This window comes from Bombina bombina, chromosome 3 (genome assembly GCF_027579735.1).
Source record: "Bombina bombina isolate aBomBom1 chromosome 3, aBomBom1.pri, whole genome shotgun sequence".
Taxonomy (NCBI): domain Eukaryota; kingdom Metazoa; phylum Chordata; class Amphibia; order Anura; family Bombinatoridae; genus Bombina; species Bombina bombina.
In genome coordinates this window covers 922,189,409-922,333,587 of record NC_069501.1, presented here as the reverse complement: position 1 = coordinate 922,333,587, position 144,179 = coordinate 922,189,409, and positions in this window count along the sequence as shown.

The following is a 144,179-nucleotide window of genomic DNA, read 5'->3' as shown; positions in this document are numbered from 1 at the left end:
CTCCCTTGAACAATATAAAAGTTCTGAGGCACCAAGGACTGACTAACTACTTCCCATTTAGCTCCCCATCCATCTGCTCCCTAAACAATATAAAAGTTCTGAGGCACCAAGGACTGACTAACTGCTTTCCATTTATCTCCCCATCCATCTCTGTCTAATCTTGACATTCCACCCTGGATCACCCTGACTAAGGCCTAGATTTAGAGTTTGGAGGTAGCCGTCAAAACCAGCGTTAGAGGCTCCTAACGCTGGTTTTTACCGCCCGCTGGTATTTAGAGTCAGTCAGGAAAGGGTCTAACGCTCACTTTGCAGCCGCGACTTTTCCATACTGCAGATCCCCCTACGCCATTTGCGTATCCTATCTTTTCAATGGGATCTTTCTAACGCCAGTATTTAGAGTCGTGGCTGAAGTGAGCGTTAGAAATCTAACGACAAAACTCCAGCCGCAGAAAAAAGTCAGTAGTTAAGAGCTTTCTGGGCTAATGCCGGTTTATAAAGCTCTTAACTACTGTGCTCTAAAGTACACTAACACCCATAAACTACCTATGTACCCCTAAACCGAGGCCCCCCCACATCGCCGCCACTCTTACAATTTTTTAACCCCTAATCTGCCGCTCCGTACACCACCGCCACTTACGTTATCCCTATGTACCCGTAATCTGCTGCCCCTAATACCGCCGACCCCTACATAATATTTATTAATCCCTAATCTGCCACCCCCGCTATCGCTGACACCTGCATATTTTTTTAACCCCTAATCTGCCGCTCCGTACACCGCTGCAACCTACATTATACCTATGTACCCCTAATCTGCTGCCCCTAACACAGCCAACCCCTATATTATATTTATTAACCCCTAATCTGCCCCCCACAACGTCGCCGCCAGCTACCTACAATAATTAACCCCTAATCTGCCGACCGGATCTCGCCGCTACTCTAATAAATGGATTAACCCATAAAGCTAAGTCTAACCCTAACAATAACACCCCCCTAAATTAAATATAATTTAAATCTAACGAAATAAATTAACTCTTATTATATAAATTATTCCTATTTAAAGCTAAATACTTACCTGTAAAATAAACCCTAATATAGCTACAATATAAATTATAATTATATTGTAGCTATTTTAGGATTAATATTTATTTTACAGGCAACTTTGTAATTGTTTTAACCAGGTACAATAGCTATTAAATAGTTAATAACTATTTAATAGCTAAAATAGTTAAAATAATTACAAAATTACCTGTAAAATAAATCCTAACCTAAGTTACAATTAAACCTAACACTACACTATCAATCAATAAATTAAATAAACTACCTACAATTAAACCTAACACTACACTATCAATAAATTAACTAAATACAATACCTACAAATAACTACAATTAAATAAACTAACTAAAGTACAAAAAATAAAAAAGAACTAAGTTACAAAAAATAAAAAAATATTTACAAACATTAGAAAAATATTACAACAATTTTAAACTAATTACACCTACTCTAAGCCCCCTAATAAAATAACAAAGACCCCCAAAATAAAAAAATGCCCTACCCTATTCTAAATTAAAAAAGTTCAAAGCTCTTTTACCTTACCAGCCCTGAAAAGGGCCATTTGCGGGGCATGCCCCAAATAATTCAGCTCTTTTGCCTGTAAAAAAAAACATACAATACCCCCCCCCAACATTACAACCCACCACCCACATACCCCTAATCTAACCCAAACCCCCCTTAAATAAACCTAACACTAAGCCCCTGAAGATCTTCCTACCTTATCTTCACCATGCCAGGTTCACCGATCCGTCCTCCGAAGTCTTGATCCAAGCCCAAGCGGGGGCTGGCGATCCATAATCCGGCTGAAGTCTTCTATCAAGCCGCGGCTGAAGAGGTCCAGAAGAGGCTCCAAAGTCTTCATCCTATCTGGGAAGAAGAGGAGATCCGGACCAGCAACCATCTTGATCCAAGCGGCATCTTCTATCTTCATCTGATGACGAACGGCTCCATCTTGAAGACCTTCAGCGCGGTTCCATCTTCTTCTTCCGACGTCCAACTGAAGAATGAAGGTTCCTTTAAGGGACGTCATCCAAGATGGCGTCCCTCGAATTCCGATTGGCTGATAGGATTCTATCAGCCAATCGGAATTAAGGTAGGAAAATTCTGATTGGCTGATGGAATCAGCCAATCAGATTCAAGTTCAATCCGATCAGCCAATAGAATGCGAGCTCAATCTGATTGGCTGATCCAATCAGCCAATCGGATTGAACTTGAATCTGATTCCGATTGGCTAATAGAATCCTATCAGCCAATCGGAATTCGAGGGACGCCATCTTCGATGATGTCCCTTAAAGGAACCTTCATTCTTCAGTTGGACGTCGGAAGAAGAAGATGGATCCGCGCTGGAGGTCTTCAAGATGGAGCCGTTCGTCATCGGATGAAGATAGAAGATGCCGCTTGGATCAAGATGGTTGCCGGGCCGGATCTCCTCTTCTTCCCGGATAGGATGAAGACTTTGGAGCCTCTTCTGGACCTCTTCAGCCGCGGCTTGATAGAAGACTTCAGTCGAATTATGGATCGCCAGCCCCTGCTTGGGCTTGGATCAAGACTTCGGAGGACGGATTGGTGAACCTGGCATGGTGAAGATAAGGTAGGAAGATCTTCAGGGGCTTAGTGTTAGGTTTATTTAAGGGGGGTTTGGGTTAGATTAGGGGTATGTGGGTGGTGGGTTGTAATGTTGGGGGGGGGTATTGTATGTTTTTTTTTACAGGCAAAAGAGCTGAATTATTTGGGGCATGCCCCGCAAATGGCCCTTTTCAGGGCTGGTAAGGTAAAAAAACTTTGAACTTTTTTAATTTAGAATAGGGTAGGGCATTTTTTTATTTTGTTATTTTATTAGGGGGCTTAGAGTAGGTGTAATTAGTTTAAAATTGTTGTAATATTTTTCTAATGTTTGTAAATATTTTTTTATTTTTTGTAGCTTAGTTCTTTTTTATTTTTTGTACTTTAGTTAGTTGATTTAATTGTAGTTATTTGTAGGTATTGTATTTAATTAATTTATTGATAGTGTAGTGTTAGGTTTAATTGTAGGTAATTGTAGGTAGTTTATTTAATTTATTTATTGATAGTGTAGTGTTAGGTTTAATTGTAACTTAGGTTAGGATTTATTTTACAGGTAATTTTGTAATTATTTTAACTATTTTAGCTATTAAATAGTTATTAACTATTTAATAGCTATTGTACCTGGTTAAAATAATTACAAAGTTGCCTGTAAAATAAATATTAATCCTAAAATAGCTACAATATAATTATAATTTATATTGTAGCTATATTAGGGTTTATTTTACAGGTAAGTATTTAGCTTTAAATAGGAATAATTTATATAATAAGAGTTAATTTATTTCGTTAGATTTAAATTATATTTAACTTAGGGGGGTGTTAGTGTTAGAGTTAGACTTAGCTTTAGGGGTTAATCCATTTATTAGAGTAGCGGCGAGATCCGGTCGGCAGATTAGGGGTTAATTATTGTAGGTAGCTGGCAGCAATGTTGTGGGGGGCAGATTAGGGGTTAATAAATATAATATAGGGGTCGGCGGTGTTAGGGGCAGCAGATTAGGGGTACATAGGTATAATGTAGGTTGCGGCGGTGTACGGAGCGGCAGATTAGGGGTTAATAATAATATGCAGGGGTCAGCGATAGCAGGGGTGGCAGATTAGGGGTTAATACATATAATATAGGGGTCGGCGGTGTTAGGGGCAGCAGATTAGGGGTACATAGGTATAATGTAGGTTGCGGCGGTGTACGGAGCGGCAGATTAGGGGTTAAAAAAAATATGCAGGGGTCAGCGATAGCGGGGGCGGCAGATTAGGGGTTAAAAAGTGTAAGGTTAGGGGTGTTTAGACTCGGGGTACATGTTAGAGTGTTAGGTGCAGACGTAGGAAGTGTTTCCCCATAGAAAACAATGGGGCTGCGTTAGGAGCTGAACGCTGCTTTTTTGCAGGTGTTAGGTTTTTTTCAACTCAAATGGCCCCATTGTTTTTTATGGGGGAATCGTGCACAAGCACGTTTTTGAAGCTGGCCGCGTCCATAAGCAACGCTGGTATTTAGAGTTGCAGTGGCGGTAAATATGCTCTACGCTCCCTTTTTTGGAGCCTAACGCAGCCATTCTGTGAACTCTAAATACCAGCGGTATTTAAAAGGTGCGGGGAAAAAAAAGCATGCGTAGTTAACGCACCCCTTTGGCCGCAGAACTCTAAATCTAGCCGTAAGTAAGAAGTAGGGATGGGCGAATGTTTCGCAACATTTGAAAAATGAAACGAAATTAATACATTCGTTCATTCGAATTGAATTTCGAATGTTTACATAACATTCTAACATTCGATTTTCGAATGTTCGGTTTTGAATTTTACGATTACATTCGAAAATATTTGTTTTGAAAAATGTATATTTGTAATAGTATTTGTAATGCTTTCTTCAAATGTAATATTCGAATTATGCAATATTCGAATTCAAAAAATTTAAATTTTTTTGTTTGTAATAGTATTTCTAATGCTTTCTTTAAATGTAATATTCAAATTATGCAATGTTCTATATAGAAACATTCAACATTATATATTTGTATCTATTATGTATCAATTTACTAGATTCCCTCCCTACCACATGAACTATTGAACTTCTAAAAAAGTATTTGTTAAATAGAATGTTAAATTCGAAATTTAGAATGTGGACATTCAATATCATTATAAACATTCGAATTCGAAAGTGACATTCGAAAACTGTAAATAGCATTCGATTATAGAATTTTTAAGAATATTCGTTCTTATCGACATTCGGATTTATAATTCGAATTTCGGTAATAACATTCTTTCTAACATTAAAATTCGGAAATTTACATATTCGCCCATCCCTAGTAAGAAGCTGCTGGAGGAGACCTCCCCCAAACAGCTATAGGAAATGAATTCCATGTTTGTTGGCTTCTATGAAAATTCATGTGAAACCCTCTTGAGAACGTACATATTTCTTATATTTCGTGTTTAATGTATTTAAGTGGACAGCAAAATCAAAATTAACCTTTGACTTCTGTTCTCAAATTTGCTTTGTTCCCTTCTTGTTGAAGAATAGGCTCAGAAGTAGCAATGCACTACTGAGAACTAGCTGAACACAAATGGCGAGCCAATGACAAGCTGCAAATGTGCATAGTCACCAATCAACAGCTAGCATCCAGTAGTGCAATACTGTTCCTAAACCAACCTATGTATGCTTTTAAAAAAGGATACCAAGAAAACAAAGCAAATTTGATAACAGAGGTTTTGGAAAGTTACTTAAAATTGCATGTTTTATCTGAATCCTGAAAATTGTGTGTTTCTTAAAGAGCTATCAGAGACATTTAGGCCTAGATTATGAGTGGAGCGCAAAATTGTGTTTTCACGAGAATATTTGCGATCCACTCAGCAAATGTGCACTGGTATTGCATGTTAATCGCAATGCGAACGTGACCTTGCGTTTGCATTGCCTGGAAGCCTTGTACTCATGAGAGCGCACTTCCATAGGCTCAAATGAAAGCCTTGTTTTTATGCCATGAGACACGGCAAATTGTACCGCGTTTGGCAGCAAAATAAAAATATATATATATGAATATAGGTGGCCCTCGATTAACAACGGTTCAATTTGCACCGTTTCAGAATAACAACCTTTTTTTCAGTCATGTGACTGCTATTGAAAAGCATTGAGAAGCAGTGTATTGATTAAAATAGCCAGTAGGTGGAGCTGTCCGCTTGTGTTGCAGCAAAGATATGCAAGCCAAGCAAGCTGAAATTAATCAGTTTAACCAGACCTGAGCTATCGAGCAGCTTTCAAAGGAACAAGATCTTCCGGTCTATAAATCAGTCCAGATTGGAATGCATAGAAAGAACTGTTTGCAGAAAAATACAAGTGAAGTCTGTGTTGTGTGATTATTTTATTAGGTTTATAATGCTGTTTAGCAAATGTTTTTGTTCATTTAACTTAGTTTAATTATATATTCTGTGTTGTGTGATTATTTTATTAGGTAATGCTGTCTAGCATTTAAAGTCTTCATTTCAAAGCTTTAAAAATAATGTATTTGGTGTTACTTATGCCAATTTTGAGAGGGGCCAGGAACCTAACTCCCTCACTTCCCATTGACTTACATTATAAACTGGGTTTCAATTTTCAACGGTTTCAATTTACAACCATTTCCTTCTGGAACCTAACCCCGGCGTAAACTAAGGCCTACCTGTATTCATATATAGTCATGTGTTTATACATTATGTCTATATACACATATTAACACATAAATATATATGTATATAAGCATATACATATATATTTATAGAAAAACACAGTCCCCCATTCATCTCTATGTAAAGGTGCTTTCAAACAACTCACATCCCTTGGGGCCTATTTATTAATGTGCGAGTGGAGATTATACAAAGTAGCGTATCATGTCTGCCGCACATCGATAAATGCAGACAGCATATGCTGTCAGCATTTATCATTGCACCAGCAGTTCTTGTGAACTGCTGGTGCAATGCCGCCCCCTGCAGGTTCGCGGAAAATCGGCCGCTAGCAGAGGGTGTCAATCAACCCAACCGTATTCGATTGAGTTGATTTCTGTCCGCTGCCTCAGAGCAGGCAACAAAGGGCATCAAGCTCCATTCAGAGCTTGATAAATCGGCCCCCTTATAACTACTTTGTGCAGTGTTTTATTAAAAAAATAAAAAAGCTTATATTTTTAATTTATGTAAAGGAACTGTACACTTTATTTTGCGGGGAATTGGGACAACTTTTTTTTTATTAACTAGAGGTCTGACCTCTGGTTAATTGCGCTAAGTGCTCGAGGGAGCATTGACCAGCCAATTTTAATGGCTGGTTATTTACAGTGAGCCTGTGAATGGGCAAATTTGTCTCTTTACGGGCGCACGCTAAAATAGAGCTCCACTTGTAATCTAGCCCGTAGTCTTTTTATTACTAAAACAGACTGATGCCTGCGTACAGTCAGTAAGGAATGTTACATTTTTATTGCTCACAGAGAAGAATGTCCATTAGTTACACAAACTCCTACCACAATTCACTTAGGGGTCTGTTCCTTAAAGGACATTGGCCATTATTTTACAATAACCATCAGGACAGAATAGAAAATTGTCGCTTCTTTTGAGATACTGGCACTTAGGAGAAAAGGAGACCTGCAATAAGTCAACATTCTCTAGCACATCCCAATTGGATATAAGGTCCATATTTTTAAAGAATGTACAGTTTCTTAAAACACTTCAATTGAGTAGGCCTTGGGGTACAATTTGGCATCAGAACAAGACTGGGCTCGAAAAAATGTCTGATGGAAATGTACTTAATAAATAAAAGACAAAAGACTTGTGTGTGCATTTAATGACAAGTGGCACAGTGTCTTCGTACTACAGCAGAAATAACTGTCAGTGAAAGAGTTAATCCGCCGTTTACTCTTCAATGCAGCAGACACCTCTAGAGTATGAAAAAGATTTAAATATTTCTAAAACTTTCACAGGCAATTTGTGTGCATATTAAATGTCAGCACCTTGTCACAGATCAGACACTACAAACACCTTGGGTGTTTGTCTTTTTCTAGAACATTTTAGCAATGAATAAATGCAGCATTTACTTTTTTCCCTCGCTGAAATGTGTCTCTCTGGATGTCTAGCAATGATTTCTTTTTTATATTCTGTTAAAGGTGAATTACTCCTTTATTGCTTTTTTCCAAGTACTAAACAATTCTACAGCATATTGACATTGTATAACACCTTTAACATAATACAATTTACAGTTTTCATTTTAGGTTACTTGTTGTTATGGATATCAGCCATGGTCATAAGTTGTTTTTCAGTAGCAGAAGCCAAGATTATTGTGCTCTTGGGACCAGCAAACAGTGTTTGTGAGAGTGCTTGTGTCAAGGATTCATTTATCTATGCAGGCCCAAATAACAGCATATCTGTTCCCAACAAGATCTGATATTAATGCTATTCGCTTCACCATGTGATGCAGGAGATGGAGAGCTTTATATTATATATCTATCACTTGCGTAAACGTCTGAGGTGATGTTTTCTGGCTGTGTTGCTACAATTAAATGATACAACAACAATTAAAATAAATGTTTCAGTGAGTAATAAACTGTTGACTAGAGAAATGGTCAATTTATCCAGTTATTATCTCATAAACTACCTCTCCCAGGGTACTAGATTAGAAAACATAGAAAAGACCAAAGCTTTATTAAGAAAATAATGTCAAGCCAAATAAAGCATAAACATGTTTTTTTTTGTGCCAGTATCAAATATTATTTAAGGGAACATCACAGTAATAGCAGTACAGCCTTACAGGAGAGAAACTTTGTTTTTTAACATTACTTATTTATTATTTGTGGGATTCAACTACCCAACACTTATTTTTATTGAGGAACAATTACACTTCACTACACTGAGGCATAGCTATCAAGCCCTCTATGGGAAAGTATGACACACTGTTCTTCAGATCACACTATGAAATATCAGATCACTCAGGTTTAAAAATATACACGTTTACATTTAATATTTAACCTTACAATAACAACATTTTATAATACATACATATATATATATATATATATATATACGTTGATTGGAGTAGCCGTGTTAGTCCAGAGATTTAGATATGAAAATAACAAGAATATTGCATTGAGCAATGATACTTTTTTATTGGACTAACTATACATTTATAAGATGACAAGCTTTCGGAAGAGTTCCTTCCTGTATCAAGTCTGAAGCAATACTGACCAATTTGATGGAATTTACAATTAAGATATAAGTATTGCTTCAGACTTGAAAAAGGAAGACATTCTCCTGAAAGCTTGTCATCTTATAAATGTATAGTTAGTCCAATAAAAAGTATCATTGCTCAATGCAATACTCTTGTTATTTTGAGATATATATGCTTTGAGCAGGTGGCGGCGTTGCACCAGCAGCTCACAAGAGCTGCTGATGCAATGCTGAATACGGAGAGCGATATAGATAGATAGAAATGGAGAGATAGAGATATGGAGATACTGTATATATTATATACTTTAAAAATTAAAAATACATTTATCAATTCACAAAATAATCAATATTATCTTTGTTATTTAATGATAGTAGAAGAATAGGCATTTATAAAGTTCCCTTCCATCAGGTCCGCAAGACCTCGCTGAATGCGGAGAGCAATACGCTCTCCATATTTAGCATTGTACCAGCAGTTCACAAGAGCTGCTGGTGCAACGCCGCCCCTGCAGACTTGCGGCCAATCAGCCGCCAGCAGGGGGGTGTCAATCAACCCGATCGTACTCGATCGGGTTGAATTGTGGCGATTCCCGTCCGCCTGCTCAGAGCAGGAGGACAGGTTATGGAGCAGCGGTCTTTAGACCGCTGCTTCATAACTGCTGTTTCTGGCGAGTCTGAAGACTCGCCAGAAACACGGTCCCACAAGCTCCATACGGAGCTTGATAAATGGGCCTCCAAGTGTATGTAAATAATGTTGCATGGTATGTATGATAGTGTGCATAATTAGACAATAGCCTTGACTCAATAAACATGTTTGTATAAGCAATATCTTGTAAAAAAACAACAACCTTGCTGCGACTGTGTAAATCAAGATTTCTAGCTACCTACGACTCCTCATAGCCAGGAGTTGTGTGTCACTATTATAATCAATGGAGCAACATCTATCTCATTACCATTCACTTCTTAGCACATAAAATTCTAATATGAATGGTACCTGCATCACAAAAAAAAAACTTTACATTACAGAACAAATTATTAAAAATAGAAAAAACTCCCTCTATAAAACAATCCATCTAACAGTTATAGAGAATTAAAAGTAAAATACAAATGAGACAATGGGATACGCTTTGTGCTGTGAAGGTTATTAATACATTTTAATACAACTAATCCCCAATGGTGCTGCCAGAAAGTGCTCACAGGAGGGACATTTCTTTCAATTCCATTAGCATTTTGTGGGAGGTGTGGGGCTTTGCATACAGTGGGAAGGTTTTAAGTCTCTAGATCGAGTGGCAGTGGGAAACCAAAGTGGCGATCAAAGTTGGGGTGCACCGGGCGACATTACTGTTACTCAGCTACTGAAACAAAACGGACTAGATAACAAGTGGAGCGCAATTGTTAGCACATGGTGCATTATCTTGCACAAGGCTTAGCACATACAATAACGCTCAATCACAAGTGGATGGGTAAAAATGTTAACCAGAGTATCTTGGCACATTTTTAGCGCATCCCTATACTTTTAATGGATAGTGCAGGGAACACTAGTAGCACGTTCAGGGTGCTCATTTCAGTGTTGCGCTCAAGTGATATCCAAAATATCCCTAAAAATGTTTGTGCTTTAAAAGACCTAAAGTAAAACGTTAGTCAAACATGGTGCATACTGGCACAAATGAAAGAATCAGCGGGAGATGGGATGTCCTAAAAAATGACTTATGGGGGTTAGGTAGCAAGCTTAAAGCGAGGACCTCCAAGGTAATATTTTCGTAGATATTACCAGTGCCATGTGCTAATCTTTCAAAGCAGAAGGAGCTAAGGTCAGTTAATTCCTGGTTAAAAACACGGTGTAAAAATGAGGGGTTTGACTTTTTATAGCACTGGGCTGACTTTTAATTTGAGTACAATTTGTACAGTAAGATGGATTGTACCTGAATGACATGGGTGCAGGTGTGTTGGGGAGAGGATGGTAGCACACTTAAGGGGGGTGTCAATCAACCCGATCATACTCGATCGGGTTGAATTTTTAGTGATCTCTGTCCACCTCATCAGAGCAGGCAGACAGGTTATGGAGCAGCGGTGTTTAGACCGCTGCTTCAAAACTGCTGTTTTGAAGCACGGGCCCACAAGCTCCATACGTATCTTGATAAATGGGCCTCATAATATCAAACATAGAAGTCAAACAACATTTGGGTAACAGTGATTATAACATGGTCACTTTCGAATATAATTTCCATAAGCATTGTCTTAAGGGTTCAACTAAGACTTTTACATTTTAAGAAAGCAAAATTCAATGATTTACGGAAATCGTTAAATAACAAAAATTGGGACAAAGTATTTTCTAAAACAAATACAGAGGATAAATGGATAACATTTAAAACTTTGCTAAATAAATATACATAGCAACACATACCACATGATTATAAAAGTTAAATAAATAGGTTAGGCGTGTCCAGACGGCAGCCATGAAAGACTGAAAAAAGAGAAGCTCTGAGATACCTGAGGATAATCCGCCAATTATCATTAGAATATCCCACAATCGACCTTTATAACGACATATTCTGGGACTGGACACTGAACAACCAGAACATATATTTATTACTAGCAAAATACATTGTTTTTGTGTACTTTCATGGACTGATCTGGGCCGTTGGATCTTAGGAGGCGGCCTAACACGCAGATGCAACCCTCCCCCCCAGACTCCGGGGTAAGCAGAAAGAATTTGAGTGATAAATCTTACAATCTTTACTATACAAAAGAAAGAAAATTAGACCGAGACTTTATACACCATATGCCCAATACTGTTTAACAGGCATTAATGGCTCCAGCAAACAACCCGAGATGTTCGTATGCCCAGGAAATTGGAGAACTATTCGACGGATGGGAACGTCAGTCCTCACAGCTAATTAGAGATTGCTTTAGCAATTCCCAGCAACAGATAAAAGAAGATATCCAAAGACTATTACCTCACAATCCGGATCGCTCCACAGGCTGGGTCTCACTCACCCAAAATTCATGCGGATCTCAGAGTCCCACAGAGTGTCTTGATGCTGCAGAGGCCCAGGGCAAATCATTGAGCTCAGCTGAGGATGGCTTGGAAACAGGCCTTGCCGCAGACGAGATCGGAGGTCCACGTGACTTGCAGCTGTTAGCCGAACACCGACATAATGGCTCAGACGAGGAGGTAGAACTTGGTGCAGTGATGACTGTCAACACAGACAGAAAGAAAGATGCCTTAGATACAGACTGCTTTGCGGATGTGTTATCCAGATCAGGTACCATGCGCACAGACTTTAAGGCACATCATATGTATGGCATACATCATTCAATTAATGACATCCTGGACGATAAAAAAACATTCTCGACCTGGAATATTACTCTATGTCCTACTTTAAGAATACACTTGACAGTCAGAATAGGATAGATCCTCACAGTTGTGGACTTGCCATAATGAAATTATTAGTAACTATACTACTGACGCATGAGGCACAATATACTTGTGTAATTTTAATTACAGGTATTCATCAGATTGACTCCCGAGTTGAACAATATCTGTTTTGTTGGTTTTGTTTTTATTTTATATTTGCAAATTGGTCTTGATCTACCTTGTCCTTTACTAACATTACTATATACTTGTGACTCCTTTGATATACATGTAACGTGAAATGGTGAGCTGCATAAGCTTACAGAGGAAATATGTTAGTGGATCTTTACCTCTTATAAGTTATCTACTTTGTTTCGTATTCGATCGGGTTGATTTCCCGCAATGTCTGTCCGCCTCCTCAGAGCAGGTGGACAGGTTATGGAGCAGCGGTCTTTAGAAACACAGGGCTTCAAGCTCCATACAGAGCAGATAGTCCCCCAAGAGTGGCTTCAGATACCATCTAGAAGACATACAATTTAATTAACAAGCATGGTGTATATTGATATTTTCTAAACAATGCCTTATAAATATGTTTAATATATCCTGGTATAATATATAATGTCTGATGTATAATTTGAAACACTTTTTGTGTAAGGATTCTCCTGAAATGCATTGTTTATGTATTGTGAATTAAAAACCTCAATAAAAAAAAAAGCAAAATAAATAAATCTAAGCCAATGTGGCTACATAAAAATGTGTTAAAAGAAATTAGGGTGTTTAAATTATTCAAAGAAAATAGTACAGACTCAACATACCAAATATCTAAGGAATGTAAAGGCATGCAAAAAAGCAATCAAATTAGCAAAAATGTAAAATAAAAGATTAATTGCAAATGATTTTAAGTCAAACCCTAAAAGGTTTTTAAGTACATAAATGGCAAAAAACTAAGATGGACAATTTAGGTAGATTAAAATGTGTAAAGGGTAGTATGATTAACAGTGATAGGTAGAAAGTTGAGGTACTAAACCAGTTCTTTTCTTCAGTATTCACAAGAGGAACCAATAGGAGATACTTTGAAACAAACTACAACATACAAGCCCATACCATTAACTAGGTTATCTCTAGGGGATACCAGGAAAAAATGGATAATATCAAGGTAAATAAATCTCTTGGCCCAGATGGAATACACCCAAGGGTTTAACAAGAACTAAGCACTGTTATAGACAAACCTCTACTACTTTTCAAGACTCATTATCCCCGGGCATAGTACCCTGGCGTAAAGTGGGGGCACGTGGGGACACTTTTTAAAAAGGGAAGCAGGGCTGATCCAGGAAGCTATAGACCAGTTGGTCTGACATCAATAATGGGGAAGATATTTAAAGGGATTATAAAGGATTATATTGTGTATATATAGTATATTCTTGTAAACAAGATTATGAGTTCAAATCAGCATGTTTTTTTATGAGAAATAGACCTTTTCAAACTAAGCTAATTAGATTCTACAAGGAAGTAAGTAAACATATAGATAAAGGGGAATCAGTTAATGTGATATACTTGGATTTTGCAAAGGTGTTTGATACAGTGCCACCTGAGATATTAATGTTCAAAATTATGGAACTAGCTGAAAATGTTAGCTCATGGATAAATAACTGGATAATAGACAGGGAGCAACGAGTAGTAGTAAATGGATCATACTCATATTGGAGTCACCCAGGGATCAATACTGGGCCCTGTTCTTTTTTTAATATTTTTTATTAATGATTTGGAGCAAGGGTTAAATAGCAACATCTCTATTTTTGCAGATGATACAAGGTCATTAGATCAGGGGAGGATAAACTTGCTTTACAAGGAGATCTACAAAAATTAGAAGAATGGGCAGGTAAATGGAAAATGAGATTTAATACTGGAAAATGCATGACTCTACATTTTGGAATTTAAAAAAGCAGGCAATCTATTATTTAAATAGGACTAGACTAGACTATCCAAACAGAGGAGGAAAGGGATTTTGGACTAGTAGTAGATAACATGCTAAATATGGGTGCTTCTAAGGCTAATAAGATATTAGCATCTATTAAAAGAGGCATTGATGCATGGGAGGAAAGCATGATTCTGTTACTCTATAAATCCATGGTAAGACCCCACATGGAATGCAGTTCTAGGGACTGACCTCAAAAAAAAGACATTGCAGATTTAGAAAAAGTTCTGAAAAGGGCCACAAAGCTAATAAGGGAAATTGAAAATTTAAGCTATGAGAGGTAAACCAAACTGGGTCTGTTTTCTCTAGAAAAAGGAGCTTGACAGGTGACGATTACTATATATAAATATATTCAAGGCCCATATACAGAGATGACAGAAGCTCTGTTTGTTCCAATAAAATTATTTGTGACAAGAGGTCACGATTTAAGGCTGGAGGAAAGGAGATTTATTCTCCTGCAGCGTAATTTTTTTTCCCACTGTAAGAGCAATCAAATTGTGGAACTCATTACCTGAGGAGGTAATGAATGCCAATACATTAGATACATTGAAAAATGGTTTAGATACATTTCTGTCTAGAAACAGAATTCATGGACATGATTGCTTGTTATAAATGGGTCACCCTTTTTAATTGGATTAATTAATGCTCAAATGGAGCTTTTTTGTAAGTATATTAAGATTTGTGTTAGTGCATGAAGGATATATGAAATGTCTGTTTGAATACTCACATTCTCTAGAGCTTCACATCAAGCTCTAGATATAAATGCTCTGGGGAGGCAAAGAAATGGAACTCTGCTGTATACTTAAAGTGGATGTAAAGTCAATGCTATCGCCCAATCTCATATTGTTTAGCAATCAAAATTAAGTGGACTTTAATTCATCTTTTTTTTTTAATCTACCATGTAATCGATATATATACTTATTTATTCTGAATTGTCTTACTCGCTTCCTCCGCCCGCCATTTTGGACCGCATATCCAACGTTGATTGACAATCTATTCCACTAATAATCTTTCACACCCCATGGCGTCCAGCCCCTTTTCGCAGACGTCAGAAATTGTTTATGCGCATGCGTTCCCAAAATGCTGATTGATCTTGAAGCACTGTGCATACACGATTCAAGCATGCGCCGAAAATTCCAGCACTCATTTTCTTCAGTGCCGATAGAGATTTCGTAATCATTTAATAACGCATGCGCATATTATACACTGAGTGTTAAACGCATGCGCAAAATAACTAATCATCGTGAACGAGCTTTTCAAATACGTAATAGAGCGGGAGGGGCTGCTCTATACGTAATGCTGCCGAAATAACGGAAGAAATGGATGGGAGGAGTTAGAACAATAACAGAGCTAAGTTTACATATAAAATATAAAGAGATATTTTGATTTTTGATTTTTTTTTAAATAATGCGTTTTAACTAATGCAATGACTGTGAATTGATATTGATTGCTAATTAAGAGAAAATTTACATTCACTTTAAAATATGTAATATTTATTGTTACAAAAGTTCAAATCACCAGGCTAACATGAGCACTTGAGCAAAGCAATTATATTACTTCATCTATTATGTTACTATGTTATGAGATTTTATATATATATATACACTCCCACCCTCTCCCCATGTTTCATTATTGGTAAAGAGGCTTCACTTGAGATAGTACACAAATGCTTGGCCAAAGTATTGTATTTGTATTTCACAGCTGCAAGCTCTTCAAAGGATTCAGGCGTATGGAGTCAAATTTTAGGGGGGGAGTGGGGGGCACCAATGGGTATTTTAGAGGCTCTTAACCCGGGCACAAGGGCCTAATTTTTAAGCTCCAGTAGTTTCCTGGCACCTGAGTTTGTCAAGCCCTGCCCTAGACTATTGTTCGAGAGCAAAAAAGTAACTTTGGACTATTGATTGACCTCTTGAAGCACTTGCACCTATTGATTGCACAATAGCGCTTTTATTTTACCAAATGTCAGTAAAAAGTTATCATGAGTATATCATTACATTTAAAGAGATTATGCTATTATCTGCATGTCTGTCTCCCTGCACTTCCAACTACACAGCTAAAATTCAGTTGTATACTTAGCCTTTTTGTAGGGTACCAATTCTTGACGCTGTTATCTTTTCCCATTAATTGGGTTATAGTTCCTTTGTAGGTCTCCAAGCAACCTGGAAAAATACCTGTTACATATTTGTTTTGCACATTGATCCAATGTGAATATAAATAATGCAGATGCTATAATTATATACAGTATATATAATTATTGCTGACATGTATTGTATAACCTAACAAATTCAAACAAATGCATTTGAACTAGATTGCAGAAAAGGGTTTAGCAATCACAAAATTATCTAAATTGAAAAACTGTAAATAATAATATTTTAAAGAAAGGGGGATGTCTAATTGTTAAACCCCTAAAGTGCAAACGACAATACATGGTTGCCAATCGCACAATGTATTTAGCTTAAATGACAACCACTGAATTTTCCCTGGATCCCTGATGGTCTCGCTCATAGGGACATTGCCAAGCCCCAGAAACCTGCAAGTGCTGGGAAGGGCTACAAGGTTTAAGCGAGCTGGATGGGGGTTTGATATTTAAAACCCTCAATCTCAGTTACCTTAAGCCCTAAAAAACCTTAAGACCCCCAATTTGAAAGGCAACCGTCTGTTCTTTTAAACAATGTTTGTCTTGGGGGATAAAGTTTAAACACATTTCAAAAAAATTATAATAATCTAGCTTTAAAGCACAATGATAAATTATATAAATATATACACCCTTATAACAGACCATCAAAAAAAGCCTACAGACTCCCAAAACTGCTTGTTTTAAAGCCAAGAAGCCACTCTTTAAAATAAAGCCCTAATATAAGTTTTAATAGTCAGGTGATCACTGTGATACTAGTTATCACCTGGCATGAATAAATGTCCATTTATTTGCACAGAGGCTCATGGGAGCTCCTAAAGTATGTGCAGATGAGTTACAACTATACCAAAATCACTATCACTAGAGTTTAAGTAAACACACACACACACACAATTATTTATTACTTTTGTTTATTAAAATTTTAATTTAAAAAAATATGTCATGATATACAGTATACATAAAATGATGGGTTGAATCTGCTGGGTCTGCTGAAAAAAAAGATATACAGATGTGTGGGTTTCTCACTGAAAAATGGCATAAAGTAGCCAAGTAGGGTCTAAAAAACACAAAATGGCTCAGCATAGGGTAGGAAATGGTTCAGCAGTTAAATGGAATATATATGTTTATCTCCATATATCTGGCTAAATAATGAGTGGAGCACTTACCCAACGCGCGCAAAAAGCGGAACTTCCAATATCACAACCCCTTTAACATATTCTGCATAGACTTCAATAGAGCACGGAAATTGAAAAAAAAAAAAACTCCCCAAACATGCACATGCAAACCCGATCAAGTGCGCTAACCTGGCGTGAAATATAAATATTTCACATTCTAATATTCTTCACATAGAAGAATATGTTCTATTTATTCTTAAATAAATATTTCTGATGTTTTTATAATAAAATATTTATCTATGGCTATATATCTATATGATTATATATAGGTATAGATATATACACACATATATATATATATATATATATATATATATACAGAATATATATGTATGCATATCTATTTAATAATACTTAGAACATATTCCCATATGTAAAGAACATTGGAATGTGAAATATTTACAGAAAATACAGTTTAACACTTTATTAAATATGAATATTGCATAAATATGATTTTTTTAATGTTTTCAGCTACTTGACTACAAAGGGTTCCAATGCACTTATATATTTATGTCTATGTATACATATGTATGGGTTTATATGTGTATATATGTCTGTAAATACATATGTACATACAAATAAACATATATATACCTATTAAGACACGTGCATGTATGTATGTATGTATCTCTATGTTAAAGCCCTAGAGAAAAAACAAAAATAAAAACAAAACTATGAGGAAAGAAAGGCACACATAGCATATAAAGTTGTATTTCAACAGGATTTTGAGCATCGAAGAAAGGAGTGTGGATTAGAAGTAAAGGGGACACTGAAGCTATATGTTATATGGCACAACTAGAAGTCTGGACTGATCTATGTATTAGTTTTTAGGTATGTTTCCAGCACCCTGAAGAAATGTAATCTAAGCATTGGGTAAATAATTCCTGTGTTAGAGGGTAAAGCGAAGGAGGGCCACCGTGAGAGTAATTCAAAAGGTTTTTAGTTAAGGTATAAAGGGGAGGTAATCCAGTCTCCACCACTACTTAATATTTTGATATAACCATTCTGGGTCAATGATATTACCATCTAGTGTGTACTAGGGAAAGTGAGTGATAGTAAGTAGGAGAATATTCATTCTTCTATTAAAGATAAACATCAAAACAATTATTTTCTTCTCTGACAGGTAAGGAGATATTACATTTTGCACAGGGTGTATAATTTCTTCCCCTCCGGGACCTCGGACGCTGGCTAGAAATTGAGGGTCAAAACAGTATAAAAACTTTTATAACATCTCTGCCTTTTTAAAATGATCAAGCTTCAGGTAGGTAATGTACATTCACAATAATAATATTTCTCCTTATACCATAATGTTATATCCAAGACTGTAGGAATGGAACAGCACTAACTGGGTACGGTGCTCATGAAGACAGGAGAACTGCCTATTCTCCCAACAATAGATCCAATAATGTACAGTTGTCCACAGCACCATGTAATTTCAATTCTTTATTTAGGACATATAAAATACAGTGACGTTTTGGGGTTAAAACCCCTTAATCATGCATGGGTTAAATGGCTTGTGTTTCAAACATTTATAGCATTAGTTTTGGCACCTATTAGCAGTTTTTCAAAATTCCATGCATCTCTAGCACCACATAGAGGTGGATAACCATAATTACATTAAAACCAAACTGATCATATATACATATCCGTCTATAAGTATATTCAAATATTCAAACTTTGAGATTTAATGTTGCTTATTTTTTTTACTTATAATTCATTCAATATTTACAAAAAAATTTATAAAGACATGATAATTACAAATATACAGACATATCATAGTCTCTGTTTAAACCTTTAGGGACCATGGTCTCCAGTTTATGAATCCACCATGTTTCGTTTTGTTTGAGTAACTTTTCCATATCCAAACCATTTCTTTGTATATGTATGTGATCAATAATTTGCCATCTCATCTGGCTAACACTGTGGCCCTTCTCTATAAAATGGCTAGAAACAGGAGCCTCTATATTACCACACCAAATGGCTAGAAACAGGAGCTGCTATATTACCACACCATATGTCGGCTCATCCTATCTCTGGCTTTGTGGGTGGTCTCCCCTAAATATACAAGGGAACAAGGACAATTGATTAAATATATTACATGAGTTGTTTCACAAGTATAGAATCCATTGATTTTAAACGGTTTCCCATTATGTGGATGATGGAAGAATGTTCCTCATAATTGAACTGCAACTCATGTAATTCAAACAGGGGTATGAACCCAAATTCTTGTCACCTATATGGGATTATACACTCCCCTTGCTGGGGCCTACATCAGATTTAATCAAATGATCACAGCGGTTTTTAACCCTTCTATGGGCCATTAAAGGGGGATATGCCAGCATTATGCCAGTGCTTGCGAATGCTCTTGGATATCTCATTACTAAGGGGGTTATATTGGGAAATGAAGACCATTCTATTATTCTTTTCACTTGGGCCCTTCTTTATATTTTTATTTAATATTTCTGTTTTCTTGTCTAAGATAAGTTTTTCGGGGGAACCTCTTTCCATAAATATTTTAGACATTTCTTGGAGTCTGAGTTTGCAGTTATTCTCATTGCTGACTATTGTCTTTACTCTGAGGAGCTGGCTTTTGGTTAATGATTCAACTCATTTTCTCAAATGAAAACTATCAAATTTCAGGAAAGTGTTTTTGTCTGTATCCTTTGTATATAGATCAAACTCTAATTGATTGCTGCTTTTATATACCTTTGTGTCTATAAATGTGACACTCTCCTCACTATATGACACAGTCAATTCCAAGCCCTCCACAGATGAGATTAGCTCTTTAACAAATTCCTTGAGGGTACCAATGTCGCCCCACCATATGCCAAAGATGTCATCTATATAGCTCTACCATATAGATCCATACTTCATGAAGTTTTCATTTTCATAGATGACCCTTTCTTCAATTTCATTCATGAATAGATTGCCATATGATGGGGCAACATTGGACCCCATGGCAGTCCCCCTTACTTGTACATACCACTCATCTTGAAATAAGAAGTAATTCCGAAAAAGGAATAAGTCTAAGCATTTCCTCAATAAAGTATCCTTGGAATTTAGTGCACACATTATTGGTCAATATGTTTTTAATGATAATTGCTATGCCTCGTGTTTATTGCAAGTGTACAGGCCTTTTACATTCATAGTGAATAGTAAAAACCTGTTTGATGGAAATTTCAAAGCCTTTGCTTTCTCAAGAAAATGGATGGTATCTTTTATGTATGATGACATTTTGTTAACTTCTATTTGTAATATTTTATCAAAAAAATATATATATTTGAATATACTGATTCTACACTGGAGACTATGGGGCCAATTTATCAAGCTCCGAACAGAGCTTGTGGCCCCGTGTTTCTGGCGAGTCTTCAGACTTGCCAGAAACAGCAGTTATGAAGCAGCGGTCTAAAGACGACTGCTCCATAACCCTGTCCGCCTGCTCTGATAAGGTGGACAGGAATCGCCGGAAATCATCCCGATCGAGTACGATCGGGTTGATTGACACCCCCCTGCTGGCGAGTCTGCAGGGGGCGGCGTTGCACCAGCAGCTCTTGTGAGCTGCTGGTGCAATGCTGGGTCTTGTGGACCTGATCCGCACTGTCGGATCAGGTCCGCAAGACCTTTGATAAATAGGCCCCTATGGGTCTACCGGGGGCCTCTTGCTGTCATTATGAATTTTTGGGACTGTATAAAATATAGGGGTACGTGGATTACTGATGTATAGAAACTCTTAACATTTTGTCAATAATGCCCTGATCCAAAGTTTTTTTTTAGGATATATCTAATTTCCTTTTGTATATAAATTAAAGGATTAGATTTTAACCTTTTATATGTATTTTGGTCTTGTAGTTGTGAGTTTATTTCTTATCATTTTTGTCCATTATGACAGTGGCTCCTCCCTTGTCCGTCCCTTTCAAAATGAGTGATTTTTCAAAGATTTAAGTGCTTTTTGATCAGCTGCTGAGAAATGTTTAATTACCGGCATTTTTGTTGCTGGTTTTTAATTTTTTTCACATAATTTTCTCTTAGTTTTATGTATGTGTTTATACTGTGCTCATTAATGTTAGGGATAAATGTGCAGTTTTTTTTAGAAAACCCTAACGCAGCCAATGACCAATGAGTACCCTTATCACTTTGAATGGTGTTACATATGTTGCCACAATTTGCAAACCACAGCTTTAATTTTATGTTACGAAAAAGTTATACAGATCTTTTTCTAGCTCAAAGAAATTAGTATTGGAGTAAGGACAGAAGGATAAGACTTTATCAAGGAGCTCTTGCTCTTGTACAGTCAATTAATGGCTAGAGATATTAACTACCGTATTAAGAGTCATATCACCCTGCTCATAGCAGTTTACTTGCTGTTCTGTGTTTTGTTCTTCTTGTTGTGCTATCTTCTGATCATCATGCCACTGCTGCCTTCACTGCTTGCCGTGTTTATGGCCCCCTCGGTGGTACTTTCTTCCCCGCTCTGATCTAAAGGGGAGGATGATTGTTCCGATTAGCTGTCTTACGTGGATGATCCTGCAGTCCCTCCTCTATGACGTGTTTGACGTGATCGTTGTTGATTGGCCAGGTGTCTCCCTCTTGCTCCATTGGCAAACCAGTTGCCATAGCTACTGGAGCGCCATTTGTAAACATATCCTTTCCGGTAATCGTCTTCATCCCTCAGGAACGTTAGCCGTTTCTTTTTTTTAATTTTAATTTGTTGAATCTTGATTTTCTCCTCTATCTGCTTTTCTAGAGTGACAACTTCTTCTGCGGTTCATTGATTTCAGCAACTCTTCTCTGTTTTTCTTGATTTTTACATCCTGTAACTCCATCTCCTTCAACAGTGACTCTACGGTAAGTACCATTATGTGATACGAGCATTTGTTTAAAATTGCCTCAAAGGTGTCACAATATTCTTTGCTGTCCTTAAGTAGAGTCAGACAGGTACTCACCTGGAGCCCCCTGGGTATTCTTTTAACACGACAGTATTCGGCCAAAGTGGTGGTGAGAAAATCCTACTTCATTTGTTTGAATTTGAGTTGTTCATATTCTTTGCCCAAATTTTCACTTGGAGCAGTTCTCAAAAAGTCCCTTGAGCCTTTTTACTAAAGTGGTGATGCGTGCAGCATCAAATTCTGTATAAGTAGGCTTACCATAACTTTTAAAGGTGAAACTGGGACCACCTGGTGCGGTGCCAGTGGGGGTGTGGTCAGGGGCGTGGTCAAGGGACGTGGCCATTTTAAAGTAGTAGCTTTTATGTGCGTAATGTTTTGTGGCTACTCTACCCTTCCTCAGTCAAACAACAAGTGAATCACACAGTTTAAATAGACCATAACACCACCCCCTAGTGAAAAAGGCACCATTACATTGTCATGGCAACCCATACACAACATTACCAAATAAATCATTCATCTAAATCCCAGATTCTAAATAATGCCAAACATCAGGCATAATTACCAATTTCATAAAATAGTGACAAGCATATACATCACACAAATTTAATTTCTGCAGGGTAATATGTGTTTTATGTGTCTAATTAAGGAACAGAACCGAATACTGATTAGGCATAAATACAACATTGAATGTAATAAGTCAAAAAGAAACACATACCTGCTAAAGCTGTTTAATAGGCTACACTATACCATAATGCAAGAAGTTTACAGCCAAAATGCTATTCTGCATAAAGTAAAGCAAGATCCACGCCAAAAATCCTACCTGTCTGCACTTCCTGGTCATACCCATATGATTCCCCTAAACGTGTATCACCGGTGAGGTCATCAGGGGTCAGGGGGTTGTTAAATTCTTAGAAAAATAAACCAAGTAGTACTACAAAATTTAAAAAAACCTACGCTGCTCACTCAGCCGGTATTACTAAATGTAAACTTTGATGGACACGAGCATTAAGCTAAGCAGAGCTGTATGTAACAAAGTACCAGCATCCAACTATGCTGGAGAGCCACAGTCTAGTCATTTTGAATAATGTATCCAGGTTTCAGGCGGTCTGAGACCCGGACACATGATTTGAAACCCAGAGGTGGCAACCCTACTGGGACAGAATGATCAACCGGGTGGAACACTGGGACAGGGCCTCCAAACAGGGACAATCCCAGTAAAAGTGGGAATTCTGGTAAGCCTATGTATAAGCAAACATTTTGGTACCATCTGTACCCATGTTTTTTTGTCCTTTTCAAGTTGCATATCTTAAAGTACCAAGTGTGTTCGTGCCTAGGCACTAATTGGTTACGGTGCTTGTGAAGACAGAAGAACTGCCTATTCTCCCAACAATAGATCCAATAATGTACAGTTGTCCACAGCACCATATAATTTAAATTCTTTATGTAGGTCATATAAAATACAGCAACATTTTGGGGTTAATACCCCTTAATCATGCATGGGTTAAATGGCTTGTGTTTCAAACATTTATAGCATTAGTTTTGGCACCTATTAGCAGTTTTTCAAAATTTCATGCATCTCTAACACCACCTAGAGGTGGATAACCATAATTACATTAAAACCAAACTGATTATATATACATATTAGTCTATAAGGATATTCAAATATCCAAACTTGAGATTTAACGTTGCTTATAATGTTATATCCAGGAATATAAATCTATGCAAGAAATTAAACTATAACTTATCGAAAATGCAGGTTCTAATGCTTTGGCGTATCTACAACTAAATAAAAGGTTCATGTTTAAATGCTAATGAACATAATGCAACATATATATAGGACAGCAATAATCTACTAGAGCAAAGCAGAACATGTCCTCTAATAAATTAACAAAGATTTGAGAGGAAAATGTACTGCGTTTGAGTGTTCAGCCGTGAGGTTTTATATGCAAGGAAGGTGCAGTTTCAACAGTTCCATTCAAGTGCTGATTGACACAGTTCAGCAGAAATGAGCATCTCATGCTTGTGTCATCTAGTAATTCTCCAGAAGTGCTCAGGTCTAAGGGCCCTTTCCGTCATTTATTAAGTATTTCAACATGAAATTTGTCCAGCGGTAAGGCCCCCTCCTTCTGTAAAGACTCACATGAAGGTCCGGTTTTTCCTCGGCGCAGTAGTTTTGTGTGGTCTGGGTGCCATTCGCTCACGGTAGGCTTAGGAAGTATTTTGGACCCATCTAGAGGCGTTGCTGATCCCCGTGGCAATGAGGTGGTGTTGTTCAGTAGGTGTTTGTGAACAGTTGTAAAGGAGGTTGCATGTATTTTGTTTTTTGTGAAGCAGCGATTCAGTAAGTAGTAAAGTGGAGCTTTTTCAATCAGCTTGTGCATGAGTTTTTCAAAGTTTTTAAAGCTTCTGTTAAGTCTTTCTCCCATGATATAGCCATTTCCAGCCGCAGAGATAGTAGTCCTGTTGGTGCCTTCTTTCTTTGATATCTCACCCTGCCAAGGGGGGAAACGCTGCCTGGTGTAAGCCGCCGCTTCGGGTCTATTTTGTCCAATCCTGGGCTCTAATTTCACAAATACAGCCCAAAAAGCACTGATATGCTTACAGCCTTGCAAAATGTTGTTATTATGGTTGAGTTTAGTTCTTAAGCTGTAGAATGCAGTCAAAAAACAGCGGTTTAATGGCTTATCTATCGGAGCTCAAGGAGAGTGCGACCATCCAGGATCGCTGTGTGGACACGCCCCCATTTAAAATATTTTTAAGCAGACAGTGTTATTATGAGTGTAACTGTACTTTTAAATGTATTTTTGATGTGTTTTGTGTAACTTTTTTGACTTGTGTTACAGTTAACCAGAGCTTAGAAGTCGCGCGTTAAATGAGATTGCGTTGAATCGAACAAATTAACTTTCAACTTGTAATATGTTAGCTACTTCCACTCGCTCGCAATAGCTAGCGCGTCACTAGTAATCTAGCCCATTATGGGCCTGATTCTCAAAAACTCACCAGTTTGGAGACAAATCATGAGCTTATTTTCCTGAGCATTATATTGTAATGTAAGTATCTCTCCTTAACATAAAGCATATGAGTGATCTCCTCTTAATGAGATACATAGTTCTCAAGGTAAAAATTGCCTTTAAACAATATATGATGGACCTCATAACACTTATAAGTAGGCTTACCAATCCTTGCTTTTTTCGAGGGACCTCTATTTTCTGCCCAAACTTTTTCATAGTCTCTAGGCTCCTTTAATAATCTCCTCTTAGAAAATTTTTCTCTCCTAATTTTTACAACATGCAAAATTTTCATTTCAAACATTTAATATTGTACTCTTGTACTTTTATTTAGGTAATAAGTTTGATGTATCTGACAGTTTAATGTCTTTACTCCTACTGTGCCTTAAATGAGAAATACAGTTCACAGATTTGCAGAAAGTTGTTAAATATATTACCTAGACTACATGAATGAAGATGATTTGTATGAAGAATTCTGGGTGTTTTTTTCAATAACTACTGTATAATTTGTTAATTATATACAGAAAATGCGTTGATTCCTCATTCTCCCTTATTTTTTTTAATAAAAGTTGGCAACTCTACTTACAAGGTATTTTATAGAATATTGCCAGAACAGGGAGATTAAGAGAATAGGGTCCTAGCTTTCTTTAATGCAAATTATAAAGATGATAGTAATGAACACACAAACAGTTTTAAGACTGGTTCACTGCTTAATGATTTGCTCGGTCTGTAGTTAAAAATGATTCTACATAAAATCTTGTATATAGATATGAGCATTTGAGATACAGATTATTATTAAGCTTTTGTAAAGCTAAGGTGGTAAGGGTTAAGACCTAAAAGAAGAGATCACTGTATAGAGAGGTGTTAAACAAGGCTATACAACACAAGTGATTGTAATACTTTTTTATTATTTATTTTGTGATTGGATGATTGTACAATAAATGTTCGCTCTGACACCCTGCAGAAGAGCGGTATAGTTTTGTAAAATGAGTCAGCAATAGCCACACGAAATATGTCAGTGTTTGACAATTATTTTGCTAGCACCAATAAAGGTTTTCAATTAGTTACTGATGTGGCATATTCTCAACCTGTTATTACAAGATATGATTCCAAAGTGTGCCCTAAACTATCCTAGAAAAAAAAATGTAAAAATAAATAAATAAATAAAATGCTTGAATGGCCTATAATTAGACGTTTAGCAGAAGGGATACGTTCCCTTATATTACGGTTTTATTTTGACCTCTTGGCAACACTCACAAACATCATCTCGCTTTTCTCATTCTCTGCCTAGATGGGGGTAATTAAAAGTTTAGTTTTTACTCTAAATAATGTGATTATATTTCCCGGCCTTCACCTTAATGGAATAGTAATATTGTGCATGTATGATTGCAGCTCATTAGCATATGATTTCCATATAATTTTCACTAATGTCCATTTATTGTTATTTTTTTTAAACTGTGCTTTTACTATGCCATTAACCTATTACCATTATCACGTTATTATAGTTAGTGTTATCATTTATATGAGGTTAATATCTCATTAAAAACTTAATACGTGAGTCTTGCCCACATTCTAAATGCTTCTCTGAAAATAATACCACATGTAAGACTATTATTTCCAGAGTAAAAACTCATTCTGCAAACTAAATAAAATACCAGTATCTTGTAAGATATCTAAAGTTAATGAATGTAAATTCATAGTTGAATCTGAAATAGAATATTCTACCTAAACTTTATCAACAGAAAAAAAAAGTATGAAGGAATTGAGGACCACTTTTTTTGATCAAAGTAATAAAATTAAAATGTAGGATCTCTAATATTTTCTCTCCCATGATATTACTTATTTTATTGCTTCCATCTTCTGCACCAACATATTAACATAATGGGGAATCATTAAAAATCTGACCTATAATAGCCTGGTATATCAGATCTGCTATATCAGCGAAACTAATTTACAATGAATTTACATATGAAATTTAGATTTGAATTCCCTGTTGCTTATATCAGTAGCACTTTTATTGTGATAAATGCATTAAAAGTAGCCTAGTTTTCTTAGTATATACAAAATATAATTATGTTAAACAAGCAAGAAAGGTAAAGAACAATTAAAAAGTAATCAGTCTTGCATTCTTAAAATTGGGATTTATATTGCCAATCTTATATGGAAAAGATCAGAAGAAAATGAAATATTTCCTTTCATAATTAAAATAAAACTTTAAATATAAATGAAAAACAGACCTGTCATTCATTCTCATATGGAACTACTTATACAAAGCTGGTTTACTAGCTCCCTCTAATGGTTGAGAATTGTAAGTCATAATGTACATTTTGACTGTTATTCTACGGAACTTGTTCTAGCATTGCTTTCCATAACAAATACTTTAAAATACATACTGCACACTAAATTGCTACACATTTATGTACTAATAAGAGTGTACTCAAATAGTTTTCTTGATATAATAAAGCATTTGTAGTATATACTATATATCTAAAATCTATCTGTGTGTGTGTGTGCATATGTGTGTTTTTATATATATATATATATATATATATATATATATATATATATATATATATATGTATGTATAAGACCAATGTATACTCATATTTTAATTATATACTAATAATAAATGTTTCTGTTCCAATTGAACTCAGCGAGTGCAAGTTTGATGCCATATATTACTGGTATTTTTATAAATACATTTTCCATATTTATGTATATATATTTTTTAAAAAAACAACAATTCGTTTATAGTCCTTTACCTTCTACAATACAATGAATGCATTTATTTATTTAGGGCCAGATTACAAGTGGAGCTCTAAATATTGCTTTTATGAAGTATTACTGTGTAATACTCACGAGAGCGCACTTCAACAGGCTCCCATGGGAGCCTCATTCTGACGGCATCAGAACTAGGGATGGGGAACGTGTTTATATCCGAATTCGAATGTTAGAACGAATGTTATTGTAGAAATTCAATTTACATAATAGAATGTTGATAAGAATGAATATTCTTAAAAATTCGATTTTCGAATGTTATTTACAGTTTTCGAATGTCACATTCGAATTCGAATGTCACATTCGAATTAGAATGTCACATTCAAATTCGAATGTTACATTCGAATGTCACATTCAAATTTGAATATTACATTTATAAAACACAATTGTAGACTAGAAACACTATTTCGAATGTCACATTAGAATCAGATATCACATTCGAATCAAATGTCACATTCGAATTCGAATATTACATTTATAAAACACAATATTAGACTAGAAATACTATTTCGAATTCGAATGTCACATTCAAATTGAATATCAAATTCAAATCAAATATCACATTTAAAACACAGTGTTAGACAAGAAATACTATTTCAAATTTGAATGTGACATTCGAATGTAGCATTCGAATTCGAATATTACATTTATTAAACACAGTTGTAGACTAGAAATACTATTTCAAATTTGAATGTCACATTCGAATTCGAATGTCACATTCAAATTTGAATATTACATTTCGAAATTGAACGAATACATAGCTAAACATTCTATTATTCAAAGAATATTTTCAAATTTTATTGAAAAATTGAAAAATTCAAAAACGAAAATTCGAAAATAGAATGTTACAATGTTATATAAACATTCGAAATTCGATTAGAACGAACGAATGTATCAAAATTCGTTTTAAAATTCGATTTTTTAGAAACATTCGCCCATCCCTAATCAAAACCTAAGCACAGTGAAGGGGGTAAGTAGCACAGCAATGGCAGCAAATATAAATATATATTTATATGATTATATACATATATATTCATATGTTAGTATGTGTATATAGCCCTTATTAGTTTTTAACAAAACAAACTTGGCTGGTGTTTGGAGCATACACACATATGCAGCTTTCGATTGGCCTTTTCTGGTATCATGGGAGTAACGTTGACTATGGTTTTAACCCTTTTGAAAATGTTAACAGATTTTTATATAAATTACTTATTTTTAAAAAAAGTAAAAAATAAATGTATCAATAAATAAAATACCAAACAATATAAATTATTTTAAACATGTAATTTATTCATCTTTTTTGTTACACAAAAATATAGATTTCCTGTAATATAACTGATATAATATAAACACTTATATATATACACACATATACACAAAAATATTTATTCAATATTTTCTTCCAGTGGCTGTCACAGAATTTATTTTCGTGTAACTGATCACAACATTTCGGGTGATATAAACATTTACTGTACCCATCAAGCCAGTGGTGTGGGCTGATTCTGCCCCTTCTATCTTAAAGGGACATGCCAGCCACATTTTTTCTTTTATGATTTAGAAAGAGAATGCAATGTGAAACATCTTTCTAATTTACTTATATTATCTAATTTGTTTTATTCTCTTGATATTCTTTGATGAAAAGCATATCTAGATATGCTCACAAGCTGCTGATTGGTTGCTGCACATAGAGGCATCATGTGATTGGCTCACCATATGCATTGCTTTTTCTTCAAATAAGGATATTTAAAAAATGAAGCAAAATAAATTATGGAAGTAAATTGTAATGTTGTTTAAATTTCTATTCTCTATCTGAATCATGAAAGAAAGATTTTGGGTTTAGTGGCCCTTTAATTAGTACTATAAAGAATAGAGTCAAGCAGGTTTATTCTCTGACTACAGAGTTTTTTGAGAAATTGTAGACCAGAATTCTTACCTGTATTCTATTTTAGCACTTTGTAGCTGGCTTTGACTCTAGTACGGGCCTACAAACTACCCAGACATACTCACTCACTGCCCAGACACCTGTTCACTATCTACCTTAACCCTGTCCCTTCCCAACACAGTCACGCCCACAAAACAACGGCCCTCCTCAACCTCCTAAATCCCTAATACTTAGCCTCAATTGGTGGACAGGTTGTATGTGACTTAGAATGTGAACACTGCTTCTAGAAGTATTTCTATTTTTTATTTATTTTATTTCTTTTTGTCTTGTATTTTTTGTTTTTAGTTTCTTTTCTTTTTTTCTTTTTTGTGTGTGTGCTGTTTTGTACTGTATATGTGCAGATAGCTCTTTCATCATTAAAAGAGATAGACCCAAGCAAAAGATTCGACAAAGAGGGAGAAAAACATTTGAGCATATTAATGTATCATTTATTTGATTTAAGCGGTTAGTTAAAAAAGAAAAGAAAAGGAAAAGTCAACTATTTTGATATAAAGCTATGATGTTAACACCTCGAGGAATTCTAAAGGGGTCAATGACTCTCTGCTTAGGAATTCCATTGACAGGATTAATATTAGGTGGACTGACCTGTTTTTTTAAAAAAAAAAAGAAAAATAAATAAAATAAAAGAAATTGTAATTTAAATGTAATGCTGTACTGTTTAGATGTTTTGACAATTTTTAAAAAATATACAAGTGCATTCATTAGTATTCCTTTTTTGTAAGGAAAATGCACTATGGGCTAGTGTCGCAGTATTTTTTTTCTGCGAAAGAAAAACTCTACTAGAGTTAAGCTTTTTGCACTAGTTAGGTTGTGTTTGTATTAAAAATGTTAAAAAAAATTTTTATTTTGTGCAAGCGGTAACCCGACTAGAGCAAAAATCCAAACTTAAATTATTGTGTCCAATGCACGTGCATGTATTCCCCCAAAGAAATCAATGGAGAAAAAAACAAAACACCTGACTACTGCGCAAACACGATCGCATTTTCACATTCCCCATAGAAGTCAAAGGAGAAAAAAAATTGTTGAAAAAAACACCAATCACTCAAACAATATAGGATATTCTCATTAGCAAATGTCAAATATTTATAGTAAATACATAGTTAAAATCTTTATTATATTTTTAATAATATGAGTATTGCATAAATATGTTTTATCATGTTTTCATCTACTTAATGGCAAAGGGCTCAAATGCACTTTTATATATATAGATATATATATATATATATATATATATATATATATATATATATATATATATATATATATATATAGATAGATAGATAGATAGATAGATATGTCTATGTGTGTACATATATATTAATGTTTTTATATGTGTATATATGTCTGTCAAACCATATATACACATATAAATACTTTAATATATATGTACACACACACATATATATATATATATATATATATATATATATATATATTTATATACACACACAAATACATATTTAGCAATGTATCTGTTTGTATCTCTATGTTGAAGTACTTTGACAGCTTTTTTTCCCTCTAACACCCGTGATCTAATATCTTTGAGCCCTTTTTAACTTTTTTGTACATTATTTTTTTTAAATAATTTGTATTACACGGTGTTATTATGAGTGTTTTACTGTACTTTGTAATGTATTTTTGATGTGTTCTGTGACACTTTTTAGTTTCGGAAAACAGTTAACAACAGTTCTGAGATTATGGTAAGGATTGAAGCATAAATGGCGATTTCGCTAGTGCAATTGTGATTTCGCTCAACTTAATATCAGCACAATTAAAATTGCTCTTGAAAAGATGATATTGCTTGCACAAAACCGTTTTCGCGTAATTTGTAATCTAGCCCTATATGTTTAAAATATGTTTGAAATGTGCACTTGATAATAAAATACATTTAATTCTTCATGTATAGTAAAATATTACAATGCATATTTCTTATTTATTTTGCCTGGTATTCCTGTAATATGCCTTGGCAAACTGTACTTTCCCCTTCTGCAACAGAGGCACTGGACACCTGAAGTGGATACTGGAGTTATCCTGAGACTGTCTGTGTGTTGTGCAGTGAATCTGGCACTGCAAAGGGAACCAGGAACATGAATTTCTTATATATTCGCATCTTGTTTATTTTCTCTAGACAATTTATTAATTGCTGGGACTATTTATAGCCAGAAGTTTTACATCTACTTTTCAGTGTTTCTGTGAGCTAGGGATGGGCGAATGTGTAAATTTTTGAATTTCGAATGTAGAACGAATGTTATTACCGACATTCGAATTCTAAATCCAAATGTCGATAAGAACGAATATTCTTAAAAATTCGAAAATCGAATGTTATTTACAGTTTTCGAATGTCACTTTTGAATTTGAATGTTTATAATTATATTGAATGTCCACATTCGAAATTTCGAATTTAACATTCTATTTAACAAATACTATTCAGAAGTTCAATAGTTCATGTGGTAGGGCGGGAATCTAGTAAATTGATACATAAATAGATACAAATATATAATTTCGAAGGTTTCCATATAGAATAATGCATAATTTGAATATTACATTTAAAGAAAGCATTAGAAATACTATTACAAACATATAAATTTGAATTTTTCTAATTCGAATATAAATTCAAATTTTTCTAATTCGAATATAAATTCGAATTTTTCGAATTCGAATATTGCATAATTCGAATATTACATTTAAAGAAAAAGCATTAGAAATACTATTAAAATCTAAATTCGAATTTTTCGAATTCGAATACACGTATTGCATAATTCGAATATTACATTTAAAGAAAAAGCATTAAAAATACTATTACAATCTAAATTCAAATTTTTCGAATTCGAATACTCGTATTGCATAATTCGAATATTACATTTAAAGAAAAAGCATTAGAAATACTATAACAATCTAAATTCGAATTTTTCAAATTCGAATATTGCATAATTCGAATATTACATTTAAAGAAAAAGCATTAGAAATACTATTACAATCTAAATTTGAATTTTTCGAATTCGAATACACGTATTGCATAATTCGAATATTACATTTAAAGAAAAAGCATTAGAAATACTATTACAATCTAAATTCAAATTTTTCGAATTCGAATACTCGTATTGCATAATTCGAATATTACATTTAAAGAAAAAGCATTAGAAATACTATAACAATCTAAATTCAAATTTTTCAAATTCGAATATTGCATAATTCGAATATTACATTTAAAGAAAAAGCATTAGAAATACAATTACAATCTAAATTCAAATTTTTCGAATTCGAATACACGTATTGCATAATTCGAATATTACATTTAAAGAAAAAGCATTAGAAATACTATTACAATCTAAATTCAAATTTTTCGAATTCGAATATTGCATAATTCAAATATTACATTTAAAGAAAAAGCATTAGAAATACTATTACAATCTAAATTCGAATTTTTCGAAAATAATATTTTCCAATGTAATCGTAAAATTTGAAACCGAACATTCGAAAATCGAATGTAAGAATGTTATGTAAACATTCGAAATTTGATTTGAACGAATGTGTTAAAATTTGTGCCGTTTTTCGAATGTTGCGAAACATTCGCCCATCCCTACTGTGAGCCTCTTAGATTACATTTGTTCTTATTGCAGTATTGCTTCCTGCTCTGATATATCATGTTGTTGAAAAGGTTTTTACTTAAATGAGTCAGCCCTGATCTCAGTCCATTCTGTTCTACTGCATAAGAAAACTGAAAAGCCAGCCAAGTCATAGTATTCCTGCTCACTACTACCTGAATTTGGCTAGATTACAATTGGCGTGCTATTAGGGCAAGTTGCAATAACCAATATCACTCCCTCCCTAACTTGCACGCATATTAAAAGTTGAAAGTAAATGTGTTTGCTCAAGCACAAACTAAATTTGCACGTGTTGGATTAGCGTGCATGGTAACTTAGCATAAAGAGTAAGAGTTAAAAAAAATTAAAAAAATTGCACCAAGCACAACATAAATACATTAAAATAAGTTTTACACTCATATATACACTATCTGATAAAAACTATTTATATTAAAGGGATAGAAAACATAAAAAATGTTATTGTTTAAAAAGATAGATTATCCCTTTATTTACCATTTCAAAATGTAGCATAACTAACACTGTTATAGAAATAAACTTTTACCTTAAGGACCACAGCACTTTTCCATTTTCTGACCGTTTGGGACCGTTTTACATTTCTGCGGCGTTTGTGTTTAGCTGTAATTTTCCTCTTACTCATTTACTGTACCCACACATATTATATACCGTTTTTCACGACACTAAATGGACTTTCTAAATATACCATTATTTTCATCATATCTTATAATTTACTATAAAAAAATTATAAAATATGATGAAAAAATGGAAAAAAACACACTTTTCCTAACTTTGACCCCCAAAATCTGTTACACATCTACAACCATCAAAAACACCCATGCTAAATTGTTTCTAAATTTTGCCCTGAGTTTAGAAATACTCAATTTTTACATGTTCTTTGCTTTTTTTGCAAGTTATAGGGCAATAAATACTAGTAGCACTTTGCTATTTCCAAACCACTTTTTTTCAAAATGAGCGCTAGTTACATTGGAACACTGATATCTGTCTGGAATCCCTGAATATCCCTTGACATATATATATATTTTTTTTTTAGTAGACATCCCAAAGTATTGATCTAGGCCCATTTTGGTATATTTCATGCCACCATTTCACCGACAAATGCGATAAAATAAAAAAATCGTTCACTTTTTTACATTTTTTTTCACAGACTTTAGGTTTCTCAATGAAATTATTTACAAATAGCTTGTACAATTATGGCACAAATGGTTGTAAATGCTTCTCTGGGAACCCCTTTGTTCAGAAATAGCAGACTTATATGGCTTTGGCGTTGCTTTTTGGTAATTAGAAGGCCGCTAAATGCCACTGCAAGTGTATTATGCCCCGCAGTGAAGGGGTTAATTAGAGAGCATGTAGGGAGCTTGTAGGGTTAATTTAAGCTTAAGTGTAGTGTAATGTACATCCCAAAGTATTGATCTAGGCCCATTTTGGTATATTTCATGCCACCATTTCACCGCCAAATGCGATCAAATAAAAAAAAAAAACCGTCATATTTTTAACAATTTTAGGTTTCTCACTAAAAATATTTACAAACAACTTGTGCAATTATGGCACAAATGGTTGTAAATGCTACTCTGGGATCCCCTTTGTTCAGACATAGCAGACTTATATGACTTTGGCATTGCTTTTTGGTAAATGCCGCTGAGCACCACACGTGTATTATGCCCAGCAGTGAAGAGGTTACTTAGGGAGTTTGTAGGGAGTTTGTAGGGTTAATTTTAGCTTTAGTGTAGTAACAACCCAAAGTATTGCTCTAGGCCCATTTTGGTATATTTCATGTCACCATTTCACCGCCAAATGCGATCAAATAAAAAAAATCGTTCAATTTTTCACAAATTTTTTCACAAATGTTAGGTTTCTCACTGAAATTATTTACAAACAGCTTGTGCAATTATGGCACAAATGGTTGTAAATGCTTCTCTGGGATCCCCTTTGTTCAGAAATAGCAGATATATATGGCTTTGGCGTTGCTTTTTGGCAATTAGAAGGCCGCTAAATTCCGCTGCGCACCGCACTTGTATAATGCCTAGCAGTGAAGGGGTTAATTAGATAGCTTGTAGGGAGTTTGCAGGGTTAATTTTAGCTTTAGTGTAGAAATCAGTCTCCCACCTGACACATCCCACCCCCTGATCCCTCCCAAACAGCTCTCTTCCCTGCACCACCCCACAATTGTCCCCACCATCTTAAGTACTGGCAGAAAGTCTACCAGTACTAAAATAAAAGGTATCTTTTTATTTTTTAAACAACATATTCTGCTGTGTAGGATCCGCCCTTAGCCCCCAACCTCCCTGATCCCCCCCAAACAGCTCTCTAACCCTCCCCCTCTACCTTATTGCGCGCCATCTTGGGTACTTGCAGCTGTCTGACAGTACCTAGTTTGCAATAAAATATGTTATTTTTTTATTTATATATCTATTTCTGTAGTTTAGCTGCCCCCCTCAATAGCCAACCCCCCACCCACTCCCAGATCCATTATAAACCCCCCTTCTCTCTCCCACCTTATCCTCGGCTAAATGTAATTGTGCCATAGTGTAGCGGTCCTGCACCCGTGCTTGCGCCGCCCCCCGTGCACGCACGCCCCCATGAGTCACCCTATGCGCGTGCCCGGCACCTCGCACGTGAACCCACCCCCCTGCAACGAACTTCCCCCATCGATGGCCGCCCACCCGCCTCTCTGCAACAGCTCCCACCCTTCAACGATCATGGCCATCGATGTCCGATGCAGAGAGGGCCACAGAGTGGCTCTCTCTGCATCGGATGGCTAAAACATGTTATTGCAGGATGCCTCAATATCGATACCGCTTGAAAACACCAACGACGTACAGGGTACGTCTTTGGTCGTTAACGGGTTAATACAAACTTTTTATAAGTGTTAAAAAGTATATAGTATATGACAACGTGTTCGAATTGGAAAGGGATAGATATATATATACACACATACACACATACATATATACACATATATATATATATACATATATACATATATATATATATATATATATACACACACACACACACACACACACACACACACTTTGGAGCCCTTTTACACTCAAATAGCTTTTACACTCAAACTTATTTCTATTAATTTTTCATGTTTAATCATTTGTTTCATTGTGTATTTATTGTAAATATTTTACATCCCAATGCTCTTAACATAGAGGAAATGTTATTTTTATTTTTAAATAAAAATTCATTAAAATTATGGGGGGAGATAAAAACTGAAAGTAAAATCCTCCATGTCTCAAAATTAAATCTAAGTAAATATTTGCATAGGAAATTAGCACATCTAGGCAAGAATCCCTGCTTGCAAATTCTCGTTTTTTTTGCTTTAAAAATACTGTTTTAACACAGCAATCCTTTTAACAGGATTATAGCAGCAAATCAGAAATCACTCCTAGACAGCCTGTTTTGTTCTATTTGGAACTCATCAGTAGGAGATAGATTTCTGGTTGCTGCATTGATAAAGCTATTTTCAAGGTTAAACCAAAATTCATTAAAATTATTGGGGGAGATAAAAAACTGAAATTAAAATCCTCCATGTCTCAAAATTAAATCAATGTAAATATTTGCATAGGTCATTATCAATGCTGCAACCAGAAATCTATCTCCTACTGATGAGTTCTAAATAGAACGAAACAGGCTGTCTAGGAGTGATTTCTGATTTGCTGCTATAATCCTGTTAAAAGGATAGATGTGTTAAAACAGTATTTTTTAAGCAAAAAACTGAGAATGTGTGTGTGTCTATATGTATGTGTGTATGAGTGATGTGTATGTCTCTATGTATGTGTGTATGTGTGTGTCTCTATGTATGTGTCTATGTGTGTGTGTCTGTATGTGTGTATGAATGATGTGTGTGTCTCTATGTATGTGTGTATGTGTGATGTGTATGTCTCTATGCATGTGTGATGTGTATGTCTCTATGTATGTGTGTGTGTGTCTCTATGTGTGTTTGTGTGTGGATACTATGTTTCCACTTACTTGCACTAGAATCACTGCGGTCTATATTATTATGTAAACTGGATTTTTGATACTATAGTAAAGACAATTGCCTCATCCAGGACTACATCTAAATCTTGCAGAAAAAAAAGCTTCAAAATTATCACAAAATAAAAATGCTTATTTTATATTCAAAATTATATCTGCTCACATGGACGGAGGGGGGCTGGGGGCAAAGGCTCCTGAGTACATGGAACAGTTATAGACTAAGAGCAGCATATTTAACATTTAAAACTTATAGGGAAAAAGCTAATTAGATAGGTCAAGAGTTCTTGTCTATTGTCAAATTCAGTAATTCTATCATCATGTCACTAAACATTGCAATCTATGCTAGAACAGGAAGAGACACTTTTGTGAATAAAAAATAACAAAAGGTTAGCTAAAGGTTATTCCTTTATTGGCTAGCTGAGAATAATAGCAGTGCACACTCCTAAGAATATTGAGTATCTTCTTCAGTCTTAATGGGATTTACAAGTTTAAATAAGTTATGTTTATATACATGCAGGCACAGTACATTAAATCAGTAATAGAGTATAAGATCATTAGTGTTGCACAGTCATGTAAGGAGGATATATATGTTACTTTTAGTGCAGTCGGTGTTAAATGTCTTTTCGTTAGTTTGCAAATGAATGAAGCCCTAGACGAGCAGTGTTAATGATATTTCTATAGAAAATTCATGCAAGAAAGACATGGGTGAAATATAGTTTATATACAGCAATATGATGGCAATTGCCACAGTTTCAGATATAACATAATTAATTTCCCTATATTTGTCTGCTTTACATTGTGTACATATTACTGACAGACCTTAATTCATATAAAGGAAATGAAAAATGCTAACATTCATTTGTGCATGAAAAGTTTAAAGAGAGTATATTCTGCATTCTCCAGTATTAACCCTTTCAGCAATAGGTTTAAATGGTTACGTGCCAACATATTAGGTGCAAACATATTTGCTATGCATCTCTTTAGACATGATTCTTGAGACCATCTTTCTAGGCACATATGTAATAGCAAATATTATTCTTTTTCAGAGCCAGTATAACCCAAATGGATCAAACTGGGAATTAAACATAAGACTTGCATTTCATGTCAAAATCCATATACAGATAGGATTTCAAATGTTTAGAAACTGGATTCCCACAGAAAAAAGTCGTAGTTCACAAGGTGAGAATGTTGTCTGATCATTATTTGCAACTATCCATTGTCTGTGCAATTTAAAGTGTTTTCTGGATTTATCAGCATGTGTACACTATTACATTGATGTTGTAAAATGCAATTTGTGCTGGATCTGAAGTCATGCACTCTATAGGAAGATACATACAAGCATATAGGAGTTACAGGAGGCTAACAGTGTGTGTTAGTATTTTTGCACTGAGTGCTGAGCAGAATTAGCTCAGAAGACTAAGGAGGCATCAGAAAAATGTAAAAACGCAGAGGAAGCCAGTTGAAAGATCCAACAAATGGAATCGCTTGCATATTTCTATTAAATCTAGACTATGATGATCTCTGGTGCCTGATGACTACAAAACTGCCAGCATGGAGAGAAATCACACAAAATCTTGGGGGGAGGGAGGGGTTATGAGCATTATATAGCTCATATATATTGCTTCATTTTTTCACGATTATAATATTAACATATCTCATGATTGGGCTAACACATTTTTATTTTAGGTGTAGGATTTTATAGACGTTGTGAGCACACACTCCTTTGCAATATTTTAGTAATAAAATCTTGTTGCATATTCATCAACAGCCCAACATGACATTTAACCCAGTTACTACCTCAGAGGTCTGAAACTCGCTGCAGCTCTGAAATAGCATTAAGATATACATCACATTGCATGCATGGGTTATGGGTGGCTTGCTGTAATGTGTGCCGTCATTGTGGTGCTATAAGATCATTTGATGTCGCAAAAAAAAAATGTTAAAGGGATATGAAACCCACACATTTTCTTTCATGGTTCAGATAGACCATGCAATCTTAAACAACTTTCTTATTTCTTTCTATTATCATTTTTCTTCGTTCTCTTGGTATCTTTTTTTTGAAAAGCAGGGATGTACGCTTTGGAGCCGGCCTATTTCAGTTTCGCAAGAATTGTATCCATTTGCAAGAGCACTAGAAAGCAGCACTATTTCCTGTCATGTAGCGCTCCAGATGCCTATCTAGGTATCTCTTCCACACAGATGAAGGAATGAAGAACATTTGATTGTAAAAGTAAATTGGAAACTTTTTTTAAATGGTTTGCTCTGTCTGAATCACAAAATAAAATGTTTGGGATTTATATCCCTTTAATCAAATGACATTTAAGAGAGAATCTTAGAATCTATAAGTTACACATTGTATGACGTGCTTTTGTGGATGTTGCATGCTTTGTAGAAGTGAGACACCATGGAATTATGTAATGTGAATAGGATAAACGTATTGGTTGCATGGTCGGGCAGCAGATACATTAGTCCCAAAATAGGAAAACTACAAGAATGCCTGTGCTACGCAGAACTAAAAGGTACATACAAGTAATTCCAACACAAACCTTAATATCTGTTATTTTTAATAACAGCTAATAGCGAGTTGCAAACAGCCAACAGGCTTTATTCTCCTAAGATAATTGTCTTAGCTTAGATACCATTATCAAATTTACTTAAAGGGACATTAAACACCAAATGCACTTTATAAGCATAGTGTTAAGGTTATTCCCCATCTCTCTCTTGTCATGGGTGCTGCCATGTTGAAATCTGTTTTTCACTACATTCTAGGGCTGATGTGTTTGCATATGTGCAGCAACTCTCCTTCAGATACCTACAGTACAGAGGGAGGTGCATGAAATATATTTAGGGCTAGATTACAAGTGGAGCCCTAAATTATCGAGCGCCAGCAAACAGGCAAATTTGCCCATTTGTGGGCTCACAGTAAATAACCATCCATTACAAATGGCTAGTTATTGCTACCGCAAGCACACGGTAGCAATTAGTGCTCAAAAAATTAACCAGAGATTCAATCTCTGGTTCCTTTTCTAAGTGTGCCCCAAATGCCCTCAAAATAGAGGGCAATGTAGTTTTTTAGGATTTTTTTTTAATACTAAACAGCTGCACTAGGCAGTTTTGGTGTGTTTGAAAAGAAATGGCACTAAAAGGTGCCTTTATAATTGTGTTCTATGGGAATTGTGTTATATACAGTATGTATATGCGTATATACACATATTAACACATAAATATATAGTATAGTATATAAGCATATAGATATATATTTATGTTTACTGCCATCACTGTGCTACTTACCCCCTTCTAATGTATTGTTAAGTTCAACCTGCGCAAATAAAGGTACCTTAAGCTCTCCTCGATAGGTTCCCTAGTGAACCTCAAAGATAACAGTAATGAAAATGTGTGAGGGGAGCGCCTAAAGGCTAAGGTAGGTAAAAGGATAGCCTCAATTACTAATAGGCAATAAAATATACAGTTTTAATAAAATATTATACGGTCTATTACAATAAAATACATGGATCCATGTCTGCAAAAATATAAAAACAAAGTCACAGTTATCAAATCAAAGTTTCACAGTGATCGGTATTGCTTATAAATACAGGCGGTATCAGAGTAACAAACTACTGAATGTAATTAGTGATAAGGTGAAAAACGTAGTGCGTAAAACAAAGAAATGCTCCTATTATGAAAGCAGTTTTTTTCTTGATAGGATGTGATGTCTTAAATGTTCAAATCGTTAAAGAAAGTTGGCCCAAATCGGAATTAGTCCCAAATCCAAATTTGTCAATAGTGATGCAAAAATACTTGTGAGTGATAAAAAAAAACATTAGTGAAAAAATAAAATATCAAAAATATCTTGAGGAGTTAAATATGTATTATGTAAAAGTTTAGTATGTGATTCTTTCCAGGCAATTAATATTTTCAGTTTCTCTAATACAGAAAAACTCTGAGAAATATTCGATAACTCAAATCGGGGAAAATAATGGCACCAGGAAGAGACCAAATTTTGGGAAAAAACTTGTCCCTGTTTAGCTAACATAGGCCTAGATTTGGAGTTTAGCGGTAGCCGTGAAAACCAGCGTTAGAGGCTCCTAACGCTGGTTTTAGGCTACCGCCGGTATTTGGAGTCAGTCAGGAAAGGGTCTAACGCTCACTTTTCAGCCGCGACTTTTCCATACCGCAGATCCCCTTACGTCAATTGCGTATCCTATCTTTTCAATGGGATCTTCCTAACTCCGGTATTTAGAGTCGTGTCTGAAGTGAGCGTTAGAAATCTAACGACAAAACTCCAGCCGCAGAAAAAAGTCAGTAGTTAAGAGCTTTCTGGGCTAACGCCGGTTCATAAAGCTCTTAACTACTGTGCTCTAAAGTACACTAACACCCATAAACTACCTATGTACCCCTAAACCGAGTTCCCCCTACATCGCCGCCACTCGATTAAATTTTTTTAACCCCTAATCTGCCGACCGCCACCTACGTTATCCTTATGAACCCCTAATCTGCTGCCCCTAACACCCCTATATTATATTTATTAACCCCTAACCTGCCCCCCTCAACATCGCCGCCAGCTACCTACACTTTTTAACCCCTAATCTGCCGTCTGCACGCCGTCGCCAGCTACATTATAGCTATGTACCCCTAATCTGCTACCCCTAACACCGCCAACCCCTATATTATATTTATTAACCCATAACCTGCCCCCCTCAACGTCGCCTCCACCTGCCTACACTTATTAACCCCTAATCTGCCGAGCGGATCTCACCGCTACTATAATAAAGTTATTAACCCCTAATCCGCCTCACTCCCGCCTCAATAACCCTATAATAAATAGTATTAACCCCTAATCTGCCCTCCCTAACATCGCCAACACCTACCTTAAATTATTAACCCCTAATCTGCCGACCGAATTTCGCCGCTATTCTAATAAATGGATTAACCCCTAAAGCTAAGTCTAACCCTAACACTAACACCCCCCTAAGTTAAATATAATTTAAATCTAACGAAATAAATTAACTCTTATTAAATAAATTGGAATCAGCCAATCAGAATCAAGTTCAATCCGATTGGCTGATCCGATCAGCCAATCAGATTGAGCTTGCATTCTATCGGCTGATCGGAACAGCTAATAGAATGCGAGCTCAATCTGATTGGCTGATTGAATCAGCCAATCGGATTGAACTTGATTCTGATTGGCTGATTCCATCAGCCAATCAGAATTTTCCTACCATAATTCCGATTGGCTGATAGAATCCTATCAGCCAATCGGAATTCGAGGGACGCCATCTTGGATGACGTCCCTTAAAGGAACCGTCATTCGTCGGGAAGTCGTCGTCGGAAGAAGATGGGTCCACGGTGGAGGTCTTCAAGATGGAGCCGGTCCTCATCGGATGAAGATAGAAGATGCCGCTTGGAAGAAGATGGTTGCCGGTCTGGATCTACTCTTCTTCCCGGATAGGATGAAGACTTTGGAGCCTCTTCTGGATTTCTTCAGCCGTCGGATGATGGATGTCTAGCCCCCGCTTGGGCTTAGATGAAGATATCGGAGCCAGGACGGATCGGTGTGATACCCGGTGAGGTGAAGACAAGGTAGGAAGATCTTCAGGGGCTTAGTGTTAGGTTTATTTAAGGGGGGTTTGGGTTAGATTAGGGGTATGTGGGTTGTGGGTTGTAATGTTGGGGGGGGGTATTGTATGTGTTTTTTTACAGGAAAAAGAGCTGAATTTCTTGGGGCATGCCCCGCAAAGGGCCCTGTTCAGGGCTGGTAAGGTAAAAGAGCTTTGAACTTTTGTAATTTAGAATAGGGTAGGGCATTTTTTATTTTGGGGGGCTTTGTTATTTTATTAGGGGGCTTAGAGTAGGTGTAATTAGTTTAAAATTGTTGTAATATTTTTCTTATGTTTGTAAGTATTTTTTTTATTTTTTGTAACTTAGTTCTTTTTTATTTTTTGTACTTTAGTTAGTTTATTTCATTGTAGTTATTTGTAGGTATTGTATTTAATTAATTTATTGATAGTGTAGTGTTAGGTTTAATTGTAACTTAGGTTAGGATTTATTTTACAGGTAATTTTTTTAATTATTTTAACTATTTTAGCTATTAAATAGTTCTTAACTATTTAATAGCTATTGTACCTGGTTAAAATAAATACAAAGTTACCTGTAAAATAAATATTAATCCTAAAATAGCTATGACATAATTATAATTTATATTGTAGCTATATTAGGATTTATTTTACAGGTAAGTATTTAGCTTTAAATAGGAATAATTTATTTAATAAGAGTTAATTAATTTCGTTAGATTTAAATTATATTTAAGTTAGGGGGGTGTTAGTGTTAGGGTTAGACTTAGCTTTAAGGGTTAATACATTTATTAGAATAGCGGTGAGCTCCAGTCAGCAGATTAGGGGTTAATGTTTGAAGTTAGGTGTCGGCGATGTTAGGGAGGGCAGATTAGGGGTTAATACTATTTATTATAGGGTTAGTGAGGCGGATTAGGGGTTAATAACTTTATTATAATAGCGTTGCGGTCCGGTCAGCAGATTAGGGGTTAATAAGTGTAGGCAGGTGGAGGCGACATTGTGGGCGGCAGATTAGGGGTTAATAAATATAATATAGGGGTCGGCGGTGTTAGGGACAGCAGATTAGGGGTACATAGGGATAATGTAAGTAGCGGCGGTTTACGGAGCGGCAGATTAGGGGTTAATAATAATATGCTGGGGTCAGCGATAGCGGGGGCGGCAGAATAGGGGTTAATAAGTGTAAGGTTAGGGGTGTTTAGACTCGGGGTACATGTTAGAGTGTTAGGTGCAGACGTAGGAAGTGTTTCCCCATAGCAAACAATGGGGCTGCGTTAGGAGCTAAACACGGCTTTTTTGCAGGTGTTAGGTTTTTTTTCAGCTCAAACAGCCCCATTGTTTTCTATGGGGGAATTGTGCACAAGCACGTTTTTGAGGCTGGCCGCGTCCGTAGGCAACTCTAGTATCGAGAGTTGAAGTTGCGTTAAATATGCTATATGCTCCTTTTTTGGAGCCTAACACAGCCATTCTGTGGACTCTCAATACCAGAGTTATTTTAAAGGTGCGGCCAGAAAAAAGCCAGCGTTAGCTACGCAGGTCGTTACCGACAAAACTCTAAATCTAGCCGATAATGTGGTATAGGAGGGAAATTGTAAATTTGCCCGTTTCAGCCTTTTTAATACACTCATGAATCTCTGACCACCGAACATCGACGCAACTGCCCCAATCTTGTGAATTAATATAATGCCGTGTTTGAAAGTAGGCGAATAAACTGTGTCTAGGTAGTACATAAAGGGTCATTATATTGTTAAAAGAAAGCATTTGTCCAGAGTTGGAAGTAAATTGATAGATGTATTTGAGTCCATTTTGTGCCCAAGTCCTAAATATTGGATTGTGTATTCCCGGGATAAACTCTGAGTTACCTTGAATTGGTAAAAAGGATGAAAATCTATAATCTATGTCCAACATAACACAAATCTTTTGCCAGGCTATAATAATATTTTTTAAAGATACAAGATTGCAGACGTTAGAGGGAAGTTTCTTTATGGGACAGTGCAGAACCGCCTTTAAAGAGAAGGGGGCTATGAATATACTCTCTGCCTCCGCAGAATTTGAGCCAATCAACCATCCTATAGCTCTCTTGGCTAGCGTGGTCAAATTATATAGTTTAATATCCAGCAAAGCGAATCCACCATTCAGCTTTTTTGCCAGAGTTTCGCTATTGAAATGCGGCCTTACAACCTTTCCATAGAAATTGTGAGCATGTCGCATAGAACTTCCGAATTTCTGAATTGGGGATAAATAAAGGAAGATTTTGGAGCAGATAAACTATCCGGGGAAAGATGATTGTTTTGACCAAATTAACTCGGGCAAGGAGAGAATATATAGAACATATACTGGACTCTTAAGGGGGAGGTTGTGTGGTTCAACATATACTGGACTCTTAAGGGGGAGGTTGTGTGGTTAAATTTCTGCACTCCTTACCACGGTCTCTAGTATTGTGTATAAGCTCAACGTGAGCAATTACTTGATTGTATTGCCGATCCTATTGTATTTGGTGGTCTTTGCAGCTCTTGTGGCGCTTTTTATATTTATATTTTAAATAAATCTTTTTTATTCAAAATCCTGTTCAAGCAACTGTTTACCCAACAGTATAACATTGGGTGGGCGCATAAACCTGAGCTTGGCTATAGCTCCATCTCATGTGAGTAAGCATTTGTACATACACATTTTGCATTGAAAAGGTTACAGAGTTATGCTATGTGGCATTTCTTCTTTCTTTTCATATGAGGATCAAAAGAAAATAGAAGCGTGAAGATTTTGGAAGAACACACATATCCTTATATGAACTTTTATAAGTATTTAGGTTTCATACAAAAGTATACTTTATGATCACTTTTTGTTCACTACTTTATCACACTTGTTCACTACTTTATCACATTTATTTCACATTTTTTGTCTTTGTGATATTATGGTATTTGTTATCACAAGGAGAGAAAGAGGAAATGCAGCCCAATTTTTAAGATCTGAAATCACTTTTTCTAATACCGGTGTGAAATTTAAGTTATACCACATCTTGGGATTTTTGTGTAATGTTATGCCCAAATATTTAATATTGTCCGTATTTTTAAAGGGATGCTCCTTATAACTTCCCTTACATTTTTGTATCCATAAAAGTTAACTTTTTTGAACATTGATCTTGTACCCTGAAAAGGAGCTAAAGCTTGCTAATAAATAAAGAATTCTTGGGATATACTTTGTTGAATCCTCTAAAAAGATTAACAAATCATCAGCATAAAGTGAAATTTTTAAAGCCGTGATACCAACTCTTATCCCTGCTAATTCTGTGCAAAGCCAGATTGCTAACGGTTCAATTGAAATATTGAACAATAAAGGGGACAAAGGGCAACCTTGTCGTGTACCCTGTCCTAGTACTATTCTGTCTGAAAGGTTACCATTTATTAGAAGAGCTGAGTATGGGTTTTTATATATCTTGGCAATAAAATCTAAGCAAAATCCTTTGATACCAAAACGTTCTAATGAGTATAGCAGATGATCCCATGATATGGAATCAAAAGCCTTCTCGGCGTCTATGGATAATATAGCTAGGTCCTTATCTGGCTTCTCCTTTATCTCTTTTGTGGTCAAGTTTTGATTCCAAAAAAAAGGCTAATAGAGACTCTACTTTCCGGAGATTAGAAGTTACTGAGCGTTCATTCATAAAACCCGTTTGATCCACATGTATTATTTTTGACAAAAAACCTTAATTCTGTTGGCTATAATAGAAAGAAGAATTTTATAATCAGTATTTAAAACAGATATAGGTCTGTAAGAAGCTGTATGTTCAGGGTCTTTGCCCTTTTTCGGAATCCAGGTTATATTTGCTGCGGAAAAAAGATTAGAAATAGGAGAAGATGTTGTATAATAATTGTTAAAAAGAAGCACTAATGTATTACTAATTTCTTCCCTCAGAATTTTATATAGTTCTATCGGAATCTCATCTGGGCCAGCTGCTTTGTTAACTTTTGCGTTATTAATTGTTAACAGGATTTCTTCCTTAGAAATTGGCGCATTCAAGGTTTCTAGATCAGAGAGAGAAAGTTGAGGTGTAGTTATTCTAGCCCAAAAGAGCTCTTTATTAGCGGCGTCTATCGGTTGTGTAGTGTATAGTTCTTGAAAATACTCAAAAAACTTCTAATATCTGCATTGTCTGTGAATCTCCTTTACTCGACCTTAATAGCCGGTATATAGTTTCTACTTTTATTATTTTTAGTAATCCGAGCCTAATATTTGGCAGAGCTGCCATAGTGGCCTTTAAAACGATTACTAAATTTGGTCTCTTCCTCGAGGCATTGCTGTTTAATGTAGATATCTCTTTTAGTTCTACAGTGAGAATAATATAACCAAATGCTCTGAGAAGGATGAACCTTAAATTGATTAAACACATTTTTAACTTGATTAGATAATTGTCTTTCATTCAATAAACACTTCTTTTTATAATGACATATATACGACTTAATTTGACCTCTTAAGACAGCTTTAAATGTTTCCCAGAATATTTCACTTTTATTATAATATTCACAATTGTTACTAGAAAATTCCTGCCATTGTATTTTTAACCAATTAGTGAATTTGCTATTATTACTTAAATAGCAGGGGAAGAAAAAGCTGGTTTTCTGAGAATTATCTCTTTGACCTGAGTAGATAGCCAGAGAAATAATCGTATGATCTGAAATAGTGTTATCATAAATCTTAGGAGATAGATTTAACTGAAGAAGCTGTTCAGATATAGTCGATTCTTGAGAACGTACAATGTGATTTAGACTCACAAGAAAACATGGAAGTGTCGGGGAATTTAATCCTACAGATATCATTAAGTTTAAGTGCGGCACAAAATTTTTAAAAATATTTACTTGCTTTCATATCTTGTCGTTTACTCAGAGACATTCTATCAATGTTCGGGGAAAGTGTCATATTGAAATCACCACCCAATACTAATCTGACGCTACAATATGGGTAAAGTTTTTTTTAAATTATATCCCAGAATCTAGTTGAAAACTGATGTGGACCATAAACATTACATAGAATGAATTCATAACCTCTAATAGAAATGTGCATTATAATGAATCTATTATCTAGATCATATTCGGTGCTTATAATTTTAAATTCAAATTTTTTATTAAAAAGGATTGCAACTCCACATTTTCGACTCAAACAAGGGGTCGCAAAAACTTGTCCTACCCATCGTGAGTTTAGCTTTGGAAGTTCAGCATTTTTAAGGTGGGTTTCTTGCAGAAATACTATATCAGGGGAATATTCACCTAATTGGGATATAGTTTGTTTACGTTTAATGGGGGATGTTATTCCACCAACATTCCACAATAGAATTTTAAATGGTACTATCATAGAATCTTATATTCCAGAAATAACCATAATCCAAGACCAAACCAGGTATATGGAGGAGAGGGAGGAGAGGAAAAGAGAGCAGACAAGGAATGGGAAAAAAAAATTAAAATAACCTGGGTAGAACTTCTGTCTAGCCAGACACACCGAAAGTCAAATGAGACCTGAAAAGGGTCTGTATTAAGACTTAGAGAACACATAATCATTCAAAAGAGTAAATATCTTCCCTTAAAATAAGTTGGAAAACATTACTTTTTCTGCAATTTATCTTTGGTAAGAAAATCTCTGGCTTCTTTTCTATTGTTAAGTGTGTTAATTCTGCCGTTATTCTCCACAATTATTTTTGCTGGGTATATCATCCTTACTTTATAGCCTTTGTCTATCAACTGAGGTAAAAAATGGGACATCTCCTTTCTTTTAATCTGAGTTTCATTAGAAAAGTCTTGAAAAAGCAGTATTTTACGGTTATCTATCATTAGAGGTGAATTTTTCCGGTAATATTTTAAATATTCTAATTTATCTTGGAAGTTTAAGACTTTAAATATGTCTAAATTCTCTGCTGCAACACAACAGTGGTGTCCAAAATGCCATCTATTAAATGCAGATATTTTACATATGCTTTTTTATTGCCCAAAAATAATTCAACTTTGGGGCAAAGTCAACTATTGGTACAATAGGCAGCTCTATGATAATTTCAAAATTCAAGCCTATCATGTAATTTTTCTGATAAACCCTAATCTAGTTCAGGTGAAACCTAAGAATATTAAGATATTAAATACGATAATTATGGTAACTAGAATCTTGATTTTGAAAACATGGAAAGATGTACCATCTCCTAGATTTTCTCATTTTCGTAATATGCTTCTCCAACAACTGATGTTTGAATCACATAATACAGTATTCCAGTACAAGGATAGGGCAGAGGAATTCATTCACAACTTAAGATTTATAATTAATTTATACCCACTTACAATACAGAAGCAAGTATTGGCCACTCTGGGTTTTACTGAAGCTTATAGAATTTTTTTTCTTGGCCATTAATTATAGTAGTTTAAGTCTAGGACTGTATATCGGGACCACTGATTGAGAGAGGGGGGAGAGGAGATAGAGGCAGGTTGTCATAATTTCCCTTCTTTCTTTTTTTGTTTTTTTTGTTCGATTTGTCTTATTTTTACTGCATGTAGTGTTGTGAAGTCTTGTTGACTTACTGTTTTGCGTTTTAATTCAGGAAAACTTTCCAACAAGAGTACTTTGGTTAAGGCCTAAAACCTTAAATGAATCTATGCAAACATATAGATAGGTATTTGAGCTATGGAAAATCCTAGGCCTAAGTGGATGCTTATAATAGGATTGAGAAAGTGTAGTTTACACTATATTATTTTGATATATGATCCAATAGTTATTTTGAAAATATGTAAAAGATGCTACATCTATATTCGATTATCTTTTGCACATTGATTTTGTTTATATATATATTTGTATAGAGAGGGTTATATATGTATAAGCATATGTATGTATGGATATATAGGTTATAGGATAGTTTTAGGTACAATCTGTCTATGTGTCTTCAATTAGGCCAAGAAAGATCATGTTATTTGAGAGTATGTTGTTTTATAACATATGTTAAGATTTTTGTTTTATGAAATTGTAAGGCCTAATTCATGACTTTTAGTGGGCCAAGAAAGAGCATGTTATACTATTTTGTTTTGTTATATGATTTACCCTGCAAGGTGCAAAGATATAACACTTTCGCTCAATTTTTGTTTTGTACTCTGTTGCTTATAAATAAAGATTTAATATATATATATATATATATATATATATAATATCAAAAATTTCAAAAATATCAAAAATGTGTTATAACAAAAAAGATGAAAAATAAAATATAAAAATATGCCAGTGTTAGAAGGATGGTGTAGTGAATTCCTTGTGTCTTTGAAAGTCCATAGATATCACCAATGGATTGCAAAAATTTATAAAAATAACTTGTTTTCTTGGTGGTGAGAATCCTTGTGATGTATTATTATTATTATTATTTCACTAATGTTTTTTATCACTCACAAGTATTTTTGCATCACTATTGACAAATTTGGATTTGGGACTAATTCCGATTTGGGACAACTTTCTTTTAAAGTATTTATTTTAACTAGGTAGAATAGTTAGTAAATAGTTATTAACTATTTACTAACTACCTAGTAAAAATAAATACAAATTTACCTGTAAAATAAAACCTAACCTGTCTTACACTAACACCTAACCTTACACTACAATTAAATCAATTACCTAAATTAAATACAATTAACTAAATTACACAAAATAAAAAAAGAAATGATCAGATCGTCACTTAAAGGAACCTTCATTCTGGAAGAGTCCGCACCGGATGTCTTGAAGATGGAGCCGCTCCACGCCGGATGGATGAAGATAGAAGATGCCGTCTGGATGAAGACTTCTGCCCGTCTGGAGAACCACTTCTGCCGGCTTGGATGAAGACTTCTCCCGGCTTTGTTGAGGACTTCTTGCTGCTTGGATGAAGACTTCTCCCAGCTTCGTTGAGGATGCATGTCCGGTCTTCAAAACTGTAAGTGGATCTTCGGGGGTTAGTGTTTTAAGGGTTTTTTAAGGGTTTATTGGGTGGGTTTTATAATTTAGATTAGGGTTTGGGCACTTGAAAAAGAGCTAAATGCCCTTTTAAGGGCAATGCCCATACAAATGCCCTTTTCAGGGCAATGGGGAGCTTAAGTTATTTAGATTAGTATTTTATTTGGGGGGTTGGTTGTGTGGGTGGTGGGTTTTACTGTTGAGGGGTTGTTTGCATTTTTTTTTACAGGTAAAAGAGTTGATTTCTTTGGGGCAATGCCCCGCAAAAGGCCCTTTAAGGGCTATTATTGGCAGTTTAGTTTAGACTAGTGTTTTTTTTTATTTTGGGGGCTTTTTTATTTTGAAAGGGCTATTAGATTAGGTGTAATTAGTTTAAATATCTGATAATTTATTTTTTATTTTGTGTAATTTAGTGGGGTTTTTTTTGTAATTTAGTTAATTGTATTTAATTAATTTAATTTATTTAATTGTAATGTATGGTTAGGTGTTAGTGTAAGACAGGTTAGGTTTTATTTTACAGGTAACTTTGTATTTATTTTAGCTAGGTAGTTAATAACTATTTAGTAACTATTCTACCTACTGTAGTTAAAATAAATACAAACTTGCCTGTGAAATAAAAATAAAACCTAAGATAGATACAATGCAACTATTAGTTATATTGTAGCTAGCTTAGGGTTTATTTTACAAGTGTTTAGTTTTAAATAGGATTTATTTAGTTAATGATAGGAATTTTTAATAAGATTTATTTTAATTATATTAAAGTTAGTGGGTGTTATGGTTAGACTTAGGGTTAGGTTTAGGGGTTAATAACTTTAGTATAGTGGCAGTGACATTGGGGGCGGCAGATTAGGGGTTAATAACTGTAATGTAGGTTGCAGCGATGTTAGGGACAGCAGATTAGGGGTTAATAATATTTAACTAGTGTTTGCGAGGCGGGAGTGCGGCAGTTTAGGGTTTAATATGTTTATTATAGTGGCAGCGATGTCCGGAGCAGCAAATTAGGGGTTAATATTTTTATTTTACTGTTTGCAATGTGGGAGGGCCTTGGTTTAGGAGTTAATAGGCAGTTTATGGGTGTTAGTGTACTTTTTAGCGCTTTAGTTATGAGTTTTATGTTACAGATTTGTAGCGTAAAACCCATAACTACTGACTTTCAGTTTACGATATGGATCTTGACGGTATTGGCTGTACCACTCACTTTTGGTCTCCCAGGCACATACTGGCGCTATGGAAGTCCCATTAAAAAAGGACTTTTTGAAAGCTGCGGTAATTACATTGCATTACAGCCAAAAAAGTGTGCGGTACAGATATACCTGCAAGACTCATAATAACGCTGTTTTTTCACCCATACCGCAAAACTCGTAATCTAGCCGATAGATAATGCAATTTTAAGCAACATTTCAGTTTACTTTTATTATTAAGTATGCTTTGTTCTTCTGGAATTCTTTGTAGAAAGTACCCTAGGTTGGCTGTTATGAGCTTTAGAGCAGTGACGTGCAGTGAGGTCAGACGCTGGTGAGGCACTAGATATGATACGATGGAGAAACACATGTACAGAGGGCCGCAAGTGCCCCCAACAGGGCAGGTTTAAATGATAGCTGGACCAGTGCACAGGTGACATAATCAGGTGATGGGTGAGAGCAAGTTAGTAACCACTGAGTTACTGATCAGCTGATTACTTCACCAGTGCACTGATTCAGCTATAATGAAAATATGGCCTGTTGGGGGTACTTGAGGACCATTGTTGAGAAACACTGCACTAACGCACCAGCTCATCGGAAATATATTGATTACCTGGAAAATAAAGCACACATACTCTGCTCACTGACACCCACACACACAATTCTGTGGCACAGTGCCAGTTACTAAGCAATTAGAATGGTACACAATCTCTTCTCTACTCACTACTGTATTGTAAAAATAGAAATAATTTACCATACAAGTTTTATACAAAGGACAAGTTATCAATAGTGCCAACACAGCTGCTGCTGCAATATGGTGTTCAAGAAACGCACGTGCACATCCCACTTAGGTATGCTCTTCAACAAAGGACACCAAAGGATACCAAAAGAATGAAGTACATAATAAAAGTAAAATAGAAAGTTTATTTATTTATTTTTTGTGTGCAATTTCTATCTGAATGATGGAAATGTAATTATGACTTTCATGTTCCTTTCAAAAACTAATTTTATTTGCTGACATGGGGCCAGTAACAGTCGATGCTAATTCTCAAAATATAAATAACTAGAAAAGTCTATTAAAATAGCATGCTCTACCTCAATCATGAAAGTTTAATTTTAAATGTCTCCCTTTGACTATGTGTTTAACCAGTTACTTTACAGTGGCATTATTTCTAAAAACATTTATCTGCAATAATTACATATATTTTGTAATGACTCATTATCTCCTTTTTATTAATATAAACTTGTATAAAAGCAGCACATATTAAAAACACAATGCAACAGCTTTCAATTGATTTGTGAATTACAATTTAACAGCAGTCTTTAAATAAATGGAGACACAGAGAAAAATAAAAATAGATACTGCATCCTCTGACTAAACAGACATAACATATATGGAGTTTGTACCTAATTAAATCAAATAACAATGAAAAAGGGAGGCTTAGCAATATTCAATGTCAAAAACTTTAGTTTAAATAATGTGGACACTGCACACTTAACTTCAAACTCTGGGTTTTAAATTATGGATTTAAATTTGAATTGACCCTTTGACTTCCTGTCAGTATTGGGTTATGCTCACTTACTGTCCCCCTGTTAATGAGCTGTATCTGAACACAATTTGTGAATCACAAGAGATGTAGAATACTACTTTACTCTTCTGCTTGGTGTCATCTGTTCTTAGGTTACCTCAGCTTCCAGTTGTGTCACATGACCCTGCTCACTGCATCCTCCTGATTAATCTATATATCCTTCACTTGCTAGGAGGCATCAAGAGGGGTGCCTCCTATTGGTCCCAATTTTTGCTGCTAATATATTGACAGAACACAGGTGGCGCTGCAGCACAGCTTTTCCTTTGACTCATGTACTGCAATGGAGAGAAGCATTCCTGTACCTGCCTCTTCATAGCATTACATGGGGGGAAAATATTTTTTTTTTTACTTTTTTTTTGTTTTAATTAAAATTTAATTAAGCTTTGGCCACATATGGCAGGGTAGGCACTGCCTCCCCTGCCTCTTACGAGTGCACGTCCCTGCTTTAGAGCATGCAAAAACTGAGCGTACATGATTCGCTGTAGCGGATCATGTCTGCCGCACATCAATAAATGCAGATAGCATACGCTGCACAAGCAGTTCAGGGGGTGTCAATCAACCCGATCGTATGCGATCGGGCGGATTGATGTCCATCGCCTCAGAGGAGGCGTATACGAGATAAGGAGCAGCGATCTTAAGACCGCTGCTTCTTAACTCCTGTTTCCCGCAAGCCTGAAGGATTGCACAGAAACAATTACATTCTGGGCCATTCGGCCCCTGTTAAATCGGCCCCTTTATCTTTGTATGGTAGTGTTGATTGTAGGTATACTTAACATTACATACTTAACAGAAGTGTTATTTATAAAATTGCTATAAACATTGTTGCAAACACTACTGCCAGATAGCTGAAGGCACATGCATGTTCTTTGAGCGCATATCATATCATCCTACCTAGGATTACTCTTTATCAAAGGATACCAAGAGAACTAAGCAAATTGCTAACAGAAGTAATTGGAAAGTTGTTTAACATTTCATACTCTATCCAAACAATTTAAGCTTAATTTTGGCTTTACTGTCCCTTTAAGAAATTTTACAGGTTGCAGCTTTATCTCTGATGTTCATTGCTAATTTCTTCTCTTCTTTATTTAAAATGAGTTTCAGGTTCTTGTCATTTATCTTTACTGCTTCACTATACAAACAATTGCATGCTCCTGCCGTCTCTCTCAGAGTCACCTGTCACAGAGCTTGCTCATTGCATTCTCTTCCAAATTTTATCCTCTGTCTCAATCCCTCTCATGCCCTTAAAGGGACAGTATACTATAAAATTGTTTTTCACTTAAAGTGTTTCCAATTACTTGTTTTACCAGCTGCAGAGTATAAAATGTATGAGATTTGCTTTTTTAAGGCTTATTTGTGTATATAAATTAGATGATTTTGTGTTTTGAAGCCACAGCCTAATAAAATGGGTTAAGCTTGTAGGTATAATCAGATCTCATTACTTTATCACATTGTATACACATGGAAATATCCCAATAAAGGGATATAAAAGAGCGCTGATGTTTGAAAAAGAGAACAATATAAAATGTAAAACCAAATAATAGACTTAAAATATAGTAGCTCAGATCTACCGTGTTAGTCCTATTTACTGTCCATAAGCTGGTAGTAAAATAAAGGAATAGGGATATCCTCCTAATGGGAATGGTGGGTCAGGCTGCTCCTCTTGATCCCAGAGAGTGTGGAACAACTGTAGATAAAAGAAGGAGAGAGGGCGCCACAATAGCGTGATATCGTCTGGAATGCAGGTACAGATAAAAGTAAGTATTATGCTTACCAAATAGTATGGCACTGTGCTGTGACCAGTGCAAAAAAGCAGGCTAGCACTTAACAGTGGCTAGTACACTGTGGAAGCCAGGTTCCAAAGGCACTTGTCCTGGTTGCAACTCTGTGAATATCTCCTGTTGGCTGGACTTCAGGTGCTTCAAAGGTGTAATCTTTTATGTGTTGTTCCGTTGGTATTAGATGAACCACAACACAGACAACTTCAAATAAAAATGACTTTTAATACTTATGACGCGTTTCTCAACCTCCAGGGGTTGTTTCATCAGATAAAAAAGTGAATGTCATCATTACCAATTGTTAGCAATTTATACACATTTGTATATCAAAAAAGGAAGTTGTCATCAGATGTGTGATCCAATAGAAAAACATTTGTGTGCATTCAGCTGTGGAGCCTACACAGGATCCCAGCTGTTACAATTTAAAAATTAGACTGATTAACAAGGTTCGAATAGAATGTGTGTATATGTAGGAATCTGAACTTTTAACCTGTTGGTTGCCAAATGAAAAAATAAAAAAAGTGAATGAAGCAATCTTATCACCTTGTATTCACTACAAATAGTTGCATATATAACCTCACTAAATATTTTGGTGTAATAGGCACTGTTTCTTTGGATTTACAGAAAGGATATTTAAAAATAATAATAGTATCAGGAGAGAGAAAAAGTGTGTACGTGGAAAATAAAATAATTCATTAAAAAGTATATAATGAGAATCTGAATGGAAGTCTGAATTACAAACCTATTGTTTGTATTGTGCATGTGAAGGTTGGAGAATTATGTTATTAAGTTTTTATATATAAGAAAATGATTGTATGGATTGTCACTTTGTTTTCATCAATAATTATTGTATAAACACACAAGTTAATTTATTGTGATGAACACAATACTTGTGAATAATATATATTTAAAATTATTCATAAAAATGGAAGAGATGTGTATGTGTGAAAAAGACATGGTTCATTAGATAGTCAGCATCTAAATAGGAGTCTGAACTTCTAGCTTGTTGTTTGCATTGTGAATCTGAAAATTGAAAAAAAATATAAAAAAATTATATTTAAAATGGCTATTTGTATAGCCCCGAGGTGATTAGTTATAATGAGTTAATGTATATTTAAACTCAATGAAATATTTTGTTAAAGTGAACATTAAAAGATGTAAAAAAGATGATGTGTTTGTACATGGGGATGCATATACACAAAATAAACTGTTCAATGAGCAGAAAAGTCTATATACATGCATACCCATGTACACATATTGTAAGATCCCCCCCTGCCCCTTGTGAAATAACTATGTGCATATGTCAATGTACACAGGCTTGTAATAAAATGTTCATGTGTTTGTTCAGGAAATGTCAAAAAGTGAAGAAATGAATATCTCTCTTTGGGTGTATGATGTGTGTAAAATATAAATAATGGTTAATAAATGGACCGTGTCTGAAGTTTCATTGGTGAAATATGGTGTTTAATATAGAAAAATAGAAAACTTATTAATTGGTACCTAGTTTCACTCTTCTCACATTTGGTGGATGAGATCAAAGTGAGGACAATGATATTACCATCTGAAAGCATTGTTTTTTACCCTAGTGTGTCTGGCTTGTAGATGTTACAGAATGTATGGATATTCTGTATCTGACAAAATAAATAGATGTAGATGTTACAGAATGTATGGATATTCTGTATCTGACAAAATAAATATATATGACGGCTGTTGATATCTATCAATTGAAGGCTGCTAGATCCAGGTTGGCATTCAACCCTTGTGGATGAAGGGTCTTCAATCGATAGATCCAGTATGTTTCACGCTGTCTGAGTCTGGTAAGTCTGTTGTAATCAGGACTCTTAGGAATGAAATCAATGGGAATGTATTTGAAAATGTATGGATTTCCATTGTGTTTGTTTAAACAATGATTCGGTATACTGTGTTTGATTTTATTTTTTCTGGAATTTTTACAGTTGCGGTGATGTTCACCCCATCTGTTTCTCAGTTTTCTGGAGGTGCGGCCTACATACTGAAGCCCGCATAAACACTCCATAAGGTAAACGGTAAAAGATGAATTACAGTTGAAAAAAATGGGAATTTGGAAACACTCGCCAGTGGTTGTAGATTTAAAGTTTTTAATTCCTGATTTGATAATTTTGCAAGAGCCACATCCTGTTTTGCCGCATTTGTATATACCCCGAAGACCAAATAATCCTTTGTTTTGGTTGGGGTTTTGTAGTGTTCTATTGGAAAATTTATGTTTCACTTTCTTACTGGGAGCTAGCTGGTTTCTAAGAGTAGGCGCTCTTCTGTATATGATTTTGGGTGTTTCTTTTACCAACCTGGATCTAGCAGCCTTCAATTGATAGATATCAACAGCCGTCATATATATTTATTTTGTCAGATACAGAATATCCATACATTCTGTAACATCTACATCTATTTATTTTGTCAGATACAGAATATCCATACATTCTGTAACATCTACAAGCCAGACACACTAGGGTAAAAAACAATGCTTTCAGATGGTAATATCATTGTCCTCACTTTGATCTCATCCACCAAATGTGAGAAGAGTGAAACTAGGTACCAATTAATAAGTTTTCTATTTTTCTATATTAAACACCATATTTCACCAATGAAACTTCAGACACGGTCCATTTATTAACCATTATTTATATTTTACACACATCATACACCCAAAGAGAGATATTCATTTCTTCACTTTTTGACATTTCCTGAACAAACACATGAACATTTTATTACAAGCCTGTGTAAGTTTACATATGCACATAGTTATTTCACAAGGGGCAGGGGGGGATCTTACAATATGTGTACATGGGTATGCATGTATATAGACTTTTCTGCTCATTGAACAGTTTATTTTGTGTATATGCATCCCCATGTACAAACACATCATCTTTTTTACATCTTTTAATGTTCACTTTAACAAAATATTTCATTGAGTTTAAATATACATTAACTCATTATAACTAATCACCTCGGGGCTATACAAATAGCCATTTTAAATATAATTTTTTTATATTTTTTTTCAATTTTCAGATTCACAATGCAAACAACAAGCTAGAAGTTCAGACTCCTATTTAGATGCTGACTATCTAATGAACCATGTCTTTTTCACACATACACATCTCTTCCATTTTTATGAATAATTTTAAATATATATTATTCACAAGTATTGTGTTCATCACAATAAATTAACTTGTGTGTTTATACAATAATTATTGATGAAAACAAAGTGACAATCCATACAATCATTTTCTTATATATAAAAACTTAATAACATAATTCTCCAACCTTCACATGCACAATACAAACAATAGGTTTGTAATTCAGACTTCCATTCAGATTCTCATTATATACTTTTTAATGAATTATTTTATTTTCCACGTACACACTTTTTCTCTCTCCTGATACTATTATTATTTTTAAATATCCTTTCTGTAAATCCAAAGAAACAGTGCCTATTACACCAAAATATTTAGTGAGGTTATATATGCAACTATTTGTAGTGAATACAAGGTGATAAGATTGCTTCATTCACTTTTTTTATTTTTTCATTTGGCAACCAACAGGTTAAAAGTTCAGATTCCTACATATACACACATTCTATTCGAACCTTGTTAATCAGTCTAATTTTTAAATTGTAACAGCTGGGATCCTGTGTAGGCTCCACAGCTGAATGCACACAAATGTTTTTCTATTGGATCACACATCTGATGACAACTTCCTTTTTTGATATACAAATGTGTATAAATTGCTAACAATTGGTAATGATGACATTCACTTTTTTATCTGATGAAACAACCCCTGGAGGTTGAGAAACGCGTCATAAGTATTAAAAGTCATTTTTATTTGAAGTTGTCTGTGTTGTGGTTCATCTAATACCAACGGAACAACACATAAAAGATTACACCTTTGCAGCACCTGAAGTCCAGCCAACAGGAGATATTCACAGAGTTGCAACCAGGACAAGTGCCTTTGGAACCTGGCTTCCACAGTGTACTAGCCACTGTTAAGTGCTAGCCTGCTTTTTTGCACTGGTCACAGCACAGTGCCATACTATTTGGTAAGCATAATACTTACTTTTATCTGTACCTGCATTCCAGACGATATCACGCTATTGTGGCGCCCTCTCTCCTTCTTTTATCTACATTGTGTACACATACCTGCTTCTTTATCTTATATCTGTCCATAAAACAATCACCAATATTTGGAGAGAACAATGGAAAATTAACATTTTATTACCTTATCCCTTCTATAACCCACTGTTAGTGTAATTTCTTCTTCTGCTTACTGTGTTAACACAGCTTGGCCTTGAGGCCAAAAACTTTCAGGATGGGTGGGGATACCACAGGCTAAATAAACTAATTCAAATGCCAATATAAAGTTAATGGAAATACTTGTAAACAATTTAATACACTCCAGCAGGTAAAGTGGATCATTAGGAACAAATGAATGGGGAGAAAATATTTGAGACAGTCTCTTTGTAACCTAGTAACACAAATCCACACTTGCACATTCACACATACACATGTGCACATCCGCACACAGGAACACACAAACACAGATGCACACGCATGCTGACAATTGCCTTGTTGTTACAGATTTGCAATTATCACCAAACCAAATTTCAAATAAATTGTGTTCAGTGCTATTTATAAAAAAATGATTGTTTTTATTTAACTTTTATAGACATTTGGGGTTTTTTTAGTAGTAACTAGGGGTGTGCATTTCGGATCCTTCGTGAGAATCCAAATGCAGAAGAAGGCAGCCGCTTGTGGGATTTAACTCTTCTTGTGAAAGTACAATAGGCAAGGATATGGATTTGCACAGTTCCTAGTGTGTTGAACTTTCACAAGAATAAATGTGTCTCCGGAAATAGCTGAATCACCTAGTACATTTCATGCTTAAATTGCCTATTTGAACTATATTAAGGAAAAGGGAAAATATACTTTTGCCAGACATACTCCCAGTGACATCAGTTTTTTTTTAAAATTCATATAATGAAGCAACCAATAAAGACAGTACGATTTCCTCCCCTTTAATGTGTTCTCAATAATTAATTGTACTTGCTGAAGTGCATTAAATAATTTGCAAATGACTCCTTTACCTTTATTTTTTGTGTGAAATATGTTGGAGTCAACCTTTAAGTGAATTTGGGGGAGACAGAGAGCCAAGCCTATTTGTTTGTGCAGCTGATTTGAATACAATGAACTTATCAGCTGCTTGCCAGAGTGCATGATCCCATTAGATTTGTGTCAATCAGAAAACTGTCAGTGTATGTTATACTTACAGATTGTTGCTATATTAATTACTTTTAAATTCAGATGTTTATTTAACAAAGAGAGTTGAAATAGTTTTTCCCCCAGAAAACCTATTAATAACAAGTATACCAATTGCACAGTGTGTACTTTACATTTAAAGCTTCACATTTAGCGAACAATCTCTTTAGTTACATTTCCCTCCTCCTTATTGAATAAAGATTACCTGTATGGCAGCTACAATTAATCAATGATGTTGATAGCTTCTGAGGCCGTTGAGCTGGGCATATATAAAGCCCTAATGTAGTTAAATAGTAATGTACAGTATGCTGTACGCTTTTAAAATTCCCATTCACCCGTGCATGTAGGTATTGATGATCTCAAGCATTAACCTGGGCATATAGGATAACGAATCTCAGATTATGATTATTATAATTACTACAGTAGGTGATCATTTATGACATACAGATGAACACATGGTTTTATTAAAATCCACATTTTTATTTAATTTTAATAACAGGACAGCAACATAATTTTTGAATATTGTAGTAAATAAGAATAAAATCCATCAAAACTATACAAGAGAATAACAAATCTATATATTTTTTTGATTTATATTAGCCTGTATTTATATTTTAAATACTTTTCATTTTATATGAAAAAGTAATATACCAGAAAAAAACAAGTATAAAATATAGGCATAGCTTAACATCAACATTGTCCAAAATTCACAAACCCAGTCCTCATGATCCTTAAAGGGACACTGAACCCAATTTTTTTCTTTTGCGATTTAGTTAGAACATGTAATTTTAAGCAACTTTCTAATTTACTCCTATTATCAATTTTTCTTCGTTCTCTTGCTATCTTTATTTGAAATAAAAGCCATCTAAGCTTTTTTGGGTTAAGAACTCTGGACAGCACTTTTTGATTGGTGGATGGATTTTTCCACCAATCAGCAAGGACAACCCAGGTTGTTCACCAAAATGGGCCGGCATCTAAACTTAGATTCTTGCATTTCAAATAAAGATACCAAGAGAATAAAGAAAATTTGATAATAGGAGTAAATTAGAAAGTTGCTTAAAAATTCATGCTTTATCTGAATCACAAAAGATTTTTTTTTGGGTTCAGTGTCCCTTTAACCAAATATTCATTATATCTTAGCTAGAGCAAAGGTGAAATTATCAGCTCACCCGTCAGTTGATTATTTCACATGTGCTCTAGTTAAAGGGACACAAAACCTATTTTTTTTCTTCTATGATTCAGATAGAACATACAATTTTAAATAACTTTACAATGTACTTCTATTATCATATTTTCATCATTCTCTTGGTATCTTTTGTTGAAGGAGCATCAGTGCACTACTGGGATCAAGCTGAACACATCTAGTCAGCCAATGATAAAATGCAAATGAGTGTAGCCACCAATCTGCATCTAGCTCCTAGTAGTGTATGATATGTACATATTCTGTTTTCAACAAAGGATACACAAAGAACAAAGTAAATTTGAAAATAGGATTTAATTTAAAGGTGTTTTAAGATTACATGTTCTATCCGAATAATGCAACTTTAATTTTTACTTTTCTATCCCTTTAAGATATAATGAATATTTGGCCTGTTAAGAGCCCTGAGGACTGGGTTTGAGAAACACTAATTATAACAGAATAATTTGTATAAATGCCCAATTAGATATATTCAACAATTTTGATAAAGTTGAGTATAAAGAAGTTACTTCATATGTTTCTTCCCAGCATGGTCAACGCATTCCAAGGTTGTTAAAGAATACTTAAAGGACCAGTCAACACATTAGATTTGCATAATCAACAAATGCAAGATAACAAGACAATGCAATAGCACTTAGTCTGAACTTCAAATGAGTAGTAGAATTTTTTATAACACATTTTAAAGTTATGTATATTTCCACTCCCCTTGTACCATGTGATAGCAATCAGCCAATCACAAATGCATATGCGTATAGTCTGTGAATTCTTGCACATGCTCAGTAGGATCTGGTGACTCAAAAATTGTAAATATAAAAGACTGTGCACATTTTTTTTAATGGAAGTAAATTGGAAAGTTGTTTAAATTTACATGCTGTATCTGAATCACGAAAATTTAATTTAACCTGAGTGTCCCTTTAAGGGAGTCCAATCTTTCCCTAAAGCATCCCCCCTCAATAATGTTCATGACTATTAAATCCATTTCACATACTTCAATATATTCACTAAATGATAAGTGTCATCTCATATTGTATTGGAACTACTGAGAGTGAACATGTAATTATCACATGCAATTTGAACTGTGTCCTATAAAATTATATTAGTCATATAAATGTCCCTTTGCCTGATATAAATAGTAAACCAAAAATTGGTGTGAACACATTACAAAGGAAGTTTATTTATGAGACATTTAATTACAATAGAGACATATTCCTATGCCCCTGCTACATTATCTTTATGTTAACATAACTCACTTAAAGTAAGTTATTTATATTATGAAATTTAAATAATATAAAATATATATATATATACTATGATGAAAAAGACATATTCTATGCTCGGGAGATTAAGAGATAATAAATATGAGGTGTTCTTCACTTCTCTGTTATTCCTGTGTCACTAATATGTTTCTTTATAGCTTTGAGAACTTATAGTGCAGTATTGGAATGCTCAGAAGAGAGCCAGCATCCATCTTCATTCTGCTAGATTCTCATTCTAGACCTGCTACCAAGGGTGTCTTCAGAATTAGAACTGAGGGAGAGGAAAATCTCTAATCGCTTATGGCATCATTCTTCAGGTATAAACTCATCCTTAAAAGCGTATACTTTCTAGTTGACTGTATATTGATTTTGTAATTATTATTAAGGGGTCTTGGACACGTGAAAAAGTATAGCGAGGACATCATTAGGATTGCCAGGTGCCCAGCATTCAACCAGAAAGTCCAATTTTTCAATTGGCCTCCAGTAAAATGAATGCATAGAAATTGAACACTTTAAATGACAGTTTTTTTTAATCCCACAAGTAACAGCTAAATTTATAAAAGGCTTCAATCTGTTACAGATATGGATGCCAAGAAGAAGAAAAAAAATCTCAGCTCTACATGTGTTATTACATAGTTTGGTTTCTGGCAGCCAGAGAGGTAAAATAACTGTTTAGTGTTTGTTTCTATCAGCAAAGGGGAAAATAAATTGCTGATCATTTGAGAAAAATATACACGTCACAACCTAGGGCAAGCTTAGGCAGATTCTAAGGTAGAGACTAAGGTATGGAATTTTGCCATGCTATATAAATAAATGATAATAATAATAGGGTAGATTACACCTTCTAGTCCCATCCTCGTGACCCTAAAGTCATCCAGTATTTTTGTAGATAATAGCTGGTAACTAAAGGTATCAGATAAGTGTACAAAATAACTCAAAAAGTATTTCCCAAAGGTAAAGAAAATAAAACTATAAATACGACTCATGCAATGATTCAGTTAAAACAATGATATGTTATATATATATGCTCTTTTATTTTGTTTTCTTAGAATAAAGCAAATAGCATTCTAGGGATGGTACAAATAACTAGGGTTCAGTAAAATGTATTATCACCAGCAGGTAAACGCAAGCAATCACTGTATGAAAACTATTAAAGAATGAATGTGATAGCAAATTCAGGTTAAATGTATACAAAAGGGGTTAGACACTTAGCAAATAATACTATACAGTATTACGCCAAAAGGCATCTGCAAGGGGCAGGAGGACTTGGGAATAACAATAAATCTAAAGATCTACTTTTAGGGATTTACATCACTAGGATAATAACAAATCAAAACTATCCAAATATAGACCAGACAGACAATAAGAACTTAGCTGCAATAGTTCTACATTAGTTTAAATGATTATTTATACATGGTTAGTTACAACCCTGTCATGCGTCTTCCTCTGAAGTATTTACTAACAATGGAAGTGTTGTGGCACTTACACGCTGATGTTCAGGAAATCCGAGACCGAGATATGTAGTAGAGAGGAGGGGGAGACCATTGATCTGCATGCTGAGTCTCCTTCACATGTCCTCCAGCTATTTTATCAACCAGTTACAACTGCCCACTACTAAATTATTTGTGGACAAAGGGAATACTTCTCTGTCTGGTATAAAAATGATCATTGTTAACAATTAACTAAAAATACTGCAACACCATCTAAATAAAAAGGAAGGATAACAAGTACTGCACTTTTCTGTTTTGTTTTCTTGTCAATTTTCCTTATCATCCATGTGTCACACATTAAATCAGCATTGCAGTAATATTTATTTATACAGAGTATATTTATCAGTAACTGAAATAATAAAAAAGTAAAACAAATTGTAGTGCATATGAGTGCATTTCAATTTAAATAAAATCATTTTGCAATATACTTCCACTTTAAAAATGATTCCGGTAAAAGTTATTACTGTTTTTCGATGGCATACGCACATATGCTGTGAGAGCCCATGCACCAGTATTCAAGCTCAGAGAGCAGGCGGTAGTGTGTATTGTGTCTGCAAAGTCTTAGTTTGTGGCATACAAGCCAATGCTTATTCTAAAAAAGACCTAGTATTTAAATACTAGTGCACAAGCCCTCACAGCATATGTATGTATGCTGCTGAAAAACAGTTATAATTTCTATTAGAAGCTAATGGAATTATATTGCAAAAAATACTTCTATTTAAAATTGAAATGCACCCATGAACATTTCAGTTTTGACCTTTCAATCCCTTTAAGTTTTGCATTACAGAACATCTGCATATAAATGTTGTAATTAACCCCTTGGCCCATTATGATGTATAAATACGTCATGTGCTATGAAGCCCATCTTAACGCATATCGTATAAATACGTTGCAGCTGCAGGAAGATCCAGCTGTTCTTCCTGCAGCTGCTCCGGTTCCATATGAAGGTAGATGCCAGATCATTACAGACAGTGACACTTTGTGTGTCACCATCTGTAATGACCATCTGCTGGTGCTGAGGAGAGGTGTGGGAGGGAATGTGGGAGGTGGGTGGGCTGCCCAGCGGTGAAGGGAGGAGGAGCCACGCTACAGAAAAGGTTGGGAATGGGGAGGTGGGGGTTGGTACACTAAACTACAGAGAAAAAAATATATATAAATAAAAAAATATTAATAAATATAATCATAAATTAGGTACTGGCAGACAGCTGTAAGTACCAAAGATGGCTGCTATAAGTGCGAGGGGGAAGGTTAGAGAGCTATTGAAAGGGGGGGGGGGGGAATCAGGGACGTGGGAGGGTTGAGGAGGATCACTACACTGCAGATAAAAAAATAATAATAAAAAAGAATGTTAATAATAATAAAAACCTAAACTACATACTGGCAAACTGTCTGCCAGGACCTAAGATGGTAGGTATGAGTGTGGGTGGGGGGGGGGGAGCAGTATGAGAAATGTTTGGGAGCGATCAGGGGGTGGGAGGTGCTAGGTGGGAGGATAATCTCTACACTGCAGCTAAGAATAAAACTTACAAGCTGCCTGATTAAAGTGAATGTAAATTTTGATGCTAAAGTGCCCGTTTTTTAAAAACTTGATTAAAAACGGGCACTTTAATTCATCAAAATTTACATTTCACTCCTGTTGTGAAAAAATACATACCATTTAATCTTGACAGCAGCTCCAGTTTCCTCCGGTCATCGCAAGCCATTTCTGATGTCAGAAATGATGGATAGGTCATCCTTCAATCACGACTTCCCCCGGGGGAATCAGTGTCTGATTCAATGCCGTGATTGGAGGGAGCCGGATTCCTCATTTTAGACCCAGGAAGAGGCTTTGCGACTGGTGGAGGAAGCTGGAACTGCTGTCAAGATTAAAAAGTAAGTTTTTTTTCACAATACGAGTGAAAAGTACATTTTGATGAATTAAAGTGCCCCTGTTTTTAATCAAATTTTTAAAAACGGGGCACTTTAGCATCAAAATTTACATTCACTTTAACCCCTTTACTGCCGGGAATAATAAAAGTGTGGTGCACAGTTGTTAATAGCCTCATTCTATTTACCTAAAAGCATTGGCAAAGCCATGTATGTCTGCTATTTCTGAGCAAAGGACATCCTAGATAAGCTATTACAATCATTTGTATCATGATTGCACAAGTGGCATGTAAATCATTTCAGTGAGAAACCAAAAGTTTGTGAAAAAGGTAACTATTTTTTTTATATGATTGCATTTGGTGGTGAAATGGTTGCATGAAATAGACCAAAATGGGCCTAGATCAATACCTTAGGTTGTCTATTTAAAAAAATATATATATAGTTTTGACGGGTAAATAAAAACAAACAAAAAAACAAGGCTCTTTTTCTGTTTAAATGGAGTGATAACAGAAATGCTAACAATTCTCCAGTATTTGGGCAAGTTCTTATCTGAAATTCCCAGTAGCGAATGGGTTAAATTCAAACTGTATTTTGTTACGGTACATAGAACATTAAGGGCCAGATTACAAGTGAGGCGCAAATGTTTTTCGTGCAAGAGATATATCAGTTTTCACGATCGTTTGTGCGCATATTAAATTGCACTTGTATTATGAGGTGAGCGTAAAAAAGATCGCACAAGCACAATCGCTATTTACGCTAAAATGATAACCACGTCCTCAGAGCTGTGGTAAACTGTTTCTCAAAACAAAAATGTGTCACAAAACACATCAAAAATATGTTACAAAGTCCAGTTACAATCACAATAACACCATCTAATAAATGATTATTTAAACAAAAATAAAGCATAAAAAGTTATAAGGGCTCAAAGATATGAGATCTCAGATGCTAGAAAAAAAAGGCAGGGAAAGGGCTTTAACATAGAGACACATACAGTACATATACATTTCTGAAGATGGATATGTATGTATAAATATATACAGTATGTTTATATATATGTATACATATGTATTTATGTATTTATATGTGTATATATGTATTTACAGACATATATACACATGGAAATACATAAATACATTTGTACACACACACACATATATATATATATATATATATATATACTGTATATAAAAGCATTGGAGCCCTTTGCAGTTAAAGGGACACTGAACCCAATTTTTTTTCTTTCGTGGTTCAGATAGAGCATGCAATTTTAAGCAACTTTCTAATTTACTCCAATTATCAATTTTTCTTTGTTCTCTTGCTATCTTTATTGAAAATGAAGGCATCTAAGTTTTTATATTAGTTCAGAACTCTGGACAGCACTTTTTTTTATTGGTGGATGAATTTATCCACCAATCAGCAAGAACAACCCAGGTTGTTCACCAAAAATGGGCCGCTATCTAAACTTACATTCTTGCATTTCAAATAAAAATACCAAGGCCTAGATTTGGAGTTTGGCGGTAGCCGTGAAAACCAGCGTTAGAGGCTCCTAACGCTGGTTTTAGGCTACCTCTGGTATTTGGAGTCACTCAAAAAAAGGTCTAACGCTCACTTTTCAGCCGCGACTTTTCCATACCGCAGATCCCCTTACGTCAATTGCGTATCCTATCTTTTCAATGGGATTTTTCTAACTCCGGTATTTAGAGTCATGTCTGAAGTGAGCGTTAGAATTCTAACGACAAAACTCCAGCCGCAGAAAAAAGTCAGTAGTTAAGAGCTTTCTGGGCTAACGCCGGTTTAAAAAGCTCTTAACTACTGTGCTCTAAAGTACACTAACACCCATAAACTACCTATGTACCCCTAAACCGAGGTCCCCCCACATCGCCGCCACTCGATTAAATTTTTTTAACCCCTAATCTGCCGACCGCCACCTACGTTATCCTTATGTACCCCTAATCTGCTGCCCCTAACACCGCCGACCCCTATATTATATTTATTAACCCCTAATCTGCCCCCCACAACGTCGCCTCCACCTGCCTACACTTATTAACCCCTAATCTGCCGAGCGGACCGCACCGCTATCATAATAAAGTTATTAACCCCTAATCCGCCTCACTAACCCTATAATAAATAGTATTAACCCCTAATCTGCCCTCCCTAACATCGCCGACACCTAACTTCAAACATTAACCCCTAATCTGCCGACTGGAGCTCACCGCTATACTAATAAATGTATTAACCCCAAAGCTAAGTCTAATCCTAACACTAACACCCCCTAACTTAAATATAATTTAAATCTAACGAAATAAATTAACTCTTATTAAATAAATTATTCCTATTTAAAGCTAAATACTTACCTGTAAAATAAATCCTAATATAGCTACAATATAAATTATAATTATATTATAGCTATTTTAGGATTAATATTTATTTTACAGGTAACTTTGTATTTATTTTAACCAGGTACAATAGCTATTAAATAGTTAAGAACTATTTAATAGCTAAAATAGTTAAAATAATTACAAAATTACCTGTAAAATAAATCCTAACCTAAGTTACAATTAAACCTAACACTATACTATCATTAAATTAATTAAATAAAATACCTACAATTACCTACAATTAAACCTACAAAAAATAAAAAAATATTTACAAACATAAGAAAAATCTTACAACAATTTTAAACTAATTACACCTACTCTAAGCCCCCTAATAAAATAACAAAGCCCCCCAAAATAAAAAATGCCCTACCCTATTCTAAATTACTAAGGTTCAAAGCTCTTTTACCTTACCAGCCAATCAGATTGAGCTCGCATTCTATTGGCTGTTCCGATCAGCCAATAGAATGCGAGCTCAATCTGATTGGCTGATTGGATCAGCCAATCGGATTGAACTTGATTCTGATTGGCTGATTCCATCAGCCAATCAGAATATTCCTACCTTAATTCCGATTGGCTGATAGAATCCTATCAGCCAATCGGAATTCGAGGGACGCCATCTTGGAGGTCTTCAGGATGGAGCCGGTCCTCATCGGATGAAGATAGAAGATGCCGCTTGGAAGATGATGGTTGCCGGTCCGGATCTACTCTTCTTCCCGGATAGGATGAAGACTTTGGAGCCTCTTCTGGACCTCTTCAGCCGCCGGATGATGGATCGCCAGCCCCCGCTTGGGTTGGATGAAGATTTTGGAGCCAGGACCGATCGGTGAACCTGGTATGGTGAAGACAAGGTAGGATGATCTTCAGGGGCTTAGTGTTAGGTTTATTTAAGGGGGGTTTGGGTTAGATTAGGGGTATGTGGGTGGTGGGTTGTAATGTTGGGGGGGGTATTGTATGTTTTTTTTTACAGGCAAAAGAGCTGAATTCTTTGGGGCATGCCCCGCAAAGGGCCCTGTTCAGGGCTGGTAAGGTAAAAGAGCTTTGAACTTTAGTAATTTAGAATAGGGTAGGGCATTTTTTATTTTGGGGGGCTTTGTTATTTTATTAGGAGGCTTAGAGTAGGTGTAATTAGTTTAAAATTGTTGTAAGATTTTTCTTATGTTTGTAAATATTTTTTTATTTTTTTGTAACTTAGTTCTTTTTTATTTTTTGTACTTTAGTTAGTTTATTTCATTGTAATTATTTGTAGGTATTGTATTTAATTAATGTATTGATAGTGTAGTGTTAGGTTTAATTGTAGGTAATTGTAGGTATTTTATTTAATTAATTTAATGATAGTATAGTGTTAGGTTTAATTGTAACTTAGGTTAGGATTTATTTTACAGGTAATTTTGTAATTATTTTAACTATTTTAGCTATTAAATAGTTCTTAACTATTTAATAGCTATTGTACCTGGTTAAAATAAATACAAAGTTGCCTGTAAAATAAATATTAATCCTAAAATAGCTATAATATAATTATAATTTATAGTGTAGCTATATTAGGATTTATTTTACAGGTAAGTATTTAGCTTTAAGTAGGAATAATTTATTTAATAAGAGATAATTAATTTCGTTAGATTAAAATTATATTTAATTTAGGGGGTTGTTAGTGTTAGGGTTAGACTTAGCTTTAGGGGTTAATACATTTATTAGAATAGCGGTGAGCTCCAGTCGGCAGATTAGGGGTTAATAATTGAAGTTAGGTGTTGGCGATGTTAGGGAGGGCAGATTAGGGGTTAATACTATTTATTATAGGGTTAGTGAGGCGGATTAGGGGTTAATAACTTTATTATAGTAGCGCTCAGATTAGGGGTTAATAAGTGTAGGCAGGTGGAGGCGACGTTGTGGGGGGCAGATTAGGGGTTAATAAATATAATATAGGGGTCGGCGGTGTTAGGGGCAGCAGATTAGGGGTACATAGGGATAATGTAAGTAGTGGCGGTTTACGGAGCAGCAGATTAGGGGTTAAAAATAATATACAGGGGTCAGCGATAGCGGGGGCGGCAGAATAGGGGTTAATAAGTGTAAGGTTAGGGGTGTTTAGACTCGGGGTACATGTTAGAGTGTTAGGTGCAGACGTAGGAAGTGTTTCCCCATAGCAAACAATGGGGCTGCGTTAGGAGCTGAACGTTGCTTTTTTGCAGGTGTTAGGTTTTTTTCAGCTCAAACAGCCCCATTGTTTCCTATGGGGGAATCGTGCACGAGCACGTTTTTGAGGCTGGCCGCGTCCGTAAGCAACTCTGGTATCGAGAGTTGAAGCTGCGTTAAATATGCTCTACGCTCCTTTTTTGGAGCCTAACGCTGACATTATATGGACTCTCAATACCAGAGTTATTTTAAAGGAGCCAGAAAAAAAGCCAGCGTTAGCTACGCAGGTCGTTACCGACAAAACTCTAAATCTAGCCGCAAGAGAATGAAGAAAATTTGATAATAGGAGTAAATTAGAAAGTTGCTTAAAATTTCATGCACTATCTGAATTACGAAAGAAAAAATTTGGGTTCAGTGTCCCTTTAAGTAGATGAAAGCAAGTAAAAGCATATTTATGCAATATTCATATTTTCATGTCGAGCTTGCACATATTAGAAATAATATGTGATCAGGTTAGCGCAAATGAGAATATGCGATGGTGTTTGCGCGAGAGTTGGGTATTCGTTTTTTCCATTTTTTTTCTCCATTGATTTCTATGGGGGAATATGTGAACATGAATGCAATATTCTAACTTCGGATTTTTGTGCAAAAATACTACTTCTATTGCAATTAACGCTCAAGCACGAGCCCTACATTTTGAATTCAGACTTGCAGTGACTGCAATGTACAATAACCTTTTTGTCCTTCTGTGTACATCTTAGTCAGACTTCCACTGTATGTGAAAGAATATCATACATATTTATTAATCTTTTTTGGAATTGTGTATTTTTATTTTGTCTGGGGAATGTGGCTTATTATTTAGCCATCTATAATATACTCAGTTAGAAGCACATTTGAAACACTATTCTGGATGACATATACTATACATTTTACTTAGTTAAAATTTCTTTTTATTACTTTCTAAACACCCAAAACATGAACAAACAGTAACAGTACAAACTATTTTTATATTGCAGAATATTATGGCAATTTTCATTTATATTAAAAAGCAGGAACTAAATGTTTATGCACGGCTGATACTTATGGAACCATTTTCATTGGCTGATTAAGATTTGTGCAGCTATATTGGTAGATACATGCGTTTAAACAAAAAGCTGTTTTAGCACAGAAACACATTTTCCCCTTGATGTCTGTGTAATTAAATATATAAAGATTATACTATAAGTGTCATCATTAAACCACACTCCTTCCAGGCAACATGAATAGTTACCCCAATTTATACTGGTGGAATTAAACTACATAGATAAGGGAATTGGTAATGTGGCCATGCCTGCTAACCTAGAAACAGAGGTTCATAATTACTGAAATGGTAAGATGCTAATTATTAATATGGCTACAATTTCTTTCTTAAACTGTGAACTTGTTGAAAGAAACTGCATGTTTTGCTTATATTGGATTTTTAATTAGTATTTGAAAATCAATTAAAGCATTTTAAAAAGAACAAAATAGACATTAACCTTTACAGTATAAATTAATCAAACTTAAGCCTTTATATGTTTATCATTTGATATAAAAAAACATTGCGCTGGTACTTGTATTTAAAGGAACAATAAAGTGAAAGTTAAACTTTGATGATTCAGGTAGAGCAGGCAGTTTTAAAAAGCCTTTTAATTAACATATATTATGAAATTTGCTTTGTTCTCTTGATATCCTCTATTTGGAGTAAACCTAGGTAGGCTGATAGGATTAAAGGAGTTTGCACGTGCCTACAGCAGTCTATGGCATAAGTGTTTGAAACTATATATAAACAATGTTGCAAACACAGCTGCCAGATGGCTTAAGACACGTGCACACTCCTGAGCTCACCTATAATTACTCTTTATCAAAGGATACCAAGAGAACTAAGCAAAATTGATAGTGTAAGTAAAGTGGATAGTTGTTTAAAATCTTGTGCTCTATCCAATACATTTAAATTTCATTTTGACTGTACTGTCCCTTTAACATTTCCTACTACCTTTAATTTTTTACTAGTGGACTTTATGGACACAGCTTTCAGTTTGCTCAATTGTTTTATGACGGAAAAATTCCGTCATATGTCCTTAAGAGGTTAAAACAACACTATTATGGCTTTGCCTAGTTTGCCTGAGCATAATTATGCCCTGTTTCTTGTGAAGGGTAGATCTAGACTCTAAAAATTGAGGGTGGTAACCATGGACAGCTGCATTAAAGGGACAGTCTACTCCAAAAATGTTATTGTTTAAAAAGATAGATAATCCCTTTATTACCCATTCCCCCTTTTTGAATAACCAACACGGTTATAGTAATATACTTTTTACCTCATATCTAATCCTCTTCTGACAGCCCCCTTATTACATGGCTATTTATTTATTATCTATTGACTTGCATTTTAGTCAGTTAGTGCTGTGTCATGCACAACTCCACGGGAGAGAGCACAATGTTATCTATATGGCACACATGAATTAGCAGTCTATTGTTATGATAAGCATGTGATAAGAGGCTGTCTGTAGTGGTTTAGAAACAGGCAGAAATGTAGAGGTTTAAATGTTATAAAGTATATTAATATAACAATGTTGGTTGTGCAAAGCTAAGGAATGGGTAGTAAAAGCGTTATCTATCTTTTTTAAACAATAACAATTTTGGTGTAGACTGTCCCTTTAATTATTTTTGTCGACAACAAAAAATGAAATACACAAACATAATGATATAAGTGGTAACATGTGCAAAAGACAAAAGTGACCTTACAGTAGTAAAAAGACAATGTAATACCACTTACTTTTTACTCTTAATTTCAATAGAGCTATAGATTTTAATGACAAATTAAAAAAAAAATAATAATCATGTAACATGTAACAGCCATCAGCCAATCAGATACTCGTATATAAACTCTTGCAACTGCTCAGTAGGAGATGGTGCATATACAGGGAGTGCAGAATTATTAGGCAAGTTGTATTTTTGAGGATTAATTTTATTATTGAACAACAACCATGTTCTCAATGAACCCAAAAAACTCATTAATATCAAAGCTGAATAGTTTTGGAAGTAGTTTTTAGTTTGTTTTTAGTTATAGCTATTTTAGGGGGATATCTGTGTGTGCAGGTGACTATTACTGTGCATAATTATTAGGCAACTTAACAAAAAACAAATATATACCCATTTCAATTATTTATTTTTACCAGTGAAACCAATATAACATCTCAACATTCACAAATATACATTTCTGACATTCGAAAACAAAACAAAAACAAATCAGTGACCAATATAGCCACCTTTCTTTGCAAGGACACTCAAAAGCCTGCCATCCATGGATTCTGTCAGTGTTTTGATCTGTTCACCATCAACATTGCGTGCAGCAGCAACCACAGCCTCCCAGACACTGTTCAGAGAGGTGTACTGTTTTCCCTCCTTGTAAATCTCACATTTGATGATGGACCACAGGTTCTCAATGGGGTTCAGATCAGGTGAACAAGGAGGCCATGTCATTAGATTTTCTTCTTTTATACCCTTTCTTGCCAGCCACACTGTGGAGTACTTGGACGTGTGTGATGGAGCATTGTCCTGCATGAAAATTATGTTTTTCTTGAAGGATGCAGACTTCTTCCTGTACCACTGCTTGAAGAAGGTGTCTTCCAGAAACTGGCAGTAGGACTGGGAGTTGAGCTTGACTCCATCCTCAACCCGAAAAGGCCCCACAAGCTCATCTTTGATGATACCAGCCCAAACCAGTACTCCACCTCCACCTTGCTGGCGTCTGAGTCAGACTGGAGCTCTCTGCCCTTTACCAATCCAGCCACGGGCCCATCCATCTGGCCCATAAAGACTCACTCTCATTTCATCAGTCCATAAAACCTTAGAAAAATCAGTCTTGAGATATTTCTTGGCCCAGTCTTGACGTTTCAGCTTGTGTGTCTTGTTCAGTGGTGGTCGTCTTTCAGCCTTTCTTACCTTGGCCACGTCTCTGAGTATTGGACACCTTGTGCTTTTGGGCACTCCAGTGATGTTGCAGCTCTGAAATATGGCCAAACTGGTGGCAAGTGGCATCTTGGCAGCTACACGCTTGACTTTTCTCAGTTCATGGGCAGTTATTTTGTGCCTTGGTTTTTCCACACGCTTCTTGGGACCCTGTTGACTATTTTGAATGAAACGATTGATTGTTCGATGATCACGCTTCAGAAGCTTTGCAATTTTAAGAGTGCTGCATCCCTCTGCAAGATATCTCACTATTTTTAACTTTTCTGAGCCTGTCAAGTCCTTCTTTTGACCCATTTTGCCAAAGGAAAGGAAGTTGCCTAATAATTATGCACACCTGATATAGGGTGTTGATGTCATTAGACCACACCCCTTCTCATTACAGAGATGCACATCACCTAATATGCTTAATTGGTAGTAGGCTTTCGAGCCTATACAGCTTGGAGTAAGACAACATGCATAAAGAGGATGATGTGGTCAAAATACTAATTTGCCTAATACTTCTGCACTCCCTGTAGAAATGATAAAGTCTGTTAAAACGGCAAGCACTCCCTTTAAAGGAGTAAAACTTCAGGAGAGGGTGGCACTGGTTGTCATGTGCCCTCTGGACACCCTTTCTGCTGGCAAATGTTGCCACGAATCTCCATAGCAACAGCAGAAACAGATACTTTAGAAAGGGTCAATATTTATTTATTTTTTTTCAAAGGAGCTTTATTGAAAGAAAAACTTATCAAGGTACAAACTGGGCTCGGGTTACAATGTGAGCCGTTCTATAATATAACATCTTGGGTATAATCTAAACATCTTGCTGAACCTATGTTACGAAAGTTGGCATGACCCGCTTGAGTTTGTAGTTCTACATAGAGCTTAAGGTGATCCCTTTACCGCACTCATTGGTATATTACTTGGCCACTCATGGGTCAAAGTCCGATTGTCCATAGTATGTGAGTGAGCGGGTATGTTGGTGAGATATCTTTCCTTTCTGCTTTTTTTTTTTTTTTTTTTTTTCCATATAAACATTGTAAACATTTCTATAAGATCAGTGTGCGAAATTAGTATTTAAAAACTTTTACATACATAAATGGGATGGGGGGTGGGACAAAGAGGGAGGGGGGGTTAGGTGTGTAAGTGTAACATTCCAGTGATTGTATCTGTTTGATGTCTTTCCGGAGGCCCGTGTGTAACTCTTTTAATTGCTTTTTTGTCGCTAACCTTGGTGTCTAGGTATCTGGTGTAATATTTGTTATGCGTCTACGGGGACTGAAAGTGTCACTATTGAATCGTTTGCTTAGTCTAACCGTTATCCTTGTGTGCATTCCATCTTAACGTCATATATTCGTGTGTGTCTGTTTTGCCTCTTGTGAGGAAGTGGTATCTTTCCATGATGAGTTGTTGTTCTACCTGCTGTTTCCATATTATCATGTCGGGTACTTCTGTGGATTTCCATTTTAGAGGTATAAGTGCTTTTGCGCTATTGAGCATGATAAACAGTAGGTTCTGTTTTACCTCATCTTTTAGATTCGGGATGTCATGAAACAGTAATAAACTGGGGTCATCTGGTATATTTGTGTCTAGTATTTTGCTAATGCATTTTATTACGTCTCCCCAGAAGGTTTTTATCTTCTCGCACCCCCACCACACATGATACATATCTGCTCTCTCTCCACAACCTCTCCAGCATTGGCTATTAGCTTGCTTGTAAATTTTTTGGAGTCTCACTGGTGTGAGGTACCAGCGGGACAAGAATTTGAAATTTGTTTCTTGTGTTTTGGCTGAGACCGATGCTTTCTTATGATTTCGGAATATCTTTAACCATTTTGTGTGGTCTAGATCTGTTTGTAATTCCTTGTGCCATTTATAGCAGTAGGAAGGGAGCTGTTCCCCTTCTATAGTAAGGAGCATTTTATATAGTTTTGATACTATGTGTCGGGGGTAATGCGATGATAAGCACAGGGTTTCAAATGGAGTAGGTTGTCTCGTCATGCTGGATTTTTGCTTATGTGTTTTAATGTAGTGTGACATTTGTGCATGCAGAAACCAGGTTAACGACGAGTCCCCTGTTATTGTCGCTAGTTCCTCACATGGAACTACCTTTTCCCCTGATAGAATGTTTTTAATTATGTAGTCCTTCAGATGTGGTGCATTCCCTGGTTTGATGTTAGCCTGTATTGTAGGGGGCAGTTCTGGGTTTGCTATTAATGGCGTTAGTGGTGCAGGTCTGGTAGTGACATTTGGGTTAGTATTTATCAGTGCGTCCCACTGGGTGAAGAGCTCATCCAGTAATGGGAATTTCTTAATAATGTTAGGTCTGTGTTTTGCCTGCAGCCATGCCAACCAGCCTGCATTCTCTATTTGCAATATTTCTCTATCTATTTGGATCCACTGTTTAGACCCCGAGTTATGGCTCCAATCAATTATCCTTTGTATCAGTATGGCTAATCTGTATTTTTTTATGTCTGGTAGCCCCAGTCCCCCATTATCTCTTGTCATGTGTAGTGTTTTCCTTGGTACCCTTGGTTTAGTTCCATTCCAGATGAATTGCTCTATGTTATGTTGAATTTGGGAGAGGTAATCTGTCGTCAGTGGTATCGGTAAAGTCTGTAAGATATAAAGTATACGAGGGAGCACATTCATCTTTATTACATGTATCCTTCCTATCCATGATATGATTTTATTCTTCCATCGTGAAAGGTCATTTGTTATTTCTTTTAGTAGTAGTCTGTAGTTTGCTGTGAGTAGCTCTTGTGTATTGCGTGTGATCAGTATTCCTAAGTATTTTAGTTGTGTCGGTTGATATTTGATGGGGCACGTTTTCCTTACCTTATTTAGTATGTGTGTTGGGGCACTGACATTAAGCAATTCTGATTTGTTTAGATTTAAGTGGAAATTTGACAGTTTTCCATATTCTTTTAATGTTTTTAGTAGGGCTGGTAGTGATTTGTCAATATTTGTTAGTGTTAGTAGTACGTCATCAGCGTACATTGCCAATTTGTATTCGCTCTCTTTAGTGTGCACACCTTTGATGTCCCCATTAGTTCTTATGTTACATGCTAGTACTTCTATTGAGATTGCAAATAATATGGGCGAAAGTGGGCAGCCCTGTCGTGTGCCGTTACTTATTTTGAAGGGTCTGGAAAGGACTGAGTTAATTTTAACTTTTGCTGTTGGGTTGGAATACAATGAGAAGATCTTTCCTATAAAGTTTTCACCTATATTCATGCCCCGCAGGGTGGCCCTGAGAAAATCCCAGTCCACCCTGTCAAAGGCTTTTTCTGCGTCCGTTGAGACTAAAGCCAATTCTTGCTGGGTATTCTGTGCTAGAGTAATCAGTTGTATTATTTTGAGGGTGTTGTCCCTTGCTTCCCTTCCGGGTATGAAACCCACCTGATCTGTGGCTATTAATTGTGGTAGGAGGGGATTTAACCTGTTTGCAAGGATTCTGGCATAAATCTTCACATCGGTATTCAGCAGGGAGATGGGCCTAAAGTTCTCTGGTGTGTCTGGGGATCTACCGGGTTTCGGTAGCACCGTTATATGGGCCTCTAGCATCGATGTTGGGAAGCCCTTCGGGTTGTCTACAGAGTTAAAAATATTTACCAATCTCGGGGCCAGTATATGAATGTATTTTTTGTAGTACTTTGCGCTGAACCCATCCGGGCCTGGGCTTTTCCCTGTGGGTAGTGATTTAATTGCTATTTGTACTTCTTTAATGTTGATTGGCGCATCTAGTGTTTGTGATTGGGTGTCGTCTAGCTTAGGTATGTGTGCTTTGTTAATGTACTCAGAGATGAGTTGCTTTTTACTACTCTGCTCTTCATTCCTATTTGTGTCTGCGGAAATGTTGTATAATGATGAGTAGTATTTGCTGAATTCCTCTGCCAAGGATAAACTGTCGTGTTTGGTCTGTCCTGATTTAGTTTTTAGTTTGTGTATGTGTGTTCTGAGGCGTTTGCGTTTCAACATTCTGGCAAGTAATTTCCCTGCTTTGTTACCCTGTTCATAGTATTTCTGTTGCAGTTTTAGTGTTTTTGTTTGCTGCTCTTTTTGTAGAAGTGTGTTAAGCTCTAATCTAGCTTCTGCCAGTCGTAGACCCAGTTTAGTGTCCTTTGGGTTTTGCTTATGTGAGGATTCTAAATGCTGTAGTTCCATGAGAAGACCATCGTATTTAACTCTATGTTGTTTAAGGAGGTTCGCTTTATATTTTAATAGTTCTCCCCTTATGACACATTTGTGTGCTTCCCATATGTTTATCCAAGTGGTGTCTGGCGTTGTGTTTATTTGGAAGTACTCTATTAGTGTTTTTTTCTATATTGGTTTGAATGATGGGGTGGTCTAGTAGTCCATCCTCCAGTCTCCATATATACGGAGTTACCGGGCTATTGGGCCAGATGATTTGGCACATAACTGGTGCGTGATCTGACCATGTAGCCAAGTGTATTGTCACATTTTTGATGAGTGTAAGTCCTATTGAGTCTGTGAGGATATAGTCTATCCTGGTGTATAGTTTGTGTGGGTGTGAATAAAAGGTGTAGTCTCGTGTTGTGGGGTTCAATATGCGCCATATGTCATGTAACGCTAGGGACTGTATTTGATTATTGATTTGTTTAATGTCCCTCTTTGGTAAGTTTGTGGAGCCTTCTGATGTATCTAGCTCTGGATTGAGAGGGGTGTTGAAGTCCCCTCCCAGGAATACTATACCTTTTGCTATGTCTAAGATTTTCCCTGATAAGCTACGCATAAATGTGGATTGCTGTCTGTTTGGGAAGTAGGCATTGACAATAGTAATGGGCTGGCCATACAGAATGCCTATCAGGATGAGCAATCTCCCTTCCTTATCTTTTTCAATCTGCTTTATTTCTAAAGGGATGTTCTGCTTTATCAGTATCCCCACCCCGTTTTTTTTAGCCGGTCCGGATGAAAAGTATGCTGTGGGGTAAGTTGGGTGGTGCCACTTTGGCTCTGCTCCCTTTTTGAAATGCGTCTCTTGTAGTAGGATTATGTCGCCCTTCTGTTTGTGTAGGTCTGTTAGGATAATAGATCTTTTTTGAGGTACATTGAACCCTTTTACATTTATTGTGGTCAGATTTACAGGATGCGTCGTGGCTGATTTGCACATTTTCCCTTAGTGATTTGTGTATTATTTGTCTCTGCACTGTTATATTATGGACAATGATTTGTCAACGCGGGTGTCCGGGTCGTGTATCTGCCTTTTTTTTTTTTTTTTTTTTATGAGTGTTATTGTCTGTGTAGTTATGTGTCTAGGGTAGATGGGGTTAGGGTAAGAAGGGGGTTGGTCAGTAGTGCAGTTAACAATCACAATAACAATGCTCAATTATAAACAATGCACTTTTAAGATAACAGAGTATATGTATCAATGATGCTATAAACAATCGATATTGAACACTGTGTACGCCAAACGGGTAGTAGACAGTCTTCAACTATCTTAATTCTAATGTAACAATTGGAGGCAGTGGCCATCTCCTCCAGTGGCACTCAGATATGCATAAAACAACAATTATAATAGCAGGGTGTTACTTTATATCAACCAGGGTGCTATTCTGCTTTACTTGAACATATAATACTTTCTCTCTCTCTCCTTCTTCTCTATATAAACAAAATCTGCTGTTACATTTATATGCTATGATATGCATTACGAGAAAGAGAATAAGAAAAACAAGTCCAGAAAGAGAAAAGAAAAAACAAGGACAGCTAATGTCTTTGTTATACTTATCTGTCCGTTGTGGGCATGCTTGGCTTCATATGTTAGAGTCTGTTATGTAGTAATGTCTCTCATTGAAAGGGTCGCTTGTTGTAATGAAGTATTTTTATTGAGGTCCTCTTTGTTTTGTCCTACTGGTCTTCGTGCTCCCATTGTTGTGTTCTCTGAGGGTGCTGGGACTTGTATCTGTAATATTTCACAAAACGTTGTGAGGTCCTCCATATGGCGAAGTGTTGCTGTCTTGTCTCCCTTCGTGGCAGTGAGGCTCACTGGGAATCCCCAGCGGTATGGAATTTTCTGGGATCTCAGTACCGAGGTCACAAACTGTAGGTCTCTACGTTTTTGTAATGTGGTGGGACTCAAGTCTGTGAATATTTGTATTGCTATTCCGGCGTGTGTGAGTTGGTTCTTCTGTCTGGCATGCCTCAATACCTCTTCTTTGTCTGGGAAGCTGAGAAATTTCACTATAATGTCTCTTGGTGGTGCTTTTGCAGGCGGTTTGGGTCTCAGCGCCCTATGGGCCCGCTCCAACACCACATCTGGTGCTGTGTTATTTCCCTTCACAGTTCTGAAAAGATCTTGTAAGTAGCCGGGTATTGCTGCTGGAAGTATACTCTCTGGTGCCCCTCTGATTCTCAGATTGTTGCGGCGCCCCCTATTGTCTAGATCTTCTACCTTTTCCATAAGGTTTTGTATGACTTCTTCTTGGTTATATGATAATTGGGAGAGGTGCTGTATATCTTGCGTTGCAATTTCGTGACTTTCCTCTAGGGTGTTGACCTTGCGCTCTACTTTCTTAATGTCTTTTTTAATTTCGTTGAACATGTCACGCATATCAGTCATTGCTGTTCTTATGTCATCTTTTGTTGCTAGCTGCAATAAATCTGCTTTAGTGATTTCTCCTGTTTTGTTCTCCTGTTGGGGCTCTGTTACTTGATCTTTTGTCTGCACCATTTCTTCTGTTTGTTCTTTGTTCTGGGGTGCACTGTCTATTGGTTTTAAATACTGATTTATTTTTTTTGCTTTAGTTGTAGTATCTGTTTTTATTTTTTTTGCTGGCATACCCAACAATCTGTCCTTTTCTTATCTTGAGATCTGGTGCTTTGTTTTTCATAGGGTGTGTAGCTTGTAGTTTTTGTCTACTCAGTTGTTATGTCTGTTGTTGCAGCATAAGTTGTGGTGAAAGCTTGCCTGTCATATATGTTATTGGATTATGTTAGCTTCTGTGTTGAGGCAGATGATAATAGGGTTTGTGCCTACTCAGTCTCTCCAATATTGAGTTATCCCTTTATCAGTTCACAGCTATTATTAAAATTATGATAGCTGATTTATATCTCTGTAAATCTGTCACTTCTTTTTCTTACTAGTATGTTAGCTTTTAGTAACCAGATAGGATCCTTTTGATGGTTCTGGTGTATAATGGGCTTGTACTTTAAATACAGTTTTGCCCTCTGTTATGCAGGTTTTCTTGTTATTATTGTGCTCAATGTTTTTATTTGTTTGTGGGAGAAGTGTATTTTGTACCTTTATTTTCAATTATGGTCCTGTCCTTCCCCTCTCTGATCTCCGGTGCTTGTAAGTGGAGCTGTAGGGCCTGGTTCTCTCCGTGTCTCACAAGTGCACTTTTGCGTTGTACTGGTGAGTACCTACATGACTCCTCTCCTTTCTGTCCGGTACCCGATGTGGCAATGAGTCACGTTGTTTTGCGGAGGTTTTCTGATGTCCGCTCTGCTGTCCGTTATGTGCGCCTGACTGTGATCCCTTTCGGCTGTTACCCACGTGGTGGCCGCGGCGCTGCAGGGTTCTCTATATCGCGGCTCTCAGTATGCTGCTCCCGTGTACAGATTTAGCAGCGGTAATATCTTTTGGTCTTGTTGTGATCTCCTCTTGCTGGTGCACCCTTCTGTCTGTTAGTTTGCTCTCTGGACCCTGCTTTTCCGCTTGTGAGTGCCTATCTGGAGGATTGTGGCCTAAGAGCTATGCTAAGCTGCGGCCATTACTCTGTGCGGCCAAGCTCCGCCCCCAGGGTCAATATTTTATATGCTTCATTCCTGCTTATTCTATTTAAATCTCCATTTTCTATATTTAACTTGGGTAGAACAGAGGGTAAGAATGAAGTGACTTATTTCTAGAGGTAAGGCTTTTGATAACTTGAAGTATTGGGACTCTAAAATAATTACTGAGGGTGCTTATCACCCCTAGCACACCTCAAACACCCTCACTGTTGTTGTTTCTTTACAATTTACAAATTTTATATGAAATTAAAAATGTTTAATAATATAATAATATGTAGTAAAACTTACGGCTAGATCACAAGTTTGGCGTTAGCCTTAAAAAGCAGCGCTGGTATTACGAGTCAGGCAGGAAAGGGTCTACCGCTCACTTTTCTTCCGCGACTGGAGGCTACCGCAAATCCCGTTACATCAATTGTGTATGCTATCTTTTTAATGGGACTTGCCTAACGCCGGTATTACGAGTCTTGGAAGAAGTGAGCTGTAGACCCTCTCCTGTCAAGACTCCTACCGCATTTAAAAGTCAGTAGTTAAGAGTTTTATGGGCTAACGCTGGAACATAAAACTCTTAACTAAAGTGCTACAAAGTACACTAACACCCATAAACTACCTATTAACCCCTAAGCCGAGGCCCCCCCACATCACAAACACTATAATAAAAAAATGTAACCCCTAATCTGCCAACCGGACATCGCCGCTACCTACATTTTATACTTATGAACCCATAATCTGCTGCCCTTAACATCGCCGACACCTACATTATATTTATTAATCCCTAATCTGCTGCCCCCAACGTCACCGCAACCTAACTACACTTATTAACCCCTAATCTGCCGACCCCAACGTCACCGCTACTATAATAAATTTATTAACCCCTAAACCTAAGTCTAATCCTAAGTCTAACCCCCCTAACTTAAATATAATTTAAATTAAACGAAATTAATTTACTACAATTAAATAAATTATTCCTATTTAAAACTAAATATTTACCGATAAAATAAACCCTAATATAGCTACAATATAACTAATAGTTACATTATAGCTATTTTAGGATTTACATTTATTTTACAGGCAACTTTGTATTTATTTTAACTAGGTACAATAGTTATTAAATAGTTATTATCTGTTTAATAACTACCTAGCTAAAATAAATATAAAATTACCTGTAAAATAAATCCTAACCTAAGTTACAATTACACCTAACACTACTCTATAAATAAATAAATTAACTAAATTAAATTAAACTAATTACAATTAAATGAAATAAACTAAATTACGAAAAAAACAAACACTAAATTACAGAAAATAAAAAAGAATTACAAGAATTTTAAACTAATTACACCTAATCTAATCCCCCTAATAAAATAAAAAAGCACCCCAAAATAATAAAATTCCCTTCCCTATACTAAATTACAAATAGCCCTTAAAAGGACATCCAGACCGGCAGAATGCTTCATCCAGGCGGTATTTTCTATCTTCATCCTTCCGGAGCGGAGCCATCTTCTATCCAGCCGATGCGGAGCCATCCTCTTCAATCGTAGTCCTTACGAAGAATGAAGGTTCCTTTAAATAACGTCATCCAAGATGGCGTCCCTCAAATTCCGATTGGCTGATAGGATTCTATCAGCCAATCGGAATTAAGGTAGGAAAAATCAGATTGGCTGATGCTATCAGCCAATCGGATTGAAGATTGAATCAGCCAATAGAATGTGAGGTCAATTCTATTGGCTGATCCAATCAGCCAATTGGATTGAACTTCAATCCGATTGGCTGATTAAATCAACCAATCGGATTTTTCCTACCTTAATTCCGATTGGCTGATAGAATCCTATCAGCCAATCGGAATTTGAGGGATGCCATTTTGGATGATGTCATTTAAAGGAACCTTCATTCTTCGTTAGGACTTCGATTGAAGAGGATGGCTCCGCGTTGGCTGGATAGAAGATGGCTCCGCTCCGCTCCGGAAGGATGAAGATAGAAGATGCCGTCTGGATGAAGCCTTCTGCCGGTCTGGCTGTCCGCTTCTGCCCCAATCGGATGAAGACTTCTGCCGGTCTGGAGGTCCACTTGTGCCCGGCTGGGTGAAGACGGCTCAAGGTAGGGTGATCTTCAGGGGGTTAGTGTTAGGTTTTTTAAAGGGGGGATTGGGTGGGTTTTAGAGAAGGGGTGTGTGGGTGGTGGGTTGTAATGTTGGGGGGTATTGTATTTTTCTTTTACAGGTAAAAGAGCTGATTACTCTGGGGCAATGCTCTGCAAAAGGCCCTTTTAAGGGCTATTTGTAATTTAGTATAGGGTAGGGAATTTTATTATTTTGGGGGTGCTTTTTTATTTTATTAGGGGGATTAGATTAGGTGTAATTAGTTTAAAATTCTTGTAATTCTTTTTTATTTTCTGTAATTTAGTGTTTGTTTTTTTCGTAATTTAGTTTATTTCATTTAATTGTAATTAGTTTAATTTAATTTAGTTAATTTATTTATTTATAGAGTAGTGTTAGGTGTAATTGTAACTTAGGTTAGGATTTATTTTACAGGTAATTTTGTATTTATTTTAGCTAGGTAGTTATTAAATAGTTAATAACTATTTAATAACTATTGTACCACGTTAAAATAAATACAAAGTTGCCTGTAAAATAAAAATAAATCCTAAGATAGCTACAATGTAACTATTAGTTATATTGTAGCTAACTTATGGTTTATTTTATGGGTAAGTATTTAGTTTTAAATAGGAATAATTTATTTAATTGTAGTTATTTTATTAAGATGTATTTAAATTATATTTAAATTAGGGGGGTGTTAGGGTTAGACTTAGGTTTAGGGGTTAATAACTTTATTATAGTGGCGGCGATGTTGGCGGCGGCATATTAGGGGTTAATTAATTTAATATAGTTGTGGCGACGTTAGGGGCGGCAGATTAGGGGTTAATAAATATAATGTAGGGTTCAGTGATGTTAGGGGCAGTAGATTAGGGGTTCATTAGTATAATGTAAGTGGCGGCGGAGTGGGGGGAAGATTAGGGGTTAATAGTATAATGCAGGTGTCGGCGATGTCGGGGGCGGCAGATTAGGGGTTAATAAATGTAATATTAGGGGTGTTTAGACTCAGGGTGTTAGGTGCAGACATAAAATTACTTTCCCCATAGGAAACAATGGGGCTGCGTTAGGAGTTGAACGCTGCTTTTTTGCAGGTGTTAGGTTTTTTTTCACCCAGCTCAGCCCCATTGTTTTCTATGGGGAAATCGTGCAGGAGCATGTTTAGCCAGCTTACCGCTACCGTAAGCAACGCTGGTATCGAGGTGAGATGTGGAGCTAGATTTTGCTCTACGCTCACCTTTTTGCGGCTAACGCCAGGTTTAAAAAAGCCTGTAATACCAGCGTTGGCTTAAGGTAGCGTTAGAAAAAAAAAGGAGCGTTAGAGCCGCACAGCCTTACCGACAAAATTTGTGATCTAGCCGATAGTTTGCAAATAACTTTTTAATATTAATTTTTCCCTCTTTTCCTGTTATATCATGGATTTTTCCATTCTGAGAACTGGGTGCACACTGCGGACTTAACAAATCTAACTATACTACATATCCCTTCCTAACTGGCATCAGCAAAGACAATCAGATAAGGAACTGCAAAACTATGGATATTTTACTAACAAATGATTGTGGCAAGCCTTGTCTTCTCCAGTAACAAGTTTAGATTGGCTCCATCAAATAAAGCAAATGGTAGCTGGGGTTTGATCTTTGAAAAACAATTGCAGTAATCAAAGAGTTAATTTATTAAAATGTTGACACTTATCTAGTATGTTAACGTATTGCAAGACTGCAGAAATATCTTGTAATAACACAGTGCTCTAATACTGTATGGATGCAAGTTAGTACAGGATAAACAATTCAGATTGGGCAAAGCCACAAATATGTAACTGCCTTGGAAAATCCAGTTTTTATTTGGACTAAAAAAGCAACATGACTTTTCAGAGAACATTTCACAGTACCTGATACATAAAACCATTTGTCATAAATTACTACTTATTGATGACAGAACATCACCTAAGATGTCACTTAAAGATTTGAAAGAAGAAAGAGCAGAATGAGATATAAATTAAACATGGGATGCAAAGCAAAGGATCAACTTGCATTTATAAAGGAGATTTGTTTTTCATATATCTAATTAGAATAACTACTTTTTAATAGCAATTTGTAAAGAACAAATAAATGTCTCAGCTGGGTTTGTCCTATGAAGGGCACTACACTTAAAATCAAATTCCCCATTAAAAGAATGGCAAAAAATCACAGTTTTAAATGATAACACAATTATTTGTAAGCAAATCTTTTGTAATGCAGAGCTTAAAGGGATATGAAACAATATTTCTTTAGTAAAAACAAATATGTCAAAACAAAGGAAACATAAGAAGAAGCAGATTGTGTAGCAACCAGCAAACAGCCTACTTGTCTTCTTACAAAATGAGCACTTAGAATTTCTCATTGGAGTCACTTCCCCCAGGGAGAATAAGAGAATAGAGATGTTTGAAAAGTTGCATTCTGCTTCTTCTGAACATGGACAAAAAAGACTTATTGTCTCTCTAGCATTGTCTAAATAGTAAACCAACTCAAGTTACTCTAGGAAATGTATGACATCAAGCTAGATAAGCGTCCCTGAAAAGCCTTCTGTAGGGATGTGACAACAAGTAATGGAGCCTGCATAAATTAAGTTAAAAAAAAGAAATAAAAGGTAAAATCCTTTCAAAATCATAAATAATACCACTTGCAATGATACCTACTATATTTAACCCACTGTTTAGTGATTATATATATATATATGTGTGTGTGTGTGTGTGTGTGTGTGTGTGTGTGTGTGAGCGTGAACCCTTTGGAATTAGTTAGTTTCCTGCATGAATTGGTCATAAAATCTCATCTCATCTTCATCAATGTCACAAGTATAGACAAACGTGGTGTGCTTAAGATAACAGCACACAAACTATTATAATCTTTCATGTCTTTATTGAATACATCCCATTAAACATTCACAGTGCTGTGGGAAAAGTAAGTGAACACTTGGATTAATTAGTTAGTTGATCCTCAGTTGGCAGCAATAACCTCAACCTGTTGTTTCCGGTAGCTGCCGATTAGACATACACAAGGTTCAAGAAAAATAAAAATGTTTAATTTTGAAAAATAAATATGTTTCATGAATAAAATTGTTTCATGTTGTTGTAAAAATGTTTAATTTCCTGTTGTTGTAACAAAAACATTGTAAGAAACATAAGTGTTTGTGTAAATCAAAATAAAAATGTTTCATTTACTGTTGCTGTGTTTTCCTAGCATTAATTAATGATTTTATTAGCTTTATCCAGAAGTATTTTGGTAATCCTAGGAAGTCCAAAGTATGATCTTATTTTGGGCTTTACCCACAGCCACTGGGTAATCCTCGGATTACCCAATTTCTGACTTTACCCATAACATTTTTACAGGGAGTGCAGAATTATTAGGCAAATGAGTATTTTTACCACATCATCCTCTTTATGCATGTTATCTTACTCCAAGCTGTATAGGCTCGAAAGCCTACTACCAATTAAGCATATTAGGTGATGTGCATCTCTGTAATGAGAAGGGGTGTGGTCTAATGACATCAACACCCTATATCAGGTGTGCATAATTATTAGGCAACTTCCTTTCCTTTGGCAAAATGGGTCAAAAGAAGGACTTGACAGGCTCAGAAAAGTCAAAAATAGTGAGATATCTTGCAGAGGGATGCAGCACTCTTAAAATTGCAAAGCTTCTGAAGCGTGATCATCGAACAATCAAGCGTTTCATTCAAAATAGTCAACAGGGTCCCAAGAAGCGTGTGGAAAAACCAAGGCGCAAAATAACTGCCCATGAACTGAGAAAAGTCAAGCGTGCAGCTGCCAAGATGCCACTTGCCACCAGTTTGGCCATATTTCAGAGCTGCAACATCACTGGAGTGCCCAAAAGCACAAGGTGTGCAATACTCAGAGACATGGCCAAGGTAAGAAAGGCTGAAAGACGACCACCACTGAACAAGACACACAAGCTGAAACGTCAAGACTGGGCCAAGAAATATCTCAAGACTGATTTTTCTAAGGTTTCATGGACTGATGAAATGAGAGTGAGTCTTGATGGGCCAGATGGATGGGCCCGTGGCTGGATTGGTAAAGGGCAGAGAGCTCCAGTCCGACTCAGACGCCAGCAAGGTGGAGGTAGAGTACTGGTTTGGGCTGGTATCATCAGAGATGAGCTTGTGGGGCCTTTTCGGGTTGAGGATGGAGTCAAGCTCAACTCCCAGTCCTACTGCCAGTTTCTGGAAGACACCTTCTTCAAGCAGTGGTACAGGAAGAAGTCTGCATCCTTCAAGAAAAACATGATTTTCATGCAGGACAATGCTCCATCACATGCGTCCAAGTACTCCACAGCGTGGCTGGCAAGAAAGGGTATAAAAGAAGAAAATCTAATGACATGGCCTCCTTGTTCACCTGATCTGAACCCCATTGAGAATCTGTGGTCCATCATCAAATGTGAGATTTACAAGGAGGGAAAACAGTACACCTCTCTGAACAGTGTCTGGGAGGCTGTAGTTGCTGCTGCACGCAATGTTGATGGTGAACAGATCAAAACACTGACAGAATCCATGGATGGCAGGCTTTTGAGTGTCCTTGCAAAGAAAGGTGGCTATATTGGTCACTGATTTGTTTTTGTTTTGTTTTTGAATGTCAGAAATGTATATTTGTGAATGTTGAGATGTTATATTGGTTTCACTGGTAAAAATAAATAATTGAAATGGGTATATATTTGTTTTTTGTTAAGTTGCCTAATAATTATGCACAGTAATAGTCACCTGCACACACAGATATCCCCCTAACATAGCTAAAACTAAAAACAAACTAAAAACTACTTCCAAAAATATTCAGCTTTGATATTAATGAGTGTTTTGGGTTCATTGAGAACATGGTTGTTGTTCAATAATAAAATTAATCCTCAAAAATACAACTTGCCTAATAATTCTGCACTCCCTGTATATATTTTTGCACATGTTGGGTTGCACTGGTATTACAAGTTGAAAGTAAAAAGTTATCTGTTTCTCGCTAACCAGACAAGCGCAAAAAGCCAAACTTACAATATTGTACGCACGATAACCTATTCCCCCATATAAGTCAATGGAGCAAAAAAAAGTGGAAAACACCCTAAAACCCTAGGCACGCGCAAACCCGATCAAATGTTCTCAAATGTGCTAATCAGACATAAAAATATTAATATTTCACATTCCAATGTTCTTTACATAGCAGAATATGTTCTATGTATTCATAAATACACATTTCTATATATCTAAAGGTATTTTGGTATAATATATAGCTTTACGTATATATATATATATATATATATATATATATATATGATTATAAATAGGTATAGCTATATACAGATATATATAGGAATATCTATTTAAAAATATTTTATGTGCAGAACATTGGAATAGGAAATATTTACAGTAAATACACAGTATAACACTTTATTAAAAATGAATATTGCATAAATATATTTTTAACTGCAAAGGGCTCCAATGCACGTATATATATGACTATATATGTGTACATATGTATTTATGTGTTTATATGTGTATATATGACTGTAAATACATATATACACATATAAATACATATGTAAACGTATATAGACATTTATATATACTGTACATACATCTTTAGACATGTATATGTATGTATCTCAATGTTAAAGCCCTTTGAATCCTTTTTTATTCTAACACCGAGACCTCATATCTTTGAGCCCATATAACTTTTCTGTGCAATACTTTTTATAAATATTTTTTATTAGATGGTGTTATTATAAGTGTAAGTGCAGTTTGTAATGTATTTTTGATGTGCTTTGTGACACTTTTTTGTTTCACAAACCAGTTAACCACAGCTCTGAGGATGTGCTTACCCAATGAGCATTAACTTGAATTGTGATCAAGCGATCGTGTTTACTTTCAGTGCAATTTAACCTGTGCGCGAATGGTAGTGAAAACCCTGCTCGCTCCACACGTTATCTGGCCCTATATCGGGAAATATCTTATTGCATATGATTCACAGTGCTGTATTCACACAGGGGCATCCATGTATATTAACAAATAGAAACATTTTTGTTTAGCGTATTAACAGTTAAAGAGCCTACTTGATTTATTTTATTGTTTAAAAAATAGATAACACCTTTACTACCCATTCCCCAACATTGTTATATTAATATACTTTATAACTTCTAAACCTCTGTCTGTTTCTAAGACCCTGTAGGCCGCTTCTTATCCAAGTGCAGCTATTAGCTTTTCACAGCCAGACAGTAATAGTTTATGTGTGCCATATAGATAACATTGTGCTCACACCCGTGGAGTTACCTAGGAGTCAGCACTAATTGACTAAAATGCAAGCCTGTCAGAATAACTGAAATAAGGGGGCAGTCTGCAGAAGCTTAGATACAAGGTAATCACAGAGGTAAAAAGTGTATTAATATAACAGTGGTGGTTTTGCAAAACTGGGGAATAGGAAATAAAGGGATTATCTTTCTGTTTAAACAATAACAATTTTCAAGTAGAATTGTGTTTTTTTACTGTTGAATTTACCTAGTGAAATTGCCGTTTTTGTGCCTTTTATATAACACAATAAAGGGACATTGTACCCATTCTTTCTGAAAAAGTAACATTTAATCATGTTAATTTTTTTACATTAAATATGTGAAGTAGAAGCTGTTTAAATTTTAAAAGAAATGAAAACAACATTATCAGCTGTGAACTTCCTTCTTATGCTCATTGGCTGACAAGTACCATGAATACATGAGCCTATGCGCTAATGAAAATGAGCAGGAAGTGCACAGCAGATAATAAGGATTGGCAAAAAGTACTCAATATATACAGCTCTATTAGTTTAAATGATTTCCTTCAATGATGTCCTTCAAAATAGGAGACAGCAAATTTTCTAATACAGCGTCCCTTTATTTACGATGTTTATTAAATGCTCTTAATTATTTGTGCAACCGCTAATACTTTGTTATTCCTACATCTGACATTTTGACACTTGACACGTCTTAGTAAATCCTTCTCACAGGATCTTAACGATTATTTTTCCTACGTATCCCCAGCTTGATTATATTTTGTCTTATCAGAGCACTTCTGGAAGTTTTCAGCTTGGTATACGAGGAGAGCACGCTTTAACATTGTTGATCCATTATCTTGATTGACTGCAGTGATTAGTTTCTTCACATTTAGAAGTCTATGCTTGTTGATTACTTTGTAGGCAGAGTTTGTTATGTTATCTTAGAATTCCAACATTTCATATTGTTTTCTAAGTATTTGCTTTGTCTCACAGGATACACATTTGCTGATTATATATATACCCCATTCAATTTCAATTACAGCACACAAGATTTATAATACACACATGTTTACCAAATCACACCTTGAGCAGACTGAATTTTTCTATTTTTCCATTTCATATCTGCAGTCAGAAAGCCTGTTTAGTCTTTGTGCTAATTCATTTTCTTTGCTTTCCTCCTTTGTTTTAAAGGCACATTGAAGGCATTTTATACGTGCATAGTAATAGTATTTAAAGGGACAATTTATTCAAAGATGTTCCCTTTTAATTTGTTCCCGATGATCCACTTTACCTGCTGGATTGTATTCATTTGTTTACAAGTATTTACTTTACCCTTATATTGGCATTTTAAATAGTTGATTTAGCCTGTGGTATCCAAACCTATACTGAAGGTTTCTGGCCTTAGGTCCAAGCTATAGATAAGCTGTGTAAATACAGTCAGCAGAAGAAATTACACTCCTAGTGGGGTACAGAAGAGATAAGGTAATACAATTTTATTTTTTAATTGTTCTCTTCAAGTATTAGTCTTTGGTTTACGGACGTATATAATATAAAGAGGCATTTATATGTACACAATGTGATAAAGTAATGAGTCCTTATTATACCTACAAGCTCAATCCATTTTATTAGGTTGTGTAGTCAAAACATAAAACCAGCTAATTCATATACACAAATAAACCATAAAAGGCAAGCTCTCATACATTTTATACTCTGCAGCTGGTAAAAACGTAATGGGAAACACATTAAAGGGACAGTCTAAACCAAAATTGTTATTGTTTCAAAACATAGATAATGCCTTTAAAAACTATTTTACAGTACACTGTCCCTTTAAGCACTGCATTGCAAAATATCTATATAAAAATAAATGTTTTAAAATCATTTCAAAGTTTAATTAGTTTAATTATGTATGGTTTGCAGTTCAGGGACATACACCCTAAAAAGGCTTTTGATTACTGTTCATTTTATCTCCTTTGCTGTGGCCATTTAGGGACGGATAGAAATCAGCTGTGTAGATAAGTATGTTGAAGGATGCACTCCAGTCACAAGCTATTTAAAATCCACAATTTTCAGAGTACACATAACATGAAAAGCAGGAAAAATAACAAATAATTATGTGCTAAAGTATAAAGTAAAACATTTATGGGCAATGAAACTAAAAGAGCTCAATGATATAAAGGTCTCTAGGATGGCGAGATTATTAAAGATGCTTAACAGTCCTTCTATTTCCCTGGTGGAATTATCTAAAGCCACTTTTTAACCCTGAAAACAGGGTGTCTCGCTAAGGGGCGTATACTGTATTTTCGCACGTTATGTGCACAATAACATTCGTATTTTAAAAATCTTACAAAATGAATAATTGAACAATTCATATTAAAATACAAAGAAAAAATTGTATTGCTATGGTACATCAAAATGCGGAAACAAAATTCTTCACCAAAAATTGTATATTTTATCAAAAATGTAAAACTGTAAAAATCGAAATTACACAGGAATAAATATTTAAATATGCACAGTGTGAATTGTAATTTAAGTACACTGGATGTGCAACAATCACAGAAATTCATACCTTTAAGTACTAAATACAAAGCGTAATTGTTGTTTTTTTAGTAAAATGGGCTGAACTTGGGCATTCCATGGGCGTATATTAAATTGTCTTTCTAATCACAGTGTAATTCTGTAAAGATTTTTGCACTACAACTAACACTTTTATCTCGCCAACTAAAAGGTGGCAAGTTTTTCTCAAAACACTGAGAATACTTATAAATAATCCTAAAAGACAAATTGTAAGATTGTAAGATGCTATTCACAGAATGCAGCATAATGTGATTTGTATTGGCTGCAGGATTTACTTTTTAAAGTGCACCCTCTGCTCACTGCTAATTTTGCTCCATGGTGCGAAGAGTCCCTTTCCAGTCACTTTCAGGGACTGCCCCTTTTTTATGACAATTCCACCAGAGCAGCCCCTGCAAGGGTCGGAGAGAAAAACCATGTCTGAAGTTGTGAGGCTTATATCATTGGGCCCATAATGTAACATCCCTTTAATAAAAAACAGCTTTTACATGTGTCTAGTGATTGTGCCAGATTGGTTATTGGCAGTGATCAGTTGATCCCTATGCTAAATGCTCATTAAGAATAAATCATTTAAAAGGACAGTAAACACAGGATTTTCTAAGAAATCTAAACTTCATGTGTAAATGATATGTGCTGTACGTAAATCACTCTCTTTACTTCAGTAAAAAGCATCCAAATTTACCACACAGTAGCCCTCTGGATGTCTTAACCAACAGCCTCAGGTCTAGACATTTATTTTTCAGATTTTCAGCAATTTATAGTTTAGTCAATTACAAGGTTATCAACCACGCCACAGGTGCAACTTAACCCAAGCTTCTGTTTTTTGGTCTCTCAGACGTCCAGTACACGTGCTGTCACATCCTTCATAGAGCACACACAACAATGTTAACAGTGGGTTGGGATGCTTGCAGCATGCTTTTTACGTAATGTAACACATTAAATGTAAATTAAATAAAAAGCAACACTTCTTAAAAATTAAGGGCCAGATTACAAGTGAAGCACTAAATATTGTTTTATCGAAAGCGATATTTGCGCTCCACTGTGTAATACCAGCGCGCACTGGTATTACAAGTTGTAAGCAATGCGAACACGAGCTTGCGTTTACATTGCTGGGAACCACTGCGCTCACGAGAACAAACTTCCATAGGCTCCAATGGGAGACTCGTTCTGATGCCGTCAGTGATGGCACAGAACCTAAGCGCAGAGAAGGGGGTAAGTAGTGCAGTGATGACAGCAAAAATAAATATATATGTGTATGGCCATATACATATATATTTATGTGTTAATGTGTGTATATACACATATTAACACATAAATATATACAGTATATAGCATATACATTTAAATTTACTGGGAACACACAGTTCTCATAGACCACAATGAAAGGCACTTTCCCCCCACTCCCGCCAACTTTACCCCCAAAATACTGCCTAGTACAGTTATTTTATTAAAAAATAAAGATGCTGCTAGCTTATTTTTTTTAATAAAATACACTACACTGTACTTTGGCAGCATTTGTGGCATATTTATAAAATTAACCAGAGATCTGATCTCTCATTAATTTTATAAGCACTAATTGCTACAGCGAGCTCGAAGTAGCAATAGCCAGCTACTTGTAATGGCTGGTTAATTATAGCACGCCCGCAAATGGGCTCCCCTTGTAGCGCTCCCCTTGTAATCCAGCTCTTAGTATTCAAAATGTTATTCATTGGAATTGCAGCAGAACAAGCTTATGAACAAGCATTATGAGCAGGGAAAGGGGTGTCTGCAGCCTTCTCAAGTAGAAGTAGGGGCCGCCAGCTAAGTAATCAAATAGAAAAATATAAAGTTAAAATTATCAGGGAAAGACATAAAGGATAGTGAAAATGAATAAATAGTCTGTATGTATTTGTATAAAGTAATATTCAAATATGTTTTATTATATGTAAGTTTACTGCCAACAAAATACTTTTTTTTATTAGATGTTTTTATTTTGCTTTTGTTTCTTAAGATTTTAATTAAGGAAAGTATTCACAGAATATATTTTCAGAGTGCACTTGTTTTGTCATAACTGAACTTATCTACTGATTTTTTTTATTCTCTCTCTCAATACTGAAATATCTCATAATGCTTCAGAAAGACAATTTCCTTTGTTACTAGAATTAGTTTTCCATTTTCATTATCTATGTGGTTTGATGTTGGGTCATCTACTTGGATAATGTGAACTTTCTATCTTTGTCAATTGAATTGTCCAATTTCGTGCCACTTTCATGCCTTGATATAGTTTTCCATTTCTTGTTAATGATGAAATCTATTCTACTGGTTCTTTTATTCTTTACAATATAATGTAGTTAGTGCTTTTGAGATCAATGATCAAAAATACATTAATTTCACATCATTGAAACCTACAATTTGTAGCTCTAGGAATGTTGGTTCACTAAATACCCTCCAGGTTAGGTATGTCAAACTGAATTGAGAATAATGCGTTATAAAGGTTATATTTCCATGCATATTTTAAGGCAATTTTTTTCTTTACCATTTTTATTCTCTACTCCACCCAACGCTTTCTATATTAAGAGCTCTCTACAGGGAGTGCAGAATTATTAGGCAAGTTGTATTTTTGAGGATTAATTTTATTATTGAACAACAACCATGTTCTCAATGAACCCAAAAAACTCATTAATATCAAAGCTGAATAGTTTTGGAAGTAGTTTTTAGTTTGTTTTTAGTTATAGCTATTTTAGGGGGATATCTGTGTGTGCAGGTGACTATTACTGTGCATAATTATTAGGCAACTTAACAAAAAACAAATATATACCCATTTCAATTATTTATTTTTACCAGTGAAACCAATATAACATCTCAACATTCACAAATATACATTTCTGACATTCAAAAACAAAACAAAAACAAATCAGTGACCAATATAGCCACCTTTCTTTGCAAGGACACTCAAAAGCCTGCCATCCATGGATTCTGTCAGTGTTTTGATCTGTTCACCATCAACATTGCGTGCAGCAGCAACCACAGCCTCCCAGACACTGTTCAGAGAGGTGTACTGTTTTCCCTCCTTGTAAATCTCACATTTGATGATGGACCACAGGTTCTCAATGGGGTTCAGATCAGGTGAACAAGGAGGCCATGTCATTAGATTTTCTTCTTTTATACCCTTTCTTGCCAGCCACGCTGTGGAGTACTTGGACGCGTGTGATGGAGCATTGTCCTGCATGAAAATCATGTTTTTTTTGAAGGATGCAGACTTCTTCCTGTACCACTGCTTGAAGAAGGTGTCTTCCAGAAACTGGCAGTAGGACTGGGAGTTGAGCTTGACTCCATCCTCAACCTGAAAAGGCCCCACAAGCTCATCTTTGATGATACCAGCCCAAACCAGTACTCCACCTCCACCTTGCTGGCGTCTGAGTCGGACTGGAGCTCTCTGCCCGTTACCAATCCAGCCACGGGCCCATCCATCTGGCCCATCAAGACTCACTCTCATTTCATCAGTCCATAAAACCTTAGAAAAATCAGTCTTGAGATATTTCTTGGCCCAGTCTTGACGTTTCAGCTTGTGTGTCTTGTTCAGTGGTGGTCGTCTTTCAGCCTTTCTTACCTTGGCCATGTCTCTGAGTATTGCACACCTTGTGCTTTTGGGCACTCCAGTGATGTTGCAGCTCTGAAATATGGCCAAACTGGTGGCAAGTGGCATCTTGGCAGCTGCACGCTTGACTTTTCTCAGTTCATGGGCAGTTATTTTGCGCCTTGGTTTTTCCACACGCTTCTTGCGACCCTGTTGACTATTTTGAATGAAACGCTTGATTGTTCGATGATCACGCTTCAGAAGCTTTGCAATTTTAAGAGTGCTGCATCCCTCTGCAAGATATCTCACTATTTTTGACTTTTCTGAGCCTGTCAAGTCCTTCTTTTGACCCATTTTGCCAAAGGAAAGGAAGTTGCCTAATAATTATGCACACCTGATATAGGGTGTTGATGTCATTAGACCACACCCCTTCTCATTACAGAGATGCACATCACCTAATATGCTTAATTGGTAGTAGGCTTTCGAGCCTATACAGCTTGGAGTAAGACAACATGCATAAAGAGGATGATGTGGTCAAAATACTAATTTGCCTAATAATTCTGCACTCCCTGTATACTTCTTACAACCTTTCATTGGTCTGAAGATGTTTGTAGAATAACTAGAATCTGTTAGAGCAAGGGAGAACGAACAATGACAAGGGAATCCACAATCTGTCACCCAAAGGGCCCAAATGGCTCACTAGATACAGCAAGATAACACTTTTATTGTGGTCATTATGGGGCTCTTTTCTCACACTCCTCCCTTCCTCACCTCCTTTACCAGAGGGTTAATTCAACAATGGTCAGGGACTTCATTAAAGGAACATTAAACATTTTGAGATTCCCTTAGGTTCCATAAAGTAATGGACATTGCCAAGTTGTAACTTGTTATACTTGATTTAATTTTCCTCACTAGAAGAGATTAAATAAAGGAAAACTAGGTTTCAACATGGTTACATCCATCAATTTATAGAACCTTAAATACTTTATAGAAACTAAAACATTACATTTAGTTCTTGATTATTGAAATAACTAATTTAATTGAAAAAATCTACATATTTTCTCAAGCTAATCTGTGCTTTGAATATATAAACTTATTGTTTAATTTCCCTTTAAAAGATAAAATAGAAAGTTCTCTGTTTAGTATGTCCCTTTTTATCATGTATATGAACAAGCAGCACTTAAACATATTAAAACTATTTTAATGCAGGAAGTGAATAATTATGTTCAGCTGTCTTGGAACTTAGTTACTGGCTAATAGGGGCAACTCCTTCAGAATATGTTGGTTTTCTTCAGTACACAAACCATTTTTTTTAAAAAAAGTTATACATTTTGAAACATTCTACAATTCTACATTTTAGAGGGAAAAGAGAACATTTTTAAATTTTTATCTGCAAGAATGAGCTTTACAAAAATTGGCATATATGGACTACACGCATTGGGTACTTATGGTTTGTTCTCTCATTTTTACAAAGTAATGCAAATTTCCCTATCATAGAAAGCAAGTATACAAGGTTAGTGAAATATGGCAGATAGCATGTTTTAAGGTTTGCCAGATAGTTGTCATGGTGAAATTTGTCAGCTAAAATTTTACAATGAAAAAACTATCATTGTTAAATATTACAGACACTGAGCTCACATAAAATGTAAACATCAGAGAATAAACTGCCTCATCCATAAGTTGCATGAGAATGTATTAAAGAGGACAGAATGATAGGCAGAGAAGAGGACACTCAAGTCTATGAACATCTCTTTTGTTACTAGACAAGTCTCTCTCACCAACTACAGATCAGTGCTGGTCCATGAAGTCTCATTGGCAGTTGAATGATCTGAAGGCTTTAGAAAGAAATATATTCTTTGTTTTTAGCATATGTATTGAACGTTTTGCAGTAAGTTGTAACAAAACCACTAGCCATATTTATAAAACATGATAATGCAAAATATTATAAATGATCTTTCCATCTCAAAATCTCCACTAACACCTTAATATTGAGGACAAATTGCTAAATTGTCATGATCTTAAAGGGACAGTCAACACTAAAAGAAAGGAGCTTGACGGCCCGTGTTTCTGGCGAGTCTTCAGACTCACCAGAAACAGCAGTTATGAAGCAGCGGTCACAAAGACCGCTGCTCCCTAACCTGTCCACCTGCTCTGAGCAGGCGGACAGACATCGCCGGAAATCAACCCGATCGAGTACGATCGGGTTCATTGACATCCCCCTGCTGGCGGCCCATTGGCCGCGAGTATGCAGGGGGCGGCGTTGCACCAGCAGCTCTGGTGAGCTGCTAGTGCAATGCTGAATATGGAGAGCGTATTACTCTCCGTATTCAGCGAGGTCTGGCGGACCTGATCCGCACTGTCGGATCAGGTCCGACAGACCTTGTTAAATAGAGGCCTAGAACTTTTATTGTTTTAAAAGATAGATAATCCCTTAATTACCCATTCCTCAGTTTTACATAACCAACACAGTTATAATAATACATATTTTACCTCTGTAATTAGCTTGTATCTAAGCCTCTGCAGACTGCCTCCTTATTTCAATTCTTTTGATAGACTTGCATTTTAGCCAATCAGTGCTCACTCCTTGGTAAATTCGAGTGCATGAGCTCAATGTTATCTATATGAAACACATGAAATAACACCCTCTAGTGGTGAAAAACTATTAAAATGCATTTAGATTAGAGGCGCCTTCAAAGTCTAAGAAATTAGCATATGAACCTCCTAGGTTTAGATTTCAACTAATAATACTAAAAGAACAAAGCAAAATTGGTGATAAAAGTAAATTGTAAAGTTGTTTAAAATTACATGCCCTATTTGAATCATGAAAGTTGTTTTTTTTTTTTGACTTGACAGTCCCTTTAAATGTACAATATAACTGAGATATAAGTGTAACAGAATGTCTATAATCTTTGAAGAAAAAGTTTCAGCAACAGAAAGAGTGAAACATCTTGGCCTCGATCTGATCTGCAGCGTCGCCCGCAAAAGCCGGCAACGCCAAATTTTGCGCTGGTTTGGTATCACATATACGGCGTAACCTAGAAGTTACGCTTGTATATTTCTGCCTTCGTCCGTAGTTTTTTTGGCCATAAACAGGTATACCAAACCAACGCAGTTTGGTATCCAATATACAGCGTAAGGACTTACGTGGCGAAAATGGAGAAATTCTACTCCATTTTAACCTTGCCACAAATTGCAGGCATAGTAAGCCTTACGCTGTCTATTGAAGCCCCGTAACTCCCTAAACTAGCTGCTAAATAAAACCTAACACCTAACGCATGCGCAATGTCTATCTACCTGGCAACCGTGATCCCCCGCCGCAATCCCTAATAAAGTATTTAACCCCTAAACCGCCGCTCCCAGACCCCGCCGCCACCTACATTAAATGTATAACCCCCTAATGTGAGCCCCTACACCGCTGCCACCTACATTACCTACCCCCTAATGTGAGCCCCTTACACCGCCGCCATCTACATTATCTACCCCCTAATGTGAGCCCCTTACACCACCGCCACCTACATTAACTACCCCCTAATGTGAGCTCCTACCCCACCGCTAACTATATTAAAATTATTAACCCCTAATCTAATCCCACTATACCGCCGCCACCTATATTAAATTATTAACCCCTAATCTAATCCCCCTATACCACCGCCACCTATATTAAATTATTTAACCCCTAAAATACTAAACTATCCCTACCACTAAACCTAATTCTAACCCTACAAATAGCCCTGAAAAGGGCTTTTTGCGTGGCATTACCCCAAAGTAAACAGCTCTATTGCCAGCCCTTAAAAGGGCTTTTTGCGGGCCATTGCCCTAAAGTAATCAGCTCTTTTACCAGCCCTTAAAAGGGCTTTTTGCGGGGCTTTGTCACAAAGTAATCAGCTCTTTTGCATCTAATCTAAATCCCCCTACACCGCCGCCACCTATATTAAATACATTAACCCCGAATCTAATGCCCCTACACCGCCGCCACCTATATTAAATATATTAACCCTAATTAAATTAGGGTTAATATAGTTAATATAGTTATTATATTATATATTTTAACTATATTAACCCTATATTAGGGTTAATATATTTAATATTGTTATTATATTAAATATATTAACTATATTAACCCTATATTAGGGTTAATATAGTTAATATTGTTATTATATATATATATATATATATATATATATATATATATATATATATATATATATATATATATATATATATATATATATTAAGTATAATAACCCTATCTAACTCTAACACCCCTAACTAAATTCTTATTAAAATAAATCTAATTACTATTAATATTATTAATTAAAATATTCCTATTTAAAGCTAAATACTTACCTATAAAATATTCCCTAAGATAGCTACAATATAATTAATAATTACATTGTAGCTATTTTAGGGTTTATATTTATTTTACAGGTAACTTGGTATTTATTTTAACTAGGTACAATAGCTATTAAATAGTTAATAACTATTTAATAGCTACCTAGTTAAAATAATTACCAATTTACCTGTAAAATAAATCCTAACCTAAGTTACAAATACACCTACACTATCAATAAATTAAATAAACTACAAATCTCTAAACTAAAATACAATTAAATACACTAAACTAAATTACAAAAAACCCCCACTAAATTACAAAAAATAAAAAAGATTACAAGAATTTTAAGCTAATTACACCTATTCTAAGCCCCCTAAAAAAAATAAAGCCCACAAAAATAAAAAAAAATCCCTAACCTATTCTAAATTACAAAAGTTAACAGCTCTATTACCAGCCTTTTGCGGGGCATGCCCCAAAGTAAACTGCTCTTTTGCCTGTAAAAAAAAAACACAATACCACCCCCCAACATTAAAACCCACCACCCACATACCCCTACTCTAAACCCACCCAAACCCCCCTTAAAAAACCTAACACTAAGCCCCAGAAGATCTCCCTACTTTGAGTCGTCTTCACCCAGCCGGGCCGAACTCTTCATCCAATCCTGGCGATGTCATCCAAGCGGCAAAGAAGAAGTCTTAGAAGACTTAGGTTTAGTGGTAGGGATAGTTTAGTATTTTAGTGGTTAAATAATTTAATATAGGTGGCGGTGGTATAGGAGGATTAGATTAGGGGTTAATTAATTTAATATAGGTGGCTGCGGTGTAGGGGGATTAAATTAGGGGTTAACAATTTAATATAGCTGGCGGCGGGGTAGGGGGATTAGATTAGGGGTTAATAATTTTAATATAGCTGGCGGCGGGGTAGGAGCTCACATTAGGGGGTAGGTAATATAGCTGGCGGCGGGGTACGAAATCACATTAGGGGTAGTTAATGTAGCTGGCGGCGGTGTAGGGGCTCACATCAGGGGGTAGTTAATGTATCTGGTGGCAGTATAGGGGCTCACATTAGGGGGTAGTTAATGTAGCTGGCAGCGGGGTAGGAGCTCACATTAGGGGGTAGTTAATATAGGTGGTGGTGGGGTAGGAACTCACATTAGGGGGTAGTTAATGTAGGTGGCGGCAGGGTCCGGGAGCGGCGGTTTAAGGGTTAATAACTTTTTTTATTATTAGGAGAGTGAGGGGGGATAGCGGATAGAGGCTAATGTTTGTTTGTATGTTTGTCGGGCTATGTTTGGGAGGCGAGTTATACAGTACGGGAGATTTAATAACTTAGTCAGGTTTTGTAGGCGCCGGCAGTTTCTAAAGTGCCGTAAGTCAGTGGCGACTCCAGAAATTTGTACTTACGCAGATTTCTGGACATCGTTGGTTTATCCGACTTACGGCACTTTAGTATCTGACGGCGCCATATATGGGATAGCTCGAGTTGTGAGCTGAAACTACGGGCGGCGGGGGTTCCCTCGCTTGCGCCACAAACTACGATCTATATCGGATCGCGCCCCTTATGTCTGAGAAAAAGCAACCTCCTTTTGGAACAAATAGCAGTTGTTATGTGATGTTGTTATGTTGGTCAGTTTTGTATACAGGGGTTTTATGGGATTAACAATAAAACAAAGGTTTGTAATCATACTTTGAGAAATGTATACTTAGTTTTTAAGGCAGTTTTTTTAAAGGTTATACATGCACACAAATATACACACACACACACTAGAATTAAACACATTTTGCTATCAATTCACTATGGGCCAGATTGCAAGCGGAACACAAACATTTTAGCTCTATTGTGTGTTAACATTGCTCAAGCACAATCAATACATCTTCCATTTTAGCGCTCAAGCAATAGTTTAGGAAATGCTAACATCTGCTTGTCTAATTTCTATAAGGTATTGCTCAAGCACTAGGCTATATATACAGGTATATGTGCACACATACACCTACCTCATCTTTGACCTATTCCCAGTCCTGCTCTGCCACTAAATCTATTTTCATTAATAAACTCTTGTTTCATAAGTATTAATTCTAAATAAAACTTCAAATCTTTATTTCCATAGCATTTTCATGTGTTTTGCTATCAGGGCCGTCAATATACATTTTGGGGCCCTTTACTAAACCATTGATCGAAGCCTCCCCCCATTTGACCTGTGCAATTTTTGGTCAAATTACTAAAATGTGTGAGCATCTTGTAATGTTAAATAAAGCGCACACACAGAATCACAGTATATTGAATAATTTGAAATGGAAACATGCTTTGAAGTGGTTAAAACACATGTCATGTAAAAGGGTAAGATCTCTTTTAATAAGAGGAAACACAGACTAATCAATTGTGGTCTTCAGAAAAACAGATACAATTCAAACAATTTACCATCTAAAGATTTTTGCAGAATCCATCTCATGTTTTTTCCATAGCACTTTTGTATCATATAATGTTTTGTGTTATTTAATTGTCCTATATAGCTTATAAATATATTGGATGGTAGTTTAAAGTAACATTCTGTTATTAGACTGAGACTACTACTGTAATCAGCATCTAAGTAAGGTTGCTATTTTTATGTCAGCAGTGCTGGCACTCAAGGGGTTAACTTATTTTTGTCATTGCCACCTTGCACCAGAAAACATCTGATTTGTCTCAGTGCACAGTGGCATAGTAATACAATGGGCTCCCGCAAGGTTAAAAATTGAGGTTGTCCTGAGATTCACAAGTTAGCTTTTTTTTTAGCTGGATGCGAATTAAAACTAATCAACAGAGTGTAAAACAGATTTTTGGAGCACCACATTTTTACAACCTGGTATGGCCACTGCCCAGAAGTTCTTATCACATTTTTTTTTTTTTGCATATCATTTTGACAATTCTTAACTTGGAATGTTTTGCAAGTCTTCCTCTTTTAATTCTCTTTAGCACCTGTGTACCTGTACCGTACATTTATTCCTATTTTGGCTGTGGTCTTATACATCCACTAAAATTACATTGAGCTTGACTGTTCTTTTTGCTTACTGGTAATCTACTTATAGCTGATTCCTTTTATTTGAATATCCTCTGCTTAAAAGTTTAATCCAAAACATGTTGTAAATGAAAAAAAAAAAATGTTTACCTACATAAGAGATATGTTGTCAGCTGTGGTATGCACCTTTGTGTGCCTCAGGGAGCTGTTCCATGCGCATCCCTAGGACCCCTTTCCACTCCTCTGATTTGCAAGTTCTTTCTGCACGGCATTCTGGAACTTCTAGTTCCCTGCCGTGTAGCCTACAAAGGGCCCAGCCGCACAGTACAACATTTTGGTGTGGCAGGTAGCGGCAGTTAGCGGATATCCCCATGGAGGCAGTAAAAGCAGGGTACCAGCACCCATTTAGTGCCCACCCCCAGCACACTGGGCCCCTGAATAGAGTCAACCCTTTCACCCCCTGATGGCAGCCCTGTTTGCTATACAAACTAGCAAGCAAACATGGTTTACTTCAGGTCTTAAAAAGCACTAGATTTTACAGCTGTATATTTGCACTCACCTTTTGTAATATTAGCACAAAAAAACACTAAAAGTGCTTTCTGCCTATTCATTAAAAGTCAAGGGTGCACTAAAATGTAATACCAGATTGTGCACTATCCTTTGCGCAAGAACTCACAAAAACAAACACACCCAGTGCTTTACGCTTCACCTGCAATGTAGCAATGTGTTTAAAGGAAAAGTAAGCATAAAATAATTTAGAAATGCAGCAAATTACACATTACATTATTACTATTATTATTATTAATAATAAACTAGTTGTAACTGTTTATTAAAGTTAAAAGTGAAAGCATATTTAGGTTAAAGTATATAAGATGGGCTTTATGGCATATGATTAGCTGTACTGCCTGCCTGCAAAGAGTTGGGAACAAATGGCTTAGAAGAAAAGATGGCTGGCAAAGCAGGTAAACACACACTCAAGGGGTGCAAATATATACTTTTAATAAAGGGACATGTACCTTAAAATTAAATATGGGTTTTATATCAAATTTATTTAGTTCTTATTGTATCTTGTATCTTTGTTAAAGAGCGCAGGCAGACTCAGGGGTGTGCACTATATGACAGCAGCTTTGCTACAATGTTTAAAAAAATAGAATACATTCGGCTAGATTACGAGTTTGGCGTTAGGCTTAAAAAGCAGCGTTGGCCGGTCCTAACGCTGCTTTTTAACGCCCGCTGGTATTACGAGTCTTGCAGGTACAGGTGTTCTGCTCACTTTTTTGGCCAGACTTGGAAATACCGCAAATCCACTTATGTCAATTGTGTATCCTCTTTTTTCAATGGGACTTGCATAGCGCCGGTATTACGAGTCTGCCAAAAAGTGAGCGGTAGAACCTCTCCTGTCAACACTGGTACTGTATTTTAAAGTCAATAGTTAAGAGTTTTACACTACAACGCCGTAGCATAAAACTCTTAACTAAAGTGCTAAAAAGTACACTAACACCCATAAACTACCTATTAACCCCTAAACCGAGGCCCTCCCACATCGCAAACACTAAAATACATTTTTAACCCCTAATCTGCCGAACCGGACATCGCTGTCACTATAATAACTGCTGCACTCCCGCTTCGCAAACACTAGTAAAATATTATTAACCCCTAATCTGTTGTCCCTAACATCGCCGACACCTACCTACATTTATTAACCCCTAATCTGCCACCCACAACGTCACTGCCACTATATTAAAGTTATTAACCCCTAAATCTAAGTCTAACCCTTACCTTAACACCCCCTAACTTAAAATATAATTTAAATAAATCTAAATAAAATTACTATTATTATCTAAATAATTCCTATTTAAAACTAAATACTTACCTATAAAATAAACTCTAAGCTAGCTATAATATAACGAATAGTTACATTGTATCTAGCTTAGGGTTTATTTTTGTTTTACAGGCAAGTATGTATTTATTTTAACTAGGTAGAATAGTTATTAAATAGTTATTAATAACTACCTAGTTAAAATAAAGACAAATTTACCTGTTAAATAAAACCTAAAGTAACAAAGTGTACAATTACACCTAACACTACACTATAATTAAATTAATTCCCTAAATTAAATACAATTAAATAAAATAAATAAAATTATCTAAAGTACAACCCCCCCCACACTAAATTAATAAAAACTTAAAAAAAAAAAATTAAACTAATTACACCTAATCTAATCCCCCTAACAAAATAAAAAAGCCAGTGAGTAGGAGAGTGACGTCGCTACAGCCTGAAGAGGGTGTGTGCGCTGTTATCCAATTACAGCCCCAGAATATCGGTACAAAGAAAAGCACTGTTGGCGTGGTGCCAGCTAAAATGAGAATCAAGCCAAATCCAATAGTAGAAAGTAGAAGGAAGCAGCACTCTTACTCCATTGTCCATAAAATCCAAAGGTTTATTAGAAATCGTTTAAAACAAGTGGACAAGCACAGCACAGTACAAGTACAAGCTACACAAGTGGAGGGGGAGCAAATCCTTACATGTTTCGTGCTATGCAGCACTTAATCATAGGATAGCTCACCACCTGTGCAGCACACCTTTAAAGGAACAATGGCCAATCACAGATTCAAAGCCATAGTATACCTAAAATGGATGTCTTAAAGGTATACCGCAAAGGTGTGAGAAGAAATGGTGTAACATGGCAATACAAAAAAGGTACTTATTACATAAAAAGTACAATAAGAAAACAGGAATGCATATAGAGAGGAAAATATATAAAATACAAACGCAAACAATACAAAAAAAAATTAATAATAAAAATGAAAAATTTAGAAAAGTTTGTTTCTCTATATAAAAATAAAAATGAAAAAAAACATATCAATAGATCATGTTACACAAAATCCGAATTAGTCTCAAAAGAAAATGATTATAAATTTGATTATAAATTTAAGAAAATGGAATTGCAGTGAGGAGAAAAATATATCCATATACACAAGGCAAGAAAAAAGAAGAAGAAAAAACCAAAAACAATAGAACATATATCAAATAGAATACACAACTTTTGGTGAAAATTTAACAAAGATGGTATTGATTCTTTAATGTAGTGCACATATTGTATTCATATTGCTATATTGACAGTGGGATTGAAAATTCCGGACATTACTTATATGTTCAGAATTCAGAATTTCAGAGTCTAATATCCCTATACTATAATATAATAATGTTAATGAACACAGGAAATCATTGGGAATGTAGTTCAGCTCAAATTGTTGTCAACTCCCATGGTTAACCGTAAATAGTCATTCATAATATTTCACAATAGTAGATAAATACAAAAACAAAAAAAGTTAATGTGAAAACATATACAGATATGTATAATTGTATGTATCAATATGTGAATATATGGAAATATGAGGATGTAATACTAGATATCTTTGGAATGAGAAAAAAGGAAGAAGGGAATATTCTTAATATGACTATAAGCGTCTACATTGATGGGACTACTTAAGATAGCAAAAGTTACTCCACAAAGTAACTGATGTCCCATTCCTTATTTAGACCAAGCGGTGCCCTCGTGTTAAGTTTCCAAATCCAAAAAAGTTCTTTCTTGGACAATATATTATAAATGTTTCCTCCCCTGATGGGCTTTTTGGCTATGTCTATTACTTTGACAGTAAATTTAGGCTGATCAGTAAAATGTAGGCAATTGAAGTGTCTTGCTACACTCGAATCCTTATTATAGTTTTTAATATCCCTTCTGTGCTCTCCTATTCTTGATCTAAGGGCACGGGAGGTCTGACCAACATACTGTTCAGAACAAAGGGTGCAATCAATAAGATAGACAACAAATGTTGTACTACAATTAGCATAATGATTAATCTTGAAATTCTGTTTGGTTACATGACTGGTGAATTCAGCCTCCATAGATATCTGTAAACAAGTGAGACAATTTCTAGATAGACACCTAAAAGTGCCCTTCTTATTAAGCCACTGACTCCCCCTTGGACCAACTTGGCTATTCACCATGCTGGGGGAAAGTTTTTTAGCAAGTGTAGGGGCCTTTTTAGGCACAAATTTAACCTTATCTACAATGTTTGCTAGAATATCATCACCTTTAAGTATAGATAAGTTTCCTTTGATAATTTTACACAAATCATTAAATTGTGAAGAAAATTCTGTCGAGAATACTACTATATCCTTATCACACATTGCTTTTTTGGCCTTATTATTCCTCTTTCCTTCTATAGGATTATAGGTACTTCTCACCTCATCTAAGGACTGCTGTAATACATTCCGATCATAACCTCTAGCACATAGCCTATCCATCAATTTAATGGCTTGGACATTAAACAATCTATCTGAGTTGGAGTTTCGACGCAACCTAAGAAATTGACTCTTGGGTATCGAATTTATAAGATGTTTGGGGTGACAAGACGTGGCATGTAATATCGTATTGCCAGAAGTTGGCTTTCTATATGTGTCAGTGATGATCTTATTGAGTTCAAATGAACCAACTAAGGTGAGATCCAAAAAATGGATTTCTTTGTCTTGGATCTCCCCAGTAAACTGTAAATGTAGATCATTGTTGTTCACAAAATTGAGGAAATCCTCAAAAACAAAGTCACCCTTGACCACAAAGATAAGGTCATCAATGTAACGCACATATATACAGATGTTATCTATGAATGGATTATTGCTATTGTAGAGGCTGCCGAGTTCCCACCATCCCACAAATAAATTGGCGAATGAGGGGGCAAATTTGGCCCCCATCGCTGTACCACAGATTTGTAAAAAGTATTCTCCATTAAACATAAAGTAGTTGTGGGATAGTAGGAACTCGACAGTCTCGCAAAAAAACAATTTAAATTCCCTGGAATAATTAGTATAATTATCTAAAAAGAAACCAATGGCATGTAATCCTAAGTTGTGAGGTATACGGGAATATAGTGACACCGCGTCAATCACCACCCACCTATAATCTTTATCCCATTTCATCTTGTCAATGATAGTTAAAAGATGGGATGAGTCCCTTAGATAACTGCTAAGGTTCTGTACTAGGGGCTGTAGGACTGAGTCAACCCACTCAGACAGTGGTTCAAACAACGAGCCAATCCCAGAAATTATTGGACGGCCTGGTGGGTTGACTGAGTCCTTGTGTAATTTAGGCAGGTGGTGAAAGACCGGCGTCATGGGAAACTGTGGAATTAGGGAAACACACTCCTCTTGTGAGATGAAACCCAATGCAAGTGCATCTTCAAGTAGCCTGTCTAATTTCTGGGTAAATTCTTTCTCAGGATTGTAAGACAGCTTTCTATATGTAATGCCATCGTTCAATTGCCTATAGGCTTCATCAATGTATTGTGCTTTGTTCATTACTACGACATTACCTCCTTTGTCTGATGTACGAATGACAAGGTCATGCTGACTTTCTAGTTGTCTAATTGCTGCTTTTTGTCTGTTTGTAAGATTATCACTATGGCCTGTTGGAGTAGTATGTTTACCCAACTCCACAATCTCTTTTTCCACCTGTTTTTGGAATAAATTAATATGTGTGCCCCTGGATTGAGTGGGGTAAAAGTTAGATCTTATTCTTTTAGGTTTTGGAACATCTGAATCATTCACACCATCAGCAGTAGTGTCCAACATTCTTAATTCTTCCAGAATACAGATGTCTTTAAAATCAAAAGTTAATTCTGGATTAATACTGGACAAACTGCTGATGGGAATGGGTACATTGTTTTCACCCTCAGTGGTTTCATCTGGTACATCTTGTTCTGCTTCTTCATTATCAGAAATTCTAGAAAAGTGTCTGCGTAGTGTAAGCTTCCTTACAAATTTGTTGAGATCCAACAAAGTATTAAATACCGAAAAATTGTAAGTAGGAGCAAAGCCCAGACCCTTAGATAATACACTAATATGACTTTCAGTGAGTTCAAAGTTCGATAAGTTGACGACACTGAGTGCTAGTTCTTCTTTGCTTTTCTCTTTGAAGATCTTTTTCCTTCTTCTGGAACCTGCTCTACGCGTTCTCTTTTTTCCTTTCCTAAAGGGATGTCTTGACTTTTGGCTTTTAAACGGACATCATTTTCTTTCTTCTCACGACCTTGGTGTGTTGTTTCCTGTAAAGACAAAGAGGGAAGGGGAGAAAGAGAGGAAGAAGAGGAAGAGGAGGAAGAGCTATCATCTGATGATTCCGAGTCCTGGTCAGAAGTATCCAACTCTGTAGAAGAAAAGACCACTTTCTTGGTTTTGTTCTTGTGTCTTTTCTTTAAAATTGACTTTGGTTCCACTACTGGTGTAGAGGCTGTGGCCCAATTTGATTTCTTCTTATTTTTATTTTTGTGTTTGTTTTTATTTTTGTTTTTACTGGACCTTGGAATTTCTCCTTCACCATCCGTATTAGTGCTAGAATCATAATCATAATCCAACAGAGGGATTATGATTCTAGCACTAATACGGATGTAGTGGAACCAAAGTCAATTTTAAAGAAAAGACACAAGAACAAAACCAAGAAAGTGGTCTTTTCTTCTACAGAGTTGGATACTTCTGACCAGGACTCGGAATCATCAGATGATAGCTCTTCCTCCTCTTCCTCTTCTTCCTCTCTTTCTCCCCTTCCCTCTTTGTCTTTACAGGAAACAACACACCAAGGTCGTGAGAAGAAAGAAAATGATGTCCGTTTAAAAGCCAAAAGTCAAGACATCCCTTTAGGAAAGGAAAAAAGAGAACGTGTAGAGCAGGTTCCAGAAGAAGGAAAAAGATCTTCAAAGAGAAAAGCAAAGAAGAACTAGCACTCAGTGTCGTCAACTTATCGAACTTTGAACTCACTGAAAGTCATATTAGTGTATTATCTAAGGGTCTGGGCTTTGCTCCTACTTACAATTTTTCGGTATTTAATACTTTGTTGGATCTCAACAAATTTGTAAGGAAGCTTACACTACGCAGACACTTTTCTAGTATTTCTGATAATGAAGAAGCAGAACAAGATGTACCAGATGAAACCACTGAGGGTGAAAACAATGTACCCATTCCCATCAGCAGTTTGTCCAGTATTAATCCAGAATTAACTTTTGATTTTAAAGACATCTGTATTCTGGAAGAATTAAGAATGTTGGACACTACTGCTGATGGTGTGAATGATTCAGATGTTCCAAAACCTAAAAGAATAAGATCTAACTTTTACCCCACTCAATCCAGGGGCACACATATTAATTTATTCCAAAAACAGGTGGAAAAAGAGATTGTGGAGTTGGGTAAACATACTACTCCAACAGGCCATAGTGATAATCTTACAAACAGACAAAAAGCAGCAATTAGACAACTAGAAAGTCAGCATGACCTTGTCATTCGTACATCAGACAAAGGAGGTAATGTCGTAGTAATGAACAAAGCACAATACATTGATGAAGCCTATAGGCAATTGAACGATGGCATTACATATAGAAAGCTGTCTTACAATCCTGAGAAAGAATTTACCCAGAAATTAGACAGGCTACTTGAAGATGCACTTGCATTGGGTTTCATCTCACAAGAGGAGTGTGTTTCCCTAATTCCACAGTTTCCTGTGACGCCGGTCTTTCACCACCTGCCTAAATTACACAAGGACTCAGTCAACCCACCAGGCCGTCCAATAATTTCTGGGATTGGCTCGTTGTTTGAACCACTGTCTGAGTGGGTTGACTCAGTCCTACAGCCCCTAGTACAGAACCTTAGCAGTTATCTAAGGGACTCGTCCCATCTTTTAACTATCATTGACAAGATGAAATGGGATAAAGATTATAGGTGGGTGGTGATTGACGCGGTGTCACTATATTCCCGTATACCTCACAACTTAGGATTACATGCCATTGGTTTCTTTTTAGATAATTATACTAATTATTCCAGGGAATTTAAATTGTTTTTTTGCGAGACTGTCGAGTTCCTACTATCCCACAACTACTTTATGTTTAATGGAGAATACTTTTTACAAATCTGTGGTACAGCGATGGGGGCCAAATTTGCCCCCTCATTCGCCAATTTATTTGTGGGATGGTGGGAACTCGGCAGCCTCTACAATAGCAATAATCCATTCATAGATAACATCTGTATATATATGCGTTACATTGATGACCTTATCTTTGTGGTCAAGGGTGACTTTGTTTTTGAGGATTTCCTCAATTTTGTGAACAACAATGATCTACATTTACAGTTTACTGGGGAGATCCAAGACAAAGAAATCCATTTTTTGGATCTCACCTTAGTTGGTTCATTTGAACTCAATAAGATCATCACTGACACATATAGAAAGCCAACTTCTGGCAATACGATATTACATGCCACGTCTTGTCACCCCAAACATCTTATAAATTCGATACCCAAGAGTCAATTTCTTAGGTTGCGTCGAAACTCCAACTCAGATAGATTGTTTAATGTCCAAGCCATTAAATTGATGGATAGGCTATGTGCTAGAGGTTATGATCGGAATGTATTACAGCAGTCCTTAGATGAGGTGAGAAGTACCTATAATCCTATAGAAGGAAAGAGGAATAATAAGGCCAAAAAAGCAATGTGTGATAAGGATATAGTAGTATTCTCGACAGAATTTTCTTCACAATTTAATGATTTGTGTAAAATTATCAAAGGAAACTTATCTATACTTAAAGGTGATGATATTCTAGCAAACATTGTAGATAAGGTTAAATTTGTGCCTAAAAAGGCCCCTACACTTGCTAAAAAACTTTCCCCCAGCATGGTGAATAGCCAAGTTGGTCCAAGGGGGAGTCAGTGGCTTAATAAGAAGGGCACTTTTAGGTGTCTATCTAGAAATTGTCTCACTTGTTTACAGATATCTATGGAGGCTGAATTCACCAGTCATGTAACCAAACAGAATTTCAAGATTAATCATTATGCTAATTGTAGTACAACATTTGTTGTCTATCTTATTGATTGCACCCTTTGTTCTGAACAGTATGTTGGTCAGACCTCCCGTGCCCTTAGATCAAGAATAGGAGAGCACAGAAGGGATATTAAAAACTATAATAAGGATTCGAGTGTAGCAAGACACTTCAATTGCCTACATTTTACTGATCAGCCTAAATTTACTGTCAAAGTAATAGACATAGCCAAAAAGCCCATCAGGGGAGGAAACATTTATAATATATTGTCCAAGAAAGAACTTTTTTGGATTTGGAAACTTAACACGAGGGCACCGCTTGGTCTAAATAAGGAATGGGACATCAGTTACTTTGTGGAGTAACTTTTGCTATCTTAAGTAGTCCCATCAATGTAGACGCTTATAGTCATATTAAGAATATTCCCTTCTTCCTTTTTTCTCATTCCAAAGATATCTAGTATTACATCCTCATATTTCCATATATTCACATATTGATACATACAATTATACATATCTGTATATGTTTTCACATTAACTTTTTTTGTTTTTGTATTTATCTACTATTGTGAAATATTATGAATGACTATTTACGGTTAACCATGGGAGTTGACAACAATTTGAGCTGAACTACATTCCCAATGATTTCCTGTGTTCATTAACATTATTATATTATAGTATAGGGATATTAGACTCTGAAATTCTGAATTCTGAACATATAAGTAATGTCCGGAATTTTCAATCCCACTGTCAATATAGCAATATGAATACAATATGTGCACTACATTAAAGAATCAATACCATCTTTGTTAAATTTTCACCAAAAGTTGTGTATTCTATTTGATATATGTTCTATTGTTTTTGTTTTTTTCTTCTTCTTTTTTCTTGCCTTGTGTATATGGATATATTTTTCTCCTCACTGCAATTCCATTTTCTTAAATTTATAATCAAATTTATAATCATTTTCTTTTGAGACTAATTCGGATTTTGTGTAACATGATCTATTGATATGTTTTTTTTCATTTTTATTTTTATATAGAGAAACAAACTTTTCTAAATTTTTCATTTTTATTATTAATTTTTTTTGTATTGTTTGCGTTTGTATTTTATATATTTTCCTCTCTATATGCATTCCTGTTTTCTTATTGTACTTTTTATGTAATAAGTACCTTTTTTGTATTGCCATGTTACACCATTTCTTCTCACACCTTTGCGGTATACCTTTAAGACATCCATTTTAGATATACTATGGCTTTGAATCTGTGATTGGCCATTGTTCCTTTAAAGGTGTGCTGCACAGGTGGTGAGCTATCCTATGATTAAGTGCTGCATAGCACGAAACATGTAAGGATTTGCTCCCCCTCCACTTGTGTAGCTTGTACTTGTACTGTGCTGTGCTTGTCCACTTGTTTTAAACGATTTCTAATAAACCTTTGGATTTTATGGACAATGGAGTAAGAGTGCTGCTTCCTTCTACTTTCTAAAATAAAAAAGCCCCCCAAAATAATAAAAAGCCCTACCCTACACTAAATTACAAATAGCCCTTAAAAGGGCCTTTTGCATTGCCCCAAAGTAATCAGCTCTTTTACCTGTAAAAAAAAGTACAAATCCCCCCCCAACATTAAAACCCACCACCCAAACAACCAACCCTACTCTAAAACCCACCCAATACTCCCTTAAAAAAACCTAACACTAGCCCCCTGAAGATCACCTTACCGGGAGAAGTCTCAATCAACTGGGCCGAAGTCCTCAACGAAGCCGGGAGAAGTCTTCATCCAAGCCAGGCGAAGTGGTCCTCCAGACGGGCAGCAGTCTTCATCCAGACGGCATCTTCTATCTTCATCCATCCGGTGCGGAGCGTGTCCATTTTTAAGACATCCGGCGGGAGCATCCGCTTCCATCGAAGTCTTCTAACTAAATGATGGTTCCTTTAAGTGACGTCATCCAAGATGGCGTCCCTTCAATTCCGATTGGTTGATAGAATCAGCCAATCGGAATTAATGTAGAAAAAATCCTATTGGCTGATGCAATCAGCCAATAGGATGGAACTTCAATCCTATTGGCTGATCCAATCAGCCAATAGGATTGAGCTGGCATTCTATTGGCTGTTCCAATCAGCCAATAGAATGCCAGCACAATCCAATTGGCTGATTGCATCAGCCAATATGATTTTTTCTACTTTAATTCTGATTGGCTGATAGAATTCTATCAGCCAATTGGAATTGAAGGGACACCATCTTGGATGACGTCACTTAAAGGAACCGTCATTTAGTAAGAAGACTTTGATGGAAGAGGATGCTCTGCGCCGGATGTCTTAAAGATGGACCTGCTCCGCGCCGGATGGATGAAGATAGATTAGGGGTTAATAATTGTAAGATTAGGGGTGTTTAGACTCGGGGTTCATGTTATGGTGTTAGGTGTAGACATAAATGTATTTTCCCCATAGGAATCAATGGGGCTGCGTTAGAAATGGGGAAATTGTGCACAAGCAAATTCAGCCAGCTCACCGCTAACATAAGCAGCGCTGGTATTGAGGTGAGATGTGGAGCAAATTTTTGCGGTTAACGCCGGGTTTGTAAAAACCCGTAATAACAGTGCTGTCTGTAAGTGAGTGGTGAGCATGAACTGCTCGTTAGCACCGCATAGCCTCTAATGCAAAACTCGTAATCTAGGTGATTGTTTGCAAATACTGCTACAATCTAATGCAGGGGTAGGCAAATTTCAGCCGGCGAGTCAAATATGTGGCACACACATGACTTTGCACTGCTGGTCGGTGCACTGAAATAAATATACTGTATTTCCAACTCTCAGGAAAACTATGGTAAGAAAAATCTGACAATCTAAATGTACAGCAGAATTTCTTCACAAGCATTAAAAAATATGCTGTATCAAAGCAACTTTCCAAGTAGCTTGTTTTTTTGTCATATAATTTGACTTTTGTCATAAAAAACGTTTGGAAATTGGATTTTTTTTTTTTAATAGAAGTACCTGCATAATACCCTTGATTTTGTCTCTTGGCCTAAAAAGTCCAAAATACTATCTGGCCCTTTAGAGAAAAAGTTTGCTGGCCGCAATCTAATGCTTTTTACTATCTTGTACCTCACTACATTCCTTGCTCTTTGAGTGTGCTGCATTACCTACTAATCCAAGTGAAGGACCATGCATCTGTTTTGCATTTAGTATCTGTGATAACCTTAATTTTAATTGTGGAATTTATTATTGCTCACAAAATTATTTTGTTCTACTGATATTTATTAAAGTTTATCTATGTTAACTCTCTTTAGTTTGAAGTTACCCTGCATCTAAAATATAAAACATGTGAAGAAAGACTCTTTTATCTAAATATTTATAGTTTAAAGGAGATAAGAGATGACATGATAGAAACCTTCAAACATACAAAGGCACTTAAAGGGACAGTAAAGTCAAAATGAAACTTTAATGATTCAGATAGAACATCTAATTTTAAACAACTTTCCAATTTACTTCTGTTATCAAATTTGCTTTGTTCACTTGGTATCTTTTATTGAAGAGTAAAACTAGGTAGACACATAAGAGCTCAGGTGTCTGCACGTGTCTGTAATACTCTATGGCAGCAGTGTTTTGCAACATCATTTGTAGCTTTGTTATACAATGTTGCAAACACTGCTGCCATAGAGCATACTAAAACACGTGCACACTCCCGAGCTCTTATGAACCTGCCTAGTTTCACGCTTTAATAAAAGATATCAAGAGAACAAAGCAAATTTGATACCAGAAGTAAATTGGAAAGTTGTTTATAATTGCATGATCTATTTAAAAATGATAATATATATATAATTATAAAAAATAAGATATACCAAAACAAGTAGTCACAATCTTAAGTTAAAGAGTAGCAGATTCAGGGTGGCGTTAGGGACGGAACTACTTGGGTTGCAGCATTCACGGCCGCGACCGGGCCCCCTGGAGGTCCCCATCAGGGAGGCCCCAGCTTCAGCACAACAATTTTTCAATTTTTTAGTTTCAACTTTTTTATTATTTTCAGAATTTCCTGCCCCCTCCCGTGGCCCTCTGCACCCCCCCCCCCCTTCATCTGCCTGTTCGGCTTTGTCTACTCCTCCTACTCCTGACAGTTTTAAATCAGAGCATTGCCGCGGGTTACCATTTTGAAACATTTCTTGCTTAGCGGGAAAGAAGGAGCTGCATCACCATGGCTAGCAAAGCTAACGCCGGGCACAGGACTCAGAAGTCAATGGCATGCACATCTAAGGCAAGGGGGCTGTGATTTCCACAATCTTTATGCTGCAATTTACTTGAAACACTGAAGACAAAATATCCGATATTTACCATGATCAAAATAAATTATTATAATATATACAATATATAGTGACAGTTTTGTTCTAGAGGCAATCTTTTCACCTAATTGTTTAGGCTATTTTGTTTTATGTATTTTTCAATGCCTATGCACAACTATCTGTTGCAACCTATAATATGAAGAATTCCTTTTCCCTAAACAAAGTCTACAGTTAGATAGTACCAATTTTTTATCATAATTATTTTTTTCTCTCCCTTTCCTCATATTTCTTTGAACTTTTCAAATTTAATGTAAAAGCAATTATTTGTCCTGTTGACAGTGGCGTCATTGGGGGTGGGGGTGCGGGGGTGCAGACGGCACCGGGTGACACCGTCAGGAGGGGTGACACCAGGTGTAATAACTGCAGGCTGCAACGCTGTCAGTGAAAGAATGAGAACTGCTGCACCGCATAGCAAAGAGGTCTTTTTTTTATTGGCCCCTAACTGCAGTTGTGCCGGTTTGCAGTCTGCACTGTGATTGTGGGACAGAAGGGAGGGAGAGCACTCAGGATAAACTGAGGTAAGTTTTAGAAGTAAGCAGCACATGCACTGCTCTTTACTTCCCTAAATTCTGAGCGGCACAGCTGTCCCCTCCCTTCTCTCCCCCTTGTTCCTGCCCAAGCGCGGTTCTGTGATTTCTTCCGTTGAGGCAGCTCACTGCTTTCAGCCTCAGGAGAAGAGAGCAATTAAATAGAGGTAAGAAGGGGACAGGTCAGCAATAAATAATGTTTTTATTGTTAATGGAACACAGTGTGTGTTTGTGTGTGTGTGTGTGTTTGTGTGTGTGTTTGTGTGTGTGTGTGTGTTTGTGTTCGTGTGTGTGTTTGTGTGTGTGTGTGTGTGTGTGTTTGTGTGTGTGTGTGTTTGTGTGTGTGTTTGTGTGTGTGTGTGTTTGTGTGTGTGTTTATGTGTGTGTGTTTGTGCCGCAGTCATTCACAGCAGGGCACAAACTTAACCCCTTTGCTCCTAGAGCAGATGGGCTGCTTAATGTTTGTAAATTATCTGTTCAGGAGACTGTTCAACTGTGACACAACATGGGGGGGAGATCTTTTTATTCTTTTTATCAACTCCTTTTTTTCTTCTTTCCTCCTCACTCATCTCTTCTTTACTATCTCACCCTATCCACTCTTATCTCTCCCATATCTCTTGTTTCTCTGTATCCCACTTTCCCCCTTCACTTTTTATCAAATTTCTCCTCTTCTTCCCTCTTTCTCATTTATTTCAATATTTCTGTTTTTTAAGGTGAAAGATAACTGTAATCATTATAGCTTAAAATAAAAATATGTTACCTTTAGTGAAGTTAAGTGTCATTTAAATAAACAATAGTGAGCGACATCTGAAAGCACTCTGGCACAAGGTGAATTGTTTATAGGTCACAAACAGAAAAAAAAATATTTTATTTCAGTTTTAGTTAATTTAAGTAAAATATGTGAAATATATATTACTGGATTAGAACATTGCATTAAAGGAATATTAGTATAAGAATTACACTGTTAATTATGTGTCTAAAAAACTTTGCAATGTATTTTCATTATTCCATCCCCCCATTTTTCATGCGTGTGTTTTTTTCCCACTGCCCTAGAAATGCTAGATTGGAACATTCTACACAGTGATTAATGGATGTATATCTGCCAATACATTCCAGTATTTCTAGGGAGTTGAAAAAACCCCAGTAAAAACTAGAGGTATGTGTACTGGTTGTGTGTGTAAAGGATATATTGATTTCAATAGTTAACAGCAGATTCAAAGCATAGGGTTGCTGCGTACAAGAAACATTCCTGGAACTGTGCCACTATTGTCCTTTGTGGGGGATATAAATAAGAGACCTACACTGTTTTCAAGTGCCTTAATCATACCTCATATTTGTTTGAGGTCACAATTTGTGAGTTTTTAATCGTGATTTGTAATAAATACCTGTGTGATTTGACTAACTACCTAACTTGTTTTTTCTTGTCTCTCATTATATATATATATATATATATATATATATGTTTTTTATATATATATATATATATATATATATATATATATATATATGTATGTGTGTGTGTGTGTGTGTGTGTGTGTTGGGGGGGGCCTTAATGAATTCTTGCACCGGGGCCCTGAAGCTGTGATAGCAGCTTCGGAGCCCCATCAGCGTGAGCCTGCAGCCAAGAGTTAAGAAGCAGCAGTCATCAGACTGATGCTTCTTAACCCATTATGCCAACTGTTAAGTGCTGTATCTCAATTCCCCCAGACTTTGCCAACTTGGAAGATTGACAGCCCCTGCTCATGTGCAATTTGCTGTGTGCAAGCAGGGGGTGGCATTGCACACTTGAAGTAGTTGATGCTGTCTCACTGTACTCTAGCATTCCCCATAACTTAGGTTTACAGGCCATCAGATTGTTTTTGGATAGAGAGAACACCCTTAGTGATGAGGAGAAATTGTACTTTTGTGAGGTTTTGTGTTTTCTACTTAGTCACAATTATTTTATGTTTGATGGAGAATATTATTTGCAATGTCCGGGCACCGCAATGGGTGCAAAATTTGCACCATCATTCACAAATGTATTTGTTGGATGGTGGGAGTTACAAGTCCTATATTACTCAGCTAAAAACTTACATAACAATGTGGCTTTGTATATGCGATTTATTGACAATTTGATTTTTATTGTCAAAGAACCTTTTGATTTCAATAACTTTTTAGAAATACTAAATGATAATGACTTCAACCTACATTTTGTAGGTGAAATTCACCAATTTGAGATCAATTTTTTAGATCTTCATTTAGAATCATATCCAGTAAAAGGTATCGTCAATACTAGCACATATAGAAAGCCAAGTGCAGGAAATACTTTGCTTCATGCAAAATCCTGCCATTCTAAACATCTAATTAGGTCTATACCTAAGAGTCAATATTTAAGAATCAGACGTAACACCAATTCAGATTCCATTTTTGAAAAACAAGCTGAGGATTTAACAAATAGACTTATAGCCAGAGGTTATAACGGCAAGGATTTAAACAACACCTTAAATGAAGTCAGAAATAATCGTCATGATAAGTAAAAAAATAAGTCCAAACTGTTGATGGTAAAAGTAACATACTTTTTTTTTCTACAGTATATACTCCCCAGTTCACCAATAATATAATCTCTGTTATGTCAAGTTGTTAAAATGTTCATTTTTGGTATCTAAGTGTAACTTTGTTTGTGATTTTGAATTGGTTATATTCAGGATAAATACGTTTAAATCATCTCGATCATACAACTTGGGCATTTTATTGCTGCCTGAGGTAGAAAACAGCTCTGTTCCATCTTGTGTTTTAATGCAATGGGTTGAATCACGTATTTTAAATTTTGTAACCTGATTGGTTGTTTTACCTTTAAAAGGAAGGCATAACCATATGAGCAGTATCTATGATTAAGTGCTCGTAAGAGTACGAAACGCGTAAGATTTTCTGATGGATTAACCCCCTTCTGTGAACTGTTGTTTTTGGAAGATTCAATAAAGGATTTTTGTTTTAAAATTTGCGGCCCTATTTCTACCTTGGCTTTTGACACAGCTTGGTTCAGCTGTATTGGCCGGCACCCCGCGCTATGACGTATGCACACAAGTGCGATCCTTCCCTATGATCAGAGCAGCAAGTGCATCTGGGACAGTGGCATTGCACACTTCCCATAGTATGCAATGATAAATGCGAGCAGCGTATTGCTTACCGCTAGATGCAATGCTGGGCTGACCTGATCGCTGTTAAATCTGGACCTGAGTGGAGTTTTGACGTTCCACTGATTCACTTTATAAGATATAGGTTTGCAAACAAGGCAGGAGGGACTGTGCTGTAAAATGCTGGATTGTTGGATTGTTGGGTGTAGCCCCTTAAATGGTACTGGTTGCCTATCATTGCTTTTTTATAAGATATAGTAAAAAAAAATACTCTTGTTAATGTCTACATTTATGAGTGGGCTTGTGTAATGAAGAATCAATAAATATATTAAACGTGCAAGCCAAACCACATAAGTATATAACATATTTTTTTCTTTGCAGCATAACACTGGCTTGCCTTATAAAAATGTACTTTGTTCTGGCCTTAGTACAATTAGTTATCCAGCCCTTCTAATTTAGTTTTCAAGCCTGTAAAATAGAATACAATTATAGCTTACAGCAGGGTAAGAAAAATCACATCATTTAGAGACTACAAACGTAGCAAGTAATAATGATGACATATTCTGAATTGGTCCTTGCTCTTCAGGAAAGTTCTTCCCCTCTTGTTAGATTAAGTTGGCCAATGTTTGTCAAGGCATGAACAGCAATATATTATGTAACTTAATGGATTTAAAGCTCTGAATGCCTTGAAATAATTATATAACAATTTGCACTGTAGGACATTCTAAACTGTGCATTCTTAGATCTTTGTCAATAATCTTATTTTTAATTTAGTGAAATAGCATATCTAGCTTACGAGAAGGCGTAATACTGCTGGTGCTAAGGAGTTAACTACAGGAACACAAGATTCAGAGATTTTTAAACACAATTTTGACACAATTCCAAACAAACTGTGTTCACTTCTCTTCCAAGCTGTAGGGATTATTATTATGCTTGTAATTTTCAGTTAAACTTTAGCCAGCACCACTATTAACTTGAATTAACCATTTCAAGGTGGTTTACTTGATGCAATAATTTAACACATACCATTAATTCTCTTAAATGTATGATAAGCTAGTTACTGTTATTCTCATAAAGTTATGAAAAGCTAGTTACTGTGTTCTAATATATGTGTTTTAACCCCTTTAAGTCAGACATTATGTATTCTTATTATATGAGATACGTACAAATAACACCTGCTTACATAGGCTAAAAACAGCTTTTGATACTAAGTTAAGTTATTATTTGGTAGCAATATAATATTTGATCAAATAAACACTATATAAAAGCATGTTATTGGAAAATTAATTCACTAGAGAAGACTATTTAATAAACTGAAATGTAGCTGTATGGAAGGAATAAATGGTTTTGCACATTTGTTAAATATGACAAATACTGGCTGCATTTGCTTGTCAAGAGATCAATATTAATTTTATGCAAATCAATGTTACCCTTTTTATACTGGTTTTATTTTTTTAATTAAATGTTACATTCAATGTTCACATGTTACATTTAATATATTGAAATACAGTATTAAAGGGACAGTCTAGGCCAAAATAAACTTTCATGATTCAGATAGAGCATGTAATTTTAAAAAAAATTCCAATTTACTTTTATCACCAATTTTGATTTATTCTCTATTCTTAGTTGAAAGCTTAACCTAGGAGGTTCATATGCTAATTTCTTAGACCTTGAAGGCCACCTCTTTTCAGAATGCATTTTAACAGTTTTTCACCACTAGAGGGTGTTAGTTCACGTATTTCTTATAGATAACACTGTGCTCGTGCACGTGAAGTTATCTGGGAGCAGGCACTGATTGGCTAGACTGCAAGTCTGTCAAAAGAACTGAAAAAAGGGGCAGTTTGCAGAGGCTTAGATACAAGATAATCACAGAGGTTAAAAGGATATTATTATAACTGTGTTAGTTATGCAAAACTGGGGAATGGGTAATAAAGGGATTATCTATTTTTTAAAACAATAAAAATTCTGGTGTAGACAGTCCCTTTTAAAAAGAAAAATTGTTAAATTCTGTAGAACAAATGAATGGTACCAAGTATGTCACAGCAAATATTTTTTCTAGCATATGAATACTGCAACTGAGACATTTACCCATTTATGGAGTATAATATAAGTGCTCAAATTATGAGCTGATGTAGTGGATTGTCAATTGAACTGATTTCTTTCTACTGAAAAACTGGATCACAGCTAGCACTATAATACAGTTGCAAGAAAAAGTTTGTGAACCCATTGGAATTACCTGAATATCTGCATTTATTATTTATAATCACCAATCATACAAGTTGTGCGCTAAACCCGGTGCTTAAATAACACAAAATTTTTTGCGGTACCACACTTTCCATAGTGCTGCCATTACAAGTTACAGAAAAACCTTCTTGTGTTGTGCGGTATGGTGCGTTAAGCTCCCTACCGCACAAAAACCAAGGCCTGACTGGACGTGCTCATGCACGTTTTCCCCATAGACATCACTGGAGAGAAAACTAACACCTGCAATTGCAGAATGGCGATCGCAATAACGCAATCCCCATTGATGTCTATAGGGACAAGAAAGTTACGTAAAAACCTAACACCCTAACATAAACCCCTAGACTAAATACCCCTAATCTGCCTCCCCCTGACATCGCCAACACTAAAAAAAGATATTGACCCCTAAACCGCCGGCCCCCCACAGTGCAACTACTTAACTAAAGCTATTAACCCCTAAACCGCGGTCCCCCACATCGCAGCTGCTAAACTAAACCTATTAACCCCTGAACCACTGGGCCCCCATCGCAAATACTAAACTAAACCTATTAACCCCTAAACCGCCAGCCCCCGCCCACATTGCGACACACTAAATTAAACTATTAACCCCTAAACCTAACACCCCCTAACTTTAAATTAAAGTAACAATATATTAACTACCTTAAAATAAATAAAAAGTTACCTGTGAAATAAAAAAAAACTAAGCTTAAACTATAAATTAACCAAACATTACTATTAAAAAGCTAAAATAAACAAAAAATAAAAAAAACCTAAAAAAATAAAAAATACTATCGCTATGAAAAAATCATCATCATCATACTAACACTTCTATCTTCATCCAGACATCTTCTATAATTTAAGCTTAGTTTTTTTTTATTTCACATGTAAGTTTTTATTAGGATTAGGGATTAATAGGTTTATTATAGTATTTGCTATGCTGGGGGGATGCCGGTTTAGGGGTTAATAGGTAGTTTATGGGAGTTAGTGTACTTTGTAACATTTTTGTTATAAGTTTTGTGAAACATTTTTGTTTTGCAAAATCCATAGCTACTGGTCTCTGATCGCAGAATGGATCATGGCTGTAACGCTAGCGGAATAGCCGGACAGCACAACCTGTAATACAGGCGCAATGAAAATTCCATACCCAAAAGCCATTTTTTGAGTGCGGAATGGAGAGTTGCGGTACAGGCTAAAACGCTAGTGGTATAGCCGTACCACTGTGACTTGTAATACCGGAGACCTGTCATTCCGTGAGCAAAGGCCAATTTTTCAGCGGTATAGCCGTGTGGTGTGATCTGGATCTAAATCACAATTATAGACAAACACAATATGACTAAAGTAATAAAACACAATCAGTTGTACTTTTCACATTTTTATTGATTGAGTAGTCATTTACAGTGCAGGCTGGAAAAGGTAAGTAAACCTCTGTGTTAATGACTTTTCCAAAATAAAACTGTCCAAAAGAGGGCTACTAAAATGGTACATGGTCTAAATTACATGTACATAGAAATACTCTGTGATCTAAACATATATAGTTTAGAGGAGAGAAGGGGAATATGTGACATGATAGAAACCTTCAAATTTATTAAGAGACTTAATAAAGTGAAAGTTGAAAGCATTTTCCACAAAAAAAGAAATACCAAAAACAAGATGTCGCAATCTTAAGTTAGAGGGTAGCAGATTCAGGAGAAATGTGAGGATGCAGTTTTTTACAGAAAGGGTGGTGGATTCAAGGAATATACTTCCAACAGAGGTGGTAAACACATTGACTGTAAAATAATTAAAAAAAAATGCCTGGGACACGCATAATGATATCCTAAGAAATAAGTAACATGTTATATGGGTAGACTTGATGGGCCTTTTTGGCTCTTATCTACTGTCACATTATTTTTTTCTATGTTTAGAAGCTATTTGGAGTTAGGTGTTTCAATTAAGACGATGAAATTGGAAGTGTGTGTTCCACAGGTCCCCTTCCCTTTAAATAACAACATATTTTACAAGACGCATTCTAGATTTACATGAAGCTGGGAAAGGTTATAAAAGTTTTGCTAATGACATTGGTGTTCATCAATCCATGGAGGAAATTAAGGACTGTTGCTACTTTGCCTAGAAGTAGGCATCTGCAAAGATCACTCGAAGAGCACAACTTGCAATCCTGAATGAGGTGAGAATGAAGAATCCAAGGGTGACAGCAAAAGGCCCCCGGAAAACTCTATAAACTGCAAAATGATTTGTTTATGTGTCCACAGTCAGAAAAATACTAAATAAGAATGGTGGTCATGAAGCACAACACAAGGAAAACAATGCTGTCTAAAAAAACATTGTGAAATATCTAAAGTTTACCCAAGACCATCTAGATGGGGCTGCTTTGAATTCAAAAGTTTATTAAGACATTTTACAGGAGAATGTCAGGGTAGCAGTCCATGACCTCAAGCTTAAGAGAGATTGGGAGATGCAAAAAAGAAATAATCCAAAGCGCACAAGTAAATCAACTAAAGAATGGCTGAAAAAGAAGTCAAAGTCCTAACCTTAACCCAATTGAGATGCTGTGGTATGACCTCAATAAAGACAACCAGAATACTGATGAGCCCAAAGTCATCCTCAATGTTGTGCAAGTTTTATAAGCTGCTACAGGAAATGTTTGATGGAGGCTGTTTCTGCTAAAGAAGGATCTACAAGTTACTAAATTTAAGGGTTCACTTACTTTTTCCAGCATGCACTGTAAATGACTATAATATCTTCAATAAAAATTTGAAAAGTACATCTGTTTGAGTGTTATTAGTTTAGTCAGATTGTGTTTGTCTATAATCGTGACTTAGTTGAAGATCAGACCAGATTTCATGAGTAATCATATCAGAAATGTAGGTAATTCTAAAGAGTTCACAGACTTTTTCTTGCAACGGTTCTATAGGAGGTAGTAGGACCCCCTTTTATGAACCTTTTTTATGCAACCAGCTCCAAATATACAGTATTAATGCTCAATTAAAAAGAGAAAAAAAAGGAGCTTTATGGTGCACTATTGTGTATTTTGGAAAACTAATGTAATAAATATTTATTTTTTATTAATTTCAATTATTTACAGACCCAAGAGACCCACATTTATAAGATCTTATGGGGTACTGCAGGCTATGGTGTAGATATGCATCATAGCAGCCCTTGCCACCTGTTCTGCACTGCTGAAAGCAGTTAAGTTGTGCAACACTTTATTTTCTTCACCTTTGCATGATAATTCATCGTGTAAAGCTGCTCTCTAAACACAAGATTTCTAGTTTCTCAGCTTGAGGACAAGATCACCACAGAATTTTAACACGTATTCAGACATCATTAAATTTCAGAACTAAAGAATATAATAGAAAATAGTATATATTTGTTTTTATTTGTTATTGGTATTGAAGGGATCTATATGTATACATAAATATGTATACATAAATATTTAGGCCTAGATTACAAATGGGGTGCAAAGTATTAGTGATTTTAAGTGCTAACACCGCTCAAATCAATAGCTCTCCTATTCTTGTGCTCATATTACAAGTTGAAAGTAAAGCGTTTTTGCTTAGGATATATATACTGTATATATATTTAAATATATATATTTAAATTTAAAAGATATATCTATAACTATATATCTATATATCTATTTGGATATATCTATATCTATCTATTGATTTTTTATTATTATTATTATCAGGTATTTGTAGAGCGCCAACAGGTTCCGCAGCGCTATGAACATGGGTGGTATATAAAAAACAATTACAGGGATCAAATGGGTGAAGGGTCCTGCCGAGAGTTGCACTGTTGTAGTCGGCTCTTATGAAGGTGGACTACAAACAGCTGGGCTCATAGGCTTACGTGCTATGGGGTTTAAGGGGATAGCAGTGGAGATAGGAAGGTTAGTGTAGGTTGTAAGCGTCCCTGAATAGTAGAGGCTTCAGGGAGCACTTGAAGCTATTAAAACTAGGGGAGATTCTTGTGGAGCGAGGCAGAGAGTTCCAAAAGATGGGAGCCAGTCTTGAGAAATCTTGTAGACGGGAATGTGAGGAGGTAACAAGAGAGGAGGAGAGTAGGAGATCATGAGCAGAGCGAAGGGGGTGGGAGCGAGAGTATCTTGAGACATGGTCTGAGATGTAGGGGGGAGCAATGCAATTGAGGGCTTTGTGTGTCAGAGTGAGAATTTTGTGTTTAATCCTGGAGGCAAGAGGAAGCCAGGGAAGGGATTGGCAGAGAGGTGCGGCAGATGAAGAGCGACATGCAAGGAAGATCAGCCTGTCAGAGGCATTCATTATGGATTGTAAAGGAGCTAGGCGGCAGCTAGGGAGACCAGATAGGATAGAATTGCAGTAGTCAAGGCGGCAAAGGATGAGAGAGTGGATTAAAATCTTTGTTGTGTCTTGTGTAAGGAAATGTCTAATTATAGCAATGTTTTTAAGGTGGAAGCGGCAGGCTTTAGCCAAGGACTGAATGTGAGGAGTGAAAGATTTGAGTCAAGTGTGACCCCAAGACATCGGGCATGTGAGGTTGGGGTAATGATGGAGTTGTCAACAGTTATAGAGACATGGGGGTTGGAGATTTTGGAAGAAGGGGGGAAAATAAGGAGCTCAGTTTTGGAGAGATTTAGCTTGAGGTAGTGAGAGGACATCCAAGATGAGATATGAGAGAGACAGTTAGTGACACGGGTTAGCAAGGAAGGAGATAATTCTGGTGCAGAGAGGTAGATTTGTGTATCGTCGGCATACAAATGATAATGAAACCCAAGGGACTTTATTAAGGAACCTAGTGAGGACATGTAGATTGAGAAGAGAAGGAGACAGAGGACAGAGCCTTGCGGTACCCCAACAGAAAGAGGTAACGGGGCAGAGGATACCCCAGAGAAGGCTACATTAAAGGTACGGTTAGACAGATAGGAAAATAAACAAGAGATAGCTGTGTCACAGATGCCGAAGGATTGGAGGGTATAGAGCAAAAGAGGGTGGTTGACAGTATCAAAGGCTGCAGACAGATCAAGGAGGGTAAATAGAGAGAAGTGGCCTTTTGATTTTGCTGTAAGTAGGTCATTGGTAACCTTAACAATTGCTGTCTCTGTTGAGTGAAGGGGGTGAAATCCAGATTGCAGTGGGTCAAGGAGGGAGTTTAATGTAAGGAAACGGGATAGACGTGCATATACTAGCTTTTCAAGAAGCTTTGAGGCAAGAGGTAGTAGGGAAATAGGGCGGTAGTTGGATGGGGAGGTTGGATCGAGAGAAGGTTTTTTGAGAATAGTTGTGACTAACGCATGTTTAAGAGATGTGGGAACTATACCAGTGCTGAGGGAGAGGTTGAAGATGTGTGTGAGTATAGGGGTAAGGGTAAAAGAGAGGGAGGGGAGTAGTTGTGAGGGGATGGGGTTGAGGGGACAGGTAGTGAGGTGAGAGGATAGTATAAGGGCAGAAACTTCATCCTCTGTAACGGGGCAAAAGAGCTAAATTTATGGCTATGTGGGTTTTGGATGATTGTGAGCTTTTGAGGGGGTGGGAGACCTGTAGTATGTTGAGAGCTGCTTTTAGTTCTGATGGAGTCGATTTTGTTGTTGAAGTAGCTGGCAAAATCTTGGGCTGAGAGAGAAGTTGTGGTGGGAGTTGGGGGTGGGCGGAGAAGAGTATTGAATGTGGAGAACACACATTTTGGGTTTGAAGAAAGAGTAGAGATAAGAGTAGAGAAGTAGTGTTGCTTATATAGATTAAGGGCAGAATAGTAATTCAAGATGAACTTATAGTGAAGAAAGTCAGCAAAACTCAGAGATTTCCTCCAGTGTCGCTCAGTAGTACGGGAACATCTGCGTAGGTACCGTGTCAGAGAAGTATGCCAGGGCTGAGGATGAGTGTATGTTTTCCGAGCTATGGTAGGTGGGGCCAGGTTATCAAGGACTGATGTAAGGGTGGTGTTATAATGGGAGATGGATTCATCAGGACAGGAAAGAGCTAGCAAGCTGTTGCTGATCTAATGACTTGATTCTTCTGTGAAGTTTAGTGTGGGGGTAGAAAGAGGGAGAGTTATAAGGAGGGAGTTGATGGTACAAGTGAGGAGGTGGTGGTCAGAAAGAGGAAAAGGTGAGTTTGTGAAGCTTGAGATAGTGCATCGATAACTGAAAATCAGATCAAGGGAGTGACCATCTTTGTGAGTGGGAGAGTCAGTCCATTGTGACAGGTCGAAAGAGGAAGTGAGTTGCAGAAGTTGTTTTGCAGAGGAGGCAGTGGGATTATCAACATGGAGGTTGAAGTCACTGAGAATGAGGGCAGGGGTATCTGAGGAAAGAAAGTAAGGTAGCCAGGCAGCAAAGTGATCTAGAAATAGAGTTGCGGAGCCAGGGGGGCAGTATATGACTGCAACGCGTATAGAAAGGGGAGAGAGTAAGAGAATCATGTGTGTTTCGAATGAAGAAAATGTGAGGGAAGAGAAGGGATGTATTTGTTGAAAGGTGCAATGAGAGGAAAGTAAAATACCAACACCACCTCCTTGTCTATTGTCAGACACCTAGGAGTGTGGCTGAAGGGGAGACCCCCATGTGACAGTGCAGCAGAGGAAGCAGTCTCTGAAGGAGAGAGCCAGGTTTCTGTGAGAGCCAGAAGATTGAGAGAGTGGGAGATAAAGAGGTCATGGATAGAAGTGAGCTTGTTGCAAATAGAGCGAGAGTTCTAAAGTGCGCAAGTGAAGGGGGTGGTGGCTTTAGATGCAAGAGGAATGAGATTAGGGTCACCAGAGTTTTGTTTTTGAAGGCTATTGAAGGGTACACATGGGTGTGCAGGACAAGGAAAATGTGAGGGACCAGGATTAGGGGAGATGTCGCCAGCAGCTAGTATGAGCAAGAGGGAGATTGACATGAGATGAGATGCAGATTTTATCTATCTATCTATCTATCTATCTATCTATCTATCTTATCTATCCATCTTTCTATATACAGTATCTATCTATCTATCTATCTATCTATCTATCTATAACTTAAGCAAAAAAGTTTTATTTTTAACTTATAATATGAGCACAAGAAAAGGAGAGCTATTGTTTCAACATGTATTTATGTGTATGTATCTATAAATAGAAATGATCAACAATGTTATTTCAAGATATATATATATATATATATATATATATATATATTTATATTTATATAAAATTTGGTGTTCTAAAGGGATATGGTACCTGACAAGACGTTTAACTTGTGTATATATATATATATATATATATATATATATATATATATATATATATATATATATATATAGTAAGTAAATGATTCAAAGCACTCTCTGGACTTCAGATATTTATTGTCATAGTGACGTTTCGGGACCAAACCTGTCCCTTCTTCTGACAGTCAAACAATGCAAAAATCAAACTTAAATAGGCCATTCAGGCCCTCCCCTGTATTGCTACCAATCACAGGTAAGCGTGTGCAAAAGTGAAGATCACACCAAAATAAGGTGTGGGCAAGTGATAGTGTGTTATGTGTATTTATAAAAGTGTAAAACATATATAAAGATAAAAACTCATCATTAGTATAATCCTCATATATCCAAGTGAGCTTTGATCATAATAATTAAATTACAAAAACATATTAGTGTAAACTAACATAATGCATGTTAAATATTCACCCCTCCTTTAAAGTGCTCAAAATGGATTCTACCACTATTCAGTGGAACCACCCCTATTCATTGATAGGTTTAAATCCACAGTCACAATACTATTATATAGTATGACTATCAAGGTTATCAAAACATTAAACCAAATTATTTCCTCTTGCTGTAACTTCACCGCACCTTATATATGGGGTGTTACTAATCATTAACACTAAAAAATATATATAAATAAACCATGCGATGAAATCGCAACTCACCATAACAATTCTTGACACACCCCTCCTGTTCTCATAGGTCAAGCATACACACCCCTTCTCCACTTCCTTATGTGTTGGAAAATAGATTAACGAAAGCTAACAGATCCTTATTAGATTTTTATTAGATTTAGTGACCAAAACATTAGGAGCGCATCTGCCAAAAGGTGTTACTTAACCACTTTATATAATTATAGCAGTATACGCCGTGCGATCAGTTCGCAGCTAGGGGTTATCGTCATCATATTATCTGTGAACACACCCCTCCTGCTCTCATAGGTCAGAAGTACATACCATCTCACCACTTCCATACAATTTGGAAAATAAGCGTATTTTCACTAGATAAGTAACTGACATATTGAAAGCGCATCTCCCATAGGGTGTTTCACAACCGCACCATATATTTATAATAGTATAGGCCGTGCGCTTAAATCGCAGCTGAGGGGAACTGTCATCCTGACATCTGTAACCACACCCCTCCATTTCTCATAGGTCAAAACGTAACCACCGCTTCTCATCACGAGTATAAGCTGGACTGTAAACAAATAAAAACAACCGAACCCTCCATCGATCAATCGCCTAGGCTATTAACCTGGATCCAAATCCTAAGTGCTAATATAACATGCTTTATAGTCATACTGACCCAACTTCATTATTGTGTGTAACAATAGTGTAGGGTTTAATCAAACCGTCATCGCCAATCACAATTACTTTAGCGCCACCCCCACCCCCCCCGTGTCGAACCAAAGTGGCTAGTAATCACAGCCGCACTGTTAATCTCAGTGGTGATCCGGCGCTAGTATTCTTCAACATAGATTTCTGTCAAAGCAGCCGCGAGCGTGAAGGCATCAAAAATTCATTAATGACCAGAAGCGCATAAGTGATGTCTCAGCATCACCACTGTCATATCAAATGTTCAAATGAGCACTTCATGTTAGGATATGTAGACCCCTTATCTTACATATTAACTACAACCAGAGCAAACACATATATGTATGCTCCATCTCACTCCAATATCTGTAGTCTCATAAAGACCTACGGTATTGCACAAACAGGTAAATCTTAGCCCTCGTCATGAAAACACTGTGGGGTAATATCAAACACAAAATTGTAAGCATCTAAAGGATAATAAAAATACAAATTCATTGAAACCTCTATACATCATATGAGGATCCTTTATCAAATGTATGTTCAGGACATCAAATAAATGCCAGGACACATGCCTAAATATCCAAACCACTGAGAAAACTATGTGCAGGAGGGGTCAAATCATCAAATATAGGTGAACAGAGTCAGAAAAATTACTTAAAAACAAAAAGACAAAAATCACAATTGAGCACTTGAAGGGTGTGAATCTCACAAATCGAGCTGATCAGGCTCTAATCAATATAAGTGTGTGAACAATTGGTGGTGTATTGCAAAACTCCACGTGGTACATGGTGAAATAAAGAAAATAGAAATGGTAAAACATAGACTTACACATACTAAAATTAAAAATTAAAATTAAAAGCACTAGTGTCTACTGTAAAATAACAAAAGAACTGGGATAAACCCATGAATACATGGCCCCAATAACTAATGATAGATTAAATGGATAAAGCTAGAAGTCAAATACTATTACATAAGAGGCAAAAAAACATGACTAGGCCATCATGTTCTCTCATTTGTATATAATGAATCAGGACTCTCATTTGGTAATTAGGTCCATAAATTAACCCAAGAATGCTTGCCATCCGGATTGCATATTAAGGCCTCTGGGCACAAGTGTATCCAATTCGTCGATCCAACGTGCCTCCTTTTGGAGCAGAATCTTCGCTCTGTTACCTCCCCGTCTCAGTGGTGGCACATGATCGATCAGGCGAAACCTAAGATCAGTGACTGAGTGGTTGTTGTCAAGGAAATGTCGAGCAACAGGTTGTCCAGATTTTCCACTCTCAAGTGCAGCTCTAATGCTTGAACGGTGGTTAGCCATTCGAGTTCTGGCATCATCAGTTGATTTCCCAATATAAAACTTCCCACATGGGCAGTTGAGGAGGTATATAATATGTGTAGTAGTACACGTTAGGAACCAGTTGATCTTATACTTCTTCTTTTTTTCGGGGTGTTGGAACACATTTCCAGTGTGCATACTGTTACATGTGACGCAGCTTAAACATTTAAAGCACCCATTTTTCTTTTTAAACCATGATTGCTTTTCCATCAGCGGGGAGATATCCATTTTCATAAGGCAGTCTTGGAAACTTCGCCCTCTTCTGTAGGATAGTCTAGGTGCCCTCCAATGCTTGAATGGTAAGTTACTATCTGTTTCAATAATCTTCCACTCATCTTTAATGGCTCTCAGGATCCGATACTGATCTGGTGAATACGTTGTGACAAAGGTCATTTGTTTTTCAACCTCACTACTAGTGGTCTTAGCCTCCACCTGGTTGGAGGATCACAGGTGGCTAGTAACTCTTTCTTCTTATATCCTCTTTGGGTGAATCTCTCTGTCATCTCTGTCAGCTGAATACGACATAAATCACCATCAGTGTTATTTCTCCTGACCCTCTGATATTGGGCTTTGGGTATAATCTTGATGAGTGATGGTTGATGACAACTTCTGGCGTGTAACACCGTATTCCGATCCGTACCTTTCCTGTAAAGCGTAGTGCCTAGTACGCCATTCTTCTTAAATACTCTTACGTCCAGATAATCGACAGTATCCTTACTGGCCACATATTGGAACCTGATAGTACTTTCCATGGTATTAAGTGTCTGTATCCATTGGCTCAAGGATTCTTCGTCCCCTCTCCAAACGAGGAACAGATCGTCTATATACCTACAATAAAAATTGATTGATGGGTTTTCATAGACGTTCATCAAAGTGGTTTCATACTCCTCCATAAATAGATTCGCCAGCGAAGGGGCCACATTCGACCCCATCGCTGTCCCTGCAATTTGTAGGTAAAAGGTGTTGTTGAATCTAAAGTAATTCTTTTCAAGGCACATAGAGAGGAGGTCAATCAGGATATGTTCTGGTGGGCCAACATATGGCATTCGTCTTAATGCTTTTGCTACAGCTGTTATTCCTGCAGAATGGGGAATGACCGTATAGAGACTTGAGACATCCATGGTAACAAGTAGATCGGTTTCATCAATATCTTTCAAAGACATGATATTTTGTATAAATGTTGTAGAATCCTGGGTGAAAGACTTCATTCTTCTCACTAGAGGTTGTAGAAAATGATCCACAAATATGGCCAGAGATTGTAGAAGAGACCCCCTTGCAGAAACGATAGGTCTCCCAGGGGGGTGTACAGGATCTTTATGGATCTTGGGGAGTATCTACATAATTGGTATAATAGGGAAATCCTTTCGTAAGAATTTTGCTTCTTGTTCTGTAATGGACCCCTCTTGCTTCCATGTCACAATCTTATTGTCAATCTAACGTTTTAAAGCTAATGTCGGATCTCTATCGAGCAACTTATATGTTGTTTTAGCAGAAAGTTGGCGGATGACTTCGTCCTTGTAATCAGTTGTATTCATTACTACGACCGCCCCACCTTTGTCAGCCGGGCGAATCATAATGGTAGAATCATCACCCAGGGTCTTCAAAGCCACTCTCTCCTCCTTGGAGAGATTATCAAAATGTCTGGACGTGTTCCTCGTCTCTTATGTCAAATTCATAAGGTATTTGGTATAGGTGGTAATAGATGCATTACTGGAATTTGGATCAAAGGAGCCTGCAGTTCTAAAGTGCTGATTGCTCTCACTTGTAGTGCCGAAATGTTCCTTTAGGCATAATTGTCTGCCAAATTTTTGAATGTCCACCAGTGTGTTGAACGTGTTCATCTTGGTGTATGGCACAAAAGAGAGACCTTTATTTAGTAGTGACAGTTCTCCTGCGGTCAATTCCCTGGAACTAATGTTAAAGACATTATTTATTGTCTTCTCCGAGTGGATGGCCGGCGGGATATGCCCCCCCCTTCTCGTGTGCGGCCGGGGCCTCTTCCTAAAAAACGAGATGATGTTTGAGAATATGGGGCTATTGGGGGCCTGGTCGATGCTTCTTCACGTGGGAGTTCCCACTGTTGTTGCCCACGAGATCTGGTAGTAATACCGGTAGAGGTAGGTGTTTCAGTGTCAGTTCCACTTTCTAATTCTGCACTGTCACCCGAACTTGTATCAACTGTATTAAGATTTCTTTTAGTATGGCGTCTTTCCCGCCTAGGTTTAAACAGCTTTCTCTCCTCGGGTGCCAGCATCCAACGATAGACACTTTTGTGTGTATAATCAAGATTTACGGTTTTTAAAGGCAATGAGTTCTTGCTTATATAGTTTCACTTGTGTTGTGAGTTTATTAAGCCAATCGCAGGTATTATCAGTTCTTAATCTTACTGCTTGATCATTCTCAAATGCCCTTATTTCAACTCTTACTTCAGCTAATAGTTTCCCAGCCTCCCGGATCTCCAACAACATGAGATCAAATGAGCATTTATTAAGTATTTTGCTCCAATTGATACAAAACTTCGTATTTGATCTACCGATTGTAGGCACATTCCTAATTCTGAAGCCTCTGGGTATCATTCGTTTTTTATGATACTCTGATAGATAAGTCTCATGCAGGTTAAGGTCTATTTCTCTCTGTTTAAGTTTGGCCCAGGTGTTGTATAGTGACTGAATAGACTCCTCCACTTGTTGTTCTTCAATTGAGCCAAACCTGATGAGATCAGGGTCCTCATCTGTAAACATCAGTATGTCTTCATCTTTCTCCCCTCCACTGGCACCCAGTGTGGCTGTATTGTCCTCAGTCTGTGTTAATGCCTCATTTGCCTCCATGTTATAAACAGTTCAGTAGACACAATAAAAGAATAAGGGAAGCTGCTGAATAGGCTTAGCTCAGCCTTGATGTGGGTGCATTATACCATGGGGTATATAATATAGCAAAGTTCAGTATCTGCACTCTCACCAACTCTCCACAACTGCCAGGGTGCTCTCAGGAGTATGTAGTAAGTAAATGATTCAAAGCACTCTCTGGACTTCAGATAATAAAGGCAAAATTTATTGTGATAGTGACGTTTCGGGACCAAACGTGTCCCTTCTTCTGACAGTCAAGCAATGCAAAAATCAAACTTAAATAGGCCATTCAGGCCCTCCCCTGTATTGCTACCAATCACAGGTAAGCGTGTGCAAAAGTGAAGATCACACCAAAATAAGGTGTGGGCAAGTGATAGTATGTTATGTGTATTTATAAAAGTGTAAAACATATATAAAGATAAAAACTCATCATTAGTGTAATCCTCATATATCCAAGTGAGCTTTGATCATAATAATTAAATTACAAAAACATATTAGTGTAAACTAACATAATGCATGTTAAAGATTCACCCCTCCTTTAAAGTGCTCAAAATGGATTCTACCACTATTCAGTGGAACCACCCCTATTCATTGATAGGCTTAAATCCACAGTCAAAATACTATTATATAGTATGACTATCAAGGTTATCAAAACATTAAACCAAACTATTTCCTCTTGCTGTAACTTCACTGCACCTTATATATGGGGTGTTACTAATCATTAACACTAAAAAATATATATAAATAAACCATGCAATGAAATCACAACTCAATGTTGCTATCACCATAACAATTCTTGACACACCCCTCCTGTTCTCATAGGTCAAGCATACACACCCCTTCTCCACTTCCTTATGTGTTGGAAAATAGATTAACAAAAGCTAACAGATCCTTATTAGATTTTTATTAGATTTAGTGACCAAAACATTAGGAGCGCATCTGCCAAAAGGTGTTACTTAACCACTTTATATAATTATAGCAGTATACGCCGTGCAATCAGTTCGCAGCTAGGGGTTATCGTCATCATATCATCTGTGAACACACCCCTCCTGCTAGGTCAGAAGTACATACCATCTCACCACTTCCATACGATTTGGAAAATAAGCGTTTTTTCACTAGATAAGTAACTGACATATTGAAAGTGCATCTCCCATAGGGTGTTTCACAACCGCACCATATATTTATAATAGTATAGGCCGTGCGCTTAAATCGCAGCTGAGGGGAACTGTCATCCTGTGTAACATATCTCAGCCTAATGTCACTATCCCTTTAAGACTTCCTTCTCTGACTGCTGCATTTGGGCAGTATTCACATTCAGCTTGCTTGCCTGCCTGATTAATCATTCATGCACCTGATTACCTCAGCCTCTTTTTAAGCCTTCTCAGGTCTAATGTGCTTTGCATTAACATTGAAGTTGTGATCCTGAACAACAGAGGTCTGTGACTGTTTCCTGTATGAATTTACCAACTATTTCAACCTACAGCATTTTCTATTCCAATGCCTAAAATCATCAAATCGCAAGTATCCAAATAATTCCATTTTCTGTTTCCTGGACACTGCTACTTAACAAACTCAGAACTTTATTATAAATCAAGCATACTTTTGGTTATCATCACTCTCTAATTACAACAGCATCTTACTCAGAACTTTATAACTATTTGTCTGCTACAAGTTGTCATTGCTGAAATATCCTGCTGCAAATATGTTAACATATTCTGAACTCTGCATCTATGTGTTCAATTAAAAGCTTTCATGTGATTCTCCAATATATGTTCAAGCAGTTATTGATGCCTTAAACTTAACTTTCACCTGTGCTGCTCTGCTAATTACTGACATACAGCTCTTTATAATATTATATACTGTGAACCTGCAACAAACCAAGTTTGCATCTAAATGCACAAACAGTAATTAATGCCTAAACTTGCAGCTTGTCTAAGTACCTGTGCAGCTGTGCTTAAACTCTGACATACAGCTTTATATAATATTATGTACTGTGAACCTGCAACAAACCTTAGTTTGCATCTAAGTGTCAATCTTTTACTAGATTACTCTGAAGCCTGAACATTCCACATTGCTATATTTTTTCTCTCATTGAATCCTGCAGTTACTTCTATTAACTAACTATAAGTCACAGTGAAGTCAGAATATATTGTATACAAATGTTGCACCCTCCATTTATTCTACAATAACTTCTAGCAACTATGAATCACAGAATATCATCTATCCACATCCAGGATACTCTTCCCCGGGTCAGGGGTCGGTGTCTTCAAATCCCTAGCACTGCCCAGAGGGTCTGTGTCCTGAGCGTATGTACACCGGATCATGACATCCTGACATCTGTAACCACACCCCTCCATTTCTCATAGGTCAAAACGTAACCACCGCTTCTCATCACGAGTATAAGCTGGACTGTAAACAAATAAAAACAACCGAACCCTCCATCGATCAATCGCCTAGGCTATTAACCTGGATCCAAATCCTAAGTGCTAATATAACATGCTTTATAGTCATACTGACCCAACTTCATTATTGTGTGTAACAATAGTGTAGGGTTTAATCAAACCGTCATCGCCAATCACAATTACTTTAGCCCCACACACCCCCCCGTGTCGAACCAAAGTGGCTAGTAATCACAGCCGCACTGTTAATCTCAGTGGTGATCCGGCGCTAGTATTCTTCAACATAGATTTCTGTCAAAGCAGCCGCGAGCGTGAAGGCATCAAAAATTTATTAATGACCAGAAGCGCATAAGTGATGTCTTAGCATCACCACTGTCATATCAAATGTTCAAATGAGCACTTCATGTTAGGATATGTAGACGGTGGTTACATTTTGACCTATGAGAAATGGAGGGGTGTGGTTACAGATGTCAGGATGACAGTTCCCCTCAGCTGCGATTTAAGCGCACGGCCTATACTATTATAAATATATGGTGCGGTTGTGAAACACCCTATGGGAGATGCGCTTTCAATATGTCAGTTACTTATCTAGTGAAAATACGCTTATTTTCCAAATCGTATGGAAGTGGTGAGATGGTATGTACTTCTGACCTATGAGAGCAGGAGGGGTGTGTTCACAGATGATATGATGACGATAACCCCTAGCTGCGAACTGATCGCACGGCGTATACTGCTATAATTATATAAAGTGGTTAAGTAACACCTTTTGGCAGATGCGCTCCTAATGTTTTGGTCACTAAATCTAATAAAAATCTAATAAGGATCTGTTAGCTTTTGTTAATCTATTTTCCAACACATAAGGAAGTGGAGAAGGGGTGTGTATGCTTGACCTATGAGAACAGGAGGGGTGTGTCAAGAATTGTTATGGTGATAGCAACATTGAGTTGCGATTTCATTGCATGGTTTATTTATATATATTTTTTAGTGTTAATGATTAGTAACACCCCATATATAAGGTGCGGTGAAGTTACAGCAAGAGGAAATAGTTTGGTTTAATGTTTTGATAACCTTGATAGTCATACTATATAATAGTATTGTGACTGTGGATTTAAACCTATCAATGAATAGGGGTGGTTCCACTGAATAGTGGTAGAATCCATTTTGAGCACTTTAAAGGAGGGGTGAATCTTTAACATGCATTATGTTAGTTTACACTAATATGTTTTTGTAATTATTATGATCAAAGCTCACTTGGATATATGAGGATTACACTAATAATGAGTTTTTATCTTTATATATGTTTTACACTTTTATAAATACACATAACACACTATCACTTGCCCACACCTTATTTTGGTGTGATCTTCACTTTTGCACACGCTTACCTGTGATTGGTAGCAATACAGGGGAGGGCCTGAATGGCCTATTTAAGTTTGATTTTTGCATTGTTTGACTGTCAGAAGAAGGGACAGGTTTGGTCCCGAAACGTCACTATCACAATAAATTTTGCCTTTATTATCTGAAGTCCAGAGAGTGCTTTGAATCATTTACTTACTACATACTCCTGAGAGCACCCTGGCAGTTGTGGAGAGTTGGTGAGAGTGCAGATACTGATCTTTGCTATATTATATATATATATATATATATATATATATATATATATATATATATTTGAATGTGTATATGTATATATATATATATGTCTAATACTTTGTTTTAATATGTTTTACATGTTTTTTTGTTATACTGTCTTCTTTCTTGCAGCCCTACTTCAGGTCTCAAGTTGAAGTTTTTTTAGCACTGTTATATGTTGTGCTCAACGGCTCAAGGAGGGAGTTTAATGTAAGGAAATGGGCTAGACGTGCATATACTAGCTTTTCAAGAAGCTTTGAGGCAAGAGGTAGTAGGGAAATAGGGCGATAGTTGGATGGGGAGGTTGGATCGAGAGAAGGTTTTTTGAGGATAGGTGTGACTAATGCATGTTTAAGAGATGCGGGAACTATACCAGTGCTAAGGGAGAGGTTAAAGATGTGTGTGAGTATAGGGGTAAGGGTAGAAGAGAGGGAGGGGAGTAGTTATGAGGGGATGGGGTCGAGAGGACAGGTAGTGAGGTGAGAGGATAGTATATGGGCAGAAACTTCATCCTCTGTAATGGGGCAAAAGAGCTAAATTTATGGCTATGTGGGTTTTGGATGATTGTGAGCTTTTGAGGGGGTGGGATACCGGTAGTATGCTGAGAGCTGATTTCAGTTCTTATGGAGTCGATTTTGTTGTTGAAGTAGCTGGCAAAATCTTGGGCTGAGAGAGAAGTTGTGATGGGAGGTGGGGGTGGGCGGAGAAGAGTATTGAATGTGGAGAAAGACGTTTTGGGTTTGAAGAAAGAGTAGAGATAAGAGTAGAGAAGTAGTGTTGCTTATATAGATTAAGGGCAGAATAGTAAGAGTTCAAGATGAACTTATAGTGAAGAAAGTCAGCAAAACTCAGAGATTTCCTCCAGTGTCGCTCAGCAGTACGGGAACATCTGCGTAAGTACCGTGTCAGAGAAGTATGCCATGGCTGAGGATGAGTGTATGTTTTCCGAGCTATGGTAGGTGGGGCCAGGTTATCAAGGACTGATGTAAGGGTGGAGTTATAGTGGGAGATGGATTCATCAGTACAGGAAAGAGCTAGCGAGTTGTTGCTGATCTAATGACTTAAATCTTCTGTGAAGTTTAGTGTGGGGGGGTAGAAGGAGGGAGAGTTGTAGGGAGGGAGTTGATGGTACAAGTGAGGAGGTGGTGGTCAGAAAGAGGAAAAGGTGAGTTTGTGAAGCTTGAGATAATGCATTGATAACTGAAAATCAGATCAAGGGAGTGACCATCTTTGGAGTTACAGAAGTTGTTTTGCAGAGATGGGATTATCAACAGAGAGGTTGAAGTCACCAAGAATGAGGGCAGGGGTATCTGAGCAAAGAAAGTAAGGTAGCCAGGCAGCAAAGTGATCTAGAAATAGAGTTGCGGAGCCAGGGGGGCAGTATATGACTGCAACGTGTATAGAAAGGGGAGAGAGTAAGAGATTCATGTGTGTTTCGAATGAAGAAAATGTGAGGGAAGAGAAGGGATGTATTTGTTGAAAGGTGGAATGAGAGGAAAGTAAAATACCAACACCACCTCCTTGTCTATTGTCAGACACCTAGGAGTGTGGCTGAAGTGGAGACCCCCATGTGACAGTGCAGCAGAGGAAGCAGTCTCTGAAGGAGAGAGCCAGGTTTCTGTGAGAGCCAGAAGATTGAGAGAGTGGGAGATAAAGAGGTCATGGATAGAAGTGAGCTTGTTGCAAATAGAGTGAGAGTTCTAAAGTGTGCAAGTGAAGGGGTGGTGGCTTTAGATGCAAGAGGAATTAGATTAGGGTTACCAGAGTTTTATTTTTGAAGTCTATTGAATGGTACACATGGGTGTGCAGGGCAAAGAAAATGTGGAGGACCAGGATTAGGGGAAATATCGCCAGCAGCTAGTATGAGCAAGAGGGAGAATGACATGAGATGATTTTATCTATCTATCTTATCTATCTATCCATCCATCTTTCTATATACAGCATCTATCTATCTATACCTTAAGCAAAAAAGTTTTTTTTTTTTTTTTCAAAAGAGCTTTATTGAGAAAAAGAAACTTACAGAAAGTCAATAAGTACAAATATGACAGTAGCTATGCTTAACAGTCTGTGGGACTACAATAACTCGGGGTCCCCGAGCAGTAAGTAGATGAGTACAGCAATCTACCAACAATTGAGTGTCCTTTAAGATCAGGAGTAATGATTAGCTCTTCATTTACATTTTTCAAAAATTTTCCAACAACTAATGACATGTCTTTTACAGAAAAGACATGATGCTTAAATGACTAAAACAAACATAGACAATACAAGTCTAAGATATACAGACATATTAAATATTAAATATTACCCGGTTTGCCGCTCAGTGCCAGTGTTCCAGTTTCCCTAACCTCTCAGCATATACACATTCAAGGAGGCCAGGGAGAGAAGGTTATAGATGGGTAAAAAAGGGGCAAGCAAGGGAAAAGAGGGAAAGAGAAGGATATCCGGAGAAAGGAGGGAAGGGAGGGGGGAATCAGGGGGATGGGGGGAAGGGAAAAAAAAAAAAAAGAAAAGAAAATTTAAAGCATAGGGCATACAACACTCCAGGTCTACTATTTTAAGCCACAGGACCCGCTAGTCTCTCCCTGTCCCAGCACCCTCCCACAGCAATAGCATTTCTGTGTATGCTCCCAGTGTCGCAGTCTTAACATAGTGATATTTCTCCAGAAGAAGGATACTCTGCACATTTTGTCTCCAATCCGCAAGGGTAGGTATTTGAGGGGATTTCCAACGCTGAGGTATCAGGTTCTTAGCCCCCGACAACATCAGCATTAGAAGGTTCTTTTTCGCCTTATTCTCCAACTTGGTGGGGAAATGGAAAAGCAGAGTTTCTGGGAGTTTCGGAATGTCAATATCCAGCAATTTCTGAATCTCCTGCCAAACAGAAGACCAGAAGTCCAGCAAGAGCGGGCAGTCCCACCAAATGTGCAATATGAGCCTGTGCCACCACACCCCCTCCAGCACTTCTCAGAGACTCTTGGATAAATTGTCTTAAGCCTAGACGGCGTAAGGTACCACCGGCTCAAGAATTTATAATGTGATTCCTGCATACGGGCAGAGACCGACAGTGTTTTTACGGCTCGGAAAATCCGTTGCCAATCCTCATTAGAAAGCTCGGAGCCCAGCTCCTTGTGCCATGCTCTTGTGTAGTTTGGAAGGGGGCTATCTCTCGGCTGTAGGAGTAGAGTATAGATGAGGGAGACCAGATGCCCAGCCACATTACTTTGAATACATAAAGACTCAAAAGGGGAGGGGTCCCTCAACAACTGCTGTTTGTGTTTGTGGGTGTTGATAAAGTGGCCTATCTGTAAGTAAGAGAACCATGTCAGGGAGAGGTCCGGGGAGTCCAGCATTATATTGTCTTTTGATTTTAGTCGCCCCCCATGGACTAGGCTAGACACCCGATTAATAAAGGGGGTGCTCCGCTCCGCTGATGCCCTGAACTGTAGAGGCAGGTCTGGATTGCCAAAAATGGGCGTAAGTGGCGAAACTGGGGTGGAAATGTGGGAGTCAGTGCGCAATGTGGTATCCCATGTGACAAATAGCTCCTCCAAAAGGGGGAACCCCTCTAT